The sequence below is a fragment of the Haemorhous mexicanus genome, chromosome 15 (genome assembly GCF_027477595.1).
Source record: "Haemorhous mexicanus isolate bHaeMex1 chromosome 15, bHaeMex1.pri, whole genome shotgun sequence".
In the NCBI taxonomy this organism is placed as follows: Eukaryota; Metazoa; Chordata; class Aves; order Passeriformes; family Fringillidae; genus Haemorhous; species Haemorhous mexicanus.
The window spans coordinates 904350-1042321 of record NC_082355.1 but is presented as its reverse complement, the minus strand read 5'-3'; the positions used below and the strand labels follow the sequence as shown (position 1 = coordinate 1042321).

The 137972-nt window shown below is 56.3% G+C and overlaps 2 protein-coding genes across 7 annotated transcripts in view; one reads left to right on the top strand and one right to left on the bottom strand.

Moving 5' to 3' along the window:
* The window catches only part of FGF1 (fibroblast growth factor 1), a 23062-nt gene extending 9659 nt beyond the window's left edge, over window positions 1-13403 (bottom strand). Inside the window, exon 1 of one of the 4 annotated variants that reach the window (XM_059860259.1) lies at window positions 13158-13403. The gene's annotated coding sequence lies outside the window, so the exon portion shown is untranslated. Of the gene's footprint in view, window positions 1-10402; window positions 10532-13157 lie in introns of those variants that run through there. The other 3 variants (XM_059860257.1, XM_059860258.1, XM_059860260.1) reach the window with 3 other exon arrangements.
* A 14681-nt stretch (window positions 13404-28084) lies between these two features.
* Window positions 28085-131991, top strand: ARHGAP26 (Rho GTPase activating protein 26). 3 transcript variants are annotated; one of them, XM_059859894.1, is made up of 23 exons: window positions 28086-28388; window positions 45687-45782; window positions 46665-46726; window positions 47055-47126; window positions 48768-48869; window positions 50910-51020; window positions 51268-51372; window positions 51960-52089; window positions 52363-52463; window positions 55516-55610; window positions 63905-63983; window positions 78420-78456; window positions 83346-83411; window positions 84110-84184; window positions 88910-88997; window positions 90055-90113; window positions 90828-90933; window positions 103543-103702; window positions 105077-105215; window positions 109575-109728; window positions 126330-126440; window positions 128293-128384; window positions 130612-131991. In XM_059859894.1, exons 1-23 carry the CDS (start codon window positions 28235-28237, stop codon window positions 130698-130700), a joined length of 2283 nt encoding a protein of 760 aa, XP_059715877.1. In that variant the 5' UTR covers window positions 28086-28234; the 3' UTR covers window positions 130701-131991. The 3 variants fall into 3 exon arrangements, with proteins under 3 accessions (XP_059715878.1, XP_059715879.1, XP_059715877.1); XM_059859895.1 differs by lacking the exon at window positions 126330-126440 and having other exon boundaries at window positions 28085-28388; XM_059859896.1 differs by lacking the exons at window positions 126330-126440; window positions 128293-128384; window positions 130612-131991 and adding an exon at window positions 123317-125212 and having other exon boundaries at window positions 28085-28388.
* The last annotated feature ends 5981 nt before the right edge of the window (window positions 131992-137972 follow it).

Below are 137972 nucleotides of genomic sequence, written 5' to 3'. Positions count from 1 at the left end.
GAGAGAAAACCCCCACGAGGAGGAGTCCCTGGGAGCTGCAGCCAGGGCACCTGCTCCAGGACAGCCCCAGCTCCATCCGCACCGTGGGGAGCTGAGGACACCCAGCTCTGCCTCCTGGGGGAAGATGTCAGCACTCCAAAGGACCAGAAATAAGTTCTGAAGGTAAAAAAAGCCTTAAGAAGGGAGCTAAACCCGAATGTTCATTTGATCCAGGTCCTGCTGAGCCGTGGTGGCTGTGCTGTGCTGCTCCCTACAGCTCTGAGGGAGAGGAGCCCAGTGCAGGGCTGGAATAGCTGTGAAATTCTGAGAAGTTTGGGGTCGGTTCCAAACTTTATCACTGGCCAAACCAGTGGCTTTGATGTGAATTCCCAAACTCTGCGAGCATCTGACTGTGAGCATGGAGGGCTGGTTGTGCTGCCAGTATCAGGCGTGTGAGCTCTGAAATAACAGCACATGCTGGGAGCCACGGAGGGAGGGAGGGAGGGAGGGAGGGAGGGGGACCTTTGCTCTCTGCCTCAGAGCTGTGCAGACTCCACCAGCACTTGTTTGCATGACAGAGGTGGTGTTGATGGAAGTGTGGGGGATTCCTAATGGTCCAAAAGTTTTTTGCACGTCAGAATTGCCAGGAATTTTCGTGGCTTTTTTTAATTTTTTTTTTTTTAATGTCTCCTGTGGCACAGATTTAGTGGCCAGCAAAGACTCAACCCAGAGTTGCCAGCTAAGGTGAGCCTTCTTTCCTTGGGTATGAAATACCTGGCTACTACATGGAGGAAAGCAGAAGTATCTCACCTACTGGGTTAAAACCAGATTGGATTGATTCAAACACATCAAAATTTTCCTTGGCTTTGGACACAATCTTTTATGGAGGGTTGGAAGGAAATGTTCTGGAAATGTTCTGCATGGCCTCTGAGTGGCCACGGTGATGAAAAGTGCAGCTAATCACAATTGTCATTTAGGTGATCAGCTGGAGATCACACAGAGAGCTCCAGAGAGATGAGAAGCTGCCAAACCCAGGAGTCTCCTGAGGTTTTGTCCAGCTCTGGGTAATGAGATCAGTGTCTCGTGAACCTGGCTCTGGTGAGTTCAGTGGAAAGACTCCAGTTGGTTTCACTTTGGAAAGTGTTATTTTCTCCATTAAAGCAGAAATGCTGTTTGTTCCAGGACGTGTGACTCAGCTGGGATCAGACAGCATCACCTCCTGATGGGCTCCCTTCCCATTCCCACTGTGACTGCAGCCACCTGAGCAGAACAGTCACTTCCCAGGCAGCTCAGACACTCCATGGGGGAATGGAAAGCACTTAGAACAGGTAGAATATTTTTAGGGAATTCAGGCTCTGAACTGCCTTTCCCAGGGGTTCCTGTGGGGTTTGGGGCAGTCTGAGATCTACCTGGGCATGTGGAGCAAACGTCTCTCAGATAAACAGGGATTTTATTCATTGTAAGTTTTAGAGAACCATTTCATGGGATGGATTTCCTCATCCGGGAGAGGATTAGACACCAGGCAGAGGTTTCCTCATGCTCTGGCTGCTGCAGGAGCAGCTTGGTGGGTCTGGGCTTATCAGCATGGGCAGCCTGCAAGGGCTGCCTCCCCTCCCGAGGGCTGGCAGTGCAAGGCACAGCTCGGATTCCTTGGACTGTACCTCCTCTAGGAAGGATTTAATAAATGATTAGGCAAAGCATATGATAAATATGTAATAGATCACTCTGTGAGTATCAGTGGAATGCACTGGCTCTTTTCTAGACTTGTTTATGACCAGGATTTTATCTCTAGTGACTTGATTAACTGCTTAATGAAGTATTTATCAGCCAGGTTTTACCCTTTGCAAGTGGAATATGCTGTGTGAGGTGCAACCAAAGGCATAAAAATCAATTTAACTAATGCCTGCTGTCATCATCTGCTGCTCTCCACCAGAAAACAGCCATCCCACCCAGTCACACTGGATTTGGGGCAGGTAGAACAGAGGGGCTCTGAAGCTGAAACTTCAGCAGTTTCCTGAGTGGGTGTCACTAATGGCTGATGACCAACACAGCAGCATCCCGGGAGGGACAGGGTTAACCCAGCCCAGCCCTGTGCCCTCAGGGATGCCCAAGGGGAAGCCCCATCCCTGCCCCAAGCCAGGTGTGGCTTTTTCAGGGCTCTGAGCCCGGGACACCCCGGCTGCTGGGACAGGCGGTGCAGCCTCCCACCAGGCTGGTGCTGTCGGTGGGGAGGCAGGAATGTCGGTGGGGAGGCAGGAAAACCAAGGCATCCTCCCCTTTCTAATTACCTCCCACCCACGGCCCTCGGCCATCCGGTGATTAACTTAATTGCTGCTCCAGGCCCAGGAGCAAATGCAGCCCCAGAGCAGGAGCTCTGCCAGGAGGGCCTTGCCCCTGTGTCCTGCCTGGGCTGGGAGCAGGGACAGGAGCAGGAGCAGCCCTGGCTGCACACACAGACCCCACGGATCCCACCGTACCTGTCCCGGACCAGAGCCCTCCCTCCCGGGTGTGTGGGACCTGCAGGATGGGAAGAGCACCTGGACAGAGAATCACCGAGGCTCAGTCCCTGCAGCAAGGGTGGGCTGGAGGATGTGCTGCTCCCAGGGGACACATCTGGGCTTTGCAGTGAGCACCCCGGTCTTCCCCTTCCCTCCTGGATGCAGCAGGTCCTGTCTGCCCTCTCCAGGTGCCCTTTCCCTCTCCCAGGCTTGTGCCAAGGCCAGTGCCAGGCATGGTCCCTGCTCCTGTGCTTTGCTGCCTCCCAGCACGTGGGGCTGGCTGGGAGCTGCCACTGATAGGTGCCACGAGTGACACCAGTCTCATCCCTGTCACCCGAGGAGGAGGGTGGCTCTGTGCTGCTGAGGACTCGGGGACGATGCACCAGGCACAGGACCCTTGTTTTGGGTTTGCCACCTTGGGTATGGGGCTGTGGGCACCTCTCCTGCCTGGGTCTGCCTGTGCTTGGCTTCCTGGGAAAGGCATCGGGAGGGAGTGGATGCAGCTGATGAGGTGTTGGCTGGAGTGTTCTGTGACATTGTGGGAGTCCCCCGGGGACAGGGGGCACCCCGTGTGCCCTTGGCTCCTGCTCAGCAGCCCCAGAGGGCCCTGCAGTGGGGTCCCACCCGGCTGTGACACTGCTGTGACCTCTCCACTGTCCCCGTGCCCTGCCTGCCACCCCCGCTGTCCGTGCAGGACACGGGCACAGAGCCAGACCCCAGAGCCTGGCTGTGGCTGTCTGGGCTGGCGCTGCAGGTGTGGCTGCCCCGCACACCCACGGACAGACGGACGGACGGACGGCGCCAAAGGACAAACCCCAGCCCCAGGAGTTCCCTCTGTGCTGTGAATCCCAGTGCTGGCCTGGCTCTCCTGTTGCACCCTGCCCCCTGTGAGCCCTGCAGTGCCACCCCTCTGCTGAGCCCTGTTCAGGTACGTGCCTGTCCCCCTGTCCTGGCCTCCCTCTGCCACCCTCGGTGCTCAGAGGGGCCCAGCTCCTCCCAGGCTGCTGCTGATGCTCAGGGCTGGAGCTGGGAGTGAAGAGAGGAATGCTCACACGGTGTCAGGCTGCACTTCCTGCAGCTGGCCCTCTGAAGGGTGGCCAAGCCCAGCCGAGGGTTGGCTCCAGCTTCAAAACTGGGATTTGAGTTTGGGTTCAGCCTTTGTACCCTGTCCTTCCCCAGAGAAGCAGAGGGTGCTGGAATGGAGGGTTTCATCTCCAGGCCAAGTGAGAGCCCACATCCATCCTGGTGGTTAACCATCAGTAGACATATCATGGCTCAGAAATCCAGCTTCCTCCAGCACAGCCTCGCTCTGGGCTGTTCCAAGGAAATCACTGGGGTTTCTGGGCTCACCGTGGGCTCAGCAGTGATTTACTGTGGAAATGTGCAGGCAGTTCATGCTGTTCATCCTGCAATGTTTGTGTAAGGGCTATACAGCTGCTCTTTTTAGCATCTAAGTAAGACTGGCTGGAAGAATCCTGTTCTTAATTCTGTTGCCCAATGTTTCATTTTAAATTCAGTCTCCAGTACCCCTGAGTTTTCCTCCAAGCTGCCTGAGTAAGGAGCTTAAGCTGTTGCTCAATAACAGTGCGATAAAAGCTCGAGTTAATAATGGCTATTACCAGGAAAATCCTTCAATAAATAATAATTTTCTTATCTGCATGACATTGGGACTGGAGAAAATGCCTTCCAGTGAAAAGCTGCAGCATGTAGGAGTGGGCAAGGAGTGTTTCAGATGAAAGATCAGAGCAAGGCAAGCTTAGGGCTGAATCTTGTTAAATAGAGATGAGTGGGTCAGCAAAAAAACTGGAATTAGTGTGGCTGAGTAGTCACTGGAGTAAACTAAGGAGAGCAGCTGTGCACCTCCACCTCTTGTGGTCTGTAGAGGCAGACAGGTCACTGCTGGTCTGTGTTCTTCAGGCACAACTGGGGAAACTCTCACTTGTGGCAGTGGGTGGCTCTGGAGGCCATGGACACTGAGCTCTCTGTGTGTCACCCTCAGCTCTGCCTAGGAAGGAGCCTGAGTCACTCCCTGGGACCTGCCAGAGCCCGTGGAAGGTACAGCCCTAATTCTGCTCCTGCTGTCCCAGACAGGGGCACACCTGAGTCCCTGCAGAGCTGGGCACCTGTTTGGCCCTTGCAGTGACAAGTGTGACCACAGGCTGTGACAGCAGCAGGAGCAGGCAGTGCAGCCACGGTGCTCCAAGGAAAACAGAGCCCTGCCTTGCCTTTCCATTACGGAGCCCTCCGAGGGGAGGGGATGTGCTTTGGGTGCTCTTCTGCCCCTTCTCATCTCTGTAAACAACAAAGCACCACAAAGGGCGCAGTGCAGGACAGAAGGCTGCAATTTTAACAACCTGCAGCAGCTCAGCCCCTGAGGTTTCACCCACGCTGGCTATTTGCAGCTCCTGAGTGGGAGTTCAGAGACACCGCAGCCTTTGCTGGGCCCGTGTTTCCACAGCTGCTCTGGGGCCAGGCTGGCCCACGGGGATGCAGCCAAGGATCATGGAATCACAGGATGGTCTGGGCTAGAAGGGACCTTAAAACTCACCCAGTCTCACCCCTGCCGTGGCAGGGACACCTTCCACTGTCCCAGGCTGCTCCCAGCCCTAGTGTCCAACCCAGCCTTGGGCACTGCCAGGGATGGGGCAGCCCCAGCTGCTCTGCTGTGATGCTCGTGATAATCCAGACAGAAAGATGCCCTGGGTTATCTAAGTGGAAAAAAGCCCCCACACTAAACCAAAAATGTTGGGACTGCCAGGCAGAGTGTGTGGATCAGCAGTTGCTGTGCCCCCTGCCCGGCTGGCAGTGCCACAACCAGGACCCCAGGGGGGTTTTACCTTTTCCTTACTCGTGAGCTGCACGTTCAGCCCTGCACTGGGATCCCCAGGAGTCAGTGAGCATCCCCCGTGGTTTGGGGAGGATCACACCCCCACCAGGGTAGGTGAGGGCTCTGCAATCCCCATTTGGAGTCTGGCAGCCAGTAACTGCCCATCAAGAGGAAGCTTTTGTGAGCACCCTGCAGCAATGGCAATACTGAGGAAGGGGAAGGGAAGGTGTTTTACTTGGTGTTAAATACTTGTACTTTCTGTCCCAGGTTTGACCTTCAACAGAGAATCAAGTATAAAGGGAGATGGAAATGCCAGTGGAAGAAGTTACACGTTGGGGTGGTTTTGTGTACAGCACCCACACGTCCTGTGGGGTGCAGCTGTTGGAGAAGTAAGGATGGATCTCTCTGGGAAAACTTAACTGGGATGGGGGAAAGCAGAGCAGCCTTCAGGTCTGCCAGTCATGGATACAGGAAGGGCCCTGGGCCGGGTCTGGGGGTTGGCAATGCATGGAGGGGACGGGGTGGGGATGACCTGTTTGGCTGGTGCAGGGATGCAGGATCTCCCTGTGCCCACGGGGACTGCCCCAGGCAGAGTGTGCCAGGGAGAGGGGCAGGCAGCAGAAGGGTTGCCTGGCACTGAGCTCCCTGATCAGCATCATTTCCAGGGGGTTTGTGGTGTGCTGAGAGTGTCTGGGATGACCTGGAGTTCACCTGGGGATGCACGGAGCAGGGTTTGTCACAGTGAAGATCTCCCCCACCTGTCTGCCCCGGAGCAAGGATGGGAGAGCAGGAGGGAAACCACTCCTCAGGCTCCTGCTCCTGAGCACAGGGCAGGCAATCCCAGTGTGCAGCTGGGGGAGCTGCCTGCCTGAGCCCCTGGGCTGGGAATGCCCCCTGGGACCATCAGGGTGGGCAACTGTGCCCCCCACAGGGGTCACTGCCAGGCTGGCTCCACCTCGGAGGGCTGTACCAGACGTGTGCATGTGGCCCTTGGGGACATGGGTTACTGGTGGCCTTGGCAGTGCTGGGGGAATGGCTGGACTCGATGATTTGAGAGGGGTTTTCCAAACTAAACAGCTCTTGGGTTCTGTGATTCTGCAGAAACAGGGTCCCTGCAGAGGTGAGAGCCGGCAAGGCTGGTCTGCAGGTGGGACAGGCACATTCACCAGCCCTGGAGCTGTGGGAAGGAAAGATCCGAGCTCAAGGCTGACCCCCAGGTCTAAATTAAGAGCAAGGAGCAAGGACAGACTTTGTGAGCAGCAGTGGGCCGTGAGTCATGGGTGAACTGTGTGTCCAGACTGCTGTGGGCAGTGGGCAAATCCTTGGGAGGACGGCTCAGGGCAGACAACACCACTCCCAACAGGAGTCTGAAGGGGACAGGAGGGTTTTAGATGCCATGCTGTGAGTCAGTGGTACCCGGGCACAGCAGCCAGCCTGGCTCCCACAGCCTGTGAAACCTTTTCTGTCCTCAGGGACAGCTGCCAGCTTTGATGCTGTGGGCTTGGGAATCTGCCTGTGGGATCCCAGCTTGGTCCTTTCCCCAGCAGCCCTCTCAGTCTGCTGCTTTCCCTGGCAAGGGACAGAGTCTGGGGGCAGGGAAAGCACAAACACAAGGGGAAAGGGTTCTTTCTGAGCTCAGCCTAAGGGGGTTCTTTCTGAGCTCAGCCTAAGGGGATCTTCTGAGCTCAGCCTAAGGGGGTTCTTTCTGGGCTCAGCCTAAGGGGGTTCTTTCTGGGCTCAGCCTAAGGGGGTTCTTTCTGGGCTCACCCTAAGGGGGTTCTTTCTGGGCTCAGCCTAAGGGGGTTCTTTCTGGGCTCACCCTAAGGGGGTTCTTTCTGGGCTCAGCCTAAGGGGGTTCTTTCTGGGCTCAGCCTAAGGGGGTTCTTTCTGAGCTCAGCCTAAGGAGGTTCTTTCTGGGCTCAGCCTAAGGGGGTTCTTTCTGAGCTCAGCCTAAGGGGGTTCTTTCTGGGCTCACCCTAAGGGGGTTCTTTCTGAGCTCAGCCTAAGGGGGTTCTTTCTGGGCTCAGCCTAAGGGGGTTCTTTCTGGGCTCAGCCTAAGGGGGTTCTTTCTGGGCTCAGCCTAAGGGGGTTCTTTCTGGGCTCAGCCTAAGGAGGTTCTTTCTGGGCTCAGCCTAAGGGGGTTCTTTCTGAGCTCAGCCTAAGGGGGTTCTTTCTGGGCTCAGCCTAAGGGGGTTCTTTCTGAGCTCACTCCTGAGTTCAGACCCAGCAGAATGGGGTTTGTTACCTAATTAAAAGAGAGGTCAGGCTTTAAGCTGGACCATGGGTGCATGTTAATGATGCTGTGCTGGGGTTAGTAGAGCTTTATTTAGCACTGGCTGTGTATTAGCTGTTCTTGAAGGGAATTCCTAAATATTGACCTTGGCACCGTGAGAGTCTGTCTCAGCCCTTCTCTGCCACCTCCACCAGGTGGAAATGAAACACTTTTGTTATTCAAGGTTTTAGAGGGAAAAGCAGGAGCTGTGGCAGACAGTTTTGTCACTGCAGATGCCAGGTGCAGACTGTCTCTGCCTCCTCAGGGCTGGAGGCCAGAGCTGCCTGGAATCCAGGCACGAGGCACAAGTGCCCATCCCTTGGTGGGCAGTGCCACCTGCCCTGTAAAACACTGACAGATTCTGGGAATATAAACCCTGCAAGTCACTGATTGCAGCTGCTCTGCATGGCCCTGGCCTCTGCTTTGGTTCTCCAACAGCTTTAAACCAACAGATTCTGGTGTAGGAAACAAGGGAAGAAACAGGAGCTGAACACTGGGTCAGGCACCTTTCAAACACGGGGGAGAGGGAGCATTCCTGCATCCAGCAGAGACCAGACAGAGCCATTGTCTCTCCCTGAACTGGCATTCAACAAATCCTTCTGCAAAGAGATTTCTAACGTGAGGTTTCTCTTTGAAAGACAGACCCAGCCAGACCCAACCCCCACGATAATCCCCAAGAGATCTGCACTGACAATGGGCACAGGATTCCTAAAAATGCCCCAGCCATGAGTCAGTGCCTGCTGTGCCCAGGAGGGAGAAGTGCTGGTACCCAGGGGCAGCCTGGGAGGGCAGGGCAGCCTTCACCTGCCTGGAATATCCATTTATTTTCAGGGAGTATTTACTAAAAGGGTTTGTAAGATCCAGTGCAAGTGCTAATGTGTTTTGAGGGCAATAAAGAAGGGGTAAAAAAAAAAAAAATGGAGATGGAATAAGCAAGGAAGGCTGAAAGAGAAATGGAGGCTAAAGGTGAGAAGGAGGAGCCGCAAAGAATTGAAGTCACAAGGTTGGGGAGGAAAAAAAGTAAAGGCTGGGGAGTGCAAGAGAAAAAAAAGGTTGATCAGAAATAAAAACAAGGACAGAAAAAACAGAGGCTGCATAAGGGTACAGGGCCAAGAAAGTGTGGGAGGGGGAAAGAAATGCAGAGGCTGAAAAGGGCAGGAGGCCAAAATAAAGTGGGAGGCCAAAAGAAAAGACAAGACAAAAAAAGTGGAGGGTGAAAAGGGGTGGGAGGCTGCAGAGGCACATGAGACATACGGGAAGGCCTGCCCAAAGAGGGGTCTAAAGTTTAATGGGTTCCTCAGGCAGGACAGGGCTCCGTGGTGATAAGGCAGCACAATGTCCAATTGTTCTCCCTGCACACCGGGTCAGCCCAGCTCCCCCCGGCCTGGGCTCTGCAGGAACACACACTGGGGCTTTGGGCTGGACAGAGCTGGGCTCTGCCACGGGCTCCAGCCAGACCCAGAGCTCTGCAAGCCCTCTGGATAAACTTTCCTCCAGCTCCACCCCAGCTCAGGGGGTCAGCTCTTCCTCCCAAGCTCCCTAAATGACTTTGGCCTTCCTCCCACTGCTGAGACCTTGATCTTCCTCCCAGCTGAGGCAGCTCCTGATGCAGCTGGCTCTGGCTCCTTGCCCTTATTCCCAACCAGAGGGGCCACAGCCCCACAGGACCCCAGCACTGTGGGGACAGGGACAGGGAGCTGTTGCTGCCCTGTCAGGGGTTTCACCTTTGCTAAATGGCCCAAAGGAGCCAGGAGGCTGCAGGTGCTGGCAAGGGGGCAGTGGGGACATGTGGCCCTGGGGCCGTGCAGAGTCTCAGCCTGACACCTGCACCCCCAGCTGGGGAGATTCCAGCCTGCAGAAATTTGTATTTGGCATCTTTGGTTTGGCTGAGAGCAGCTCACAGCTCAGAGCATGCTGCTGATGAGGAGTTTTGGCTGTCAGGCCCATCAGGATAATCCCTGTGGTGTTATTTCAGCCATAAATCATAGAATCATCCCAGAATGGTTTGGGTTTGGGACCTTAAAGCCCATCCAGTTCCATCCCCTGCCATGGCAGGGACGCCTTCCACCATCCCAGGCTGCTTCATCCCCTGTCCAACCTGGCCTTGGGCACTTCCAGGGACAGGGCATCCCTAATCATACTTAACTGCCCAGAGGAGCTGTGGCTTCCCCAAACCGTTCTATGGTTCTGTGATTTATTTATTTTGTGTCCAAAATGAACCATTTATAGTGCTGTGTCACTGCAACAATTTTCCTTTCTGTTTGCTGTTCTGTCTGATTGGGGTTTTTTAGTTTGTTTGGTTTGGTTTTTTTTTTTTTTTTAAACGGTCCAAATATTGTGTTTTGCCATTTTAAATATTTGGGTTTTAGTATATTTCTATTCAAATCCTGATGTGGGCTTCTGCTTCTACCCAGAGCTTCAGGTGAATTTGCAGTAATTTGGAGATTGTCATTTGGAGTGATGCTCCCATCACTGAGCCACTCCTCCCTCCCAGGATTTGGGGGCACCTGCAGGGCTTTGGGGGGTTTGTCCCAGCTGGGGGGAGCATCACGCTGCCCCCCTAAAGCTGTCCCTGGGGAAGAGAGCTGCTGCCCCACCACATCCCAGCCCGACCCTGCACGTCGGAGCCTCCCTCTGCCCTGAGCACGCCGGGGGGATCTGTGGGGCTGGCAGAGCATCCCCAGGGCATCCCGGGGGAATCCCAGAGCCTCCGGTGGCAATCCGTGCCCTGGGGGGTGTTTGAGCATCCCGCGGGGCTCCGTGGGACCGTCAGGGGGGCCCAGCCCCCGGCCCGGTGCGGTCCCGCCGCCCCCCGCCCGCACCTACCGGCGGCTGCGCGGCGCTCCCGGCGGCGGCTCCCGAGTGCGCGGGGAGAACCGGGATGGAGCAGAGCGAGCGGGGATGGTGAGGATGAGGAGGAGCTGCCTCGGGGCGGGGGAGCGGCGGGAGGATGCGGGGGGGGAAGGGGGAGGCTGATCGCATCCACCCCCCGGCGGGGCCGGGCACCTGCCGCACTGCCCGGGCAGCGCAGTGGGCGGCGGCTGCGGCTGAGCCCCGGCAGCAGGAGCGGACAAACCCCCTCCCCCCGAGCCGGGCCGGCATCGGCCTTCCTGTCCCTACCGCCCTTGCCTGCCGCCCAGGACATTCCTGCGGCGCTGGGTGTCTCCGTGCCCTCCGGGAAGGCGGTGACCTCCCTCACCCCAGCCGGCCCCGAGCGCCCCGGGCAGCGGGGACGGGGTCCCTGCCCTCCCCATGGGGGTCCCTGCTATGCTTAGGGTGGTCCCTGCCCTCCCCAGGGGGGTCCCTGCCCTCCCCATGGGGGTCCCTGCTATCCTTAGGGTGGTCCCTGCCCTCCCCATGGGGGTCCCTGCCCTCCCCATGGGGGTCCCTGCTATCCTTAGGGTGGTCCCTGCCCTCCCCAGGGGCAGCTGCCGAGAAGGGCCCGGGGCACCCACGGGGCTATGCCGGGCACGGCTGCGTTCCGCTGGCACCGGCAGAGCTTGGCCTTAAAAGCCGAAGTGTTCGGGAGTGCTGTCAGCCGGATAAAATGCAGCTCCGAGTCCCCGGGGACGGCGCTGGAGCCTGGTGGCCGTGCTGGCTCTGCCGGGGGGGCTGTGCCGGGGCTCTGCCCTTCCTGGGGGCCACGGGTGGGCTCGGGAGGTGCCAGGGGTGGGCTCGGGGCTCGGGGAGGTGCCAGGGGTGGGCTCGGGGCTCACGGGGTGGGTGCAGGCTGGGGTGCGGCTGTGCGGGGTGCGAGGCCGCTGCGCAGCACTAATGAAGCTCTAATGAAGCACTAATGAAGCACTGGCGGAGCCCGAGCGATGATTTCAGCGCTTGGCCGGGCTCCACGAGCCCTTTGATGTGGTGATGTTTAGGTTGCGTTATCTAAAGCTCGCTCAGAATAGGCTTTTAGTGGCGGCTCACGTGGAGCCAGCGTGTTTGGACAGGCATTCCGGGCTGGAAATGCCCGCAGCCCAGACGTTTGGATAAAACATTCCCGAGCTGACCGTGGTTACCAGCGCCGGCTGGGGACAGCTCCCAGCGCTCCCCACAGCGCAGGTGGATTCCGAGCTTTCCGGACATAGCAGTATACTTTTTTTCTCCCCCTTTGTTTTTAATAATCCCGCCCAAGATTTCATCTTGCTTTTTCAGAAAATAAAAAATAGGTATAACCAAACATTCCTGAATCTAACAGAGGAGCAGGCCTGGCTTTGCCTCAGGCTCTCCTGGACTAAAGGCATGGGGATCGTGAGGACGTGGGGAACATTAGGAAGTGCTGGTCCATTTTCTCACTCAAGGGAGCACCCCCTCGTTTTGGGGATGCCAAGGGCTGCCCCCTCCCTGCAGCCCAGCCCTCCCCAATTGCCCAGCTGCCCCTGCCCCCTGGTCGTGGCTGGCACTCAGCAGCCCTGGTGCGGTGCTTTGCAGATGGTGTCCTGCCAAATTTGCGTCCTTTCTGCTTGTCCCGAAGGCTGATGGCCCCGGGATGGAGCCAAGAGCCGGAGCGACGCAGACGCAGAGCAAACATGGACTTGGGCAGCGGGATCTGCGCCGGGCACGAGGGAGAGGAGGCTCGGCCAAAACCCAGGCACCGACCGTGCTGCAGTGGCCCCGAGCCCTGCCCCCAGAGCCAGAGGGATGGGGACACTGCGGGGGTGGGGACACTGCGGGGGTGGGGACACTGCAGGGGTGGGGACAGAATGGAAATGGGGAACACTGCAGGGCTGAGGGCACTGCAGGAATGGGAGACAGAGTGGAAGTGGGGAACACTGCAGGAATGGGGCCTGTTCAGGGATGGGGGCACTGTCGTGGGGGTGGCACTGCCCCAGCAGCTCTGCTGCCCCCCTGCCTTCCCCAGTCCAGCCCTGCCTGGGCAGTACCAGCAGCACCTGCAGCAGGTGTCTGTGCTATTTCTCAGGCTCTCGGGATGGATTTGATGGGTGCTGCTGCTGCAGCTCCTCTCCTGTCCCTGCCTGTGGTAAGGAACCTGCTCACCTCACGCCCACCAGCCCCCTGGGCTCCGAGTCCCATCAGTGCCAGCTCCTGGGGCTGTTGGGAAGCACAGTGAATAATTAACCACGGGGCCCCGAGGAAGCTGCAGGTGCTCCCCTGCCTGGTCCCACGCACAGGCAGTGCCTGTGAGAGCAGCTGAGCCCCAGCCCTGCTGTCCTGGCGGCTCCTCATGCCCCAAACCACGGTCCCACAGCAGAGATGACTTAAACAACACTTCCTGCACGTTTAGAGTGAAACCCTCCAGATCCTCCAGTCCTGCTTTGGTTCCATCCCTCCTGGAGTGATGATCCTGGGAGCACTCAGCAGGCACGGCTCAGCCCAGAAGGAGCTGGAACAGCACCGAGGTGCAGAGCCCTGTCCTGCTCCTGCCAGCTCCCAGAGCCGGGGCAGCGGAGAGGAAACCCAGCTGCTCCTTAGCACCACACACGTGGACGAGCTGCTGAGCTTGGCCAGGAGCTCAGGAGCCAGGAACGCGCTGCAGATCCTGTGGGAAAGCACCGCAAAGCCCCCGGGAATGTGTGCCGCTGTGCCAGGGTGGGAAGTGCAGGATGCTGGAGAAGGCACTCACCTGAGGAGGCTCCAGGTGCGCAGGGCTGGGCCCTGGGAGACAGCGCCGCTGACCTGCCGGGGTGGGCAGGGATGTGCTGGGGTCACCCTGCCCCTCGCTCCACCTCCCGGAGCCTGGCAGCGCCTGCCGGGGGCACAGCCCGGCCCCCGCAGCACTCGCGGCTGCCCCCGAGCCGGGCAGGGCCCGCAGGCGGGCACAGGCACCGGGAAGGCACCGGGTCCCGGCCGGAGCGGCCCCGGGGCTGGCGCTGCCGCCGCGGCTCCGCACCCGCGCAGGACGAGGAAGTATGGATGGATAATCCTTCGCCTTGCTATTTTTTTCCTCTCATGTGATCTTGTTTTTGGACGGCTATTTTGGGGCTGGACTCCAGCCCAGGTGAAAGACAAGGATTGAATCCAGCCTCCCCCTTCCCGGAGGCCCTCCCAGGACCTCTGCCCGCCCGCCCGCGGCACGGGCACCAACCCTGCCACCAGCTCTGCCACCATCCCTGCCCGCTGCCGAGCCCTTTCTGTCCCCTCCCGCCCTGGGCAGCACACGGAGGGCTGATGGAGCCCGGCTGTGCCGAGCACACCGGCCCGGTCACCCCTCCGGCCCCGCCACATCCCCGGGGCTGGCCCCGGCCCCGGCCCGGCTGCGGACCCGCCGTGTCCCCGCAGCGTTTGCCTCTTGGTGCCCGTTTCCCCCAGCCCAGGCTGGCAGGAAGCTGGCGGGAGATAAATACATTAAAAATATGCTCGGAGCGTGCCGCAGCCTGGCAGTGAACCGCGGCGAGCCCCGGCCCCTGCACTGCCACCAAGCCCCGGTGCCACCAGTGCCGGGAGGAGAGGGACAGGAGGGGACAGCGCAGGACAGCCACGGGAAGGGACCAGGGGGGCTCTGCGGGCACCTCCACTCCACGTGTCCAGATCCTGTGGGCATCCTGTCCTGCCTGCCCCGGGGTCTCCTCTGAGGACATCCTTGGGGACATCTTGGTGCCACACGCCCAGAGCTGTCAGGATGACCATTTTTATCCTATTTGTGCCTTTCGACCCTGTGAATGAAAGCTGCAGGGGCCCAGTGGGGCACTGGGGAAGGGCAGCCTGGGATGTCAGGGATGTGACACTGGATCTGGCTGTCCCCACGTGCACGTGTCACTGCGGGCACACCGTGCCCTTCCACGGCGGGTGGTGGGAGGAGTGGGTGCCTAAACTGAGTCTTTGCATGACTAAAACTCGTTAAAGGTCCCTGTGATGAGTCTCAGGGAAATTCAGCTCTGGGAGAAGCTGGCTCGGCACTGACTGCACAACACCAGGGGCAGGTGGCACATGGCAGCAGGGGACAGGTGAAGGACAGGAGCCACCACGTGAGGCTTCAACCAGAGGTGGGTGTGATTTGGGTTACAGAGGAGTGGGTCATTCCAGAGCTGTGCTACAGATGTGAAAAATTCAGGTCCAAAAATTAGACATCACTTATTTTTTCAGCCTATTTCTTAGTCTTTATTTTTTTAAAAAATATTCTGTGTAATAACCATATGGCAAATATATTAAATGTAGATTAAATATGTAAAACTATTAAATTCTATTATTTGTATTTAAGACTTATTTATTGTTTTCTTATTTCTGCTTCCCATTAAACAGTTTTATGTGAAATAAGGAAGTGATCTCTGACTCTTACTGAGTGCTCTCTTTTTGGGTGACTCTCACCAGGGCCAAAGCTTTCCTCCTGCAGTCTCTCCAAATTTGGGTGTTCATCCTAACAAAGTGGATTTTGGTGACCAGAAACGCCTACGAAGCCACTTTTCCCTTCAACACTCTTTGAAGAGGGAAGAGGGGGAAAGCCACTTTATAAAGGTAACAGAGGTTTTAATGAAGGAGGAGGTGAACAAAATGAGCTGGGAAAACCCCGCGGCAGAGGGAGGCGCAGGGAGGCTCCGGGGCCGCCAGAGGGCACCGCGGAACCGCAGCAGCGCAGCTGGGCACAGCTGGACGGGCGGGCACAGCTGGATAGAGCGGGCACAGCTGGATTGAGGCGGGCACAGCTGGATGGGCAAGGAGCGGGGGAGGCTATGGCAATGGCAGACACAGGACAGTGATTCTGTTTGTCTTTGCCGTGGTCTTGAACGTGACTCTCAGTCCTGGCTCCTTGGCCAGGACCCCTTTGGAGTTTCCCAGTCCCTGTTTCCCAGGAGGGAGCAGCCCCTCCTGAGGAATGACTCCCAGCCTTTGTATTTTCAGAAATGACCTGAGACACATACCCCAGTGCTGTTTACTCGCTGGGCATTAGCTCAGAGTCAAGAGCTGCCTCCCAGAGGGCTCTCCTGGATACCCTGACCAGGAGGCCTCTCTGTAATTCCATTCCAGGGAAAACAGACATCTCCTGATTCATTTAATATGTGCCATGTTGCATTTAGATATGTAACAGAAGCCCCATTACCTTAAAAGTCCTGCTGTTATCAAGTACTGACTTAATTACGGTTTTATCTAAAAATAGATCGAGTTAGCTTGACAGAATCCATTTGTCCTCCTCCCCTGCTTCCCAGAGATGTCTCCTGCCTGCAGCTCCTGCTCCACCATGACCAGCAGCAATCCACTGCCACAGCTTTGTCCCCAGAGCTGCTGAGATCCCTCGAGCACGTTTGCTGTTCCCTCCTCACAGTCCTCCAAAAGTTACAAACACAGAATCACAGGCTCATGGAATGGTTTGGATTGGAAGAAACCTTAAAGCCCAGCTTGTTCCAGCCACTGCCATGGGCAGGGACAACTCACACTGTTTGTGTTTGTATTTGTATTTGTATTTATATTTGTATTTATATTTGTATTTGTATTTATATTTGTATTTATGTTTATCTATTTGTGTTTACTCCCACTGCCGGCGGGACTGGCTGGACCAAGGATGGACCTGGAGGATCCCAGCTCTCCCTGTGTGCCCCTGGTGGATGTTTCTTTGCCTCAGAAGGTTTTTGCTCCCTCTCTGGGTGAGGGAGGGCAGGGAGGGCAGCCCAGGACCCCGGTGTGGGGGCTCACTCAGGAATGTCAGCTCCGCTCATTGCACGCTGGATTTTCTGATCTGAACCCATGAGGAAAACAGAACTGGGGCTGCTGTGTCTGAGGGCTGCTCCAGGAGATACCTCACTGCCCAAAATCTCCAAGAATTCCTCATTTTGTCTTTGTCAGCCCAGCTACTTGTGCAAACACTGTCAAGCCAGGGCTGGGCACACAAAGCAAGGTCGGTTGTGAGCCATTCTCCTGGAACAGAGGCATTTGGAGCCGGCACAAAGGAATCTCTGTCTCTCCCCTGCACTGGCATCCTGGCAATTAACCCGGAGAATTCAGCCTGGCCTGTCCCGGGCCTGAGTGTGGGGCTGTGCGGGGCCGGCCCCGCCGGGCTGTGCCCTGGCCCCGGCTGGGAATGCATGGATGGATGCATGGATGGATGCATGGATGGATGCATGGATGGATGGAAACTCTGCTGCTTCCAGGGAGGGAAGGAAATCTTCTGGGTTTCTGCACTGGGTTTAAGAGATGGAGGTCTGAAAACCAGAAAAATTAGGAGTCACCTAATCAGAGCATCACGGAAGAGCCTGAGCTGGAAGGGAACTCCTGGCCCTGCACAGGACATTCCCACAAAGCACACCATGGAGCCAGCGTGGGCAGCCTGACAGGAACACCGAGCTGGTCCCATTGCCATGGAGCAGCATGCCACCCTGCTGGGGACATGGGAGTGCCAGGGCAAACCCAGCCCTGCCCTGCCCTGCCAGGCTCCTGCTGGACACAGCAGCCATCAGAGCTAAACACAGCGCCCTGGGAAGGGCTGCTGAGGCAGATAACCTGCAGGCACAGGCTGTGACAGCCTGCTCCAGTGTGTCACAGCACTGTCACCACCACTATCAACACGGTAATTGGGTGCCCAGGCTGGGCTGATGTATGTGCAGGGGAAGTACTCCTGAGTAGTGAAGAAATATTCTGCATTTTCACTTTTTTTGTTTAATTTTTTGCTAAGTCCCTGGCAAACCTCCCTGCAGCAGATAAAGGCACAAGGAGTGAGGGAATTAAAGGTACAAAAAGGAAGGCAATGAGGAAGAGTGTAAGTCATGTTTAAAGGATATTGTGGAAACTGCAGTTCACCCAAGTCCAACCCACTAGGAAACAAATATTTAATTGTACAGTAAATAACATATTTTTATGGTTCCAACCCAAATCTCAGAAGCCACATGAATATAAACAGGCATGAGATCAGCTCAGCCCTCAGCCCTCCTGCATCTGCCACGGGATGGGGACAGCAAAGGGCCAAGAGCAGGAGGGGAATGAACAGGGCCAGACCTGTTAACTGGAAATTGTGACTGGTGTTTGGGGACAGCTCTGTGGGCAAAGGAGCCACTGCTGTCTGAGAGGCAGGACTGGAGAGGGGACTGCTGTGAGGGAGTGGGCATTTCCACGCTGGCCCTGGCAAGCTGGCGCTCAGCTGGGCACAGGCAGAGGGGGCAGTGGTGCCCGTGGGATCCCCTGGGGCTGCTCTGCTGCCGGGAACACCTGGGGAACCCCTGGAAATGCCTGGCCTGGGTCAGTGCCCGGCCCGGGGGCAGTGCCCAGCATGGGGGCAGTGCTGGTCCGGGGGCAGTGCCCACCCTGGGGGCAGTGCCCAACAGGGGGCAGTGCCTGGCATGGGGGCAGTCCTGGCCCGGGGGCAGTGCCCGGGCTAGGGGCAGTGCCCAGCCTGGGGCAATGCCCACCCTGGGGGCAGTGCTGGCCCGGGGGCAGTGCTCACCCTGGGGGCAGTGCTGGCCCGGGGCAGTGCCCAGCCCGGGGCAGTGCTCACCCTGGGGGCAGTGCTCACCCTGGGGGCAGTGCTCACCCTGGGGGCAGTGCTCACCCTGGGGGCAGTGCTGGCCCGGGGGCAGTGCTCACCCTGGGGGCAGTGCTGGCCCGGGGCAGTGCCCAGCCCGGGGCAGTGCTCACCCTGGGGGCAGTGCTGGCCCGGGGGCAGTGCCCGGCTCGGGGCAGTGCCCAGCCTGGGGCAGTGCCCTCGCAGCAGGTCTGGCATGAGGAGCTCTGCAGGCACCGGGTGTTTTTAACATCAAACGGAATTGCTCCCCATCATCAGTATCTTATCTCACCTTCCAAGGGCACGTCCTCTGGCAGCAGCGCTGTGAAAGCCAAGGCGGAGCAGTGCCCGGGCTGGCTCTGCCCGGCGAGGTGGGTGCCACTCTGGCTCTGTGCCCGCCCCGGGGCTGCCCCAGCCCGCCAGGACACCTCTCACCGCCCCCTGGAGCAGATGAAATCTGTCCCTGGAAAATAATGGAGACCATGAGGGTAATTTTGTCCCGCTGCTCCCACAGCTGCCGCCTCAGGTGCAGCTTCTGTCCCCTCATCCCCGGCCCGGCGAGGTCACCGTGGGGGACAGGCAGGACGTGGCCCGGTGCTGGCACTGTGCAGGGGCTGGGGGAAGGCACCAGGGCCGTGCCCGCACTGCAGCAGGGCTGGAGTGGCCCTGCCCATCCTCACCGCCCCCCTCGGGAGCTCTGGGCCACCCAGGGGTGTCACACACCTGAGCGCTGCCATCTTCCCACCCTGCCCAGCCAGTCTGGCAGCACTTGGTGTCACTGGGGCCGTGTCCCACCCCACGCTGCTCCTCGGGGGCTGCAGGACCCCATAAGCCGCTCCTGGGCGGGAGGTGGCATCCCCGTGCCCGGCGCGGTCCTGCTGCCCCCGGGGCTCTGCCGAGCTCCAGCCTCGGATGCTCCGGGCTGGAAGGAGCCGCATCCCCGGACGGGGCAAAACCGCCTTGAATTCACCGCCAGAGCCGCGGTGCCCGTCCTGGGGCTGCCGGACAGGCTGGCACGGCTCCCGGCTCTTGTTTTTCTTCCTACAATCATTAACTTTAAAATGTAAATCTCTCTTCTCGGTTTTCTTCCCTTTTCTTGTAAGTCAGCCGGGCGGCAGCGGCTCCGTTCCTGCCCCTCCAGGCCGCTGGCTCAGCCCTCCGGGGATTTCCCCAGCGAGCCCGGGCACCCTGGGGACCCTCCGGTCACCCTCTGGCTCTGCCACCGCTCCGTGTCCTCTGACAGCTCAGAGCAGGGGACAAGGCATGAGCAGAGCCCAGGACAGGCTGAGGCACACGGGCACGGAGGATGGTGACAGCACGGGGGTGCAGGGACACCCGGGGGGCTGCAGGGACACCGGGGGGTGCAGTGACACCGGGGGGTACAGTGACACTGGGGGATGTGCAGTGACACCACGGGGGTGCAGTGACACTGGGGGGTGCAGTGACACTGGGGGGGGGGGATGCAGGGACACCCGGGGGGCTGCAGTGACACCGGGGGGGTGCAGTGACACTGGGGGGGATGTGCAGTGACACTGGGGGTGCAGTGACACTGGGGGGTGCAATGAAACCGGGGGGTGCAGTGACACTGGGGGGGGGGATGCAGGGACGCCGGGGGGTGCAGTGACACCCGGGGGGTGCAGTGGCATTGGAGGGGGTTCAGGGACACCGGGGGGGCTGCAGTGACACTGGGGGTGCAGTGACACTGGGGGGTGCAGTGACACCACGGGGGTGCAGTGACACTGGGGGGTGCAGTGACACTGGGGGATGTGCAGTGACACTGGGGGGTGCAGTGACACCACGGGGGTGCAGTGACACTGGGGGTGCAGTGACACTGGGGGATGTGCAGTGACACTGGGGGTGCAGTGACACTGGGGGTGCAGTGACACTGGGGGATGTGCAGTGACACTGGGGGTGCAGTGACACTGGGGGATGTGCAGTGACACCCGGTGGGCTGCAGGGACACCGGGGGGCTGCAGGGTCAGGCAGGGGGACCCGGGACTGGCTCCTCGAGCCCCAGCCCCAGGAACAAACCCTTTGTCTGGGCTTCCGGGCACGGCTGGGATAGTTAGTGGGGATTTCCACAGGAATTTCGAGAAGCTGTTTGAAGATATTTTTATGCAGGAAAGGCAGTGGCCTTGCCTCATTATGAGAATTAAAACGGTTTGCGCTGAAGCTAACAGTAGGGAGTTGCTGTAAAGTGGCTCGTGTGTAGGGCTGGTCTCTGAGTGCTGGGGAGGGCAAAATCTCCATCCAGATTCCAGGAGCAGAGGCAGAAAAAGAAGGAGCATTGAGGGCTGGGAAGGCCGAGCAGCACCAGGAGGAAATTGCTATTTACACAGGGAGAGGCAGAGCTTCCATCCCTGAACGGGCTGCACCAGGGCTAATGCACAGCAGACATCTCTGGAGCCCCTCCAGAAAGGAAACTAGAGTTTGGTTTGGGAACTTCTGGTTCTAATTCCTGGAAACACAGCTTCAGCTCAATTTCACAGTGGTTTGTGACATTTTTCCAGTGGTTATACAAATTTTGGGAAAACATTCCTCTCCTTGGAATTGTCTTGTGATAATATAACCCCAGTTAAGTGGCTGGAGGTTTTATATGGCTTCACACCCCTCCAGAGGGGCCCGTGAGGAGCAGCCCCCATCTGCCTGGCATGGATCCTGCCTCCCCAGCCACAGGAATCCTTAGGCATGGCTTGTCCTTGAGACTTTTTTGGTGCAGGTGCTGAGGCCCTGGCACAGGTGCCCAGAGCAGCTGGGGCTGCCCCTGGATCCCTGGCAGTGCCCAAGGCCAGGCTGGGCACTGGGGCTGGGAGCCCCTGGGACAGGGGGAGGTGTCCCTGCCCTGGCAGAAGTTGGAAGGAGCTGTTCCTGAATGCCTTTTGTGTCTCTGGGCTCCCAGGTGCTCTCTGGAAGGGCTCCCTCTGCCCAGGTGCTGCTGGGAGGGGCAGCAGCTGCAGGTGTCAGTGCTGCTGGGATCCAGCCTGCCCTGGGCTATAAATGCTGCTGCTCTGGCCTCCTCCAGCCTTGCCGAGCTCCTGCCTGGGGCAGCTGCACTGGTCACCCAGCCTGGGAGCACTGGGGCCTCTGGAATCCTCCCTGGGGTTTGTCTCCAGCTCCTGGGAGGCCAAGGGCACTGGCATGGGATGTGTGGGTGTCTAATGCAGGAGTGGGCAAAGCTTTCCTGCCTTGGGTCTGGCTTGGTGCCCCTCTGGGTGCTGCCTGCTGTGTGCCCACCTCCAAGGGACACAGGTGAGTTTTTTGGGACAGGATGAGGCCCTCACAGCCCCAGCTCCTTGGGGTCCCTGTCCTCCCCACAGCCCTGTGCCACACCTGAGTGTTTACCCACGGAGCACTACCAGCCCAAAGCTGCCCTGCAGAACATGGAGAGAGGCTGATCTCTCATGTTTGGGGAGGAAATGAGTGGCAGCTGCTTGGCTGGGCCTTTGGGGGGATCTTTTATTTCTCCCAAAAAGGAGAGTAAGAATAGGCAGACTGTTCAGCCTTTCCTGACAATGAAACGTTGTCATCTTTATAATTAACCTTGTTATTTAAATACTTCTTCCATGGATATCACTGACAATTTCCTAGCCTTTGGTTCCCTTACTTTTCCATTTCAGCTTCCTGCACTGCAGTGACTCCCAGGGGCGTGACTAATTTCACTTTTCCATTTAATTGAGAGCTTGTTTCTGACTTTGTGTGTTTAACTGTAGCTTGGCCAGCTGCTCGGTGCCTTGTCACTGCCCAAAATGCACCTGTCAGGCCTTTTCTTTTCCTCCCAGGGAATTTAGAGAACACCTATGACCAGCTCTTCCTTCAAAAACATTTCCATCACAGTGAGGTGCTCTGGGTTTTCTGTATTTCTGTGTGCTGTGTGTCCGCCTACCCCCCCCAAGGAATTCACCCAAAAAATCCTGAGCTTGATTCTCTTTGTACTTATGTATCACTTCTATTTTTCTGTCAGTAAGGACTTCCCTGGGGGCCTGTGCTGATGTTTCCTTTGCCACTTCTCTGGCAGCTACAGGGGCTGGATTCCCTTTCCCTCCCTTGCTAAATATCCCCCCCTGCTCTGCAGAATCCTTGTGCCAGTGATGCTGGGATGGAAAAGGAGCTAGTGAAGCTTGTGAACGGTGGAAGGTCAGGGGTGAAGGGAATGATGATGCTGGAAGCCCACCCTCCTCTCAGGATGAGCTGTAACCTGGACCATAAGCAAGGGGACAGTGATATTCAGCAGCACTGAGCCTGTCTTTGCCTGGAAGGTGAGTAAATATCCAAATACACCCGTGAAAACTGTGGAGTTGTGGCTGTCCCATCCCTGGAAGGGCTCAAGGCCAGGTTGGACAGGGCTTGGAGCAGCCTGGTCCTGTGGAAGTTGTCCCTGCCATGGTTGGGACTGGATGATTTGGAAGGTCCCTTCCAACCCACGCTGTTCCATGATGTTCCTTTGTGCATTCTTCCTGCATCATGTTAAATGTGCTAAATGCCTCCTGACATGCCAGCTCCCTGACCCAGTGATGTCCCACCCTCATCTTCATCACATCTCCAGGAGCTGTGACCTTGCAGCCACTGCCTTCCTGGTGTGTGACCCAGGCTGTGATAATCCACGGTGGTGATAATGCAGAGCTTTGTTCTGTCCCACACGTGTGCACAGCCCTGGTGGCATTGACAGTGGCAACGCTGCTCCCAGGGGACACAGAGAAGGGTCATTGTGGCTCCAGTGAAATGGGGACTTGTGCTGCTGGGAAACTGCCCCTGCAACCCCCCACTGAGGCACTGCTCTTTAAAATAAGGATTCTGATTTGTCAGTTATTCTATGTCCATTCCTGGCCAGAGCAGGGTGAGCACACACCCAGCAGGGCAATTCTAAGAGCTGCTTCAACATAAGGCTCTCAGGGTGCCTTTGATCATTGGTCATCAACACCAGCGCTGAATTAGGGGGACACAAAGCAGACATTGAGAGTGGCAGCCAGGCTCCAGCACCCTGAGCATCATCCTGGAAACAAAAGTCAAACTTGACATCAGGCTGGGAAATACAGAGGGGTTTGTGAGCACCCCTGTGCTCTGAGGAGGATCTGGGGTTCTGCCAGCAGGCAGGACTGGGATCACACATTCGGACAGGAGGAGGGAGGTTTGCAGCTGTTGGAGCAGAGTTTAAATCTTAATGAAGTAGTAAAAATGTAAGTAAGATCCCCTGAAATTGGGGAAGGGGAAGACAAGCAGCACTTTAGGGAATTGTGCCACCCTTGCAGTGTGACAGGAGCAGGGCAGCTCCAGGGTCAGGGGTACCCAGGGCTGCCCAGGGTCTCAGCTGAAGAGTTTTCTTCTATTTTTAACAAGGAATCACAGGGAACAACCTTCCCCACCGGCTGAAAGCACAGGCACCAGAAGCCCCTCTCCAGCCTGAGCAGTGTCCCTGCCTCCTGCAGGGCAGCTGGGTCTGCTCGATCTGCTCTGACACCTGCCAGGGCAGTGACAGGGAGTGTGCCTCCTCTGGAGACAGCTCCCCTCGGTGCACGGCCTGGGGCTTTGTCCTGGAGATTCCTGCTCTCCCTGGTGCTCCGGCTCTCTGAGAGGCACGTGCCAGCCCGGGAGAGGTGGCACAGTGAGGACCTGGGCATGTCCAGGTGGGTGTGAGTGTGGCAGAGCACGAGCAGGAGGTGAAGCCAATTAGCTGAAACAGGTGAGAGGCTCAGCTGAGGTTACAGCAAGGAGCCCCGGGCAGGGGAGGGGAACTCGTGGCCCAGGGCTCAGGGACCTGGAAGGAGCTGGATGTGGAGATAGTTGTGGCACCACAGGCTGACTAACAGGAGATGGCATTGATATTTCCATTCAACGGGAAACCAGTTCCAAAACCAGTTCCAAACCTGTGGTGTCTGGGCAGACTTGGCAGCACTAGTGGCAATGATGAGTACTGCAAAAAATCATGGGAGGTTAACGAGCTGGGAGTGGAGAGGGGTTGGGAGCAGAGACCCCAGCCTGGTTTGCTTTTCATTTTGGGGGGAGCTGTGTCCCTGCAGAGGCTCAGCTGTGTCACTGCTGTTCCCGTCTCCTGTCTGTCTCACCCACCCCTGCAAATCTGCCTGAGGGCCAGGAGGAGTGACTGCAAGGAGAGAAGTGAGCTGCAGCAGGGAAAAAAAGGAATCGAGTGGGTGGAAATTCATGTGTGACTGTGAGAGGTGCAACGCAGCAAGGAGAAGTACTGTTCCACTCTGAAATAGATGCATCTGAAATCATGTTCCACGGGAAGCTCGTGAGCGCTCGGCGGAGGGGGCACTGTCACACTGGAGGTGTCACCGAGGCTGTTTGCTGCAGTCACATGGAGAAGTTTCTAACAAGAATATCCCCACAGCACATCTCAGGATAGCACAGGAGAAGGGGAAACCCTTGGTGTCTGCCCTAGAGCTGGATTCACAGCCAAGGAAAGGTCCGAGGTCAAGGATCAGACCTCTTGGAGGGCTGTCAGTACAGCAGGTCAACACACACCCTCTGCTTTACAATGGGGAATTCAAGGGCATTCCTTATGGTGGTCTAATGCATTTATCTGGGGCAGGGCTGTTTCATTTTTGCCATCTACAATGCCTCATCTGTGTCTAGCCCAATAAAAAGAGTCCTGGGAGCAAGGAAGATGTGAGTGTGATATGCAGCCACATCATAAGTAGACCTTGAACATTGCTGCCTGAGGGCAATTCCAAGAAACCTCTGCTGTAGCTCCTGCATTCTGGCAGTCAGGATGCCTGCTGTTGTCTCCTGGGGTTTCATGAAATGCATTAGTGCCCGTGTGGGTGGTTTTCCACCCTCCCTGCCCCTCTTACACGGGTTCTGGTTTTCGCAGGGTGGGAGCGCTGCTGGGACGGGGCAGCTGTTGGAGGGAGGCTCCAGGATCCCCCGAGGACGGTCAGGGCTGAGGGTTCATCTCCCCCCGTGTGCGGGGGCTGAGCTCGGGGCAGCCCCTCCGCGGGGCTCGGAGCTGCCGCGCAGGGACGGGGCTGGCTCCTCACCTCCCGCTCCTGCTGTCACTCCAGCTTTCCCTGACTGCTGAACTTGACTGGCAGAAAGCTTTCCCGGAGGAGAAGGGGCTCCTTCTGCCGTGTTAGCCGTGGATGTGTCACGGCAGCCGGTGACAATGCAGCCGCCGTGAGGACGGGCCGGGATGCGGAGGTGGGAGGATGCTGTGCTCAGATCAGGGAGCCGATCCAGCTGAACGCTCACTCCGGAAAGAATTGCTGTTTTTCAAGCAAACCGGTTGGATCCAGCTGGTTGTGGGACCCACCCAGAGATAACGCTGGGGCTGAGCTGAGCTGATGCCACTGCAGGGAGAGAGCCCCAAACTGGTTTGGGCTGGAAAGGGCCTCATAGACCACCCAGTGCCACCCCTGCCATGGCAGGGACACCTTCCCCTGTCCCTGGGACACCTCCCACTGTCCCAGGTGCTCCCAGCCCCAGTGTCCAGCCTGGCCTTGGGCACTGCCAGGGATCCAGGGGCAGCCCCAGCTGCTCTGGGCACCCTGTGCTAGGGCCTGCCCACCCTGCCAGGGAAGGATTTCTTCCCAATATCCCATCTAATCCTGCCCTCTGGCAGTCTCCCCTTCCTTCCCCAGCCCCCATGTGTTTGTTTTTTGTTTTTTTTTTTTTTAATTTTAATGCTGGAGTAGTTTTCTGCAGATGTTCCCTGAGCGAGTGAGCTGTGGGGTGTGGGTTGGTGAGCAAGGGAGAATGTGCTAATGTGTGGTCAAGGACAGCTCAGGGGTGGGAGTGTGGGATTAGGGCAGCCACAGCTTTCCTCTGTGGGAAGGATGTGTGAGCACAGCCCTGCAGAGGCTGGCAGGAGGACTGGCTGTGGCCAGTGGGACGAGCTCTTGGTGGCCAGGCTTCTGTCCTGTGCTGCTGGATCCCTGCACGGTGTCCAGCTGACCTGGCTCTCCTGGGGTGAGACAACCCAGCTGCTTGAAACAATAAATCAAAGCAGGCAAATATGGCAGGGATTACAGAGGGATGCAAGCTGTTGTCATCCACAGGCAGGAGGATGTGGAAGTCTGGGGTGTTTGTTTGCTTATTTTTCCCTTCAGTGATAAATGTTCTCAGGAATGTGGTGGGATTCTTGGGGTGTCTGTGCAGGGCCATGAGCTGGGCTAAGTGATTGCTGTTTGTCAGGATATTCTGTGATATTCTTTTGCAGTTTGGATGCACAATCCCAAGGAAATGGGGCTGGAAGATGTCCATGGGTGTTCCTCCCCAGTCCTGCTGCCCTGCTCTGCTCCCACATTTGGAGCTCAAACACAATGAGTGTCTCCTGATGAATGCAGCCAGAAAAAGGGGAGAAGATTCCTCGCTGCCTGCCTGAGGCCTCGGTTCCAGAGGTAAGTGTGGTGCTTTGTGAGTGGCAGAGCTTTGTATGGCCTCGATTCTGTCCTCATCAGAAAATGACAGTCTAGGCATCATCATTTTCTGTGGTTCTGGAAAAGTGCTGAAAAAAAATCAATTTCGAGCCCCAGATATTTGCATCCTCTAAGGCAGTGTCCTATAAATCTAGTTACAGGTTCTTCTCTATTAACAGTAAGTGCTGGAACACTTTTAAATATGAACAATGGTGATGGAGAAGGATAAAACCAAAATAGTGCTCCTGTGGCTTTGTGCAGGGTAGAATTAGGGAGCATAATCCAAATAATAACATCTCATGCTTTTATGGGGCTGTGTGCATATGGCGTAAATGACAGCTCATTAAACTTTATATCCTGCCTACAAGATAAGCATGTAATTAGTATTACATCCTTTTTTATAATTAGGAGGCCTCATCCAAAAAAATGTGGCTCACAAGCCATATTTGAAGGCGGTGACTCAGCCTGAATTAGGCTGTGTTGTGAGGATGGAGAGAATTGTGCTTTAGAGGACTAAAAAAACAGAGACAAAAGGTTGAGCTGGTGTCAGGCTCCTGTGCCCGCCCTCACCCGCTGGAAAACACAGGTGGATGAGCTTTATAACGCCAGGTGTGGCCGGAGTCCGTGCTGCCAGCCCGAGCTTTGTGCCCGACCATGCCCCGGGAGCTCCGGGAGCGCTGGCCCGGGCCCCGGTGCCGTTCACGGCTGAGCGGACAGGAATGCTCGGTGCCAGCGGGGCTCGCCTTCCCCGGGGCGGCTGAGCGGGGCAGACGGGGACTCGCAGCCCCTCGGCGACTGTCCGCAGGTGAGGCTGTTTGTCACAGCCCGGGGGGACAGGTCACCGCCGGCACCCCTGCGGCTCCGGGCCGGGGCTTGGGGCGCTGCTCTCCCGCCTGGGTGCCGGGTTTGTTTTGGGGTTTGCCCGGCCCGCGGGGCTGGCGGTGGCGCTGGCGGTGTGTCCCGCTGTCCTGGGCTCAGCTGCCCGCGGCGAGGAGCAGCTGCTGTGTGCCCGCTCCGGGGAGCTCCCGGCCGGGGAAGGAGGCGGCGAGCCGGCTGCTGGCCCGGGCCGCATTCCTGGCGTGCTCCTGGAGGAAGCGGGCGGTGGGAGAAGCCACCGGGGCTGTGTGCGGCGACAGCCATCGTCTGGGGGGAGAAGTGACGACATCCATCCTCTATGGAGGGAAGTGGTGACAGCATCGTCCGTGGGGCGATGCTTTTGGGGACACGGTGCAGGAACAGGGCCCCAGAGCTCCTCCCGCGGCCGCTCCACATCCAGCCCTTCCAGGAGATTACGGGTTCATTCTCTCAGATCACTAAGCCCGGGCGATAATCTCCCGCACAGATGTGCGATGATGGGAGCAGAAACGTGCGAGCCGCCACCCGGCCGGGCGCGGAGCGGGCCGGAGGGGCTCTCCCGCAGGCCGGGCGCGAGTTTCCCCGCGGCGGTGCCGGACAGGGTCGCGGGGAGCGGCGCAGAGCCGGAGCGGGGCAGGGCCGGGCCCGCCCCGGGCAGAGGCGGCTCCGCAGCGGCGGCGCCGGCCCAGGTGCGGGAGCGGCGGGGAGGGCACGGCCCCGCCACGCCCCGACAGCTGATTGGTCGAGCTGACGGAGGGGGCGGGGAGAAGCTGTGGCGGTGCGTTTCCATTGGCCAGCAGCGCGCGGGGCGTGGCGCGGGCGGGCCCGGCCCGGGCGGGGCCTCAGCGCGGCCGCAGCGGCTCCGCCCCCGGCACGGCGCCGCTCCCGCCGCTCACCCGGCCCCGCTCCCGGCTCGGCTCGGCTCGGCCTGGCCCGGCACCGCGCTCCCGCCGCCCGCCCGCACCGGCGGCTGCGCGCCTCGCCCGGAAAGCCCTTCGGTTCTGCGTTTTCCCCGGATTTTTGCGTGCTTGCCCCGCCGTGCCGGGCAGCATGGGGCTGCCGGCGCTGGAGTTCAGCGAGTGCTGCCTGGACAGTCCGCAGTTCCGGGAGCGGCTGCGCTTCCACGAGGCCGAGCTGGAGAGGACCAACAAGTTCATCAAGGAGCTCATCAAGGACGGGAAGTCGCTCGTCGCCGCCCTCAAGAGTAAGTGCGGGGCTGGGGGCGGCCCTGCGGGACCCCGCGACCCCCGCCCGGCCCCGGCCCTGCCCGCCCGCCGAGCCCCGCCCGCCCCGCGCTGCCCCCGCCACGGGGGCTGCTCCATCCGGGACCACCCGCGCCCGCCCGAGCCCCCCCTGCGGGCCGGGCCGCGGGGCCCTGCCTGCTCCGGCTCCTGCTCCTGCTCCTGCTCCTGGTCCAGCAGGACGCGCGCGGTGCTCCGGGATGTGCCCGGCCGTGGTCCACGGGCACACGCGTGCTCCTGGTTCTGGACCATCAGCACAAGCACGGGCCTTGCCCCAGCCCATCCGGCTGTGTGCTCCATCAGGGTGGATCCATCGGGACGAGCAGGGCTCCGGTCCTGCTCCGTCGGGATGTGCGTGGCCGTGGTCCATTGGCACGTGTGTGGTTCTGCTCCTGGCCCAGCAGCTCCGCGGCCCTCGGGGGTCGCATCCTTTGGGGGCGGTTTTTGAGGCGATGCGTTGGTGCCTGGTTCCCCTGCCCCCCCGGCTGGCCTCTGTCCCGTGTCTGCCCAGGGTGGGGGTGCCCGGAGTCCCCCGGGCTCTGCCCGCGCTGACCCCTCCGGGCCCGTTCCTGACTGGGACCAAGGACCCCTCCAGGGCTGTCCCCTGTCTCCACGGGGAGCGGCGGTGGCTGCAAAGCTGCAAACCGGGGAGGAGCGGTCTGGTGGGAGGGGGATGCAGCCATGCAGCTGTGGCTCTGGGCTGGGGACACCCTCACCTGTGGCTGGCAGCGTCCCGGTCCTCCCTGATGCCCGGGCTGGGCTGCTCCTGTCCCCACGGCCGGGGCTGGGGACACCTCTGCATGGCTGCCAGCGTTGGCTGGGCTGTGCCCTCGGGTGCTGTGCTGGGTGGGCTGCTCCCCAAGCTGTGTTTCTGCTGTTCCCTCATGGGGTCATTGGGGTTTTCTCTGTTTTTGAGTTTCTTTGGCCCAAATCACAGGGTGTTTCTCTATCCAGGGGGGTGCCTGTACCCGGCACGCTGGCAGCACACGTGGGCACCAATCTGTGCCAGGGGGTGACAGGGGCACGTCACAAACACAGGTGCCATGGAGCCCCTGCAGCATCACCTGCCGTGAGCCAGCCTGGCCAGGGTCGTTGTGGGGCTGTGGGCCAGCGAGGTCACCCCAGGGTGCACGGGCAGGTGAAGCATTCCCAGCACCCTGGCCATTCCCAGAAGGGCTGATTCCTGCTCCCTCCCCTTCTGATCTCACACCGAGCCCCATGGGTGTAGTTCCTCTGTGCTGAAGTAGCAGCTGGTAACATCTGGCTTACAGGGACTCCCATTGTACCAATTCTTGGCATTTGGGGTTAAAAGAATCTCAAACCCGACAGCTGTGGGTGCATTTATGGTTCTGCAGGTCTGAGCTGTGTTCTGCTATGGAGCTTTTGCTGAAGGCAGCAGTGCCTGGCCCTGCCTGTAGCATTCATTTTACCCCAGAACAAATCCTACAGCGCTGCTCTTCACAGAAAATACATTTTGGGAGTGAGCTGGTGAGTCCTGAGGTGTCTCTAGGCTTAGTCAGCTTGCAGCAGGTGCTGGCTGAGGTGCTGGCTGAGCTCTGGCCCTGGGCATGCTGTGTGCAGGATTTTGGGGTGTGCAGGGAGCCCCTGTGGGCTCGTGGCTGCCAGTGGGCTCCTGTCCCCCGGCCGTGGCCGTGCTGCACACCCCAGCTCGGGCAGGAAGAACGCTCGCTGGCCTCTGGAGATAAGGATGTTTTTATGGCTGAATTGTTTTGTAGCTCCTATTGAATGTGTTCCTGGATTAGCCCTTAATTCCTGCACAGGGCTGGGGGGAGTTCCAGTGGTGCCCAGGCTGCAGGGACAGGAATAATGCTGATTCTGCTGCAGGGTAAATCAGTGCCCAGGCGCCTGCCCTGCCTGCCCTGGGGTCACCTCCCCTGCACGTGTGGCACCGTGGTGGCCCCAGGGCGCTCTGGGGGAGGGTTTGGGCCATGTGGGGCAGGAAGGCTGGGACGGGGTGTCCCTTCCCTGGCTGGGATGCTCAGCCCTCTGTGCATCCTTCTCCTGCTGTAGGGGTGACTTCGGGGGCTGGGGGGCTGTGATGGCTCCGACTGATCCCTGGTGCTGGGTGGGACTGGGCTGGCTCTATCCCACGTGTGTCACCCTCAGTGTGACAGGCCCAAGGTCTGATGTGTTGTGTGAGCCCTTACAGACCATTCCAGTGTCCAGCAGCAGGGATGGAGATGCTCCAGGGGTGAGGAGCTGCTGTGCTGCCTGTTGCTGGTTGTTGTGTCTGTGTCACTGCTGCAGGGGCTGGGGTGTCACCCCGTGAGCCAGTGCAGATCTGGGGCCATTCCTGACTGTGACCAGCGATTTGCTTTTCTAAGCCAGCTTTTATTTTTCAGTGGTGTTTCCAAGTGGTTTTGTCTCCCTGTGGCTGGGCATGGTGGCCTTATCTCACTGTCATTGTCTCCGTGCTGCTCCTCAGCTGCTGCTGTGACTTGTGGCTGTGGAGCTGGGCCGGCCTGGGGGCAGCAGAGCCCTGGCTCAGGACGTGCTGCCTGTGAGTGAGGGGCTCTGGGGGTGTCCAGGCCCTTGGGCAGTGACTGCCTGCAGCCAGAGTTACGTGAGGTCTTGGCAATATCCTCTCTCCTTTTCCTTCCTCTTGCCTCTTCTGCTGAACGTTTCACATCCTCTTTGTCTGAAGGCAGGCGTGGGGACAGCGTGCAACTGTGGTGCTGCTGAGGGGCTGCTGGGGCTGGGCAGTGAGGGGAGGAAGATGAGGGAGGAAGAGCCCTCTGCAGAGCTGGGCAGGAGCAGCAGCATGGGCACGCAGGGATGGTGAGACTGGAGTAAGGACACAGAACAAAGTCTCTGCCAGGGTTTGGTGAAAGGGCTGCTCTGCCCTGCTTTTGCCCTCTGTGTAGGTACAGAGGGAAATAGGAATGATTCACAGCTCTTTCTGCTTCCCTGAGAAGAAAGAATAAATTCAGAAGGTTGAAAATGATCCTCATTTGCTGAAGGGCTGGTCTTGCTAAATATCCTCAGATGCCAAGGGCATCTCTGGAGTGTGTGTGTCTGTGTGTACATAAATGCTGTTGGATCTTTTTCCCCCAGCGAGTTTCAGTGCCTGTTTCCATTGTCTCCCTTTGCTGCTTGGCTGGTATTCATTGACCTGGTTTTCAGCAAAACGTGTCCCTCTTCCTCCCTGATCCACCATCCATAAATTATTCAGAAAGTTTTGCAGATGCAGAGACTTCAAGTGTGACATAAATAATGAACTCGAAGCCTGGATGCCGTGAAACTCCTTCTCCAGCACAGGAGCTGTGGTGACCATCAGGAGCAGGGATGCTGAGGGATTTTGTCCCTTTGCATGTCCCTGTGCCTGTGTGAGGGCCAGGCAGGCAGCCAGTGGCTCGTCCCTGTGCTGGCACAGAGGGGGACTGAGCCCAGGCACCCAGAGGGTGATGAGGAGATGCCCTCAGCTTGTTTTGGGAAGCAGGCAGCCCACCTAGGGGTAGAGGAGGTGGGGGTGCAGGGGCTGCCAGCCATCGCCTCCCCCGTGCTGTAGCACAGGGCTGAGCCTGGCACCCTCCTCCTCCTCCTCTCCTCCTCCCTGTGCCCTTCTCCCTGTGCTGCCAGGCTCTGTGTCCCGGTGGCCATGGGGCTGTTGTCCCCTTCAGGCCCTGGGTGCAGCCTGGTGCCCTGCCACGTTTCTGCTGGTTTGTTTTCCTTCTTCCAGCTCCCAGGCACTAATTTGAAGCCACCAAAGCCGTCCACGCCCTGGCTGCTGCCATGCTCCCACGGCACAGACTGCAATTTGTGTGGTGGGGCTGGGCTGGGGTGGCTCTGTGAGCCCCCTCCCCACGAGGGCACACGGGCTGGGTCCCGGTGGGGCTGTGCCATGCCCCGGCCTCCCACGGGAAAGGCACAGCTGGGCTGGTTTGGTGTTCTGGGTCACTTTTCCTTTTGCTGGTTTTTTGGCCAGGGCACTGCAGAGCTCAGTGGGGAGGGATGGGACCAAGGGGTGATGCTGGGCTGTCCCCTGGGCTGACCCCTGTGCTGCCACCATGGGAATGCCAGCAGGGCTTTTGCTGCAGCTCTGGGGTATTTCCTGGGACACATCCTGCTCTGAGGCTGCTGTGCAGCTCTAAACCTGCAGTGGGCTGCTGGGGTGGCTCCTGGTGGTGTTCCAGACTCAGGGATGTGCTTGCTCGTGGGTTCTGTTCTACCTCTCTGCAGCATCTTGGTGAAACTGAGCCTTTATGAGGTGTCTGTGCCCGTGGCTGTGGGGTGGCAGTGCCTGTCCTGGATGGAGCTGGCGTTGGATCTGCAGCAGAAGCGAAAGTGAAACTTTTGCCCAGTGTTTACTCAATTCCCTTTGACACAAACAAGGCTGAGGTGGTGATAAGGAAACTGAGGGGATTGCCCACTTTGCCACTTTGCCATTGTTTTTGCATCCTGCTCCCCATGGCCCCTGGTTCAGCTCACTCCATCCCCCTGGGAGTGGTCTGGGGGAGCCCTGGCTGGGTGGGCAGAGGGCAGGTAGAGCACAGGCAGCTGGCCACTGAAGGGCCCTCGTGTGCCTCTGCAGGGACAGAGCCCTTGGGTGTGCTGAGCACGATCCCAGTCTGGGGCTGCTTGGCAACCTGCTGCCATCTGGGGTGACAGGCCCTCGTGCCCCAGGTGTTTGGTGCTGGGAAGAAGGAATCCAAAGCCCATCTTACGTTGTTTTCATCCTTCTTGCTGTTCTGGTTCCTGAAGAAGACTGTCACAGCCCAAACCTTCTCACCTCTAAGTGCAGAGGTTTAGGTCTGGCCTTTCCAGGAGCAGCCCCTGGTTGTGCAGGTGCAAACCTGAGTGCTCAGAGCTGTGCTCCTGCCCAGGAGAGCTCTGCAGGCCCCAGTTTGGAGGAGAAGGAGCCTTGTGCTTCCTGGAGGGTGCAGAACCAGCAGTCAGCACCTGGCTGGGTTGCCGTGACCGCTGGCACTCGTCGTGCTCGGGCTGTGAGAGATGGTGCTGGGCTGTGGTGGTGGGGGCAGCCCAGGTGAGTCACCTGTGCCTGCCAGGGCTGAGCCTGGCAGCCTCCTGTGCCTGCCAGGGCTGAGCCTGGCAGCCTCCTGTGCCTGCCCAGGGCTGAGCCTGGCAGCCTCCTATGCCTGCCCAGGGCTGAGCCTGGCAGCCTCCTATGCCTGCCCAGGGCTGAGCCTGGCAGCCTCCTGTGCCTGCCCAGTCTCCCTGTGTCTGCCCAGTGCCAGGAGCTGCTGCCTTGCCACAGGGAGGGTTTCCTGGAGCATCCATGCCTTTCCCAAGGAGCTTGTTCCATGCTTGGAGGGGCAGGGGAGGGTCCCTGCCTGCTCTCCCTCTGCCTTGCAAACCACAGGGAAAGCACGTGGCTTTGGGTTTGGCTGGTAAAATGATTGACTTTGATTTTTTCCTGCTTAGTTCAGCCAGCCCAGGTGTAATGTGTAACAAGGCTCCCCTGTGGCAGGGTGCATTTTCCCCTCTTCATTCCTGTAGGAAATGGTTGGTGTAGGGAATACTTGGAGCTGTGGAGGAGGGATGTGGTTATGGCCCAGCCAGTCCTGCACCAGCAGAGCCAGAGGCACCAAGGACTTCTCCTCCTTTGCATGACCTGTGTGGCTTGTGCAGCCACATCTTTAATAACCTGTCTGGGATTTTATTCAGATGAGGGCTAGGACAGGTGATAATAGTGTGCTTCAGTTTTAGTACAAGCTGATCCTCCTCTTCTTTCCCAGTGGAAGTTGGCAGCAGGAACATATTCCTGCTTGGGAGGTGCTCTTTGTGATGGTGGGTCTGCACTGTGAGCCCTGGAGGGACCGCAGGGCTGGCTGAGGGGGCTGCACACCTGTCCCACCTGCAGGGCTGGCTCAGGGGGCTGCACACCTGTCCCACCTGCAGGGCTGGCTCAGGGGGCTGCACACTTGTCCCACCTGCAGGGCTGGCTGAGGGGGCTGCACACCTGTCCCACCTGCAGGGCTGGCTCAGGGGGCTGCACACCTGTCCCACCTGCAGGGCTGGCTGAGGGGGCTGCACACTTGTCCCACCTGCAGGGCTGGCTCAGGGGGCTGCACACCTGTCCCACCTGCAGGGCTGGCTGAGGGGGCTGCACACTTGTCCCACCTGGCTCTGCCGAGTGCCAGAGGGAGCTCTCCCTGCTGGATGCTGCAGTGGTTCCCCTGTGCACTGCTGTGGCTGTGATCCACACACGCAGGAGTGCTCCCTGTATCCCCAGGGAACATTCCCCCATCTGCCAGGGGATCCCACCCCAGCCAGGACCCCACAGTGCCGGCAGGTTTGGGGGCTGATGGTGGGAGCCAGGGAGGGCGGGGTGGGCTCGTGGGTCCTGCAGGAGGCACTGGGTGGGTGCTGTGGGGCGTGGGGCTGGACTGGAGCTGGCTCTGGCTGTCAGCAGCACTGACAGGGAGCCCCGTGGGCACCAGGGCTGGGTGTGCAGGAGAGCCTGTTCATGATTCCATCTTCTACACTGTTCTGACAGAAGGCTTGTTAACAGGGCTAGGAGATCTCTGTGATTGGGAGCATGCCACAGAGCACCTCTGGGCACACGTCCTGATAGCTGGGATGGGGACAGAGCCTGGAGGAGCTGCAGGGCCTGTGCTGAGCTCGTGTGCCATGCCAGGCTAAACCCAGCCTTTTGGGATGGCCTGGGATAGAGGGCAGCTCTGAGAGGCAGGGGCTGGCCCTGCCAGAGCTGGAGGAGACTGGGAGTGCACACCTGTGTGCAGGGAGGGACTCTGGGCGGGGGGGGCCTGGGCAGGGCTGTGGAGGGCCAGGTTGGATGTCCCTGTGTGCCCCCAGCACTGGCAGTCACCCACATGCTGTGTCCTGCTCATGCTTCCAGCATGGAGCAGATTTGCTTGATTTGGGTCAGGAGGCTGTTTGCTGTTTTCCACAGGCTGCAGATGTGCTGGCACAGCTTGAATCATCTGTCTCCATTTGTTTCTGCAGTGCTGCCAGACTGAGGCGTGTGTGGCATCACCTGAGGTGTGTGTGGCATCACCTGCAGCGTGTGTGGCATCACCTGTGTGCCCTGGATGTGGGCTGGGAGCAGTGGGCTCTTCAGGTTTCCCTTTTTCCCTTTGCTTTGCGGTAGCAGCTCTCGGTGACGTTGGGAATCCGAGTGAGGAGATGCCGTTCCCATGGTTGCTGCGGAGGCTGGGAGGCGGCGGTGCCTGCTGTCCCTGTGCTGTCCCTGTGCTGTCCCTGTGCTGTCCCTGTGCTGTCCCTGTGCTGTCCCTGTGCTCTCTGCAGGCTGGCACACAGTGCCTGCTGTCCCTGTGCTGTCCCTGTGCTGTCCCTGTGCTCTCTGCAGGGTGGCACACGGTGCCCACTGTCCCTGTGCTGTCCCTGTGCTGTCCCTGTGCTGTCCCTGTACTCTCTGTAGGGTGGCACACAGTGCCCACTATCCCTGTGCTGTCCCTGTGCTGTCCCTGTGCTCCCTGCAGGCTGGCACACGTGGTGCTTCTCTGGCTGATTCAGTACCAGGGATGGCATGGGGCAAGGAGGTTCTGCCCTTGCTGTCTGCCAGACCCCTCCCTGCCTGGCAGAGGGGGACCACCAACCCCTTTGCTGGCACCCTAAAATCGGGGTGTGCTTCTCCCTGAAGCCCAGGAGCCACAAACCAGGGCAGGGCTGCTCAGGGGTTGGCATTCCCGCACATGGCAGAGGGGCTTCAGTCCCCTCACTGTGTCTGGGGGGCAGCAGTGTGGCCAAGCCAACCCTGTGGTTCTGGTTTGGGCCATTCTGGGCCCCTTTGCAGCATCCAGCAGCGGGACAGGCTGGGGGACAGCAGGGGACAGGGGGGACGGGCTGTGCCAGGCATCCATGGCTGGCTCGGGTTACTTCATCCTCGCTGTGATGAGTAGCTGTAGCGTGACCGTGGTGGGTGGGTGGGAGGGAGGGGAGGGGGAGCTCGTACAGAACCTGCACAGCTTGTTCACTCTGCTGTGAATCATCCCCTCCTCCTCCCCCGGGCACGCCAGCGGCTGTCACCGCCCGGGGACACGCGTGTTTTCCCTGCCTTCCTGGGACAGGGATGCTTTCCTGGGACAGGGATGCTTTCCTGGGACAGGGATGTTTTCCCATGTTTTCCTGGGACAGGGATGCTTTCCTGGGACAGGAATGTTTTCCCATGTTTTCCTGGGACAGGGGTGTTTTCCCATGTTTCCTGGGACACGGATGCTTTCCTGGGACAGGGATGTTTTCCCATGTTTTCCTGGGACAGGGGTGTTTTCCCATGCTTTCCTGGGACAGGGATGCTTTCCTGGGACAGGGATGTTTTCCCATGTTTTCCTGGGACAGGAATGTTTTCCCTCTTTTCCTGGCACACTCCCCATGCCAGAGGTGCTTCCACCTGCTCTGTGTTAGCGCTGGTGGCCCTGGGCCCGTGGGCTCCTGCCCAATGTGAGTCTTTAGGGCATCACCCTGGCTGTTAATGGCAAGGATGGTCTCCAGCGTGGCTTGGAGGAGTTGGGAGTTGGCTCCTCTGCCTCGGCTCCCAGCGGGAGCTGGGGGGTCCCGGCACACCGGGGTGCAAGGGGTGTGCTGGGATGCTCTGTGCCCTGGGGACCGAGGGGGAAGGGGGTGTCTGTGCCGTGGTGCCAGGCGGGTTTCCAGCACAGCAGCCTCCGGACCATCTGGCCCTGGCACGGGGAGCGGCGGGCGCAGCGCGGGGACCGGGGACAGCCGGGGCTGGGGCTGCCTGCTCAGCCCTCCCTGCCTGCTCAGCCCTCCCTGCCTGCTCAGCCCTCCCTGCACCCTCAGGCAGGGCTGGGAGCAGCCTGGGACAGTGGGAGGGGTCCCTGCCCATGGCAGGGGTGGAATGAGATGAACTTTAAGATCCCTCCCAACCCAAATCTGTCTGGGATTCCATGATCCACAGTGAGGGAGGTGTGGAGGGCTCTCTGGGCAGAGTGACCTGTGAAAAGAGCTGGCGTGTGCCTTTCCCCAGCACTGCTGCTACGCTGTCCCTTGCTGGATTTTCATTCTTTTTCTCGCTGAAGCAGCGTCTGTCCAGAGCGATGCCCTCGCTGAGTGCTGGTTGCTAAGCAATGTTTTACAAAAAACCCAACCATTGCAGAGCAGAGCGTTGGGTGTCTCTCCCAGGAATGCTAGGGGAAAGCCCAGGTTCAAGGCAGTGATTTCTTCCTGGAAAGGATGGTCACATACTGGCACAGGCTACCCAGGGCAATGGTGGAGTCACTGTCCTGGAGGGGTTTTACAGATGACGACAGTGGTGATTGTTGGCTTTGGCACTGCAGGGAGATCAGCAGGATGTGAGAATCTTGGAGGGCTTTTCCCACCTGAACTATTCCATGGTTCTGTGCTACACCCCAGGCTGTGCGTCCCTGTCCTCACCCTGCGTGCCTCCCTAAGCTCCACTAGAGATTTTAATTTATTTTCTCTTTTCCTGCCGAAGCAGGAAAAATTGACTCACTTGTCACTGATGTTCCTGCAAGCACAGTGGGATTTTTCCTGTTCTTACAGCTGAGGTGGAGGAGCACCGGCGACAAAAGGATTTCCGCAGCCTCCTTGGGAGGAGGAGGAGGAGGAGGAGGAGGAAGCAGGTTGTGCAGAACAGCTCCTGAGGGGCTGGGAGCTGACCCTGCCCTGGCTGTGGGTGAGAGCTGCTGCCTCTGGGATGGGGATAGGGGAGGCACTGCCCCGTGCCATGGCCTGGCTGGGGGGTGCCAGGGGGACCTGCTGTCCCTCCTGCCCACAGGGACAGGGCATTGGTGCCCTCCCCACCTGGGGCATGGGGGTCTCTGGGCCCATCGCCCCCTGGGCACCCCAATGCTTTGGTGCCTGCCCCTTGGGAAATCAAGGGGGCTCCCTGTGTCCCACCTACTAGCTAATTAGATTTAATAACTAACTAATCCAGAAGCAGGGCCAGTGCCTGAGGCAATCTGCTCTGCCTGGTGAGGTCTGGCAGGGGCTCTGCCACAGCCCCCCCTGCCAGACCCCCTTCTGCTCCACTAATGGGCATTGCCTGGGTCAGGAGCAAATTTCTTGTGGATTAGTGTCCTCTAAATTGATTAGCTGTCTCGGGCAGGGCGTTCTGTCCTAATGAAATGTGATTCCAGGCTCCAGTCGATGAAATATTGTGGTAACAAGGGTAAAGTCATCTGCAGCCTTCCTGTGGGTCGTGCCAGGGTTTGGAGAGGAATCACAGAAATGCACAGTGATTGAGGATGGAAATGACCTCCAAGATTATCAAGTCCAACCTGTGACCCATCACCATCTTGTCAACCAGCCCAGAGCACTGGGTGCCACCTCCAGCCCTTCCTTGGACACCTCCAGGCATGGGGGCTCCACCACCTCCCTGGGCAGCCCCTTCCCATGACTGACCATTCTTTCCAGGAAGAAATTTCTCCTGATGCCCCACCTGAACCTCTCCTGGCACTAGGAGGAGAAGCTGCAATTACTGGAGCAGTGATGCTTTAGGGACTGACCTGCACTACCCAGTGAGGGAAAGGGGCCATGGGGAGCTGTGAGTAAAACAGTAAAACCTTTCCTCACAGCTGTGAGGCTGGAGGTGTTTACATGACCTGCCTGGGGCAGTGGCAGTGGGGCAGTGTGCAGGTGGAGGGGAGATGTGCTATTCAAAACCCTGGTTTTGGCAATGGCAGTCAGGGATTGGGGTTTGAAGGTCAGGCACTCGGTGCAGTGGGACAGCTGTGCTCAGCAGGTCTGACATCTCTCTCTCTGAGCCAGCCCTGTGCCCAAATCCCTGGCCTGACTGGGACACAGGGATTTTCACTGCTGCTTCCTCACACTGAGTGCTGTGCCAGCCGGGGTGGGAATTTTCCATTTCATTACCACGTCCCTGATGTTTTCCAGGCACTTAAGCTGTTGCCTGTGTTTGCTGTTTGGATGCATCCCTCCTCTGTGTTGGAGTGGTGGATATTTTGATTTTATTCAGAAGCTGTGCCTGCTCCCACCTGAGCTCCTGTTGCTCCGACGCCCGGCTCCCTGCCTGCCAAACTCTGGGCTGCAGGTTGGGACAGGCCGGGGGGTTCTGCCATGAAACAACACCAGGATGTGAACAAAAATAAGCACAGGGAAAAGTGCCAGACGTGGGAGCTGGGTGGGGAAGTGGAGAAATCCCGTTTCATTTTGTTTGGCTGCGAAGTGCACGAAACGCTCCATGTTCAGCTCAGAGCCTGGGGATGGCATCTGGGGGATGCTGCCCTGTGCTGGGGGCAGGTGGGCTGTGCCCCTCCAGGAGCTGCAGGCAGGGATGCTGCTCTGGGGGCTGTGGGAGGACTGGGATGTTGCCATGTTCGTGCAGAGCACCAGGAAGCCCCCTGGGCAGGGCTCTGCTCAGTGCTGGGGGTTCTGCTGATCCCCTGTGCTGGTTCTCTGCATGGTGATGGCCAGTCTGGAAGCTGCCTGCCAGGGTGGTGGTACCTTGCTTCAGGCCCCTGATCTTCCAGGGCCATCCTGGGGGCGTGGAGTGGTTGCCAGGGCTGCCAGGAGGGCTCTGGCAGGCCCGTGTTTCTCTGAGCCCTGCTGCCCCTTGCTGGGAGTGAGGACTCGTTGGGCTGTGCAGCTGCAGACATCTGTCTCCTCAGGCTCTCCAGGAATGGGAAGCCTTTCCCAGGGTCGTTTACATCATTCCTGGGTTTTGTTTCCTGCGTGTCCTGGCTGCAGGCAGGGCAGGCTCTGCTGCCTGGCACCTGTGGCTGGAAGTCTTCCTTTCCTGGTGGGATGGAGAGGTCATTGCTCCATGGTTCACATGCCCAGTGCTGAAATCCCTCCAGGTGGGACCCTTGCTGAGGGGCACTTCATCAACTGCATCATTAACCCATCCCTGCTGCCTGTACCAGCTTCTGTCCTGCCGGTGTCCCAGCCCTGGTGACACTCTGAGTGGGAAGGGCAGAGCAGTTTGCATGAGCTGGGTTTCTGCAGTGTCTGTGAGACAAGGATCTGACTCACGAGAGTGGCTTTGTTGCAATATGACTTGATGGGTGAGTGCTAAGAAAAGCTGAACAGGAAGGATGGAGAGAGGCTGTGAGACCTTTGCCTGTGGCAAAGCAGGCTCAGCACTGGGCTCAGAGCTCCAGGGCCTGAGGAGGTCCAGGGCTGATTCATGGTTGAGGAGTGGGGCAGAGGGGCAAGGGTTCCAGTTGACCACCAACTCCCTCAAACCAGGGCAAAACACGAGGGAGGCTGCAGCAGTGGGAGTAGAAGGAAGTGGTTCCTTGCCTTGGTGCTGCTGCAGCCCTGGCCCTGCTGCAGAATGTCACACTGGACTGGCAGCTTGGGACCTGCTGGTCCTTCTGGCTTCATTTCCCTTGGATCTCCAGTGCTGTCCATCAGGAATCTTGGGAAGCTTTGCAGACGCGTCCAGGGCTGGCAAAGCTCCCAGGAGAAGTCTGAGCATTATTGATTTGGGGGTGGCACGATGACGTGCCCGGGGTGCTGGGCTGGTGGGCAGCAGGGATAATTTTAGCTGTGCAGCCAGGCAGCCCTTCCAAGGGATAACTTTGTTTTTCACGACGTGCAGAACCTTTATCTGGTAAAATCCCGTGGAAATGCTCCGTGTCTTGAGCGTGTTGCTGAGGTCTGATGTGCTGTTTGAGCCTGTCAATGGTGCCATTCAGCACACAGAGGGCTCTGTGTCCCCGTGCCCAGCGCTGCCATACGGGGCCAGCTGAGCCTGGGGTCCAGGCAGACGGGGATGCCTGGGCTGGCAGCAGTGCCCAGCACTCCCCTGGCTGCAGGGCAGGGCTGAGCCACAGCTGGGGCACCTCCTGGACCTGCCCTCCTGGGCATCTTGGACAGAGCTTCAGGTTAGTGTGTGTTTTAGCACATCTGAGCAGTTCTGGGTGTTCTGCTTGCACTGTGCTGTGTAGGGAGTGTGTGCTTGTAAACTCGGTGAAAATGAGCTGCTGGGGTTTGGCTCCCCGGGTGTGCTGCTGAGACAGGGCTCAGCTGGAGGCTCTGTGTGTGGAAAAGGCACCAAAACGGGGTCTGGGGGGCTGTGGGGCCACTCAGTGATTCTCTCCCTGCCTTGGGGGTCCTGCCTGGGGTGCTGCAGGGACTGTGCCCGTGGTCCTGGTCCTTGGGGTCACCTTGCTGTCCTTGGCACCCTCTAACCTCCATCTGTGGCGTGTGCCAAGCTGTGACAGCCTCTCCACAGGCTGTTGTGCAGAACATGATGGCAGAAGCTGTGCTGGAGGTGGGGTGGGCTCTGCCCATCTGCTTTTGTATGTTTGCTCATGATGATTCAGAGGGGGAACCTGCCAGCAGCTGCCGTCCCATCCTAAATCACTGATTAACTCCAACCACCTGGTGGAGGAGTTGTTTAATGAACAGATCAGTGCTAATTCTGCATGGAGGTGGCTCTGGGACTGGGCCAGGCCAGTGTCTCACGGGAGCAGGGCTTTGCTGACCTTGCTGGGAAGCGCAGAGAGGGGATTTAAACCTTCTGCAGCAAATGAAGCGTTTCCTGATGCTGGCCTGACTCTGGTGCTGACCTGTGCTGCTGGGGCTGGGGCTGGCTGGGTGAAACTGCAAACTGGCAGCTGCAGACGCTGCTCTCAGGCACGAGGTTCTTGTTGCTGGATTCCTGCACGAGCTGCAGGGCCAGGCTGGCCGAGTGTCCCATGCAGAGTGCTCCAGGCATCCATGGCCAGGCCCAGCTGGCCATTCCCAGCTCTGACCTTGCCCAAAGCGCCTCCCTGGGCATCCCTGAGCTGCAGGAGTGTTGTGTGAGCCCAGAAGGGGTGCTGAGCTGACCCCTGGCTGGCTGTGGGCACAGACACCATATTGCTGCTTTCTGAGCACCCTCAGAAAGGCAGGCTGTAATCCTGCTGCTGATTAGAGTGGCTGTTCCCTGGATTACCCATCCTGGCTGGCCCCTGCGTGCCTGGGGAGCTGCTGTGTCCTGTTCCCTGCAGCCAGATGAGGGCTGGGAGAGCTGGCCCTCCAGGTCTGCCCTGCCTGGGGCAGAGGGGCTGCTGCTGGCACTGGCATTGTCCTCCTGCCCCTCTCCGGGGGCTTGCAGGGGACAGACAGCCCAAGCTGCTGTTCCTGCTGCTCTGTGCTGTGGGGGAAGGAAGGGGCAGGAGTCTCAGTTCCTGTTGTCCACTTGAACAGTAAATATAGGCTATTAAGCAGTTTTCTTTGCAGGAAGTGTAGAAATCCTGCTCCGTGTGAGCACAGCCTCTGGCAGAGCCCAGAGCCCCGAGCAGCAGCATCCTCTGCTCCCCCTCTGCAGCACATTAACCCTTCATGGCCTCACTCAGCAGCAGGCTTGTCTTTAACCTGAGCCACCCATCCTGCTGCTTCTGCCCCTGTCCTGGGGCCAGCTGAGCCAGAGCTTTTTGCTGTTTCCAGCTTATGCAGCAGACTGGCTGCAGAGTCAGCCCTGGGGAGAGCCCCCGCTCTGAGCCAGCAGGTTCACTTTGTCCTGGCTGATCTGATCTTCCCAGCACGGGACCAGGCAGCAGCAGCAGGCAGGGGGGGACATTTGTCTTCCTGAGATCTCAGTTTGATGGGCTGTGGTTCCCCTCAGTGTCCTGCCTGTTGTTTCTGGGGTGCTGGCTGCAGACCTGGCTGAGTGGGGTCACCCCAGAGTGCCCGGGGTGCTGCACTCATGGAGGAGGGGTGGGAAATCATGACACAACCCTTCTACAAATGGCCTTTCTCAGTAGTTCCAAATTCCTTTGGAAGAGGCTATTTATGTAAGAAGCAGCCACTTGAGTCTCCTTGTAGTAACAGCAAGCACTTCCCAGAAAGACTGAGCTCTCAGCAGCCGAGGAGGAGGAGGGGGGACACGGGGAGCACGAGGTGCCCTTGCTGCTGATCCTGGCAGGATTCCTGGGGCTGGAGAAGGTCCCTCAGGCAGGTTTGGGGGAGGCCCTGGAGCTGGAGGTGTCTGGCTGGGATGGAATTCAGCCAGCAATTGTCCTGACTGCAGAGGGAGGAGGGGACAGTGGGGTGACCCCTGGGCTGGCTGTGAGGGAGCAGGGACAGCCAGAGGGGTTATCTGAGGCTGCTTCCAGGAAAGGCTGCTGCCCTCTGACCTGCTGGGAGCTGTCCCTGTCCCTGCTGTTCCTGAGGTGGGTGTCCAGGATGCAGTGGAAGGGGAGGATGCATCACTTTTAAAAGGGCATTGTATTTCAGATCCTTGGTTGCTGGAGCTGTGCAGGTGAGCCTGTGTGTGCCAGTTTTCTGTCAAGGGAACTTTCCTGAAGGGATTGTCCCATCCTCACCAGCCCAGGTGGGAAAGGGGAGCCATGGGAGGTGATGATGAGACCTGCAGCCTGAGCTGGTTGTGTTGCTCAGGCAGAAGAATTTTTCAGGCTTTTTGTGGTGGCCTTTCCTGCTGCTGTGATTGACTGAACAAGCCAGCAGAGGACTTGGAAGGAAAACTTGCCAGCCCCTGGTGCAGCCCTGGTGTGACTCATGTGCAGGGTCTGGGTGGTTTGCTCGTGCCTGAGAGGAAGCAGCAGATTCTGTTGAGCCTTTGCAGGATTTTGGGGTTGTTTGTTCACAGCCCTGGGGAAGAAGAACCCACAGGAGCTGAGGCTTGTCAAGGGGCTGCCCTGTTCTCCCTGTGCCTTCCTGCTTCCCCTGCAGGGCTGCTGTCCCAAAATGCATTTGAGGGGGCATGGGTGGTCTGACAGTGGCCTGGGGAGGATGATGGGCCCCCCAGGGTGGGCATGGGTGCCCCTCTCTCCTTTTCTGGCTGATCCTGCTGCTAATTTTATCCTTTATCACTGTCACTCCAGGAGTTATCTCCCTCTCCCCTGCCTATTTATAAGCACTGTGGGCCATTGCTGTCAGTGCTGCTGGCTCCAGAGGCTTCTTAGCTTTGCTGTGACTCGTGCCAGGTCCCAGAGCCCTGACCTGCTCCTCACTCTCAGGTGGAGGAGAGGGTGGCCCTGGAGAGGGTGGCCCTGGAGAAGGTGACCCTGCCCTGGGCTGGGAAGCCCAGTTCCCCCAGGTGCTCATCCCTGTGCTGCAGCAGCCTCCAGCTCCGGGGTCCCTCCCAGGAGGGTCTGGGTGAGAGTCCCTGGGCCCTGGGGCTGCTCCAACAAGCTCTGGTGAGGGGAGGAGGCTGCTCTGCTGCTGACACCAGCATGGCCACGTGGAAGGGAGCAGGGGGAGCTGCTCGGGGCTGTGCTGAGCTGGAACAAACCCTCCCACCCTCCCGAGTCCCTCTTCTCAATCCTGCCCAGGAGCACTGGGGAAGTTTCCCCAAAAACCACGTGTCCTGTTTCTGTGGGTGCCATGGAGGCTCCTGGCAGCTCCAGGCACAGGAAGGGTGTAAAAGCCGTGCTCGTTCCACCCTCCAGGGAGCAAAGTGCAAATTCTGTTATGTGTGAACCTTCTCCTCAAGAAGCCCCCTCTGTACTTTTCCACTGGGGAAGCTCCCAGGGATTTCCCTCTCCCTGCCTGCCTTGGCTGGGTGATTTCCTGCTGCCTTAGGAAGCAGTTGTGTGGAGGCAGCCGGGACTGAACTGGGCAGGATTAACCCCAGGGCTGTCAGCAGCAATACTGGGAAAACAGTTTTGATGCTTGGAGAAAGTTGCCAGCTCCCTTATCCCATGGGGAAAGCAAAACACTTGGACTCTGCTGTGGTTATCTCTTGGCTGCTGGTGTCTGAGAGGAGGAAACGGCCTTGTGTGCACATGCATTTTCCACCGGTGCTGGGAAAGGGAAAAACCCTGGAATTTTGGGCTTGGAGTGAAGAAATGCACGGGGGAGTGAGCACTGTGGGCTCCTCACACCGGCTGGGCTGCAGCCACACGGTGCCTTTGGTGGCCTCACAGTGCCCAGGACTGTCTGTGTGTGCCAGGTTAGCAGGGCTGGCCTGGAAAGCCAATCCTGGATCCACTCAGGTCACTGTGAGTAAGAACTTAATAGGATGCAGATCTCAGAGAGAATCTGCAGCTCGGGAAGCAGCAAAGCTCTGTGCTACTGCCTTCCTTCAGCGGGCTGGGAGCATGGCAGAGGGGCCATTTCCTGGGGGGCAGTGTCACTGTGTGTCACCATTTGCTGCTGCCCCATGCCTCTAGGTCAGAGCTCTGGGGTGGCTCTTTGGCTATTTTGAATTTCCATCTCCTGTAGGGGGTTCTGGGGGTGCTGACAGAGACCCCACAGAGCCGACCCTGGGGTGGCTGCAGAAGGGCAGCGCTCTGGGTGGCACGGTCGCTCTGTGGGTGTTTCCTGGCTGGGATCACGTGTCTGTGTCCTGCTGTTGGGGCACTTTCCCACTGGTGATGTCCCTGTGCTCCCTGCTCCCACAGACCTGTCGGCTGCCAAGCGCAAGTTCGCGGATTCCCTCAACGAGTTCAAATTCCGCTGCATCGGCGACGCCGAGACCGACGACGAGATCTGCATAGGTGAGTGCTGCTGCTCCTGGAGGCACACCCCGAGCAGGCCACCAAGGGACACCGAGGGAATTTGTCTGGGTGCTCTCTGGAAAATGCTTATTCCTCTGGTTCAGGAGCGCAGCCTCGCCCAGGGAATCGCCTGTTGCTTCTTGGCCCAAATCTGTCCCTGCCAGATGGGGAAGGGAGAAGATTGCTCGTGTCTGAAACCACCTCTGTTAGCTGGATGTTTTGCACTGGAGAGGAGCACCTGGAGGTGGTTGTGGCAGGATACACTGCAAGGGGCTGTGCTCTGAAGCAGAGGAGCAGCAGTCACACAGGATCCTGTGCCTGGGGGAATCAGCAGTGCCGAGCCTGGCAAGGCTCTCTGAACTAAGCCTGGCTCTGCCACAGAGCTTCTCCTGGCACCGGGCAGTGGCTTCAGCTTCTTCCCTCTCTCCTCCTGCCCCAGCTGAACTTTTAGCTTATTGTGCACATCATCTGGAGCCAGGAGAGCAAAGAAGCTTTAGCCCTGATTTGACTTTGCTTGTTTATTTGCGCCCAGTCTCTCAGCAGAAATAGCTCCTCATCCAGGTCTCCCTGGTGCTGTGCCCGTGCTGGGGAGCTGCCCCTCGTGGGCTGGGCATGGCTGGAGGCCAGTGCTGTGCTCTGGGGCTGGTTGGTGACTGTGTTGGGCAGGGCAGGTTTGAGCTGAGGATGTTGCTGTCTGGAGGAGGAAGCCTGGTCCTGGGGATGCTCTGCTGCCAGCTGTGGGCAGCAGGAACCTTTCTAGGGAGAGAGCAAGGATAATAAAAACCCCAACCTCCCTACCCAAAACACAGACAGACAGAAACCCCTCTGTGCTGTTTCTCTCTTTAAGCACTGAATGTTAAATGCTGACTGTGTCCCTTCCAGCCAAGTCCCTGCAGGAGTTTGCCACGGTGCTGCGGAACCTGGAAGACGAGCGGATGCGCATGGTATGGCCCCAGCTGTCCTGGGAGCAGGGGGTGGTGGCACTTGGGACACCGTGGTGACAGTGACTGCTTGCCCCAGTGCTCCTTCCCTCGCTGGCGTGGAGCTGCAGGGGAGGGCAGAGGAAGGAGAGGGTGGCTTGGCAGGGAAACACTTGGAAAGCATCAGGAATGGGGTCTTGCTGTTGGAGAGTGGCCTGTGCTGGTGCTGGGGGGGTCACAGGTGTGCAGGGACGGAGGGGTGAAGCCTGGGGGTGTCTGGGGGCTGTGGGAGGGTTCCCATGGGAGAGGCTGTGGAGCAGCACAGGTGAGCTGTGCCTGTCTTTGCCCCCAGATCGAGAACGCCAGCGAGGTGCTGATCACGCCGCTGGAGAAGTTCCGCAAGGAGCAGATTGGGGCTGCCAAGGTAACCCAGCCACTGCCCCCCAGAGCTGGCCAGGACCTGGCACGCTGCAGGGTGGGCTCGGGCATGGGAGGAGGCAGTGTGCTGCTCTGGGGTGGACACGGGGCCATCCAGCTCCTGGGAAGTTCCTCAGTGTTCCGAGTTCACCCACAGCCACATAACGTGCCAAGGGCAAAAAACTGCATGCCAGCTGAAGCGAACCCTTTTTTCCTTACTCCGAGGAAGAATTAGGATTTTCTTGGAGGGGCTCACATTTTCCTGAGTCCCCCAGCCTGCACTCCCCACCCCAAGGCATCGCTGGGGGCTGCAGGGGAACTCGGATGCTTCTGGCAGGACGGGGAAGCGCCGGTGTGGCTGAGGGCGGCCGTGAGACAGCCTGGCCCCCCTTTCTTTCCTGCCTTTGTTCTGAAATGGAAACCACTGTCTGTGGCTCCCCTGTTGTTATAACAACCTGTTGCTGCCTGCAAGCAGCTCCTGCCAGCACCCGGGGCTGCGTTTGCATGGCAGCGGTGCCCAGTGCAGCTGGAAACAAACCCAGAGAGGGGTCCTGCAGAGCACACCTGCTTACAAACCCAGAGAGGGGTCCTGCAGAGCACACCTGCTTACCTGCAAACCCAGAGAGGGGTCCTGCAGAGCACACCTGCTTACCTGCAAACCCAGAGAGGGGTCCTGCAGAGCACACCTGCTTACAAACCCAGAGAGGGGTCCTGCAGAGCACACCTGCTTACAAACCCAGAGAGGGGTCCTGCAGAGCACACCTGCTTACCTGCAAACCCAGAGAGGGGTCCTGCAGAGCTCACCTGCTTACCTGCAAACCCAGAGAGGGGTCCTGCAGAGCTCACCTGCTTACCTGCAAACCCAGAGAGGGGTCCTGCAGAGCACACCTGCTTACCTGCAAACCCAGAGAGGGGTCCTGCAGAGCTCACCTGCTTACCTGCAAACCCAGAGAGGGGTCCTGCAGAGCACACCTGCTCACCTGCAGAGCACACCTGCTTACCTGCAAACCCAGAGAAGGGTCCTGCAGAGCACACCTGCTTACAAACCCAGAGAGGGGTCCTGCAGAACACACCTGCTTACCTGCAGAGCACATCTGCTTACCTGCAAACACAGAGAGGAGTCTTGCAGAACACACCTGCTTACCTGCAGCTGCTGCCATGGGCTGGGGCCAGGTGTTGCGCTGCCCCGGCTGGGAAAGGGCTGCCCAGGCAAGGGAAGTTGGTGTCCTTAATGCTGCTGCCACAAACAGCCAAGGTGCTGTGTCATTGTCCCCCGTGGCACAGAGGAGAAGCTCTTGTGAGGGGTGGCAGGGTGGGATGTGGAATTGTGACCATGTTCTGCTTAGAGAGCACTTTCCTCACTCTGTTGCTTTTGGACCTGGATCTGGGTGTTTTACCAAGCACTGGGCCCCAGGAACAGAGGAGGGGTTCCCTCAAGCCTTGGGTTTTGGCAGCATCAGCTGCTTTCCTGTAGCTGCTGATGCTGGCAGGTAAAAGCAGCCTCACCTGCTTCCAGCTGCTGCCCCCAGGTCCTGTCTCATGGTTGCTCCCACCTGGCACTGCCATCCTGCCCAGTGCCATAGGGATGCTGTCACAGCTGCTCTGGGACTGTTGTGTTCAGTGTCACACTTTTTGTCCTCTTTTGTAGGATGCCAAAAAGAAATACGACAAGGAGACTGAGAAATACTGTGGTGTCCTAGAAAAGCACTTGAATTTGTCTTCCAAGAAGAAAGAATCCCAGCTCCAGGAGGTGAGAGCAGCCTCTGAGTTTCCATGTCTGGCTGTCACTGTGGAGAGCTTTCTGAATGCCTCACACAGCTTATAACAATGGTTCTCCTGGCTGTAAACTCATCTTTTCCCTTCATTCTGGCTGTGGGTGCTGGGTTTTCCCCTTTTCCTGTAATGAAAGGATATGGAGCCTTCTTGGTGAGTAAATCAGAGAGATCCCAAAATGGATAGCTGTCAAAAAGGAGAGAGGGTTTATAATTAAAGAGTGTAACAGAAAGGAACTGGTTCTGCTGCAGGCTTCCCATGTGCCAGCACAAATCATGGATGTCTGCTCTCCTTCTCCTGCTCTGTGCTCCAGGGGAGGAGGGATCAGGCTTAGTGCCTTAAACTCTTTAGAGCCATCAGTGATTCAGGACATGGTTAGCTCTGGTGACAAGTGCTCCTGCTGGATGAGTATGCTGAGTTTTCAATCCCTTCTTTCAAGTCTGGAATTCCTTGTGCTGACCCAGAGCTGGGTTGGTCCTGCAGGATGTGTGTCCTTGCCCTTGGGCATGGTGCTGGTGTGCTGCTGATCCCTTACTGGGGGCACTGGTGGGCTCCTGTACCCGGGTGGTGGGACTGTGCCCAGCAGAGCAGGAATACCTGGGGCACAGGTGATCATCTTCCAGCAAATCAGGGCTGGGGAGGGCTCAGAATCTGGGCAGAAGTGCCTGCAAGCCAGCCTTGTCCTTGGGGTTTGTAAATAACACCCGTGTGTCCCAGGGAATGGTGGCTTTTAATGACCCTCTGAGCCCTGGTTTAGTTTGTGTTTGAGATGCTGAGGTGGGGCAGGGAGTGGAAGGAATTCTGGCTGGGGAGGGAAGGATCCACTTGTTCCTGTCAGAGGTGTGATCCTGTGCCCTGGACAGAGCGTGGCCCTGGGGGCTGCCTGGAGGTGCCATATGGGGTGCAGGTGGGGTTCTGTTTGGGATTCTGTTTGGGATTCTGTTTGGGATGTGTTCGGGATGCAGTGTGGGATATTTTTGGGATGCTGTATGGGATTCAGTTTGGGATTCAGTTCAGGATGCAGTGAGAGATTCAGTTTGGGATTCTCTTGGGCATGTGTGCAGGATCAGTGCGGGATTCAGTTTGGGATGTGTTTGGGATTCAGCACAGGATTCTGTTCAGGATTCAGCTGGGGATGTGTGCGGGTGGGATTCAGCATGGGATGTGTGCGGGGTCAGTGCGGGATTCAGCACGGGATGTGGGCGGGATCAGTGCGGGGTCAGTGCGGGATTCAGCTGGGGATGTGTGCGGGATGTGTGCGGGATTCAGCTGGGGATGTGTGCGGGATTCAGCTGGGGATGTGTGCGGGATTCAGCTGGGGATGTGTGCGGGGTCAGTGCGGGATTCAGCTGGGGATGTGTGCGGGATTCATCTGGGGATGTGTCCGGGTCAGTGCGGGATTCAGCTGGGGATGTGTGCGGGATTCATCTGGGGATGTGTCCGGGTCAGTGCGGGATGCCGGACGCCGTGCGGGTGCGCTGGAGCGGCGCTGCCTGCTGGTGCCATCTGGTGGCATCTGGTGGCGTCTCCCACCGGCCTGGCTCGGGCCGCTGCCGGGAAGGCGGGGGGAGCCCGCTGGAAGCAGCTCCCAGTTCCGGGCTGGCTCCGGTTCCCCCGTGCCGCTGGGGAGTGTCCGTGCTTTGCGCGGCTCAGACCCCCGAGGGAGGGGTTACCTTAGAAAGAGGATTCAGAGTGGAGCTGTGAAATGTGGATGTGGCATCCCTGGCGAGGGGGAGTGCTTTCCAGAAAAGGGAGAGTTGGCTTCTCTTGTCAAGTTCACAGATTTCCATTTTTCTCACCTCTGCTGCCTGTTTCCTACCCAGCTGTTGGGGAGGTGAGAACGTGAGTCACCACACCCATTTTCCTCAGCTGAAGGAAGAGCTTGGTCGTGTGGGTCAGGTTTATGTTTATTGCTGCACCAGCTGGGGCTGGGTTTGCTGTGCTTGGGGGTGTTCCCATCAGAGCCAGGTGTGCTCTGGTCCTTCCTGAGCTCTGTTTCCTCTCCACCCCCCTGCAGGCAGACAGCCAGGTGGACCTGGTTCGGCAGCACTTCTACGAGGTCTCCCTGGAATATGTCTTCAAGGTGCAGGAGGTCCAGGAGAGGAAGATGTTTGAGTTTGTGGAACCTGTAAGTGAGCTCTCGTTCTGGCTCAGCCTGCACAAACTGGGGTGCTGGGGTGAAACGGGGCCATGGGGAGCCCTGGCAGGGCAGGGCCAGGGGGTCCAGGCTCACCCCACAGCCCCTCTCACAGAGGGCCCATCAGGGAGCCCCTCCACCCCGGGGGGCTGCAGGGCCCCCTCCCCTCAGCACTGGTGGCTCTGGGTGCAGCTCTGGCTCTCCACTGACCATCTCCATTTGCTTTTTCCCAATGCAGCTGCTGGCCTTTCTGCAGGGGCTCTTCACATTCTACCACCATGGCTACGAGCTTGCAAAGGACTTCAGTGACTTCAAGACAGAGCTGACAATCAGCATCCAGAATGTGAGTGTGCCCGGGGTGTCCCCATGCCCAGGGTGTCCCTGTGCCCATTGCTGGCAGTGTCTCCAGAGCCACCTCAGCTTCTGGTGTATTTTAATCACAGAATCCCAGTCTGGTTTGGGTTGGGAGGGACCTTAAAACCCATCTCATTCCACCCCTGCCATGGCAGGGACACCTTCCACTGTCCCAGTTTGCTCCAAGCCCTGTCCAGCCTGGCCTTGGGCTCTGCCAGGGATCCAGGGGCAGCCACAGCTGCTCTGGGCACCCTGTGCCAGGGTCTGCCCACCCTCCCAGGGAAGAATTTTTTCCTAATATCCAATCCAAATCTCTCCTCTTTGAGTTTAAATCCATTTCCCTTGTCCTATCACTGTCGATCCATGTCAAAAATCACTCTCCCTATTTTTGCAAACCCCCTTAAAGTTCTGGCAGGCCTTACCAATCGTTGCAGTATTTTTGCTTTAGCTTAAATCCAGGCTCAGGAAGCAAACCTGCCCTGTGGCTGCCCCTGGGCTCCCCAGCCCCACCCCGTGTGCTGCAGAGCCAGGCACAGGTCCCTGCACTGGAGAAGACATTCCTGTTTTAATTTGCAGACAAGAAACCGCTTTGAAGGAACAAGGTCAGAGGTTGAAGCTTTGATGAAGAAGATGAAGGAGAATCCCCACGAGCACAAAAACATCAGCCCCTACACGATGGAGGGCTACCTCTACGTGCAGGAGAAGCGTAGGTGTCGGGCTGGGAGCCTGGGGGTGGCAGCCTGGGGAGGGGGCTGGCCAGGACAGGGGCACAAAGGCTGATCCAGCAGGGCAGAGTCCCTGGGAGCAGGGGTTGGCCCAGGGAGTGGGAGTGTGGCAGCCAGGCAGAATCCCTGCCAGTGCCTCCCCGAAGTCTGTTAGGCACAGGAGCCTGGCATGTGAAAAGAGGGTTAAACATAGCAGGGTCTAATGGGAGGGCACTGGAAGTGTTCTGGGCATGAGCCCTGTGTTCACTCTGCAGGTCACTTTGGCACTTCCTGGGTGAAGCATTACTGCACCTACCAGAGGGAATCCAAGCGCATCACCATGGTGCCCTTTGACCAGAAGTCAGGAGGAAAAGGGGTGAGTGAGTGCTGGGAGCAGGAGGGAAAGGGCTGAGTGCTGGGAGCAGGAGGGAAGGGGCTGAGGGGGTGCTGGGAGCAGGAGGGAAGGGGCTGAGGGGGTGCTGGGAGCAGGAGGGAAAGGGCTGAGTGAGTGCTGGGAGCAGGAGGGAAAGGAGTGAGTGCTGGGAGCAGGAGGGAAGGGGCTGAGTGAGTGCTGGGAGCAGGAGGGAAAGGGCTGAGTGCTGGGAGCAGGAGGGAAGGGGCTGAGTGCTGGGAGCAGGAGGGAAGGGGCTGAGTGAGTGCTGGGAGCAGGAGGGAAGGGGCTGAGTGAGTGCTGGGAGCAGGAGGGAAGGGGCTGAGTGCTGGGAGCAGGAGGGAATGGGCTGAGTGCTGGGAGCAGGAGGGAATGGGCTGAGTGCTGGGAGCACGAGGGAAAGGGCTGAGTGAGTGCTGGGAGCAGGAGGGAAGGGGCTGAGTGCTGGGAGCAGGAGGGAAGGGGCTGAGTGCTGCCTGGGACAGGACTGTGTCCTGCCAGGGAGCACGTGGCACTGCTGGCTGCAGGCTCTCCCAGGGCTCAAACTCTGTCACCTTTTTGGCAAGGTGACACAAAGGCAGTGAGGTGGGTCACGTTCAGTCCAGGCTCAGTGGCTGCCACACAGGGAATGAACTTGGCACCTGGTTTGAGAAAGAAAAGACAGGAACCCCCCAGAGCCCACAGACCTTTGCCAGCCCCGTGCACCCACCACGCTCCAGCTCCATGGGTGCTCCTGCTCCCCAGTCCCTCATTCCTGCTCCAAGGCATGGACAAGAGAACCTGTTCATTATTTTGCTCCTTCTCCAATGCCTGTGACTTGTCCAAGGGCAGGTTGGATGGGGCTTGGAGCAGCCTGGTGGAGTGGAAGTGTCCTTGCCCATGGCAGAGAGAGGAACAGGATGGGCTCCAAGTGCCCTTTCTACCCAGAGCATTCCGTGAGTCTCTGATGGTCCTGGGACTTGGCCAGTGAAGTTGTTTTGCTTTGGACAGAGCCCCAGCAGAGCCTGGAGCTCCCCCTGGCCCCGAGGGGGTGTGAAGAGCTGGGGGAGCAGTGGATGTGGGGTGTGGGGAGCCAGCTCATGCTGTGTGCCAGTGCTCCCAGGGCTGTACCCAGGGCTGCCTTTGCTCTGCACAGCAGGAACAATAGGCCCCTCCACAGAGCTCCCAGCTGGGACAGTTTGCAAACACAGTCCCCTTGCTGGGGAGTGCCTGGGGCAGCTGGACAGGCTCCCACACGGCTTCCTGCTGGCACAGGGAGCCAGCTGTGGGCAGGGAAGCTTCTAAAATTAATTTCCTCTTGCCTCGGAGCATCTTCATTATAGCTCAGCATTAACATATCCCAGCCCTGTAATCCTCAGTGGCTGCACTGTGTTTTGTCTGGTCCCTTCTCATTTCAGGGCTCCCCCAGCAGCCAGGGCTGTGGGAGCTGCTGGCTGAGCCTGAGCCCCTCTCCAGGGCCAGGCTGGAGCCCCTCTCCAGGGCTGTGCTTCACTCGTGGCTTGCACCACCCTGCCATGAAATGCTGCCCGTGCTGGGGCAGGCCTGGCTGGGCTCCAGGCTCTGTCAGTGGTCACCACCATGGACATCTGGGCAGGGAGCAGCCCAGGGGCTTGGGGTGCACTGCTGGGAATTCTGGGGTCTGGCTGGAGCAGGGCCTGAGGTGCTGCATGAGGAGCCCCCTCCCTCCTGGGTCACACCCTGGTGGCACCAGCCCCTGGTGACCTTGGGCTGTGGCCAGAGCTGGGTGTTGGTGGGTCTGGAGCAGGGGCATTCCCTGAATTCTGGGCAGAGTGGGAGCAGCCTTGTGCTGGCCGTGGGCCAGGCTGGGGGGCACCAGGGCCAGGCCACTGCCACACCCCAGGGACGAGCCCTGCAGGAGCTCTTCTGTCTTCCTGGCTCTGTGCTGGGTCCCTGTCTGGGCCAGGAGAGTCCTTGGTGGGTCAGAAACCATGGAAGCACATGAGAAGAGCCAGGACAGGGCTGGTTTTGGGCAGGTTCAGGGTCCCAGCAACATGGGCAACCAGCAGGAGGGGCTGGGAGCCCCAGTGCAGCAGGAAAACTGCAGCCATGGTGGTGGGATGGGCAGGCCTGAGTGCCAGGGAGTGTTTTGGGTGTCAGGAGCTGGATGGTGGTGGCACTGGGGAGGAGTTTATGGATAAGAACCAGGGAGTCACCCTCCCTGGGGGGATTTAATGGATGTGTGGCACGTGAGGACATGGATTCGTGGTGGGCTTGGCTGTTCTGGGCAACTTTCAGACTCTGTGATCTTTGAGGTCTTTTCCAATCTAAGTGATTCTAAATGTGTTTCCTGGAAAAGTGGTGATGTCAGGGAACAGGGTGGTCAGCCAAGGTGTCATCAGGAACAGCACAGAGAGCCCAGAAAAGTGTCTGTCTCCAGGAACTCCTTCAGAATTCATTTTCTCTGAAGTCATCAGTGGAATTTCACAGTTGCAGGAGGTGTCTGTGCTGGCAGGGGCTGAGGCAGGATTCCCTCCAGCAGAGGACAGCAGTGCTCACAGATCCTGCTGGGACTCTGCTCAGCCCTCTGGAAATCCAGTTCAGCTTGGATGCAGAGAGGCACTCTCGGGGTGGGAGAATGGTTTTGTCATTGCTTTGTTATATAATCAACATTTTAAGACGTGTTTGCTCCTGTTGAGAGTCCTCGTGTGCACAGTGCTGCCAAAAGTGCAGCGTGGAGTGCAAACTGCCAGCAGGAGTGTTGTTCAGCAGTGGAAAATAAAGCTGATTTTGCCCAAAAGTTGTGGTCCAGCAGTGCCTGCCCACATGGAGAAGGGGTTGTGTGGTGCTTTATGCACAGATTGAATCGTGGGCTTCCTGAAGGGAAGGCTCCTCATGAAAGGTTTTGGACTAAATAGGGGTAAAAAGACAAGTCCTCCTGTCAGAGATATAAACAGATATTTTTAGCAGAGTGATGTTGCCAGATCCCCCCAGGTTTGAACCTGCTCACTGACAGCTGGGGACAGGCCTGTGGCTGTTGGTTGTTCTCAGCCTCAGCTGTGATTTTGTCTCTTCTCAGGGGGAAGATGAAGCTGTGACCCTGAAATCCTGCACACGGCGGAAAACAGACACCATTGAGAAGAGGTTCTGCTTTGATGTGGAGGCTGTGGATCGGTGAGTGCTGCCAGGAGGCTCCTGGGGCTGTGCTGACCACGTGGAGGGAAGGGCTGTGCTCCTGCTCCCGTGCTCCTGCTCTTGGCTCTGGGGCAGCTCCTGTGCAGTTCCCGTGTTCTCTCTGTTAGTCACACCCTCAGTCAGTGTCCATGGAGTCACACCTTTCCCAGCCAGGTGCTCTCTGTGTACTGAGTCAGTGCTTTGGTTCACAAGTCTCTCTGACTCAAGTCTCTCTGACTTTAAGGGTGTTGTAGCTCTTCTGCAGCCTCTGGCCACGCAGGGTGAGTGGTTCCAGCCTGGAGAAGGTGCTCTGTGGCTGTTCTGGGAGGGATGTGCTGCCTCTTCCAGCACTGGGTGTCTGCTGGAACAGTGTCAGCTTTCCTGCTGGGCTGCCTGTTGCTGCTTCATCATGGATGGTGATAATGGACTCTGGCTCGTGCCTCCAGGCACTTTTATTCCTTTTTCCTGAAGAAGGAAAACACGTCAGCTGTGACTTATCACACAGCAGCTGGACCAGAGGTATGTGTGGATTCAATCTCTGGCACCCAGGAGTGAGAGCTGTTACCATATCAGCTGGCATCATGCATGGCCTGCACACATCAACAGGAGAGCCAGGCTGGTGTTGCTATTCCAGGAGGAATTAGTCACTGCCTCGGGTCTCCCTCGCTGCAGGAGTTCACAAAAGCCTGCTCCAAAGGCACTCGGTGTGTTCTCCCAGGTGTGTGCCTGTCCAGCTGTCCTCCCACCTGCAGGAACCCCCTGGAGGTCTCAGAAAAGCCCAAGTTCATTAAAATCTGGGTGTTGAATAATGCTGGAATAACCCCTGGAATGACCCAGCCTGTGCTTGGGCAGTGTCTCAGTGCCAGCCCGTGGCAGGCTTGGGGTGATGGAGCTCTGCCTGTGCTGGCTGAGGCAGGAGATAACCTGGGGCTGCCTCCCACTCTCTGGAGCAGTGCTTCTCTCCAGAAAGCTGCAGTGTTTCTGCTGACACAGGAATTTTTTTTTTTTTTTGCTGTGCCCTGAGGATAGTTTTTTATAATGTGAAAATCAAACTAAAAAGTGGGAGAAGGAGAATGGAGCCACAATAATTTTCTTCAGCGTGTTCAGAGGCAGCTGAAGCTTCCCTTGATGTTTGGAGCCTGCCAGGCATGGGATCAGGAGCTGCTCCAGAAATATGCATGCTCCATGTAAATCATGGCAGTGGAGTTGCACAGGAAGGGGAAACCTGAGGAATTTCTCCTTTCATGTACACATTCCTGCTGCAGGGATTTGCCTGAGAGAGCAGGAGAGCAGGACACACCTGAAGGAAAAGGCTGGTTTTTCCCAATATACAGGCAGTTCTGCACTGGTGTCAGAATTTGTCATTAGATGTCTAAAATACTGGATGAACTTAAGAGGAAGAGGAAACAACAAGTTTTGCCCCGGCTGCAAGGGGCTGTGCTGTGCCCAGCCTGTCTCCCTGGGGTGGATCTGGGCTCCACCAGGTCCTGCTGTCCGTGCAGGGTGTGCTGGGGATCTCCTCCACCCTGCCAGCTCCAGGGCTTGGGCTGTCCCATTGCTCTCAGGCAGCCTGGAGGTGGCAGCCTCGGCCGTGCTTCAGACCCTGCACAGAAACTTTAGTCAGCCTCACGTTTTGGGAGCTCAGACAGCACGGGCTGCGGGCTGGAGCCCTGCAGGGACACCCTAAATAGCACCAGCCAAGAGCTGTTCCTTCCTAGATGGGAAAAAAAGTGTGTTTTTATCCTGGAAAGATGATTCAGCACAACCAAGCTGAAAATCTGGAGCCTAGTCTGTTATTACAGCATTGCTTCCTTGTCTCAGCATCCCAGAATATTTCTGTTGGACCTTAAAACTCATCTCATTCCACCCCCTGCCATGGGCAGGGACACCTTCCACTAGGCCAGGTTGCTCCAACCCCCATCCAACCTGGCCTTGGCATTTACAAATTGCTCTCATGTTCAGTGTGGCAAGTTAGAAGTATTTTTCTGTGTTCTTACAGCAAAATTAACCCCAGGTGGTGTTCCAGGGTCTGCCTGAAATACACCCCCAGCGTGGTGGACACTGTGTGTTACTGCTAGTGCTCTTTTCTCATTAACTAGACTTGTTTGTAGTCTCTGCACATTAAATCAGGTTTGTAAACAAGGTGAACAGGGATGTCAGCCAGTGTCTTACAACAGGAGCCTGGGGAGGAGGAGTGTCTCATTTGACTGATGACAAAGGCTTTGTCCTTTAGGATAATGTAGGTCATTGCTCTGGGCCAGAAGCAAACTGCTTCACAGTGCCAGCTGGCCTTTAGGGGAGCAGGAGCTTTTCAGATGCAGGGTTTGGTGTGTCAGGAGAGCAGTGAGCTCTGCAGGTACCACCATTGCCCTACAGGTGCCCCCCGGGTGACTGGCACCACACCTGGTGGTGAGAAAAGAGCCCCAACACCCCTGAGTCCCAGCTGTGCCTGATCCCCACCCTGTCCCCAGAGCCCTGAGTGCCACCTCCAGCCCTTCCCTGGGCACTCCAGGGATGGGCACTCCAACCCTCCCTGGGCAGTCCCAGTGCCTGAGCACCCTTTCCATGGGGAAATTGTGCCAATGCACAGGGGTGGGTGGTTGGCATGGGGCCGGGAGGGCTGCCAGGCACCTGCCAAGTGCTGCCCTGAGCAGATGGTGATCCCCAGGAGGGCTGCTGGCCTTGCTCTGGGACTGCACCTGAGGATGCAGGGCTCTGACAGTGGCAGGAGCTGTCCCCTGCTCCTGTGCCAGGTGAGCCCAGCCCTGCTGTGCTGTCCCCGTGCCCGCAGTGCCTCGGTGAGTGCAGCCTGTCCCTGTTCCTCTGAGGTGTCACCTGGCCAGCCACCTTCCAAACAAAGCCTGGGGGCTGTCCCGGGGGGGAGGGATGGGTTGGCACAGTGAGGGATGAGGCTCCTTCCCCTGGTGGCCCCAACCCCTGCAGGACATGCTGGTGGCTGTACTGGTGGTGCTGGTGGCCCTGGTGGCTGTACTGGGGGTGCTCCGAGCTCTGTGTGGGCACCCCGACTTTCTGAGGTCAGGGTCAATCTCCCCCTTAATTCCATCTTTGCTCCCCAGCATTTTGGGGCCACATTTTGGCTCCCCAGCATTTTTGGGGTCAGTCTCCCCCTTAACTCCAGCTTTGCTCCCCAGCATTTGGGGTCACACCTGGCTGCTGGTGCCAGGCCCGTGGCTGTGGGGTCCTGTCAGGGCTGCTCTGCTCTGCTCTGGGAACATCTCTGTGCACTCAGCCAGCTCAGCCCCTGTTGTTATTAATGCACTCTTGTGTGTTTTCATCAGCAGTTTAGATTGTCTCGCTGTGATAAGCTGCTACAGCAGTTGGAAGTTCTTATCTGTTTCTATTGCTTTCCTTATTTGTTTGTTTTCCTGGAAGAAGGAAAAGCTATTGCAGTTTCTCATTTTCTCAGTGTGCTTAGTCACAGCACCTTAAGGCCAGGCCATTTGTCACAAAAGCTGAGATATTGAGAAAATTCAAATTTCCTGTGTGGTCTCGTAGGGAAAAATCTTCCATTTTTAGATTGTAGCATATTGAAAATAGTCTTTCTTATTAAGTGTTTGCCATGTTCTGCTCCAGTCTCACCCTCCTACACTCACCCCATTTAGAAGTGGATTTCTTCTGATCCCAAAATGTCCCTTCCCTTCCTTGTGTCCCAGAAGAAGGCAAAGGGGTTTGGTGGGAAATGTGGGATGCAGGTGGAGATGTGGGATGCAGCACCTGGGAGTGAATCAGCAGGTCCTTGCTCTGTCTGCCACAAGAGCTCAGGTTCCAGGAGGGTGTCCTGCTGCCCTGGTGGCACAGCTGGGGTGGGCTGGCTCCACCTGGGGCCAGGTACATCCTGTGTTGGGAGGAGGTGGGAGCTGCCCCGCAGCAAAATCTGTATTTACTGTGTGTTAACTGAATAAATAATTATCTCATAAGTGACCCCCAGTATTCGGGGTCACTTGTTGGGTGAGGGGACAAGGACAGATCTGTTTTGCTGCTCTTGGGAAGGGAGGGCAGAGCAGGGGTTTTGCCATGGCTGTGGGAGGGGTTGGCCTGAGGAGGCTCAGGATGGAGCTGTGTGTTTCCAGCAGTGTTTGCTGCTGAGGATGGAGCTGTGTCAGGCAGTGTTTGCAGGTGAGGATGGAGCTGTGTGTTTCCAGCAGTGTTTGCTGGTGAGGATGGAGCTGTTTCCAGCAGTGTTTGCAGGTGCTGGTGAGGATGGAGCTGTTTCCAGCAGTGTTTGCTGCTGAGGATGGAGCTGTTTCCAGCAGTGTTTCCTGGTGCTGCTGAGGATGGAGCTCCTTTCCAGCAGTGTTTCCTGTTGCTGCTGAGGATGGAGCTGTTTCCAGCAGTGTTTCCTGGTGCTGGTGAGGATGGAGCTCCTTTCCAGCAGTGTTTCCTGGTGCTGGTGAGGATGGAGCTGTTTCCAGCAGTGTTTCCTGGTGCTGCTGAGGATGGAGCTGTGTCAGGCAGTGTTTCCTGGTGCTGGTGAGGATGGAGCTGTTTCCAGCAGTGTTTCCTGTTGCTGGTGAGGATGGAGCTGTTTCCAGCAGTGTTTCCTGGTGCTGGTGAGGATGGAGCTGTTTCCAGCAGTGTTTGCTGGTGCTGGTGAGGATGGAGCTGTGTCAGGCAGTGTTTGCTGGTGCTGCTGAGGATGGTGCTGTTTCCAGCAGTGTTTGCTGGTGCTGCTGAGGATGGAGCTGTTTCCAGCAGTGTTTCCTGGTGCTGGTGAGGATGGAGCTGTTTCCAGCAGTGTTTGCTGGTGCTGCTGAGGATGGAGCTGTTTCCAGCAGTGTTTGCTGGTGCTGCTGAGGATGGAGCTGTTTCCAGCAGTGTTTGCTGGTGCTGCTGAGGATGGAGCTGTTTCCAGCAGTGTTTCCTATTGCTGGTGAGGATGGAGCTGTTTCCAGCAGTGTTTCTGGGTGCTACTGAGGATGGAGCTGTTTCCAGCAGTGTTTGCTGGTACTGCTGAGGATGGAGCTCCTTTCCAGCAGTGTTTGCTGGTGCTGGTGAGGATGGAGCTGTTTCCAGCAGTGTTTCGGGGTGCTGCTGAGGATGGAGCTGTGTCAGGCAGTGTTTCCTGGTGCTGGTGAGGATGGAGCTGTGTCAGGCTGTGTTTCCTATTGCTGCTGAGGATGGAGCTGTGTCAGGCAGTGTTTCCTGGTGCTGGTGAGGATGGAGCTGTTTCCAGCAGTGTTTCCTGTTGCTGGTGAGGATGGAGCTGTTTCCAGCAGTGTTTCTGGGTGCTGCTGAGGATGGAGCTGTGTCAGGCAGTGTTTCCTGGTGCTGGTGAGGATGGAGCTGTGTCAGGCAGTGTTTCCTGGTCCTGGTGAGGATGGAGCTCCTTTCCAGCAGTGTTTCCTGGTGCTGCTGAGAACGGAGCTGTTTCCAGCAGTGTTTCCTGGTGCTGCTGAGAACGGAGCTGTTTCCAGCAGTGTTTCCTGTTGCTGGTGAGGATGGAGCTGTTTCCAGCAGTGTTTCCTGGTGCTGGTGAGGATGGAGCTGTGTCAGGCAGTGTTTCCTGGTGCTGGTGAGGATGGAGCTGTTTCCAGCAGTGTTTCCAGCTGCTGGCAGTGCTGGCAGGAGGCTGATCCAGTGCCAGCCACCCCACCTGGCTGGGAGCACATGGAACCCCATGGGCATCGGCCACATCCATAATGAATGAGGCATAATGTGTGGGTGCATTTTAAATTTATCACAGCCAGGAAGATGGTTCTGCTCAGGAAAGTGATGCAATGGGTGCCCTGGCAAATAAACACTGGGGGAGGAAATGCAGGGCTATTTGCAATGGAAATGGGTTTGATTCAGTTTCACAGCCCCTCCCCTCATGCTGTTAAAGAAGTTTGACTTTGAAGTGAAGCCCGAGGAGTTGTTATCTGCTGAGAGGCAGAACAAACATTTTGCTGTTATCACCTCTTTGCCCTGTGCTGAGGGAAGCTGGCACTCCAGATACCAGCACTGCCACTCTGGGACCGTGCTCTGCTGGGAGTCCAGTGCCCAGCATGCCATGAATGGAGGGTTTCAATTTCTCTGTTCTATTTCTCTGGCTAAAGAGACAGAAATGCCAGTATTTCCTTTCCTGTGTGTCCCTAGCTGAGCTAGAGCCCTTCCAGGGCTTTCTGACTGAGGTGTCTGTGCCTTCAGCAGCAGCTTGGCTTCAAGTCAGACCTAAGCCCTGGCTAAAGTGGCCACTGCAGCTCCCCAGGTACCAGAGGCTGCTCTCGAGTCACTTTGTACCTGCACAACAAGGAGCTTTGTGCAGTGTTTTGAACATATTTGCTGTTGGATGTGGAGCATTTTCCCTCTCAGATGAGGCGATGGTTAAGTGGTTTCCTCTTCCCTCCTAAGTGAGTAAACTTCCAAACCACTAAGCTGGTGAGTATTGACTGACTCACCAATGGGATTAGCAGAGATCAAGCACATTATGTCTGGTTTTTGGACCTGGGCACAGCTTCCACTGGTGGGACAGTGCTGAGCTGCCGTGTGCCTGCTGAAAGCTGGCCTGCTTGGATGGGGAGTGGAGTTAGGAGAAGGGTTAATCCTCGGTTCCTGGCCTGTGCGTGCCACAGAGCAGCAGCAGAGGGGCCAAGCCCACCTCTTGAGAGCCCCTGTTAAAGTTTAATTTTCTTACAGGCTCTTATCACGGACCAAAGGGCATCTGCAGAGTGTTGGTGCAGCTCACGTTTTCTGGCTGAATCACCCGTGGGGAGTTCAAGTCAGAAATCACCCCTCTCCCCAGGCTTTATCAGGCTGTGGGGGTCGAGTACGGGACAGAGCCTACGTGCTCAGTGAGCACTGTGCAGGTGGCTGGCAGCTCCCGAGGTTTAATCCCCCTTCCCTTCCCTTCCCTGCCTCCCTGTGCCCCGCAGCACTGGAGCAGCCCTCCTGGCTCCTGTGCCCCTCCAGAGCCCCTGCTCTGCTGGGCTGGGGGGAGCAGCACCAGGGGCTCTGTGCTGTCACAGTTCAGTGTTAGAAGCCCCGCGGGCAGAGAGCACGGCAGCCCCCCTGCGTGTGTCCCCGTTGCCAGGGAATCTGCTCCCCGTGCTGCGCCGGGGATGCTCGGCTGCTGTGCCTGGGAACAGCCGGGGAGGGAGCGGCAGCGCCAGACAGACACACGGACAGCTCTGTCTGTCTGTCTGTCTGTCTGCCTGAGCCCGGGAGCAGCGCTGGGGGATGCAGACCAGCCCAAAGGCACAGGGCTGGGGAGGAGCAGGCTTAGCCAGCTGTGCGTGTTGGGATCCAGGCTGCAGGATGGGCTGGGATGTGGAGATGGAAATCCTGGGAGCTCACAGCCAAGCAGGGCACAGAGGGATGGCAGCCCCTGGCGTGGGGTCACAGCTCCCACCTCCTGTCCCCACCCCCCACACCTGAGGCTGTGCAAACACTCTCTCTTGTCAAATCCATCCTCACCCTGCTGGTCACAGAGCAGGTAATGGAGATTTGACTCCTTGCATGGAAAGGGTGATCCAGGAGTGGGCACAGCGTCCACTGAGGAGCCTGGAGGTGGCGTTTGCCCTCGGGCAAGGGCAGTGCCACTGCTGTCCCCTGCTCCTGTGCAGGGTGTGCAGCACCCAGGCCTGTCCTTTCCCTTCTCATTACAGTAAATGAGCAGTCCAGGGCTGTTTGTGGGAGGCTGGATTGACGGGGCAGCCCAGGGCTGTGGTGTGTGTGACAGTGCTGGGGGCAGGAGCAGCACCCTGGGCACCCTGGCACTCCTGCACTGCTCCCCTGTGAGGCTGCTGGAGGGGGACACGGGCCAGCATCGTGTCACTGCCACTGCTGTGTCTTGCAGCAGGGTACAGACAGGGCCAGGGGACTGGCACGGCCATGAGGGCAGGGACACTTTGGGGATGAAACACTTTGCACAGCAGAAGGTCTCCTCCATGAGCCTGGTGCTTGGGGTGCTGGTGAGACACAGGGGCTGGCATGTGTGAGGCTCCTGCTTGCTTGGTTACCTTCCTTGCTCCCCTTCCTCGCCTTCTCCTGCCGTTGCATGGACGTGCTCTACCCAGTGCAGGTGAGCTGGCTGGCCGAGGGCCAGAGGAGGAATTTGGCACCCAGCTCTTGCACAAAACCACTGGAAAGGTGTATTGATTGTTGGAAATGTCCTCTGCTCCTTGCTGATCCTGCTCAGGACCTGCAGGGGTGTCCATGGCTTTTGTCCTCCTTGTGCTGGGGCTTGCCTGGGAAGGAGCTTGTCCTCCTTCCCTCTTCCTCTCATGAAAAATTCATCTTTGCCGCTTGGCTCCCCGTCCCGCGGCTCGCTGACGGCGTCCCCTTTCTCTCGGCAGGCCCGGGGTCATCACCATGCAGGCGCTCTCGGAGGAGGACCGGCGGCTCTGGATGGAGGCGATGGACGGCCGGGAGCCGGTGAGCAGCGATTTTGGGCACAAAGCAGAGGAAATCGGTGGCCAGCCCCCGGGAGGCCGGGGCAGAGCGCTCCCGCAGAGCCGCTGTCACGCAGCGCCTGCCAGCCAGCCAGGGAGCTGTAACCGTGGGGCAGCTTCTGCCTCCTGCCAAGAGAATCCTTTAATCCCTTGGTTAAATATTTGAGGTAATACTGTATCTCCCGTGCTTGGATTGCTTGGAGGTGCGGTGGAGAGGAGGAGGGTAGGCTTGGCCAGCACAAACATGCTGCTCTGCCGTGCTGAAAGGAAAACATGGCAAAAAGAGCAGTGGAAGAAAATACGTTGTAGATTTCCAGGGCTTTTGGAGTCCCACGGCTCCTTGGCAGCCGTCTCTGGGTCTGCTGGAGGATTGTACGTTTCGTGTGAGCGGAGGAGTGTGGCCCCTGTTCCCCCTGTTTGCTCCTGCTGTGCCAAAGGCTTCCTCACCTCTGGAAGGGATTCTGGAGGTTTGCAGAAAACTCATTGTTGTTAGTTTTTATTTTGGAATGCATTTGCAAACCTCACTGCCAGCTTGAAGAGCGTTGGCTGGCTCTGAGCAGGTCCCTCAGGGGGTGCTGGGCTCACGATGTGGCCCATGCCAGCTTCATGGGGTGACTCTCTCGTGGCACTTAGAGCACTGCCGAGCAGCCAGGACAGTCTGTGGCCTCTGTGCCTGCTCATGGCCAACAGCGTTTTGGGATATGAAAAGAAGCCATGTGGAGAGCCAGAGCAGCCTGGGCTGTTCTGTGACAGCCTGTGTGGCTTTGGAGTGGGTGGCTGCGTGCTGGGCTCGAGCCAGGCTCTGTCAGTCAGAGCAGAGCCCATGCAGGGAGCAGGGCGTCCCATCCCAGCACAGCCTGCTCCCACAGACTGGTCCTGGTTTGAGCAGAGCCCCCCAGATCCATGGAAAGGTTCTTGTTTGCCAGGAGAAATGTTCATTGGAGCCAGGTGAGGCGTGGACACACGAGGCTGTTCTGAGTGCTGGACTTGCTCAAATGCTCGCCTTTGGAACGTGCAGCAGCTGGGAGATGGGGAGGCTGCGTGTGGGAGGTGCTGCCCTGCATTTCAGGGAAAGGATTGTGTGGTGGATTGCAGCCAGGTCCCAGCCTGGAGCTGTAGATCCATCAGGTAATTCAGGTAGGACGGGAGCTCAGGAGGTTTCTGCTCCAACCTCCTGCTCAGAGCAGCTTGCTCGGGGTGTTACCGGTCGGCAGCTGAGAGCATCCGAGGGAGGAGAGGGCACAGCCTGCCTGGGCTCCAGCCCAGCTGCTTCCCTGGCCTCCTGACCCCAAGGCTGAACCTCTCTTGTTTCAATTGACACCCACCCAGAGAAGCTGTGGTTGCCCCATCCCTGGTCCAGGTCCATCTTGGACAGGGCAGAGGGCAGGACTGGATGAGGTTTAAGGGCCCTTCCAATTGAAACCATTCCACGATTCCCTGGTTCTGTGACAGCCTCTGCTCCCTTTTTCTGTCACCTGTTGAAAAGGGGCCCTTGTTTGGGAGAGCCAGCCTGCTCCTCCACCCTTGGCTCTTGACCCCTGGGGCAGCTAGGGTGCCTCTCCAGCTGCAGGTGCCAGCTGTCTTGATCCCTCCTAAAGAAACTCCTGCCTTGATTCTGGTGGCACCATTTCTTCAGAAACAAAATGGGCACTGTTGCTCCTCATCTGAATGGAGTCTTGTGCTCCTCCAGCCCGCTCACCTGCCTCCCACTGCCCACCTGAGCTGGGAGCTGCTGTGGCAGGGATGGCAAAGCCAGTCAGCTGCCATGGGAGCTGCAGGAAAGCGGTCACCCAGCAGTGTGTGAGCTGCTGATGGTACCAGGGTGCAGCCCAGGAGCAGAGCCAGCCTGCAGAGGTGCAGACACACATCTTGGGTGCTTGCAAAGAGCTGTGCATGCCAAAGGTTCTGTGGAGCAACCAGGACAGGACTGCCTGGATTATCCTGTTCCAGAATCTGGTCATGAGAGCTCCTTCCAAGCCACGCAGGTGGTGGTGCCACCTGCGTGCTGCTGCTCTCCCCTATCGTGCCCATCAGCTGAGCTGAGGGCAGCTGGCTCATCCAGCATGTCAGGGGCTGTGGCTGTGCATTAATGCCATACCTCGTGGCACTTAATTGCTAATGGCTTACACTGCCCTTCCAGGTGTGCAGTGGGAGTGATGGGAATGCCTCCTGCATGGAAAGGGATCCAGGAGGCGCTTTGCTGCTGAAGGTGGAGTGTGTTGACACATGAGGCAGCTCCTTGTCCTCAGTTATCCTCCTCCATCCATCAAAAATGCAGCTGTGGGCTGTTCTGTTTGGGTTCTTATCTTATAACACCAGGGTGCAGTGTGTTATCTCCGTGTTACCTATTCCACAGGGATTTCCTTGAGCAAGAGATGAGGATTTAACCTTTGGACTCCTAGAAATACCCATCCTGTGCTTCGACTGTATTTCTGTAACCAAAGAACCCTGCTGGAAAGAATGTCTGGTTTCCTTTGATTTGACTGTCGAGTGTGGGGAAGGATTGGCACGGTGGGGATGGTAATTCCATGAGCAAATGCAGGCTGTGGAGAGATTAGCGCGGACTGGAGTTCGTTTCTTAATTATAATGAAAAAAGTAAACCCAAATGTCAAATTACATCTTAGTGAGATTTAAACCTCGAATGTGGCTGCATTAGCCAAGACGTTTGTCACAACTTGAGGAGATTTACGCTGTGTCTCACAGTCAGAGCAGCTCCAGACAGCCCTCACCACGCCGTTAACTCTTACCACTTGTTATTCATTTGGATAAAGCCCCCGTGTTGACTTTGGGTTTTCTTCCATGTTGCAGAGGCTGGAAACAGGAGAAACTGCTAACTCCATGACGGAGCAGCGGTGGTTGCTTTTGTTAAGATACTCAGGATCAGTTTCTTACGGATTTTCTCCTCTGCTGATGCAGTTTGCAAATGTATGTGGTGGAGGCCAGAGCGATTCTGAAACTTCCTTGGAACCTGAGTCAGGAATAAAAGCTGTGTTGGCTGTGCTGGGCTGTGGGTTTAGGAGAGGCACAAATTAGGCTGTGTCTTGTGGCAAAGAACAAGGTAAGCTTTTAGGTAAGGTTGTGGTGAGTAAGTGTGGAGGAGGAGGAGGAGGCTCAGGGGGCCCTTGTGGCTCTGCCAGGAGGGGACAGCTGGGGGGGTCGGGCTGTGCTCCAGGGAACAGGGACAGGAGGAGAGGGAACGGCCTCAGGCGGGGCCAGGGCAGGCTCAGGGTGGGCACAGCAGGAATTTCCCCATGGAAAGGGGGCTCAGGCACTGGAACTGCCCAGGGAGGGTTGGAGTGCCCATCCCTGGAGGTGCCCAAGGAAGGGCTGGAGGTGGCACTCGGGGCTCTGGGCTGGGGACAAGGTGGGGATGGGGCACAGCTGGGACTCCATGGGCTGGGAGGGCTTTTCCCCCAGCGGTGCCGGAGCCGGGGCCAGCCCGGAGCCGTGGCTGCTCCCCACTAGATGGCAGCTGAGACCGGCCACTCACTCACCTGTGCCCCGGGTGCCACCGCACCCCCGGGCCCTCCTGCCCCGGGCAGAGGAGTGACCCCGGCCTGCACCAGGGGCTGTGGGGCTGCTTGGAGTGGGGACAGTGCTCACCTCCCAGCTGTGTCCCCAAACTCACAGCCCCAAACCTCCCCTGTCCCTCCTGTGTCCCTCCTGTGTCCCTCCTGTGTCCCTCCCCTGTCCCTCCTCTGTCCCTCCTCTGTTCTCTGCCTCCCCCTCCTGCGGTGTGTCCCCTCAGTGTCTGCTGGCTCCTCCATGGGCTGGGTGCCACTCTGGATGTGCCTCTGGAGCTGCCCGTGCCCTGCTCCTGTCCCAGTGCTCCTGGTGGCACATCTGCCAGTGATCCTGGCACATCTGCCAGTGGTCCTGGAGCTCCTCCAGCCCTGCTGCTGGAGGTGCCACCCGTGTTCCTGTGGCAGTGACAGCAGAGCCCAGCCCCACATTCCTGCCCAGCACACCTCTCACCTCCTCCTTGGATATTGCTTCTGGGAATTCTTTCTGAAATAGTTTTTAATTTTCCTTGTCTAATTATACAAAATGGTGAGAGATTTATTTCCCAGTGGAAACGCTGTCCTTTGAACTCACTCCAGTGCTTTCAACCTCGGCATTCCTGTTATTTTGGCTCATTCAAAAAATAAATTCACTTGAAGGACTTCAGTCCCGGTGTGGCTGCAGGGGGAAGGACAGACACCCACTGCTCCCCTTCCCAGCCCTTGTACTGCCCTGGCACTCACTGGAGCTGTGAATTCATTCCATCTCAGTTATCAGAGATGGTGGAAGAAGCCTCACCCAGAGCACCCCTGAGCCCAGACGGTGTCTGTGGCCTGAGCTCTGTGCACGGGCAGCCCGCGCCGTGTTCTGTGCTCTGCTCTCCCCAGGGGCTGCTCCCTGCCTGCCTCTGCTCTGCCTTTCCTCACAGCCCTTCTCATGCTGAGCTTTGATTATGCTCTCAATCCCACAGACGTGTTTTTGTCAGCTTTCTGGAAAATACGGTTTTTTGTGTACTCTGTCTTGCAGGTTTTCATGGCCTTCATCCTGCCTGGGTTTGTTTGCTTACAGCAGATTTCTTTTGTTGTTCTCTATGACCTGAGTCATTCCTGTTGCTGCTTCTCCATCTCCCTGTCTCTCCCATTAGTGAACAGAACATTTTTTCCCCACTCTGCCCACTCCTATGTCTAAGTTTCTATTGTTTGCTGCTTCTCTTTGCCTCCACTCTGTTCCCCAGCCCAGACAACCCAGTGAACTTTCCCTGAACTGGAGCTCAGTCTCTCCATGCTCTGGGGGCATCGCTGCCACCCCCCAGTGCAGGGAGCTGTGGTGATGGTGAGTCCCACTGGGACCCAAACTGGCCCTGCTTGGCTTTTTTGCATCCCACAGCTCAAGATTATTGCCCAAAAAATTCTTTGTCCTTTTTGGGGACAAGGTGCTAGCAGAAGATCCTCAGAGAAGCACGGTCCATGTCATGTTCCATGTTAGTTCTCAGATTGCTTGCTCTTGTCACTGCTCCCTCCTTCTCCCTCTCCTGTTTGGTAACCCTTTAAGCCTCTAATAGCAGTAACTTTACATGGAGTTTGTTAGCTTTTATTTTGCTTGTAAAGCACTTAAGCCAGTGAGGTCTTAAGCCTTGACTCCAGGCTTTTATTCCTGGTTCCAGCAACTGCTGCTTCAGTGGCTGATGGCTCGCCCAGCTGGAGTCCCTGTGGCTGCTGGGGTTTGTCCTCTGCTTAAGAAGCTGTTTCAGAGAAAAATACTTAGAGAAGCATTATGGATAATTTTTAAAAGAGAAAAGAGCCCTCTGGATTGCTTTTACACACCTAAAAGTGCTGTCCCACCCAGTTCTGGCAAGTTTGTGACCTCTTGTTCCAGCTGTGTTGTCGGGGTGTCCAGGAGCAGAGCAGAGCTCCTGTCTCTGGTGTGAATACCTCACTGTGTCTGTAATGCATTCCTTGCTCTTCCTTGGGGCCTGTGCTGCAGAAATTGGCTGTGGAAGCTTGGCTTTGCCTGGATGCTGGGCTGGCTGGTCCCAGGACACCAGCTGGGTTTTGCTCTCCCTTTGGGAGATGTTCCCTCTGGTGGGGACCCAGCGACAGCCACCTATCTCCTTCTGTCCCTGCTGATAACCCCAAGAGGAGCTCAGGGGGGTCAGGGCTGGGGATGTGAGTGGGGTCCTGGTCCACAGGACATGGCACAGCACGTGTCTCCTGCGTGGGACAGCCCCCCAGCTCTGCTGCAGGTGTGTTCTTGGGTTTGGGTCCGGGCTGGGGGTGAGCGTGGTGCTGAGGGCTGGGTTGGGTCTGTGGGGTGCCTGGGCAATGGGGATAATCGAACCTGGATTGCAGCACAGGTGTGGAACAGGATGGAGCAGCTGCTTGCAACAACTTGTTTGTGAGCCTGGGCCCAGAGAGGTGAAGCAGCCTCAGGGCAGGGAGCAGGGTGCTTGCATCCAGTGATTTCGTGTCGTGCTTTGGTGGGAACGTGCTGTCCACCCTTCAGCCATGCTGGCAGCCTCAGCAGGGAGGCACAGAGCCTCAGCTGGAGTGACAGCCCAAAGAGGGCATACTCACTTTCCTCTCTTTATCACCTCTGCTTCGAGTTATTTGATCAGGCAATTCAACAAACATGTAGAAATTCAGGGAATAGCTCCATGTTGGGAGAACAAATTTCCCTGCCAATTTAAATAGACTATTAGAGTATTGTTTCCTACTTTAAATTAAAAATTAAAGTAAATGGTTCATGCTGCAATGACTCTCAAAGCCAGCCTGTTCCATTATTTCCTCCTTTATTGGGTCTTACATTTGGTTTTGAGCAGTGATTTACTGTCCTGCTGCAGCCCCTCACCATCCCTCACCCTGGGGTTTCTCTTCTCCCAGCTGCAGCCCCAGAAGAAGGTCTTTGGACTCTGTTGTTCTGATAATTTTATTTCTGTGTTCACCCTCGGTTTGTCATTCCTGGCAGATCCCTGTGTGGAGCTGGGATCTGCTGGGACCAGGAGCGGGGCCAGGGTCAGGAGCAGGGCTGGGGTCAGGTAGGCTGCAGGCTCAGGCCACAGCAGGGTGGATGTGTCCCATGCTGTCTCTCACCAGTGTTTGTTGGATGGTGGAAATGGTTTTGGGGAGTGCTGGCAGCCCCTGGGGTGGGTACAGGCAGGGCTGAGGGTTTCCCAGAGAGGTTGTGAGTGTTGTGGAATTTCAGGTCCTGTCTGGAGAGGGATAAATGTGCTGCTGCAGTTTTGGAGAGGGACACCAGGAGCGTTTAAAGCCCCATTGGGCTGGCTCCCAAGGCCAGGAAAGAACCTTGTGCCACATCCCAGGATTGCCAAGAAACCTCTGCAGCCTCCCTGGGCTTACAGAAATGTCTCTGGGAGAGGAGGGATGGGACTGTGTCCCCTTTCTGCTGCTTTCCCCAGAGCTCAGGGTCTGTGCTGCCCCACAGTGTCCCCAGGTGCAAATGGGGGATTGAAAGGGGTCTCACCTCAGGGATGTCCCAGTCCTTAAAGCTCCAGGCAGTGGTGACTGAGCCAGTCCTGGCACGAAGCCACCCCCCCTTGTTTGGAGCACCCGGGCGGTGTCAAGCCTCTTTCACAGAGGAGGAGCGCCAGGCACGGCTGTGTTACAGTTATTTTAAAAATAAAGATGACACTGTCATTTAAAATTAGGCTGGTTTTGATGTGTTGAGAGCCCGTGTTCGTCAGCAGACGTTGGGAGGAGGAAGGGCGTGTGTGCTGCCCGGGGTGGCCGGGCTCCAGGCAGAGCTGCCGGAGGAGGATGTGCGAGCTGTTGCTCAAGCATCCCAGAAAACTTGGGGGAAGCTTAGAGCAGTCGAAGTTTTCACTTTTAATCAGTTATTTGAGTGATCCCAACATGTCTGCTTCGCTGGACCCGCTTAGAACTGCCGCTCTGGGAAACTTTGGGTGCTTTAGTTCTTCCAGAAATGTATTTTGTTGGAGTGGCTGACCTTTAGCTGTGTTATTGCGAGGCTGCCGCGCCTCTGACACGCTCTGCTCCCCTCGCTCCCACACAGCCCCCAGAGTGGCTGCTGCTGCCTTCCCTGGCCTGGCTGAGCCCTGGGAAGCTGGCAGTTTGGCCCAGGTGGTTTTTCGCCCGGTTCTGACCCAGGTGATTGTTTCCTTGGGTGACAAACAGGGTTATATAACTGCGCTGAGCTAAGCAGCCCAGCTGGCTGGCGGGGAGCCCGGCTGGCCTCGGCTCCAGAGGCCCTTGGGAATGCCTGCACTTGTAATAAAATGTGGGCTTGCTTTTAATTAGAACCATCCTTTAGCTCAGCTCCGAGAGACAGGAGAGCAAGGCCTGTGTAGGGGATTCAGCCCCCCCAGATGCTCCGTTTGTGGCAGATTTTTCATTTCTGTCTCTTGGTCGGGCCCAGGGTATAAGCTTGAAGCTGGAATTTATGTTGGAAGGAAGGAGCAGGAGAGAGAAAGGGGGACACGAGGTGGGAGATGACTTTGACTGTGATGAACAGTAGGTTGGGAGGGAAGGAAGGAAGGAAGGAAGGAGCTGCCAGGGTCCCTGGCCACCCTCTTCCAAATGAACAGCTTCGTCTGCATGACATCAACCAGCATTTCACAGTGGGTTTCTGCTGCCCTGCCAAGTTCTCCACTTGGGAAAGTAAGGCATAATTTTCCCTCCCCTCCTGCTGCAGAGAGGTTTGCAGGGATGTGGGCTGGGAGAGATCATACTCCTATCTATATCCTTCTGGCTCTCAGAGCAGGGCAGGTTATTTCTAACCACAACACAGTGTAGTCTAGCTCTGAAAATCCTGCTTGTAGTACAAAAACCTGGCTCTCAGACAGAAATAGAACAGGGTTGATAAGGCAGAGCCAGAAACAAGGGCTGATTTCATCAAGGTTGCCAGGTGTCCTGCTTTTACCAAGGAAGTAGGCTTTTTGTACATGAGCTTTGCTGGGATGCTGCTCCAGGGCTGTGTCCCAGTGAAGCAGCTCTGCAGGCTGAGCTCAGGGGCAGATCTGGAGGGTGCACCTCCCTCTTCTCTTCTTCCTTCTCTCCATTCTTCCTCTGACCCCTTCCCTGCTGCTGCAGGGACAGGGGACAGGGTGCCCCCCTGCCCCTGGCCCGTGCCAGCTCTGGGGCATCTCTGGGTGCCAGAGCTCCAGCCCTGCTCTGGCCATCCCTGTGCCCGTGGAGGGCCCTGCAGGACAGGCTGGGGACTGTGGGGACACCATCAGGAACATCCCTGGTGTCCTGGTGAGGAAGGCATCAAGACGAAAGGCTTGTTCCCTCTGGTGTGGAGAGGGATGTGTTGGCTCCCCAGCCTTCCCCTGCTCAGGCAGGGCTCTCTGTGAGCTCCGGGGTGCTCGGGGTGCTGCAGACACCCAGCAGCAGCTGAGTCAGTCAGGGTGGCCAGACTCCAGCTGGAACTCTGCTCTTCAGCCCATTTGCCCTTATAAAAGGGTTGCAAAACACTCATGTGGAATGTCTGTGCTCCTCCTGCCCGTGGCTCCCCAGACTGTCCCAGCGTGGCTGGGAAGCCACTTGGGCTACCAGTTCTGAGGGAATGTCATATCTATTTATACCCCTTGGGCTTGTGCATCTCTTGAGCTGAAAGCTGAAGGACTCATTCCTGGCTGTTTTGAGGATTTCTGAATATGAATCACAAGGAAGTTGCATAACACTGCAGCATTTCCTCCCATTGCTCTGGACCTTGCAAACACCCCTGTCCCCCAGGGAGACCAGGGAACTCTGGCAGGACTGGCCCATTCTGAGAGTCCAAGTGGAAACTCTGGCTGGAAGGGGAGGTCCCAGCACCAGAAGGGAGTGTCAGGGGGAATCTTCCACGCCAGGACGTGGGGCTGGAACCCTCCTTCGATGGAGATCCCCCTCTGCAAAGCAGGGCTGCTGGCCTCCTGCTCTCCAGTGCTTTCCTGAAAGCCCTCTTTCCTCCAAGCAGCTGGGCAATCCTTTCCTCTAGATTTCAGCCACCGGGCAGAATCTCACGCCAGGGTTGGAATTTGAAGGATTTTGGGAACTGTGCTGAACGCTGTGCAGCTTCCAAGGGATGCAGCTTAGGTTGGGCCATTTTGGATTTTAAAGGAAAGTGAATGAAACTTAAAATGAAGCAAGTGCCTTAGGAAACCATAGCCCATGTCTTGTGGAGGTTAATGAGCACCACGGGCAACAGCGTGACCTCTGAAATGAGGAAATAAAAATGGAATTACTCAACATCATCTTTCTGTAGTTCCCCTTCCAACCCCCAGCTACTTCCTTTTCCCTTTCTTTTCCCACAGCCCAGGGTCATCCCAAACCACTCACATACCCATTTGCTCTTTGCACATCGTGTGTGCAAAGTTTCTTTAGGATCAGGCTGGAAAAGTGATGGGTTGAATTCTCCTTGATTTATCTGTGCACAAGCAGGAAGTGCATCAGATGATGAAGAGTGCCTGTAGGACTGTTTCAGGCTCTGGATGTGTCTGAGGGGTGTTTCAGGCTCTGGATGGTGTCTGGGGGGTGTTTCAGGCTCTGGCTGGTGGCTTTTGGTGGCTGTAGAGGTGTTTCAGGCTCTGGCTGGTGTCTGGGGGGTGTTTCAGGCTCTGGATGTGTCTGAGGAGTGTTTCAGGCTCTGGATGTGTCTGAGGGATGTTTCAGGCTCTGGCTGGTGTCTGATGGGTGTTTCAGGCTCTGGCTGGTGGCTCTTGGTGGCTGTAGGACTATTTTAGGCTCTCAGTGATGGCCACCGGTGGTTGTGGAGGTGGTTTAGGCTCCAGATGGTGGCTGTCAGTGGCTGTAGGAGTGTTTGAGGCTCCAGATGGTGTCTTTCAAAGGATCTCTGATGAGGAAAATCCACAGCTGACGTTTGCATGATGCACAGCTCCAGTGTTGGGGTGTGTGGTGGTGGCAGGACTGAGTTTGGAGGGGGCAGGAGCAGGGGCAGCACCTGCATTGCTGCTCCTGCCCAGGCTTTGGTCCTGGAGCAACTGGGACCTGGATCCAGGAGCCAACAGTGGCTGTGAGTGAGTGACCCCCAGCTCATCCCTGGGCTCATCCCTGGGCTCCAGGGGAGCAGGGAGCTGCCTCCTGGGCCCTGTGTTCCTCTGCCACACCCTCGAACATCTCAGAGCTCTTAATCATCCCTATAAAACCATTTCCTCTGCAAAACAAAGCATGCATTTGGTGAAATGTCTCAGCAAAGGAAATAACTGGTTCTTTGATGAATTATCTTAAATATCAAGTTCATAATTGAACATAGTGCAAGTGTCAAAGTAGTCATGAGTTGTAACTGCTCTCATAAAATTTATCTTTTTGGATTACTTACAGATGCATCTTGGAATTTTTCAATAATAGCTTGCAAAGACCTTCTTTAAGCTTCCAGGCAGCAATTATCCTGCAGGAATGAAGCAGCAGTAGTTTCTGCTAAAAAAAGTTTTACAATCTGGTTTTGTTCAGGATATTTTACCATCTACAGTAGGAGTTTAGAAAACTAAACACAAGACATCAAGGTCTGTAAGTTTTGTACTATCTTAATATATATTTTTTCTATGCACATCACTTCTGAAACTGCCTGGGAGGATGTTTTGGCTCTGGAAATACAATCAAAAGGGAATAATTAGTGAGAGCGAGATGTTGAAGCATGGCAGTGCTGCAGGGCAGGGATTTGTCTCCACCTTAGTCACTGGTCCCAATTCTGGGAGTTTTATAACCCAGCCTGTTCCCACACGTGTCCCTGGGCCACAGGCCCTTCACCTCCCAGCAATGTTTCTTCCCTCTGATTTCCCACCCTTTGTCAGTGACTAATACTGGAAAGTGAAAGAAGTTTTTATTTCTCCAGAAACTCTCTGGGTTTGGGGCTGTTTCCTCCAGAGTGTGTTAACAACAGGACAAACAGCGTGTGGGCATAAGCATACCCTCATTTCATGGTGGTTTATTGTCTGGCTGTGCTGGGCTGTGTGTGTCTGCAGAGCTCCTGCCCTGTCCTGGCCCAGCTCCCATGAGCTGTGTGCTGTCACCCTGGCAGTGGCACTGGGCTGTCCCTTGGTGCTGCCCTGGCCCCGGGCTGGGTGTGAGGCAGCCACAGCCTGGGCATGGCAATGGTGCCAGTCTGAGAGAGGGGGAGTCAAACCCAGCACTTGGCAGCTGTGTGGAAGAGGGTTCAGGAGAGCTTTTCCAAGGTGCTCCCTGCCCATCTCTCCTGGACAGAGGTGCTGCAGGGCTCTGTGCTGTGTGTGTGGCGTGGGAACAGCAAGAACCTCTGTAAAATTCTGCACCCTTTCCCAGGGGGAGCTTGGTCCATGGACTGACTCACGTGTATGAGGTTTAATCTTCAGATGCATCTTCTGCTTTAAGCCCTGCCTGTTGACAGAGCTGTTTTGGAAGGAGTGGAATATCAACATCCCTAGGGCCAGCCTGGGCAGGAGAACCTTTGCCAAGGCACGAGCCCAAGGGTCCAGCAGAGCAGGGGTGACCCTTGGGCCACTGGAGGAGCCTCACTCTTGGACCTCTTAAGCAGCAGCCCTTTCCTCAGACTTGGAAACTTTCTCTTACCCAGAAAAATCTCCCTCTAAAAGATTTGAGGCAGTATAGAAGTATTTATTGGAAAAGGAAGGGATATCATAGTCTTGGGGCTTGGCTAAAACCCTGCTGGTGTAGAGTTGTGTTGGTGGGTTAACAGAGACAGGGGATAAAAGGTTTGTCCTTGATAAGATGGGTGTAGGGTGGCAGTGTCTCTGTGTTTGATGGTTGCTGCTGACCTTTGTGTGAAACTTCCCTCTTGCTGCGTGCACACTTTGCAATTAATGGCAAAAGCACACTGTGTTTCCTTGTCTGCCCTTTTCCCTTGTTTTAAGAGCAGTCTCTGGTGATAACAGCCTCTGCTGTTCCATGGATCCAGACTGGAAGAGCAGAGGATGTCCCTGGAGCTGCTGTGCTGTGCACTAGGAGTTGGAATGGTTTGGGTTGGAAGGACCCTGAAGCTCCTCTCATCCCACACCTCCCCCTATCCCAGGGTGCTCCGAGCCTGATCCTTGGCTGTGTTTAGTGTTACCTGTGTGAGGGGGTGGGCCAGGGCACCAGATCTGTGTGATCCCAGGTTTGTCCCCAAGCCTTTGAGTGACAGGCTGAGCCCCCAGTGCCTCAGCAGAGGCTCTGGAGTTGGAGGGAGAACTTCCCTAGGGAGGGCTGGCTGTGGGGGGCACTGCTGCCAGGGGAGCCTGCGGGTGTTTTCCTTCCCTCTTTCCACTTATTGAATTTTCTTAATATAAACACTGTTCCTGGAGGAGAGCTCCCTTGCTGACTGCAGCTGCTTTTGCTGCTGAATCATCCCCTGCCTGCCAGATGTGGCTGATGGATTTTCTCTGCAAACAATCGTCTCTGCTTGGTCTGGTGTTGCACAGCCAGGTGTCCTGGGAGGGGCAGAGGGAAGGTGCTCCTTGGAGGGGTCAGTCCCTGCCCAAAGCCCAGGTTTGAGCTGCTCCATTGGATCTGTGCTGCCCTGAGCAGGTCCAAGGTGTCCTGCCGTGCTCGGGCGGGTGCCCAGCTCAGGACTGGCCTGTGTTTGGGTCACCTCCAGGGAAGGGATCTGTGTGCCCTGCTGCTGGCATGCCCTGTGACACACAGCCTCGCTGGGTGGTTTTGGTGCTGCTGGCTGCTGGGGCACCCCGGGTGAGCAGCAGGGTGAGCTCTGCTGTGCCCGCAGTGCCCGAGCCTGGCTCTGATCCTCTGAGAGCATCCCTGCCTCGTCCTGCAGCTGGAGCTCCTGGGGGAGATCCCCCAGCAGGGCAAGCACAGAGCACCCTGGGCTCCCTGCTGGTGCCAGGGGCTGGGATGGCTGGAGCAGAGCCCTGCCCTCAGCCTCCCCCCGTTGCTGCTGGGTGTTGCTATCAACACGGCCCTTGGAGGCTCGCCCTGCCCGCTGGCTATTTTGGGAGGCAGCATGTGATGCAGGCAGCTCCCCTTGCAAGGGGCTGCCAGCCCTGCTCCCCACAGCCTCACCAGCCTGGTGTCCTGCTCCTGTGCCCACTCAGCCACATCCAGGATGCTGCTGGAGCTCCGGGCCGTGTGGGAGTGCTCCTGGTGGCACTCTGAGCACTGAAGGATTATTCTAAACCATTTCGCTCTGTTGAGCTGGAGAAATACAACCTGTCTGAGGGCTGATCTTCTTACAGCTGCTGTTGGTATTATCCTGGGCTTTTAAAGTGCCCTCACATCGTGATTAAAACCTTCTGGCAGTGTTTTCCCTTTTTATTGTATCCCCTGAGGTGTCCCTTTACTCTCCAGCAGCCAGGCTGTGGTGGTGTGGGGATGGGGGTGGGAGGAGGAGTGTGGATGCTGGAGAGGCTTGGGATGGAGTCCTGCTGGTGGCTGTGCTGGGAGCAGGGCTGGGTGCATCCAGTGCCTCATCCTGCTGCACTTCTCGTGCTCTCTAAATGAATGACATTTCTTCTCCTCTCATGCTCTTTGCCTGACTCGTTTGCCCAGGCTGTGCCTGAGGAGGGTGGTGCCTGCTCCCTGCCCCAGTTGCACCCACCAGGGGTTCCTGTAATGCCCATGAGGGAATTGCCTGCTTTGCTCTAGGTTCACATCCTCTGTATGTGTCTTTCAGGAGAGGAGTCACAGAGTCATGGAGCAGTTTGGGTTGGAAGGGACCTTTAAAGGTCATCTAGTCCAACCCCACCTCCATTTTGTTTAGAAACCTCTAATTTCTGTTTTTGCCTGGTCCATCCATTTGCATTCTTTCATTTTAAGAGCTGTCCTAGTCATATTTTAACTAACTCCAGAGCTGGGCCAGCCCAGCATCTGTGTGCAGGAGGTCATGGTGGTGTTTGGGGAGCTGGCTGCTGGGGGAGGTGCTGGCAGCAGACACACCGTGGTGGCACCAGCTCTGCCAGCAGTCCCAGCTGGAGCCAGGGTCTTCATAAGGCTTTCTGCTTGTGTTTTCCAGGTGTACAACTCCAACAAGGACAACCAGAGCGAAGGCAGTGAGTATTTCTCCTCGAGCCTGACCCCTGAGAGGTGGCTGAGCTGGGGGGGCCAGCAGGAGATGCTGGTGACACTGGGCTGGGCTGGTGACACAGCACAGCCCGGGGCTGGGGGGTGACATGGCTCAGTGTGGGGACCCCAGGGTGGCCTCAGGGAGAGCTGAGTGTGGCACCCAGCAGGGACCAGGGGCAGGAACCTGCTGGTGGGACCTGGGGCCGTGGAGAGCAGTGCCAGGCAGTCCCTGCATCCCTCAGGGTGTGTCCCCTCCTGCCCCACACCGTGTCCCTGCCCCAGTGGCACTGCTGGGGTCTGGTGACCTCGGGAAGTTCAGCAGAGGGATCAGGTGACACCTGGGACCAAGCAGCTCTTCTCTCTGAGCCAGGATGTGCAGGGTGAGTGTGTCTTTCCAAGGGGGAATTGGAGCAGAAATACAGGAGTGAGGAGGTCCTGCCTTGTCAAGATTGTCAACATGAGCCCTTAAAAATAAAAATCTTTTTATTGTAGTTCAGGCAATCAAAGCCCTAGGTCAGGAAAGCACTTGTTTTTCTTCCTAGAGGAGCAGTTGCACCTGGTCCTGCCTCTTATGTCCTGTGTTTTAAAACCCTTAATTGAGCCATTTCCCAGTCAGTTGGATTTGCCATAATTGCAATTCTCCAGCCCCAGTCCCTTCCCTCCTTCCCCCAGCAGCCAGGCAGGGCCAGGCCCAGGTTGCTGTTCAGTGCTTGGCTCATTTTGGTGCTGCCTCAGACACGACATTTTCCTCTGCAGCCCGAGCATTTCTCTCTCAGTAATTGGTATAATTTGCAGCTAATGTTCCTCACACCCATTTCAGCCCTTGCACAAAGCAATCTCTTCCCCCTCTGTGGTTTCTCCTTGCCTTTGATCCTCTCTGGCATCAGCTGCACATCCATCTTTTCCTGCCTGGGTCACCTGCTCTGTGCTCCCAGGTGATCCAGCAGAGCTCAGTGCTGGGCTGGGCAGGGCAGCGTGGTCAGTGCCCCTGGGGTGGGAGCCCTGCCAGAGCAGCTCCTCTGCTCCCTTTTTCCCAGAGGACAGAAGGAGTCTGTGGGGTGCAGAGCCCAGGGTGGCTCAGCTCCGTGCTGCCCAGCCATGAGCTGTCAGTGCCCCGTGTCCCTGCACACAGCTCTGCCACCTCTGGACCTGCTGCTTTGGCTCAGGAGACCATTTGGATGGTGTCTCTTAAAAATGAGAATGGTCCTCCTTGTCTGTCCTTGTGTGTCCTCCCTGGTTCTGGGAGCAGGCTGGGACCCCTGCCCCCAAACCCTCTGCCTGGGCTGGGGCTGGGGCTGCTGTGGGCAGAGGGCTGACTGCTGCAGCCTGGCTCAGCCCCTGCTCCAGAGCTCTGCCTGCCTCCCCGGGCACTCTGGGATCCCCTCAGCAGCTGCCTGGCTCCAGCAGCCCCTGATCCAGGCTCCTGCTGTAGGACCTGCAGGGAGTGGGGAGGGACTGGGGCTGGATGCAGCTCCTGACCCTGCCCCCTCCTCACCTCTGCTTCCTGCCTGCTCTTCTGGGGGCCTGGGGGTGCCTCCCAGAGCTCTGGTGGCACTTTCAGGACTCTGTGGTTTTGCAGAGCTTCTGGGTTTTCTGTCCTGCTGTGTGGCCAGATGGCCGTGGGCCTGTGGGTGATTTATCTGGGTGTGCTGAGCAGAGGGGCAGGGTGCTGTCACTGAACCGTGAGAGCCAGGGGAATTTAGATGCTCTAGTTTGCTCACCAGAAGGACTTGCCCTGCTCCATGGAAACAAATCCTCCAGGCCATTTGTGCTTATTGCATGGAACAGCACAAAATTCCTCCTTTCCCCTCCTTCCCACCATTTCACTCTCCCTCTTCCACATCCACTCCTGAGTCCCTTTGGCTGCCCTGTCTGCTGTGCCCTTGTCTGGGTGCTCTGGCCCTTCCCAGCCATCACAGTCATGGAATCACAGAATATTTTGGGTTGGAAGGGCTTTACAGCTCCTCTCTTCCCCTCCCTACCATGGCAGGGACACCTTCTACTGTCCCAGGCTGCTCCCAGCCCTGTCCTGCCTGCTCTTGGACAATTCCAGGGATCCAGGGGCAGCCCCAGCTGCTCTGGGCACCCTGTGCCAGGGCCTGCCCACCCTCATTGTAAAAAGCTTCTTCCATTCTCTAACCTACTCTGACCCTCAATCTTCCTTTGCCAATCTTGGCAGCTCACTGGTAGTTAGAGCCCTGAAAACTCATTTCTGGTGAGACTTGAAAGCTCAGTCCTCTGGTCTGTGCTTCATGATTTCCCCCCTCCTCTGTGGTTCTTATTTCCAGAATGTCTTTGAAAGAGTTCAAGGCAGAGGTGGTTGCATGGCCCAGTGTGGTGGGGAGGCAGAGGAGCTGCTGTGACCTTGCCCTGCCCTGCCACACAGCTGGAGCCAGGCTGGCAGAGCTGATTCAGCCCCCTGCCCCCTTCCCTTTGCACTGATGTGGCACATCAGTGTAAAGGGAGGGAATTAATGGATTAAATAGAAATAATCTGCCAGGCAAAAATAGAGCGGGATGAGAGCAGTTGAGTGGCCCTTGGAATGTGATGCTGCTGAAGGTCAGATGAGCGTGGGGCTGTGTGGGCAGCAGCTGCTGTCCAGGTGTCTGTGTCACCTGTGCTGATGTGAAATGTTCCTGGATGGGTCCCAGCCTGGGCAGGGCAGCTCCTGCTGCTGGAGGAAGAGCCTGCACACGTGTGGGGGCCTGGAGCTGAGCCTCAAACCTGCCCTGAGCAGGGAGAGCTCAAGGGAGGCTCTTCCACTTGGCCTCAGCCAGGCAGGGACCTTTCAGACTGGCAGGCAGGCAGAATTTCTTCTCTGGAGGGGCTGTCCAGCCTTGGCACATCTGCCCAGGGCAGGGGCTCCCCATTCCTGGAGGGGTTTCACAGCCATGTGGATCTTGGGGACAGAGGTTAGAGGTGGCCTTGGCAGTGCTGGGGGAAAGGCTGGACTTGATGACCTTGGGGGGCTTTTCAAACCCAGATGATTCCGTGGATCTGTGATCTGCACAGCAGCAGGTCCAGATCTGCCTTTGGTCTGGACCACTGCTGGACTGAATCCCTGGGGGAATGGCTGAGACAAAGAGCAGGTGCTCTGAGAGAGGGGAGATCAAGCTTTTACAATGCTCATTCGAAGTTTAGTTGAAGGATGAATAAAGGCACTTTGGACATGTAATCAGATATTATTTCTGGATATAACTACTGCAAATAAATCCCCGGCCTTTCCTGATCCAGAGCTTGACAGTGAGGGGAAGAGCTTGTTCATCTGCTCAGGGGGATTATGCCAGGTCACTTCATCCAGAGGCACTGCTGGGCTTCCTCCTCCTCCTGCTCCTGCTGCAGGGAGGTGGGATCCCAGCCCTGCCTGGCCCTGGGGTGCTGGGCCCTGCAGGGTTCTGGAGTCATGGAATGGGCTGGGCTGGAGAGGACCTTAAAGCTGATCCAGCTCCTGCTGGGGGCAGGGACCCCTTCCACCATCCCAGGCTGCTCCAAGCCCTGTCCAGCCTGGCCTTGGGGGCCCAGACAAGGGGCTAAGGGAAAACTGCTGCTCTGGGGGATGGGCTGGCACCTCCAGTGGGTGGCAGAGAGCCTGAGGCAGTGCTCCAAACTGTCAGCACCCACAGGGATGCCCACAGCTCAGGGTCACACCGTGCCAAGGCTGATCAGACCTGCTGGACTGGGTTTGCTGCAGCAGGAGAGTTTCCACACCATGGTTTTGAGACTCTCAGGTACCCCTGTGTTTGTCAGTGGCCTGGGGGTGCAGCTGTGCCCTGCTGATGATGGCACGTTGGGTTTGTGCTGCATCCATGCTGGGAGCCCTGGGGGTGCCCAGCAAAGGGCCCTGCAGCTTCTGCATTGTCCCCACGTCCTGTGGCACAGGCATCCTGCAGCTCGTGTGCTTGTGTTGGCTCAGCACTGCAGCCTGCTTGCCCAGAAAAACAGAATGGAGCTGTTTTCCTTTGCACTGCTGTGGGTCCCCGTGCCACTCAGCAGACAAAGCCCACCCCCCCAGAGGACTCCCAGCAAGGGCTTGGGCAGGGGCTGGCAGCTGGCAGCTGCCCACGGGGCAGGAGGGCAGGGCAGTGCAAGGGAGGGCAGCTGCACGTGCCATGCAGAGGGCACTGCCAGCCTGGGCTCCGCTCCCTGCCTGCCCTGCCCTGCCCTGAACCAGCTGTGTCTCTCCCATCACAGCATTCCCTGGGGCCTGGAGCCTTTGCCCACCCTTCCCCGAGGGGCTCCTGCCCTGTGGAAGGTTTTCCAAACCTTTCCCTAGGGAGGAACTAATTTTCCATGGCGAACAGCTGGCTGTGGGCAGTGTTTTCCAGGCAGTGGTGGAAAGCTCTCTGTGGGGTGAATTCTTCCAGCAGGTATTGGGGTCCTTGTATTAGCAATTCCTTGAACTGAGAAGTGAAAATCTGCATTGGCACAGGTGAATTGAGTTGTACATCCCATTCACTCTTGTGCTTTAGCTCTCACTCTAGGGCAGAGGCAAGACACCTCATGTGCCATTTTCAGGGATTTGTTGTGTCCAAATGTCCAATTTCATTTCTTTCCAAGCAACCCGTTGTCAACTTTCCAGACAAATTTGGGTTATCTCACCTTGATCCTAAATTAATTATGTCCATCTGCAGTGGTAGATGCCTGGCAGGGCCCAGGGCTTGGTTCAGAGGGATGTGGAGGCTGGAATGCTGATCAGTGTCTGTGTTTGCCCGGGTTACAGCTGGTACAAACTGCTGGACTTGTGTTTTTCTGCCCTCATTTATCTCCTGCTGCTCTGGGCAGTGCTGGGGTGGCAGGGATTCAGCAGGAGCCTGGTGCTCCCTGTGAGGGCCTGCCCTGCCAGCTGTTCACCCTGCTCTCTGCCCTTCCCCTGCAGCTGCCCAGCTGGACAGCATCGGCTTCAGCATCATCAAGAAGTGCATCCACGCTGTGGAAACAAGAGGTAGGGCAGCCTCGGGCTGGGCTTGCTCTGGGGCAGCTGTTGGCAGTGGAGCAGTTGCTTTCCTGCCCTTTTCATGGACAGAATGATTCATGAGCCCTGGGACCCACATCAGATGAGCCCGTGACGTGCCAGGGCCGATGAGGGAAGCGTTTGCCCCACGGCTGGGCCAGCAGGGACTCACAGACATGGGGCAGAGTTAGCAAATAACACCCTGGGACAGGACTGAAGGGGGTGTCCACTTCAGCATCCTTCCTGCAGGAATGCTGCCAGGCACATCTTCTCACGTGGGAGTCTGTCCCCAAAAGCTCCTGTGAGGCTCCTTGTGCACAGGTGGGGTTGTCCCAGCCCCGCAGGGGAGGTCAGGTGCAGAAGGCTCAGACCTCAGCCTGAAGAACTTGGCACAGTAAAGTTTTCCCAGATTGTCCTGGTTAAGTGCAGATCCTGCACGGGGCTGCCATGGCTGTGGGAAGGAGGAGAAGTGTCCTTAGGTCCTTGTTGCTGAGCTAACTGGGGGTACCACTTCTAATGAAAGCAGACATGAAAACCTTGCTATCAACCCCACATTTTACCATCTTCTGTGGCTTTGTGTTTGACAGCTGAGAAGGTTTCATTGGCTTTGCTACTTGAGAAGCCAAAGGAGTGAAAGAAATCTCAGCAGCTCTTGTGACCTTCTGCTAACAAGTCCCTTGTTTTCCCAGGGATCAATGAGCAGGGGCTCTACCGGATCGTGGGGGTGAACTCCAGGGTGCAGAAGCTGCTGAGCATATTGATGGGTGAGTGGCTGGAATTTGGGTGAAGGCAGGTGGGCTGTGCTGCTTTGAAGCCTTGCCAAGCAGGAGCAGAGGCTCCTGCCGGGGTCCCTGATGGTGGTGGCTGTGCCCTTAGGACCATGTGCTGCTGAGGCCGGGGGGTCCTGGGCACCATGGGCAGGTCTGAAGGTAGGGCTGGCTTCACCAGGCCCTGCTGCAGTCACTGGGCTCCTGCTCACACATGCTCTGAGTTCTGGCAGCCTTCCCAAATGCAAACCAAAATCTTCAAAGAAATAGCTGAAAGCTTTGACTTTTCATCTCTTACCTGCCCCCTTGTTCCCAGCACCCTTTGAAATGATTTTCTCTGGATGTTGCATGCTGCCTGTGGCTGTTCTTGCTTTCCCCACGGACTCTGTTGTGCCTGTTTATCTCAGTCCTGCCCAGAGTTTTCTAGCATGTGTTTCCCTCTTGACTGAGGCATTGGATGCTGCAGTTCTGGATGCTCCAAGCTGCTGGCTCTTGGCACAGCAGAGGTTTGCTCTGGCCTTGGGGACAGAACCATTTCAGCCCTGACCTCACGGGCAACATTTCCATCCCACAGCTGCAGCCCTGGACCAGTCTGTCCATCTGTCCAGACATGCCTGAGACATAACAGTGGAAGAGAGCACAGAGCTGGGCTGGAGCAGGGCAGCTGCCCTTGGCCAGTCCTGTGTGATGCTGCTCAGACTTGGCAAAGCCAGGGATGAAATAGCTGCAGGAATAGGGAAACAAATGCTTACTAATGTGTTAGTGCCCCATTGAATGTGTTGGTTACTCCTTGGGGAAAATGTGTGGCATTTCTGGTCATCTGCTTTCCCTTCACTTACTGTCTTTGCTACATGATTTCCTTTTCCTTGTCCTCACAAAACTCCAGTGCTCCTTTCTCTGCATATTTCTTCTTGCAGAAGGCTTTCATCTGTTGTGTTTCAACATCTTTTCCTTCTCCTTTTCCAATTCCTCCTTCTTTTGCCACCATCGAGGTGTTCAGTGAGCAGAGCCCATGGTGGCTGTTGCAGCTGTCAGTGTTAACCTGTGGAAAATAGATAATCCAGGTGACTGGGGAGGAAGGGCACGGCTCCAAATCCGGGTGCAGGGGACCTCTTTGCTCTTGTGGCATTTGGAAAGTTCACTGCAGTCACGGGACTGGTGACTGGTGCTGTTATTAGAGGAGTTTGGCTCAGGCTGGGGATGTGAAGGTGCCCTGCAGGCCCAGGGCTGTGGGGAGCCAGCACTGTCCTGTGGCACACAGGGTGGCCCTGGGGACAGCACTGGTCCAGGAGCACTGCTGATAGAAGCAGGCTGGCTTGGTGCCCCGGGGCAGGTCCTGGCAGGTCCACAGCCAGGCCCTGGGTGATGCTCATCACCACATCCCACAGGTGGCAGGGCCACAGACCCCCTTCTCCTGTCACAGAGGTGTCAGTGCTGCTGTCAGTCCCCAGGCTGTGACAGATGGCAGAACTGGCCTGGGTGAGGAGCTCTGCAGAGCTGGGAGGGATCCACTTTTGGACAGCATCCAGCATCCATTATCTCCTCAGCCACTGAAGCCACTCAGCTGTCGCCCCTGTGTCTCATAAGGAGGTGATAAATGGCTGGTGCCTTTCCTTTGTCCTGGTCTGTCCTCCCTGGCTGGTGGTGCTGGAAGCCCTGCTGGGGGTGAGTCAGGGCTGCAGTGGGACCCCTGTTGGGAATCCCCCGTGGTGTCCATCCTTGGGGTGCTTTGCAAACCCACGACTCCCTAATTCCTCCAAATTGTGGGGGATTAAATCTCCATCACCCCTGGGGTTTGGGCTGTGTGTGGAGTCAGTGTCACAGGAAACGTGTCCCTTGTCAAGCCCCATCTGTTCTCCCTGCCCTGGGGCTCCTGGTGGATGGAGGAGCCAAACTGTGCTCCCACTGTCAGGTTTCCCTTATATTTAGAAATGAATGTGGGCAGCCTTACTGCTTCACATACAGCTGAAATGGCAAAAAGATCGAGTTTCCCTGAGCTGCTGTCAGGGGCACTGCTGGGAAGGGCTGGGCAGGGTGTCCTGCAGGAGGGCACTGCTGGGGCAGGGGCAGCCCCAGCCCCTGGGATGGTTTCAGGGCAGATCTTCTCGGGGTCTGCCCTGGGGTGATGCAGAGGGGGGTGCTCCCAGGGCTGGTGGGGGGCAGATCATCTCCTCAGCATTCACTGGTGCCATGTGCCATCGAAACGAGGACAAAACCCAACAAACAACCAAACTTTCATCAGTGGGAGCTCCCATGAGAGGGCTGATTGTGGCACTGTGGGGCCCCAGCAGGTCTGAACTCTGCAGAAGGTGAGTTACAGCATCTGCTCTTGCTCCTGGGCCACGTGGGCCACCAGGGCTGGGAGTGGGGCTCCTTCCAGCCCCTGACTGCTGGGAGGTGTCATCCCTGAGGCTGTTTGGAAGTCTCTCTCTGATAATCACACTGGGGTGATGAGGTGCTTCCCTGGCCTGTTCCCCTCACCCTGGAGATATTTGTGAGAGGCATCAGAGCAGGGGTTGGCAGCACAAAGCAGCTGCAGGGTTAATGCTGGCTGTGGCTGTGGGTGCTTTTCCAGCCCCTGATTCCACGTGGCCCCAGTTCCTGTGGAAGTGTGTCCTTGTGGGAGGCAGGGCTGGCATGTCACCCCTGCCTGGGGGACAGATGCTGCAGCTGCTGCAGCTTCTTGCAGACTCATAAATGTGAAGGTCAAGGGGAGCTGATTAACTGCTCTGAGCCCTTTCATGGGACCGACTGTGGAATTTCACCTCGTGTTCCATGATCCTGCCTAGAAACTGCTGGCTGAGCCTTTGCAAAGACACACACTCTGGAGCTGTTTGTTCTGCTTTGGGTAAAAAGTTTCTCATAAAAAAAGATGGAGCTTCTGGGGAGTTTTGTTCTTTTTTTTTTTTTTTGACTATGCCAAACTTATCTTGACTCCTTATCTTAAAATTCTCTCCTTGTGAAGGCAGTGCTGTAGGAAGTTTCCTGGGCATTGAGTCAGGAGGATGGAGGTCGTTTGTGTGATTGCTGAGACACACATGATCTTTGTGTGAATATGCATTTCTTATGTATTTACTTTTCCAAGCGCCTCTTGATGTTTTTTTAAATTAAAATGAACCCTTTGCCCCGAGGGAAAGCTGAACTCTATTCACAGCATTCTTTCCAGTAGGTTAAAAATTGCCCAGTGCTTACACGGGGCTTTAAAACTCAATAGTGAATTATTTGTGTCTGTGAAGAGGCAAAAAGCCCCTGAGCTGAGCCCGTGGGAGCAGATGGTGTTGGCAGCTGTGGCTGTGTCACCCTGGGCCCTGGGGACAGTGGGACTCCTGGCACTGGGGGACCCACACCAGAGACCCCCACAGGGGGGTTCAGCTGGGACCAGGATCCTGGCTGAGTTTCCAGGATGGAGTTAGCAAAGACCATTGGTGGAGCAGCATCCAGGCAGGAGAGACCAGCACACGGGGCACTTCCATGCTGGGCTTTCCATGGCCTTGGCTGGGTGCTCCTGGCCTCAGTTGGGTGCTCCTGGCCTCAGTTGGGTGCTCCTGGCCTCGGCTGGGTGCTCCTGGCCTTTGTTGGGTGCTCCTGGCCTTTGTTGGGTGCTCCTGGCCTTTGTTGGGTGCTCCTGGCCTTTGTTGGGTGCTCCTGGCCTTTGTTGGGTGCTCCTGGCCTTTGTTGGGTGCTGCTGGCCTTTGTTGGGTGCTGCTGGCCTTTGTTGGGTGCTCCTGGCCTTTGTTGGGTGCTCCTGCCTTTGTTGGGTGCTGCTGGCCTTTGTTGGGTGCTCCTGGCCTTTGTTGGGTGCTCCTGGCCTCAGTTGGGTGCTCCTGGCCTCAGTTGGGTGCTCCTGGCCTCAGTTGGGTGCTCCTGGCCTTGGCTGGGTGCTCCTGGCCTCAGTTGGGTGCTCCTGGCCTCAGTTGGGTGCTCCTGGCCTTTGTTGGGTGCTCCTGGCCTTTGTTGGGTACTCCTGGCCTTTGTTGGGTGCTGCTGGCCTTTGTTGGGTGCTCCTAGCCTTTGTTGGGTGCTCCTGGCCTCAATTTGGTGTTCCTGGCCTCAGTTGGGTGCTCCTGGCCTTTGCTGGGTGCTCCTGGCCTTTGCTGGGTGCTCCTGGCCTCGGTTGGGTGCTCCTGGCCTCAGTTGGGTGCTCCTGGCCTCAGTTGGGTGCTCCTGGCCTCAGTTGGGTGCTCCTGGCCTCAGTTGGGTGCTCCTGGCCCCAGCTCAGAGCTGTCACCATCTGGGTCTCAGTGGTGTGCCTGAGCCCACTGCCACTGGCCTGGTGGTGGCCCTGCAGGTGGCCCTGCAGGTGGCCCTGCAGGTGGCCCTGCAGGTGACTGTGGCTGTAATTGCCAGCCAAGGGCTGGGTGGGGAGCTGGCTGCAGGATGACAATGCTGCCCATTGTGGGGAGGAGGGTCCCTGGTCCCTGTGTCTGTGCCTGGCTGTCCCTGCTGTCCCTGAGCACCTCAGGCTGCTGGGCCCGGTGTCCTGGCACGCTCCAAGCCACACTGCCCTGTCCTTGCTCAGGATGGAGGATTCCCTTTTCCTTCTCTTGTCCCGTGCCACTGGGTCTGGCCTGTCCTGGGTGATGAGCCCCACACACCTGCAGATGTGTCCTGAGCTGGGAATAGCAAATAAAATGGGGGGTGATGGTCTCCCCACACAGCTGAACTGGCACGAGCTGGAATTGTCTTCAGTTTCCTTCAGTGTTTTTTTGTCTTTTTCCATAGATCCCAAGACAGCCACAGAGACAGACACAGAGATCTGTGCAGAGTGGGAGATCAAGACCATTACTAGTGCACTGAAAACATACCTGAGGTAAGGAGAAAAGCTCACCTGGCTTCAGGAGGGGTTTGATGCTGGCCTGGGATTTTACTGGCTGTTGCTGCAGACCCTTAACAACAGCACTTTTATAGAAACAGAGCAGAAACTGCTCTTAGGGAATTTATTCTGGCTTTTCCCTGGCTTTCCAGTATGTTTGAGTAGGATCTGGGGAACACACTCAGCTCTGACAGATGCACATATTATACAGACATGATTTTAAAAGCTCATTCTTGCATCCCCTGCCTTGATTTAAGCTTTTCCCTGTGGACTTCCACCTCCTGAGCACGTGGCAGAAGGGGAGGGCAGCGCTGTGTAAGGGCAGGGGCTGAAGAGCTTTTCCAGACCTGGTGCTGAGCTTTATTGTAGTACTGATTTCTGTGTGTCAGGCGAGCCAGTATCATCCTGGGGATCTTCCCAACAGGATTGGGTGTTGGCAGCCAGCAGCATCTCATTACCCACAACGTGCCCCTACCTGTTGTGACCGCAGCTCCTCGCTCTCAGCGACTGCTGTGTGCTGGGTTGTGTTTGAGGGAGCACAAGAGAGAGCCTAAATCCAATTAGGGTGATAAGTGTAATTAGCCTGGTGGATCTCTGCCTAGAGAATCACAGCATTTTGCATGATTGGCAACCTTTGCTCCAGAGTCTGAGCTGTTGGCTAAGCAAAGAGGAATGTGGGCAGCACCAGTGTGTCCCTCTGAAGGGATGCAGCAGTGGGAGGGGACAATGGGAATGGGGATTGGGAAAGTTTTACAGCTAGGCTTGTTTATCTTTTCAATTTATTTTCAAACTTACTTGGAAATCATGGGCTCAGCAATGCACTGAAGCTGTGTTACTGAAGGAATGCTAAAATTAAAGATTAATTTAGTGGTGAATAAATCAAAGGTCCTTGCATAGATCTTACTCCTTGTGATGAGGGGAATTAATTAGAGTTGGTGTTGCTTAATTCTGCCCTTTTCAAAATGGAGCTGAGTTTATTGTAAGGGCAAAGCTTTCTCAGTGTGGATTGTGTTCCTCAGATGTGTTTTGTGCCTGTTTCCTTTTTATCTTCCAGAATGCTCCCGGGGCCCCTGATGATGTACCAGTTTCAAAGGAGCTTCATCAAAGCAGCGAGTGAGTCTGGTGGTGTTTATGGCTCCCACAGAGGAGCCTCTCTGCCAGTAGCTGCCATCCCCCTGCCCTGCTGCCTCCCCAGCTCCTCCTGGGCTGTCCTGCCAGCAGAGCAGGGCTGGGTTGGGGCAGGCAGGTGTTGGGGGGTGACAGAGGAGCAGGGGGCGCGGGCAGCTCCCGTGGCTGGGACCATCGCTGCAGTTGAGCTGCACCACGGGGTTTGGGGGGCTTTGAGGGGCTCCCTGCTGCTTCACACATCTGGGCCGTGTCTCCTTCACTGCCCAGGGGAAGGGGCTTTGCTGGGAACAGGGGATTTTCTGTTGGCAGTCGTGCAGCCTGTGGATATGGGAGTGGGATGTCAGGAGGGCCCCGTGGCCCATGGCCATGGCAGTGCTGGCCTCCTCCAGCAGCTCACACTCAGCACCATGGACCCAGGCAGCCTGTGGAGCAGCAGATGCTCCAGTCTGGCCTGCACTGGGCACACTGAACACGGGAATGTGCCCATATTGCCATCCCTGGAATCACTCTGGTTGCAGGCAGCCCTGCCCTGCTCACCATGCTGTTCACGTGGTGTCTGCTCTCAGCTCACTGCAGTATCTGCAGTGCGTGGCTGTGGGATGGAGCAGCTCCCTGGGATGTCTGTCAGGGACAGTGTTAGGTCTCTTCCCATAACAACCCCCTAATGTGGAGATAAATCATCTTCTGTTCCCCGTGCAGAACTAGAGAATCAGGAGTCCAGGGTGTCGGAGATCCACAGCCTCGTTCATCGGCTCCCGGAGAAAAACAGGCAGATGCTGCACTTGCTCATGAACCATTTGGCAAAGTACGTTTATGACTGATGTGTTTTTCTCTCCTTTTTCCATTTCCTCTGAAAGTTAATAGTGGTGGAAAAGTTTCCTTGTGTGTGTGTGTGGTGTTGAGTCATTTCTGGTTGGCAACGGGAAACCCGCGTGTGAGCGAGCCGAGGGCTGAGAGACGGAGTGGGGTGGGAGGGAGGGAGGGATGAGGGAGGGAGGGATGAGGGAGGGAGGGATGAGGGACAGGAGCTGCCCAGCCCGCCCCAGCCCCATGGCAGCACCAGGAGCCCATTCACTCCTGGGAACCTTGTGTTGCTTTTGATGGCCTGGGCTGGGTTTGGCTGCCCAGGCTGTCCAGGAGGCAGAGTGGAGGTGAAGCTCCTCACGTGGTTTCAGATCAAACCTGCCATGGAAGGACTAAAAGTGATTTCTTTTCGCAACAAATGACTGCTCTGGGGCGTATTTTCTGCCTTTCTGCACCCTGATGAATCAATATTTTTGTGTTACCTTGAAACTTTGCGAGGGCGAAGGAATGGGATAATTTTTTTTCTTTCGGTGGTAGAGCTGACCTGTAATTTCCCATCTTCTTCCTGCTCCCGCAGGTTCCCATGGAAACCTTTGATTAGTGTTTTAGAAGTGAAAGCATCATCAGGTGTTTGTGGCAGCCTCAAGGCTGCAGGGTTGGACCTGCCCTTGCTGTTTGCACCAGTGCTGCAGGAGCAGCAGGGCTGAGGCAGGGCTGGGAGAGCTGGGGAATGACTTAATCAGGAAAACTGCTCAGGAGGAGAGCTGCAAGAATCCAAGTTATCTGTTCAAAAGAAAAAACAACAGATGATACTTGAAAAAGGCTTAAACACAACTCCAGATGCTTTCTTGTCTCCTGGGCTTGTGTCTGCTCCATGGTGTCCCTGGCAAGGCTGTTAGAAACCAAATGGCTGGTTTGGGTGTTGGTTTCAAACCTTCTGCATTTACAGCCTGAAGCCAAGGCCCTGTGGTTCCAGGTGCACCCATCAGCCAGATGGGATTGCCCAGAGAAGCTGTGGCTGCCCATGGATCCCTGGAAGTGTCCCAGGCCAGGCTGGATGGGGCTTGGAGCACGCTGGGATAGTGGGAGGTGTCCCTGTCCATGGCAAGGAGTGGAACTGGGTGAGCTTTAAGGTCCCTTCCCACCCAAGCTGTTCTGGGATTCTGTGATTTTGTGTGTGCAGGGAATCTGTAATTGCTTCAGTGTTTTCCATCTAAAGGAAAAACCTGGTGATGGAGTAGAGATGTGGAGTCAGGTTTACAGTGGGGCTTGTGCTGCTTTAGTGGGGAAGGAATTCAAACAAAACAAACAGTGTGTGTGGTGGTGTGTGCTATTTTAGGAAGAGAAACAGCTCATAGTGTTATTTAATAGGAAAAAAATTATCTCGGAGAAGAGCAGGAAGCTGAGGAGTGAGAGCCTGCTGAGCTCTCCAGCCCTGGTGCCATTCCTGGGGCATCCTGGGCTCTGGAGGCAGAGGCACAGCCAGCCTCAGGTGTGGGCTCAGCATCCCTCTGGGGCTGGTCCTGCAGCCCCTGCTCTGACCAGGAGCAGTGCCCTGACCCAGGGGCAGTGCCCTGACCCAGGAGCAGTGCCCTCACCCAGGGGGAGTTCTCTGATCCAGGAGCAGTGCCCTGACCCTATGGGAGTGCCCATTGCCCTGATCAGGAGCAGTGCCCTGACCCAGGAGCAGTGCCCTGACCCAGGGGGAGTTCTCTGATCCAGGAGCAGTGCCCTGACCCTATGGGAGTGCCCATTGCCCTGATCAGGAGCAGTGCCCATTGCCCTGACCCAGGGGGAGTGCCCTGACCCAGGGGGAGTGCCCTGATCCAGGAGCAGTGCCCTGATCCTATGGGAGTGCCCATTGCCCTGACCCAGGAGCAGTGCCCTGACCCAGGAGCAGTGCCCTGACCCAGGAGTGCCCATGGGGCAGCCAGGGCCAGGGTTTGTGTCCAATACTCTCTAAAAGAGCTGCTTGAGGCTGCAGTGCCACTGAGCCAGATTAAAGACAAGAATGGGGAGAAAGCTTCACATCTGCAGCAGATGTTTGGAGGGAGGGGCTGTGCTGCCAAAGGGACAGGCCTGGCTGCCCCAGGGGATGCTGCAGAAGGGTGGGACCAGCTGGGTCTGGTGCTGCTGAGAGCAGGGCACCCACAGCCAGCAGGGGCAAAGCCAAGGGCCTCTGGCTGCCCTGCCAAGCTGGGCTGCACTGCTTGGAGGGGTTTGTCTCATCTGTTTCTGTCTGGGTTTTTTATTTTAAGTAACATATGAATAATCAAGATTTGCATGTTTATCAGATGAGCTAAAAAAATATTTCTCACAGTCTTGCTGTGGAGATTTCTGACACTAAAACCAGAACTAGGGCTGAGTCGGTCAAGTAAAGAAAGAGCCTGTCTTGGGTGGTTTCTGACTTTTGTGTTTTTGGGGTGTACGTGCTCTGCTGCTCTGATGAGGGATGTGGGGCTCCTCATGAGATGAAGCTGCAGTTTTTATTAGCAGTAATAAAACTGGTAAGAAAGCTGAAATGTTCAAAAATAGCAATTATTAAGCCCAGTATCAGACAGGACAAGTGCCTTGGAGGTGGTTCAGCAGTGCCCTCCCCATGTGGTGGGTCCCGTGGCAGCTGGGGGACACAGAATTGGGGTGCAGTGAGAGGGGCCACAGAGGAGGGAGGGGACAAATCTCAGGAACAGGCACAGACAGGGTAGAGGGCGAGGAGCCTTTTGACAGACAATTATTTCCATTTCTGCCTCTTACTGCATCTCCAAGCCCATTTGTGCTGCCTTCTGCCTCATGCCCACATGTCCAGGCACTTGTTCACTGTGGCCCAGAGAGCAGGAGCTGTCCCCTGCTCCTTTTAGCCTTCCAGCCTGAGCCAGTCTGGGATTCTGTGATTAAACCAATTTGTTTTAATGCCAAATAAGTCAAAGTGAAACAAGGTGCCTGTGGTGCTGCTGGGCTGGTGGTTGCTGTGGCAGGGGTGCTGCTGGAGTGGAGCTGGTTGCAGAAAATTGCCATTTTTGTTAGTGGAGCTGCAATATCCTCCCTGTCTCCTCCTTCTTTTGTAATGTACTTTCTCACCCAGGAGTCAATGCTGTGGAGGTGCAGAGCAGGGGGATTTCACTCTGATTATATTTCAAGCATTTAGGGAATTATTTTTCATGCATGGCCATAATTTGACACCTGAGCTTTGCTTTGTTCTTCTGGCAGCAAGTCTGGCTTCTCCAGCACAGATGGTGCCAGGCTCATACCCCTTCTGTGGGGCTCCCAGACCCTTCTGTGGGTTGGCATCGCTGCCAGTGCCCCCCACACCCCCTGATCCACGCACCCACTGCTCTTGTGCCAAGGTCAGGCCCACGGAGCAGGCTGCAGCCGAGCTGAGTGTGCGTGTGTTTAGCAGAATTAATTATCTCTGATCACTCCCAGCTGTGGCCTGGCCAACACCGGCTGGTTCCCTTTGGTTTTGCTGCGGCGGTGTTTTCTAGTTTACGTGTTTTAACCGAGATGACAGCGATTGTTATCTCCTGCACAAATTGTTTGCTGTTTATCGGGGCCGTGGTTTCCACGGGCTCTGCAGGGCAGCTGCTCAGGGGGTCCAGCAGAACCCTCGCCAGGGCAGGGGCTGGACACGGAGCCTGGCGTGTTCTGGAGGGCTCGACGCTCAACCAGGGACTGCTGGCAAAGGAGGAGAAGAACAGATTCCTCCAGGTCTGCCTAGAGCACAGCAGGGCTCACGGTGCTCGGCCTGGGCAGCTCCGCTCCGCGCCGGGGCCGCGCTGCCCCGCCGAGCCCTGCAGGAGCTGCTCCAGTGCCCTCCACGCTGCCTCCGTGCCAGGCAGCTCCAGGACCCTGCAGGGCACCCGTGCAGGGCACCCGTGCAGGGCCAGGGGTGGCAGCTCCCCCAGGAATGTGCTTTTCCCTGCCTCGTTTTGCCGCTTTCCCCCGAAGGTGCAGCCGGCAAGGAGGCTGACGCCTCTTGGCACAGCAGGTCTGATTTCATCCCCGTGGCAGCTGTTTATGCTGCTGTCTGGTAACTATTCATTTGCTTGATTTATGTATTGCTTCCAGTAAGTCATTCTTGTCCAGGACGTTCTGGAAATTTCCACTAGCCACTGAGGGCTCTGAGATGCCCCTCTCTCGTGTGCTGCTCGCCTGATTTGGCTGCCAGAAGCAAACGGGGAGCTGGCTGGGCCAGGCAATGGTCCTCCTTGCTGCCTTTGGGAATGCCATTTTTATGCCCAGTGCCTGTTTCTGCTCCTTTTGGGTCATGGCAGTGCTGGATCCAGGCAAAGCCCTGGAGTTCAAGTGACCCAAAGGATCTGGGTGCTCCTGTGGCTGGTAAAAGGGAGGTGAGGTGGAAGGAGACTCCCTGAGGGAGACTCACTTGCTGCCTTGCAGGGCAGGGAGAATCCTGCCTGGAGCTTGCCTGTCCTGGGTCAGGTTCACGCTGTGCTCCTTTACCCCTTTTCCTTTTTCCCTGGTTGGAATGAGTTGGGCTATAAGGTCCCTTCCTACCCAACCCATTCTGTTGTTCCATGATTCTATGACTTGAGCTCTGGAGCTTGAGGTACCAGAGCCTGGTGGGGAACAGCAGCACCTTTGGTTTCCCCTTTGCTCTCCTCTCCTCTCCCTCAGGTGTTTTGGTGGAGGAGCCAGTGATGCTTCCGCAGAGGCGAGACAGCCCTGCAGGACTCTGTGCCTGCCCTTGCCAGCTCTGCCTCCCTCTCACTCCTCTGCTTTTGTTTTTAATATCAGATTCTGCAGAATTACAAACCACCACAAAAAGCCCTGTAGGTGTACGCTGGGTTTTTTGGGCTTGGCTTCCTGTAATGTGTAAATTAGCTAAAGGTTTTGTTCTGCTTCTGCAAATGAACTTTTAACCCCCTCTGTCTGGATGGTCCCTGGAGCAGCTGTGTGGGTGCTGGTAGCTTTTCCTTCCGTGCTTCTCTAAAAGCTCCTTGTATTTCATGCAGGCTCTCCAGTTTTTAGCTGGAGGGGAATGTGCCCCAGAGCCTGCAGTCCCTTGTTAGGTTCTTTTGCACCCACATCCTGCACAAGACTCGAGTCTGGAGATAGGATAATGGGGTCTTGGACTAAAGCTGGCCTCACTAGCCTGGCATGATGATTCAGCAGCTCGTAACAAAGCACCTGCTGGGTTTGCTGGGGAGTTTCTGTGGTTGAACATCTTTGCTGAGCTCCTCCTGGATCTCCAGGAGCAGCACCAGGCATTTTGCATTTCTCAAGTGTGAATTCTTGTGGGCTTGTGTCTGAACTTGGCGTTGTTGGGTAGAGGTTGTTGATAGCCCATCATTTTCTAATTGTTTATCACAGTGAAACTGAAACTGGATATGGAAAGAGGTTGAATTGAGAGTGAGCAAAAGATTTCCAATAACTGATTGGAGTCTCCCTGGTGGTGTCTGCACCATCCCCGCAGACAGAGTGGGATGGAGATGCTTCATGAGCACATCCTTTGATTGCTCTGCATGAGCAGACCCAGCGCTGAACCAAACTCAGATAGAGAGATTTTAGTCAGTCTTTCAGCAGAAGAAAGGAGGCTGGAAATCACCATTGCCAAGATATCTTTGAGCTGCAGTTTTTGCCAGGATGCTTGAGGGATCCCTGGCCTGCAGAATCACAGAAAGGTTGGGGTTGGGAGGCACATTTAAAGGCCATCTCCTTCCAGCCCAAGTGTGTGTGGCAAGGGGGGCTCAGAACAGGGGCAGTGAGGGGTGTTTCCAGTCACTGGGCAACACCTTGTCCCGCTGGTGAAGATGAGAGAAGCATTTCTCCTGCTCTTCACATCCTTAATTCTGAAAGCTCCTTGTTCCTATATTCCCTTTCTTCCAACACTGTTTTCTAGGAATTCAGTATTTTGGAGGGATGAGCTCCAACCTTGCATTTGTGACGTGAATGAGCTCCAGAATACCTGTAAGGGAAAAAGAAGGCCAGCCCCCCTCTGCTGCTCTTCCTTTGGCCGCTGCACTCCTGCCAAGGTGCAGGTGTGCACCAGCACCTCCTGCACGTGGCCCTGTCACCTGGCTCTGGCTTGGAATGGTTCCTGTGGGGCTGTGGGAGCTGCACTTGCTCACCCCAGTGCTGCTGCTGCCGGGAGGCTCTCTGGGAGCCCGTTTGCTTTGGCTCTTTTCCATGCAGCAGGTTGTAACTCCGGCGTGGCACTCGCTGTGCCGGCAGACCTTTCAAAGGGTTCCTTGTTAACCCAGACCTGGTGTCGGGCTCTCCTTGCCCTGCTGGCCAGGGGGGTTTGTTATTGCAGTGTGACAGCCCCACTGAGCTCTGGTTTTGGAGGAAAAGCTGCCCGTGCAGCAGGGCTTTGCCGAGGTGCTGGGGCTGCCACTGGGGTACAGTGGCACGCTTTGCAGCCGTGGCAGGCCCTGTTCCAGCCCCATCCCCGGGGGTGTTTGAGCCTGAGGCCCCTTTGCTGGCTGTGTTTGTGCAGGTGGAAACCATGGTGACATTTCACATCAGCTCTGGCCATGCCTGTGGTTTTCACCAGGGTGTCAGTGGAAACCTGCAATGCTGCCGTGCCGGGCACAGGGAATTGCCAGCCCAGTGCCACTCAGCTGAGGGTTGGTGAGCAGGGCTGGGGTCCCTCTGAGATTCCCCCCTCAAGCTCAGCTTGCCCAAAGCCACAGAGGATGGCTTTGGAAGCCGCTCTGGCTCAGTCTGGGATGCCTGAGCCGCAGCAGCGTTGAGCTCCCTGCGTGTTTCCCTGCAAGTCGCAGCACGTTTGGTATTCACGCTGATCTGGCTCACTGATACTGAACCTCACATTTGGCCTCTGTGTCTTCTCAGTGCAACATGAGCCCTTTTTTTTTTTGCCTGGGAGTGAACCCAAGCATCCAGCTGTGGCCAGATCCACCCAGGAGAAAAAGCGAGTCTTGTTGGAGCAAGTCAGAGCGCCCGGAGTCGGCGCAGGCACAGCTTTGGTCCCAGCTGAGCAGGGAACCCGAGAGCAGCAAGGGTTTTGCATTCAGCAAGTTTCCCCGTGTCTTCACTGGGAGGTTTTGTCATTCCCTGGTGATCTGTCCTCCTTCTGGATCCGCTGGCCTCCATGTGCATTGCTCAGGCTTGGCTCTGCTCTCTGGAGCAGTGGGGCTGGGGAGGCTGCAGAGCTGTGAGCCCACGGCTCAAACCGGGCTGCAGACAGCAGGGTCTGTCCACGTTCCCCATGGTCCCACTGTGTGCCTGGGTGAGCCCAGTGTGCTCCTGCTGCTCTGGGCTCCTCTGGCCCTTGCAGAGCTCCCTGCATCCAGAGCAGCCTGAGGAAGGCAGGCATGTCCTGGGTAAGCAGGCAGCATGAAGGGATGGTGCTGCAGGGTGGGAGTGTGGCATTTCTGTGCCTGTGTGCTCTGGCTTGGGAATCATGCAATCTTTAAATTTGGAAAAACCCACTAAGGTTGTAATCTCCAGCCATTCCCTCAGCACTGCCAAGGCCACCACTACCCATGTCCCCAGGTGCCACATCCACATGGCTTTTGAACACAAGATGAAGCAGAGCTGGAGGCAAGTGAGTGGGAGTCAGCCTCTTTTCCTGGGTTACAAGTGACAGGACAAGAGGAAATGCTCTCAAGTTGCAGAAGGGGAGGTTCAGGTTGGATATTGGGGAAAATTCCTTCCTTGAAAGGGTTGTCCAGCCCTGTCACAGGCTGCCCAGGGAAGTGGTGCAGCCACCATTGCTGGAGGGATTTCAAACAGTGCAGATGTGGCACCTGAGGATTTTGCTTAGTGGTGGCCTTGGCAGTGCTGGGGGTGCAGTTGGGCTCCATGATCTTGGAGGGTTTTTCCCACCTAAATGATTCCATGAGTCTTTGAGATACTCTTATGGGAACCAGGCTGGTGGCTCTGATGCCACATGTTCCTCTCCACCCCCTGTGCTGCCTCTACTCCCTCAGCTTTTTACCTTCCCTGTATGTCCAGAGTCAAAGGCGTTTAATTTCTGTCAAACTACCCTGAGCAGCCTCAGTAATTCTGGGGGTTGCTGGCCTCTGTGTGACTGGCTTTTCACGTTAAACTGGAGCTCTAGTGGTGGTGGCAGGCAGGGGATGGATTTTCACCTGTAGCAAGAGGAATGAGCTGCATTATTTTCCATCCTACGAGGAATTGCTAGGCCAGCCACAACAAGCACTTTGATGGCAAAGGTTTGTCCCAGGCATGGAAATAGAAACACTCCAGACTTTCCTTTTGTTCCCTTCAGATGGTTGTTTGCTCAGGGGTTTTGTTCTGAATCAGGGAAGATATTTGACCTAATAATGGCACTTGTGGCTGAGATTCAGATACATGCATTCTAAATATAAAATATGTGTTTATATATAAAATAAACACACGGTAGTGTATACATACATATAAATACATCTATAAAATACATGTAGGAAGTGATTCCAGACATGGGAGGCAGGAGTTCTGTGGGAGCAGAGCCAGGAGCCCCTGTGGCACCCACAGGAGCTCTGACCACGCTGGAATATTTACTGTTCCCTGCTTCCCCTGCACTGAACCTTGGCTACCAGTTACCCCGTATTAAATTGTGTTTGGTCATGGCAGTGATTATACAGTATCCAGGCAACCCGGGCATAATCTAATTTAACACCCAAGATGGATTTACTCCGCTGCTGTTCTCCTTTGTTGTGCTGGAAGGGAGTGAGAAGTGAGTGGTGTCCAGGGACACCCTGGGAATGGCCTGGGGGCTGGTGCTCCCTGGGCTGGGCTGTCCCCAGGGCATGGCAGGGCTGGCTCCCAGTGACACCAGCTGGGTCTGGGTCAGCACCAAGTGGGTCAGGTCTTGGTGGAGCTGCTGGCTGGGGAGGCCATGCTGAGCACAGACCCTCCCACACCCCCAGGCTGATCTCCCCTGATCCCCAGGGAACCATCCTGTGGTGCTGCCAGGGGAAGGACCAGCCCAGAGTCCCAAAGGCACTGTGAGCAGGAGTGAAGTGGAGAGGTTCTGCACATTCCTCCACCAGTTGTTGCTTTCTCCTGTGCTGGAAGTGGCTCCTGTAAAGGGGGGAGCAGAAAAAGCACCCACAGAAATGAATGGTAGTGCAGTTCTCTCAGAGTGCATCAAGGGCCGGAAGCAGACAGCAGGTTAAAAGGAAAATACAGTGACTGCTTGGAAAACTTCTGAAGAGCAGCTCAGGAATGGCACTGACAGTCCCTGCTGAACGGCCCCAGCATTAAGCCCACTTTGGGCTGAGAACAGCCATCTTTAGAAACGGCAGCGTTATTTCCTAGTACAAAGGATGATGAAGAGGTATAATTTAGAGTGAATTATCCTGTGGGTAATGGATGGGGAATTTGAAGGATGTGAAAGGTGAATCATGTTTTGGAGCACGGCTGTGGTGACCTGGTACAGGGATGGCTGTTGCTGGAAAAGTACCCGGGGTGCAGAGCAGGAGTTCATGTGGCCCTGAGGTAGATTCCAGAAAGGAGCCAGATTGCACAGCTGCAGGACAGCTCCCAGGCTCCAGAGGCAAAGCAGAGCACACTGAGCAGGGCGAGGTGGGGGAGGCCAGGGCCAGCACCCCGTGGGTGAGCGGGCAGGGCCGTGGCTGGTGCTGTGGGACCATGTCCTGCCTGGGAAGCCATTAATAGCCCACTCTGAAATAATTGCCAGGACCACGCTCAGCTGCCTGCCTGTAATGAGCTGATGACAGTGCAATTTATTAGAGTGATGTAGGACATGGTAACGGTAATGAGAAATGGAGGCACCTAATTTTGTGCGACTTAGATCAATTCAGTTGTTTTTTTATAAATGAACATTGTTTCACTAACCACAGAAGATCATTAAAATTATTATTTTATTAATGCTTCTGAAAGCCATTTGGACTGCAGCTGCGTTTTTCCATATCCAATTAGGAGCATGTGAACGTGTGTCTGAAAGGCAATTTTGCAATGCAAAAATGTCATTGGGGTTTGTGAGTGATGTGGGTGGGAGTGGGGGGTGGGTTTGTATTATTTAGTATTATTTATTATCTGTATTTGTATTATTTAGTATTTAAGCATTATTTAGTGTATCTTGTTTCGTATTGAACCTGTTCTGCCTTTCTTGCTGCTCCATGAGGTTGTGACTCCCTCAGGAGAGTTTGTTTCCCCTCCCAGCTCGGTGGTGCTGGCATGGCCATGAGTGAGCTCTTGGCTGGGGTGAGGATGAGGATGGGGATGGGGATAGGGATGGGGAGAGGCTCTGTGACTGCCCAGGGGTGGGATGGCCAGCCTGGCTGAGTGTGAGCAGCACGTCACCTCTGGTGAGGCTGTCCCCTCTGGTGACACTGTCCCCTCTGGTGACACTGTCCCCTCCGTGAGGCTGTTCCCTCTGGTAAGGCTGTCTCCCCTGGTGAGGCTGTCTCCCCTGGTGAGGCTGTCCTCTCTGGTGAGGCTGTCCCCTCTGGTGAGGCTGTCCCCTCTGGTGAGGCTGTCCCCTCTGGTGTGGCTGTCCCCTCTGTTGTGGCTGTCCCCTCTGGTGAGGCTGTCCCCTCTGTGAGGCTGTCCCCTGGTGACACTGTCCCCTCTGTGAGGCTGTCCCCTCTGTGAGGCTGTCCCCTCTGTGAGGCTGTCCCCTCTGTGAGGCTGTCCCCTGGTGACACTGTCCCCTCTGTGAGGCTGTCCCCTGGTGAGGCTGTCCCCTGGTGAGGCTGTCCCCTCTGTGGCAGAGCCCTCTCTGGGCCAGCCCCCCTCTCCCAGCCATTTGTGACCCCGGGGATGCCACAGGCTGTGATGAAGCACTCCGAGTCTCCTGGCAGTGGGGCAGTTATGGGTGAAGGGAGGTCCTGGCAGCTCCCGAGGGCTTTGGCCAGGACCTCCCACTCTGAGCTTGGATGCCAGGTGCACACTCAGTGGGGGCACACTCTGCCTGTTCCCCAGGGTCAGATGTGCACCAGTGTGAGGCTTCTTGCCCAGGCAGTGAGTAGGGCTGGTGCTGCTGCTGGGGGGAGCTAAGCCAGCAGCCCCAAGTCCCTGAGCCCCCCTTGTGATGTGCCCCTGTCTCTGCCTGAGGAGCTGTGTGTAGGGATGAGTTCTTGCTGGTTCAGGTGAGATTTGGATGGAAAAGGATGGAAGGCATCTTTTGTTTTTAGCCAGCCCGGGCTTGCAGTGTGCTGATATGTGCTGAGCTTGCACACAAATGTCTTGACCCCAAGATCAATGGTAGAAACTCACAGCAATAAATTTTAGGATCAGTTCAACAAGTGAGTGTGAGCCTCGCTGTGTGCTGGCCTGCTGCACTTGCCCAGGGAAACAGGAGAGAAAGAGAAGGAAAAGACATTAAAACTCCCTCAGGCTACAGCCATGTGAGCACACAGCCCAAAGCCACCACATTTCCTGGTTGAAGAGGTCAAGGGCAAACCACAAGAAAGACTCCTGGGGCTGCAGGGCTGCACTGCAGGTCATGGGCACACAGGTGTCCCCATGTGACTCAGCAGTGCCCAGGGGGCACACAGGTGTCCCAGCAGTGCCCAGGGGGCACACAGGTGTGACTCAGCAGTGCCCAGGGGGCACACAGGTGTGACTCAGCAGTGCCCAGGGGGCACACAGGTGTCCCAGCAGTGCCCAGGGGGCACACAGGTGTGACTCAGCAGTGCCCAGGGAGCACACAGGTGTGACTCAGCAGTGCCCAGGGAGCACACAGGTGTCCCAGCAGTGCCCAGGGGGCACACAGGTGTGACTCAGCAGTGCCCAGGGAGCACACAGGTGTGACTCAGCAGTGCCCAGGGGGCACACAGGTGTCCCAGCAGTGCCCAGGGGGCACACAGGTGTCCCAGCAGTGCCCAGGGTGCCCAGTGAGCTCTGTCCTTCCTGGAGAGCTGAGCACCTGCAGCCCAGCGTGGCTGTGGGGTCCTGCCTGTGTCCCTGCTGCTGTGTCCCCTCGGGGCGAGGCAGAGAAGAGGATGTGTCCCGTTAGGGCTGCTGGGGCTTTGCCCCCCTAAGACCAGGTGCCAGCTGGAGCTGCTCCAGGGGAACCCCTCAAACAGCATAAGCAGGGTGCCCCATCCTCAGCGTGAGCTGCTTCACTTTGCTGAGCTGCTCTGTGCCCTCCTGTGAGCTGAAAGAGACGGAGGTGGTGAGGAGGAAGGCTTGAGTGTCCCTGGGTCCCCATCTTGTGCCATGGAGAAGGGAACACATGGGGATCTGGGGGCAAAGCCCCATCTTGGCCTCCCCACCAGCCTGGCTGGGCCAGAGGGGACTGACCTCTGGTGCTGGAATGGCTGGGAAGGAATTGGCCTTTGGAACATATGAGGTCACTCATTGAGTTGGAGAGCAGCATGTGTCAGAGGTCCAACAATTTGTTTTCAGAAGGGTTTTAAGCATTAATGATTCAAGATGTTTTCCTGGGAGTGGTTTGCAGCATGAGGCTCAGTGGCTGGCTCGGGGTTGAGGTTTTATGGGATTAGTCAGTTCGTGGGGGCTGAAAGGTCCCCAGGAACACAACAGTTAAATTTGTACTTTTCCACATGGCTGAGCCTTCAAGGAGCTCACCAGGAGCGTGAAAAATGTAAACAGCGTTGTGAGCCTTGTGCCAGCCACGAGGCAGGGAAGGCAGGGAGGGGGTTCCCTGTGGATTAGTTCCATCACCTACTTCACTTTCTTTCTCTTTTTTTCCCAGAGTTGCAGATAATCACAAGCAGAACCTGATGACTGTTGCTAATCTGGGTGTGGTGTTTGGGCCGACGCTGCTCCGACCTCAAGAGGAAACCGTGGCTGCCATTATGGACATCAAATTCCAGAACATTGTGATTGAAATTTTAATAGAGAACCACGAGAAGGTAATGGCTTCCCTTGCTTCTTTCATGTCAGGGGTTTATGGAAAGGAATTGGTCTCTCTTTGCCCATGGCAGCCCCCTGTCCATGGCCAGTGGCACCACGGTGGGGCTGTGCTGGGGAGGGGGCAGCTGGCACCTGGTTCTTGGGCTGTGGCTGTGTAACCAGTGCTGCTGGTAGCCAACCTTGTTTATGGTCATCTCAGTGTGTCAACATGGCTGTGATTCCATCACAGAAATTCCCTTCCTCCCCCTTCCCACTGTGTGATGGGAAATTGTCCTTGGTGTCAAGAGAGATGAGTGCTAAAGCAAGCCAGTGAGATGCACACCTTGGCTGGCTCCTACTTTGCTGACTAAAAACTCCAGGCTTATCCAAGTACTGGCTTTATCCACACTGGTGATCTGAATCCTGATGCATTTGTGTTCGTTGGCCATGGATGTTGGGGTCTGCCAGTGGAGCAGTGGTGGCTCTGTGGGGCCAAGGTCCTGGCCATCCCTCCCTGGCTACATGAGCCTTTTAAAAAATACCATTTTCTTCTAAATGCAGCCAGTTCCCTGATGATGATCTTTTGTTAGTCTGGTTTTGATTGGAAAGGAGTAATGGATTTGTGCATTTGGGCAGTGAAGGCAGCAGTAGAAAGCAGCTTACCCTGGCTGGGGTGGCATCGTGGCTCCAAGTCCACATCCAGCTCTGTCCTGAGCAGAGAGCTATGCCAACGTGTGCTTTTCCTGTTGGGAAAGCCTGGCTCTCTGTCTGGCAGGGGCAGGAGAGCAGGGAGGACACTGAGGAGTGGGTTTAATGGACTCTCAGCAATGGAGAGGGGCTTTGAGAGAGCTGGTCTGGAGGGGTCACTGCCCTTCTCTGAGCCTGCGGGGTCTAGAAAAGGAGCAGTACGTAACCAAGTATCAGCAACCAGCAAGGCTGCTGCCCTTTGGGTTCATGCAGTTTTAAAATTTCATCCCCTTGAGAAAAATGCGATTACTCAGTTTTCTGACAGCTGTAGCTGGAAGTTGCAAAGACTTTCCCAAGCTGGTCTGCAGCCGTGGGAGCGTGGGCGCCGGGTCACGCAGTGGGGGGCACACGGGGGACACTGCTGGTCTGTCTGGGCTGCTCATCATCACCTGCACCCCCAAAAAGTCAGCAGAGTGCCAGAGTGTCAGGGTTCTTCACAGCTTGCAGTGTCCCTCTTGGTTGAAAGAAGGAGGAGTGCAGACAGAATGAAAAAGTGGAATTCAGGAATCTGTCCCCAAAACGTTGCCCTGCTGAGTGCGTGTCTTCCTCAGAGGCTGCGCTGGGGAGCGGTGCAGCCCAGGCAGGTGGGCAGCTGTCCTGTTCCACGGGGTGATGCCAAAGAACAACTTGTTTATTATTTTTAACAGATATTTAACACGGTGCCAGAGGCTCCGGCGCCGAACTCGCAGCTGCTGTTATCGCGCAAGAAGAGCACGGAGTCGAAGCCTCCCTCGTGCAGCGAGCGCCCGCTGACGCTCTTCCACACGGCCCAGCCCAACGAGAAGCGTGAGTGCCCTCCCTGCCCTCCAGCTGTGCCCTAGCCATGCCTCACAGACTGCCATTGCCCTGCCATTGCCCTGCCTTGCCCTGCCATTGCCCTGCCATTGCCCTGCCATTGCCCTGCCATTGCCCTGCCATTGCCCTGCCATTGCCCTGCCATTCCCCTGCCATTCCCCTGCCATTGCCCTGCCATTGCCCTGCCAATGCCCTGCCAATTCCCTGCCATTGCCCTGCCATTGCCCTGCCATTGCCCTGCCATTGCCCTGCCATTCCCCTGCCAATTCCCTGCCAATTCCCTGCCATTGCCCTGCCATTGCCCTGCCAATTCCCTGCCAATGCCCTGCCATTCCCCTGCCATTGCCCTGCCATTGCCCTGCCATTGCCCTGCCATTGCCCTGCCATTGCCCTGCCAATTCCCTGCCAATTCCCTGCCATTGCCCTGCCATTGCTCTGCCATTGCTCTGCCATTGCCCTGCCATTGCCCTGCCATTGCCCTGCCAATTCCCTGCCATTGCCCTGCCATTGCCCTGCCATTGCCCTGCCATTGCCCTGCCATTGCCCTGCCAATGCCCTGCCATTGCCCTGCCATTGCCCTGCCATTGCCCTGCCATTGCCCTGCCAATGCCCTGCCATTGCCCTGCCATTGCCCTGCCATTGCCCTGCCATTGCCCTGCCAATGCCCTGCCATTGCCCTGCCAATGCCCTGCCAATGCCCTGCCATTGCCCTGCCATTCCCCTGCCATTGCCCTGCCATTGCCCTGCCAATGCCCTGCCATTGCCCTGCCATTCCCCTGCCATTGCCCTGCCATTCCCCTGCCATTCCCCTGCCATTGCTCTGCCATTCCCCTGCCCTTCCCGTGCAGTTTTCCTGCTGTCAGTGGAAGGGCTGATTCCATAACAGGGTCAGGCTTTGCTTTCCTCTGCTGTCGTGTTGGTGGGGAGTGGAATCTCTCTGGCATCCTAGCCCTTAACCGGGGCTCGACATGAGGCTGCCCTAGCACGGGATAAAGTGTTGCTGTCCCCTCCCCACCTGACGGGCCCCTGCGTGTCCCCTTCTCATGTTCCTGGGCCCGTCATCGCTGCCATCAGCTGCCAGGACGTGGTGCCACACCTGTGGCAAGGGCAGCCACCACAGGGCAGCCCTTTCGGGATGCCCTCGGGCGCTTTGCCTTTTACAGACAGGAAAACTCGGCCAGGAGGTTCGGCATTTTCCTGAGGATTATGTGCCATGGCAGTTCAAAAATGTTGGAGCTCATCTTTCCATTTCTGTCACTAATTGATGCTCCAGATATTTGGGTGAAAGAGCCAAGGCCCCAGCCCTGCCCATGGGGTGGCAGAAATGTGTCTGCTCAGGCTGTTGTTTCATGTTACAGAGTAAACCCAATTCCCAGCTCTCTGGTTCTTCCTGCCCATGTGCTCCTGGAGCCAGCCAGCTGCACCCAGGGAGCTCTCCCAGTTTGGTAAAAAAAGCAGGAGAGTCTCCTGGTGAGCAAGACAAGCACAAGTGGAGCGAGGAGCAGGGGAGGGCTGGGGATAGCCAGCTCCCCAGGGTGCACAGAGGGGTTGCTGTGGACTTTGCTGACTCTCCAAACACGTGGGTTTGTCTGATTAAGTTACTGTTAACTACCAGGCACTCTCCTTTCGGAGGTGTCGGAAAGATCCGCGTGGGTTTGAGGAAGCAGTGGTGGCCCCGAGCGTGCTCTGGAAATGGTGTGGGACGACTCTCGGTGAAGCCTCAGATATCAAACGCTGCTTTTGAAAACTTTCAGCCCCAGTAATTTATCTGCTGCTAACTAAGCAGTGGCTTGTCAGCCTCCAGGCTCTTCAGGCTCCGTGTGCTATCCTCCCTGTGCCTGGGAGAGGATCTGAGCTCATTTCTTTATTTCTGCATTCATTTATTCCCATGTGAAGCAACATTTTCTTGGTGTTCCTTCTGACAGTCTATAACCTCCTGTGTCTTTGGGAAGCCACTACTGTTTTATTTTCCTTCCCTGCTGCACATCATGAGAAATATGTGAGGTTTCCTTTCTTCTTCTTTTCTTCTTTCTTTCCTTTCTTACTGGTCTGGAGACAGACCAAGGCTCTGAAGTCAGGGTGTAGCACAAGAGCTTAGGCAGCAGCTCAAGCCCAGTTGAGCTGAAATTGAAAATTGAAGCTGAAGCTAAAAATGTTCTAAATGGGAGCAGGGTGCACATTTTTTAAGACTGGGAGCAGTTTGACATAAAAAGAAGTGGAGTGGGACAGTGGATTTTCCATCACTTGAAACCTGTTCATTGAAGTCCAATATCTTTCTGTTTTCACTAGCACTCGTCATACCAAGCTGTGTCTAAGTCAAAAACTATCATGTTCAACACGCAGGGAGCAGATTAGATAATCATGATTAATCTATGATTGTAGTGATGATTTTGTTGTTAAACGTTTACATTGTTATCCACATCTGACCCAGGGAGCAGCTCTTGTGACACAAGTGTCACCAACACAGCAAACACCATTTTGTTCCTTATCAGTTCTTCTGTCATCCCCTCTCTGCTCCCTGGGGTCAGTGTCACCAAGGTGCCCTGGATCAGTTATCAGGGTTCCTGGAGACAAAGCCTCTGGTGAGGCTCCGCTGGCTCTGCCTGCCTGACTTCCCACTAGAGACAGGAAGTTTGGGTAAGGAGTGAAATGCTCTTTTCTATGCAGATTGGAAATGCTCTTGAGCTGATGGGCAGCTCTGCTCCTGCAGCTGTAAGACCAAATCAAATCTTCCAGCAAAGAATCCTTCATGTGAGCTTTCAAAGACACGAAGCAAAGTACAGTTTCAGCCTTTTAAAAAGGAGGAAACAAAATGAAGCAGGAGTTTCAGATTCTGCCATTCATCTCCTTTCCCCCTGAGCCGAGGCACTTCCAGCTCTGTGGCTGACAGGGACTCTGCTCTTGGCTTGTGGCTGCTGTGGAGATTAGAGGGACAATCCACACTGAGCTGCCAAGCTTATGGAGCTTATTCCCAGCCTCCAGCCTGGGGCAGAAGATGTTTGCAAATAATGAGCTGGTGTCAGTGCACGCTCCAGGGGCTCAGGTCAGCTCCTCAGGGCCTTGGGCTGGCTGGGCTCAGCACAGGCAGTCCCTGGACTTGGCCAGCTGTGTACAGGTGGCCTCTCATGGGCTGCCTAAAACTTGCTCTGCCAGATGCAGAAACAGAGGGATTTGGGGTTTTTCGGTCCTTAGACAGCTTAATTTCTTTATTTCTTCATCTGCTGGCTGTCACATCTGCCTGTCAGTATTGGTGGAGGTCAGTACTCTGCTTTTCTTCACTTTTCCCTCTTTGTCTTCTGCATGGATCATCTTTTTCATCCCAGGGTGCTGGTGCCCTGAGGGTTGAACTTTTGCAGAGCTGGGCACAGAGCAATGTCTGTGCTGCTTGTTCCCATGGTGGCTCGTTGCAGATGAAGATTAATGAAATCCAGTTGCAGGAACACATTGACATGTGTCAGCATCACACATCCTTGGCTCACCTCTGGAAGTAAGCTCAACCTGAGCTAAACCAAGCCCTGTCCTACTGCCCTGCAGGTGCTGCTTCTGTCCAGGTACCTGGGAAATGCAGCAGCTCCAGAGCTGATGTGGCATTTCCCTTTGGAGTGGTGGCAGAGCTGCACCAACACCCCAAGACAAGCGTCCTGCCAGACTGTTTTACAGCTTCTCCTTTCTGCTGTGTGCTCAGGATTAACCTTTCACACAACCCAGGAGTTCCTCTTGCACTCTTTTACCCCCCTTTATATGTGCACAGGATACAAATTAGTATTGCACATTCTCTTCACTCAAAAAGAGGTGGAATTTAGAGAGATCGAGAGCAAGGATTCCCTCTCACTACATGCTTTTGGGTGGTAGTTTCACCATGGTATTGTGCACCAGAAAAATAATTTTGGAAAGAGGACTCTGTGTTTTCCAGCTGGTGCCTGTCTTTCAGGAAAGCAGCATCCCAGAAGCAGCCACTCTCTGCCCAGGGCTGCTCTCGTGCCATCAGCCTTGCTAATTGCTTCTCACAACTGCAATTACTGCTCCAATGGCAAAGGCAGCTCCTGGAAATGAGTTAATGGGATTTTGGGTGGCCTGGCAGAGCTGGGGAGGGGGCCTGGGCGGTGGTGGCTCTTTGAGATGCACAGTGTTGTCAGTGCTCACTGCACCTGAAACCCAAAGGAGCCAAAGAGTACCTGGTATTTCCTGTGGTTTAGTGTAAATGTGTCTGTAACTAACTGAGCTCTGGGGACATGTCCCTGTTTGCACTGGCTCAGGGGTTCCTGGGAATGCTCCATGCTGTCAAAGCCATTTGCTCTTCGCTTTGTCTGCAGTGGCAGCTGATGATTCTTGGGTTTTGGTGTTTTTTAGAGGAGAATAGGAACAGCATCATCAACTCCAGCCTGGAATCTGTCGTCTCTTCAAATGCAAACAGCTTCCTCAACTCCAACAGCGCTCCCCAGCCCAGCCTGAACTCGAGTGATCTTGAACTAGAAGTAATTAAGCCCAACAGGCCAAATTCCCTGTAAGTACAATGGTAATTAGTGTTTTACAGACTCTCCATTTTTAATCCTTAATCAGAATTGTTTCTTATTCTCAACCTCAGCAGTCTGCTGAAGAATACAAGTTAACATTTTAATTTTTAATGGGCACCAAACATTTGCCTCCGTTTTTAACTCGGTCTAAGCAGTGGAATTAGTTACTGTGGGTTACATCTGCCTTGGGTTCCAGCTTTGATGGCTTTGCCCATGTGGAATATTTTTGAGCAGAACTCCCCAGTGCTGCCCGGCCCATCTGGTGATAACTCCAACACACACAAAGGACTTTTCTTCTGAGTTCAATCCTGTGACTGTTGTCAGTACAGTTGATCTCCGGCCAAATCTATGCTGTTGCTTCTGCTATTGCTTCCTTCATCTGGAAAGTTCAAGGGAAAAAATAGTGACCTTAGCAGTGCCTCCCTGGGGAGGGCCGGGTTATTTCTGAATCCCTGAAGTTGCCGCGGCGGAGCCCTCGCGATGGCGGCTCCGCTGGGGGAATTTCCTTCCTGCCAGCCCCGGCCAGCCCCGCAGCATTTTCCCACAGCAGCTCCCCTCCCCACCACGTGAGGATCTGCTCAGATCTCCAGGAGATGCAGCCCGTTCCCCTGGATCTCCGGGCACGCCCTGTGCATCCCTGGGATGGGCAGCGGGAGCACTGCTCCCGTCCCAGAGCGGGGACACTGTCCCTGTCACCCCTGCCAGTGCAGGGACACCGTCCTTGTCACCCCTCCTGGAGCAGGGACACCGTCCTTGTCACCCCTCCTGGAGCAGGGACACCGTCCTTGTCACCCCTCCCAGTGCAGGGACACCTTCCTTGCCATCTCTCCCAGTGCAGGGACACCGTCCTTGTCACCCCTCCCAGAGCAGGGACACCTTCCTTGCCATCTCTCCCAGTGCAGGGACACCATCCTTGTCACCCCTCCCAGTGCAGGGACACCGTCCTTGTCACCCCTGCCAGTGCAGGGACACCATCCTTGCCATCTCTCCCAGTGCAGGGACACCATCCTTGCCATCTCTCCCAGTGCAGGGACACCGTCCTTGTCACCCCTGCCAGTGCAGGGACACCATCCTTGCCATCTCTCCCAGTGCAGGGACACCGTCCTTGTCACCCCTCCCAGTGCAGGGACACCATCCTTGTCACCCCTCCCATGGCCCCTGACACTGCCAGTCCCCACTGGGCCATGCCCAGGGTAGCTGGGTGCCAGTGGCTGCTGGGACAGGGGCTGTGGGCATGGTGAGCTGTTGCCTTGGCTGGGTTGGGTTTGGGGTTTGGGATCTGAGGTGCAGCTCTCACTCTGGCATTTGGGATGGCTCCAGGCCCTGCCGGGCTCTCCAGGCAGGAAGGTAAGTGTGGAATGGACACAAGCTTCATCCAGCTTCACCATCTGCTCTGCTTCCATCATCCTCCTCCTGCCACTAAACCCTGAGCTGCAGCAGCCCCACAGCAGCCTCTCCTCGATGGACAGGGCTGGGATGCCCAACCCTGTGCTGTGCCTGCTCCATGGGGATCATCCCACAGCAGGAGAGCCCTGGGGGCAGGACAGACCACCCAAAGGTAGGATGCCTCCAAATGAAGGCTGTGCTGTACATATGGTACATACAGAGTAAAGATGCTTCTCTCTCTCGTGCCTGGTTGAAGCTCTGGAGTCAGTCACACCCCATTCCCCAACAGGATGGCTTTAGTTTATCCTTCAAGGGGGAAAAAAATGGTGTGTCTTATGACAGAATGAGGTCTGTGAGCCCGGGTCTTGCTGAGACCTTACAAGGACTGGTTGCCAAATTCAGTCTTTCAGATTCCAAGAGTTGCCTCTTCCTAATGGTTTCTTTCTTAATGGAAGTTGCAGAGGAATTCAGCAGCATAACTCAGTTAAAGCTGTGTGAGGCTCTGGGGAGCGGAGGCACCGTGCTGTTCCCCGGGGATTAGGTGAGAGGGCTGGCACTGAACCAGGTGCTTGTGCCAGTTACAGAGCCTTTAGTTCTGTCAGCTGAAACAGGGCTGAGCAGGACAGCACTGGCAGCTCATGGCTCTGACAGTGCTGGTGGCACTTGGTGCTTTTCCACAAGCCCAGTGATGATGAGATAATTTCAGCACATGCAGGAGCATACGGGGTTTTGGTCTGTGTTGAGCTGAAGTTTGAAATATGGATCCTAAGGGGGCTACCACAGGGCAAATATTCTCTGTGACCCCAAATATTTAAATCAAATGTCTTTAATCCAGTCTTTCAATGAAGCAGCTAACTCGATTTTATTCTAAGTGTGTGTGGCTGTCACTCCCCCTGCTTGCCCAGGAGCAGGGGCCGTGCCCGTGTTTTTGAGAGCTCCGTGGGGTTCTGCCCTCGGTGGGGCTGGGTTTGCAGTGGTGAGGATGAGGAGGGTGAGGAGGCTGCCAGCAGTGGGTCTGTGCCCAGCCCTGCCCCGTGTTTGCAGGCTGGGCCAGGGCAGGGTGTCTGAATGGTGCCAGTGTCCGGCAGCTCCGGCCCTGCTCCGCGGGGCTGCCCAAATCCTGTCTCCATAAAGACACTTCTGTTTGGCCAGGCAGCTGAGAAATGTGGGCTTTGCAGGCAGCCTCGGGCAGCCACGCACTCTGCCCCGGGCTGGGGCAGCTGCTGCTGCTGTGCCGGGGTGCTGGGGCTGCCCTGGAATTACCTGCCCTCATGTAGGGTCTGTGGCCATGGGAGGGTTTGGAGGTACCTCAGGGTTTGTGCTGCTTCTGCCAGTGCTGTGACACCTACCCCTGAGTGCTGCTTCAGGACTTTGGGGTTTTTCTTGTGTTCTTCACAATTTTCTGTAATTTTTAGCTGTGGACCAGGGCTGCTGTGCTGGGGAGCTGCTCAGGAGGGGCTCTCTCCTGGCAGCCCCCACGAGCCCATCGGGAGCCTGTGCTCGCCCAAACTGGGAAGCTGCAATGAAAGGAGCTGGGTTGTTCTGATGATATTTTGCTTCAGAATATCCTGCTGACATTTCTGTGGAAATAACTCCTGTGGATTTCAGAGGGAGGCTCCTTGGAGTGCAGATGTTGAGGCCTGCAGGCCTGGGGCGTTTCGTGTGTCCCATTTGCGGCCGTGAGCCCCGATGTGTCCGAGGTGGCCTTTAAATGTGCCAGCTGTAAATTGTGAGCACCATCTGTGAAATGAGAGATGTTTGTTTGAGCTTCTGTTTACAAAAGCCCTTGGCTCCCTGCTAAATGCTCTTGTGTCCCCCAGGTCTGCTCTGCCAGGAGCTGGGCCAGTTCCTAAATCCCCCTGGTGAGCGAGTGTCACTCCTTGCCAGCTGCTGCAGCAGTGGCTGTGCTGGGGCTGGGGTCCCTCCGCCTTGGCGCTGGTCCCCCTGTCCCCCTGTCCCCCTCCCCGGGCAAATGGGCTCCTTCTGGTGTGCTTTCCCTGGAGCACAACCCACAGTCTCCAATCCAGAGGGAAATTGTTTTGCTGCCGGGCTCAGGCTCTTCCTTCCCAGCCACCAATCGGGCTTTTACGATGAGAATGCGTTTATTTATTAGGGCTGGGTTTATTTTTATGGAAAAACTGCTCTGGGCAGGAGCTGTACTGGGTGAGTCAGTGGGACTGCTGCCCCGTGCCAGGAGCTGTCACTGTGGCTGTGGCTCCTGGGCACCAGGGCCACCAAGCCCTGGGCAGGAATGGTGCCCAAAGCAGTGCTGGGTCTCTGTGTCCCAGCAGGTTTCTGTGTCCTGTTGGTTTGTGTGTCCTGTTGGGTGTCTTTATCCTGCCCTGCAGAAAGCATCTTCCTTAGGAAACAGCCAAGCATGAAGCAGAAAGCCTCTGGCAGAGATGTGTCCTTCAGCTGAGCTAAGGGAAGGACAAGGGAATGGCTTCATACTGATAGGAGAGGGTTAGATGGGCTACTGGGGAGGAGCTGTTCCCTGGGAGGGTGCCCTGAGCAGCTGGGGCTGCCTCATCCCTGAGAGTGTCAGGGATAGAAAGGGCTGGGAGTGACCTGGGACAGTGGAAGGTGTCCCTGCCTGTGTCAGGGGGGGCACTGGCTGGTTCCAGCCAAGGAGATAGAACCAGTTTAACACCCTTTCCGTGTTCATTAGTGCCTCCAGGCCTGCCAGTGCTCCCAGTGCTGGTGCCCACCCTCAGGGCCAGGGCACTAGTGGAGATGGGGCCATGGGCCAGGCTGAGCCCCCACACTGCCAGCCTTGGCCCAGGCTGATGCTGCCCCTCCTTCACCCCAGGGACTTGGCATTTAGAGAAATAACTTGGGAAACTCAGATTTAGTCAGTACATGTCTATTTGCATTTAATTTCATTTTCTCACTGACCAAGTATGGCTATTTCTTGCCCTCTGTGGGTATGGAAAGAAATGAGGAGCAGATCTAAGGTCTAGTGGTCATGAAAAAATAACCCAGTTACTCCAAGGAAGAGTGATTATTCCCACAAAAATAAATCTTCATTAGGCATCCCAGTTAAAATTGAACATTTCTCTTTCCATGCCTGAAAATGAGAGAAATTTCAACTATTACTGTCTCCATCAGGGACTTCTCCAAGTGGCTGGGAGGGAGCTGTGGGGCAGGGGGCAGGGGACAGTGCACCAGAGCCATGGGACTGGGGTGATGCTGCACCTTCCTCCCATTGCTCCGTTCCTGTGCTCTGAAGGCCCTCACCATCCCAAATCCAAGTGCAGCATCCCAGAATCATGGAACCACACACTGCTTTGGCTTGGAATGACCTTCAAGCTCCTCCGTCTCATGGGCAGGGACACCTTCCACTGTCCCACGTTGCTCCAAGCCCTGTCCAGCCTGGCCTTGGACACTGCCAGGGGTGGGGCAATGGATCAAACAGGAGAGGGTAGGGTTTCTTTGGAAAAATGGTCTCTTAAAAATCTATGCTGTCTCACCTGATAACTTTGGCAGTTATCAGGTGGGACACATGAAAGCAAAAGCATGTGAGGAGAAGCAAACAGACCTTTAGCTGCTGCTGGTCCCTCTCCTGGGGAGCTGGGCAGAGCTGCAGGAGAGACCAGGCTGTGCTGTGCTGTGCCTGCCCATCTGTCCTCACCAGAGGGGCTGTGCTGAGCCAGGAATGAGTCCTTCACCTGCCTGACCTGCAGTTCCTGTCCCTGTGCTCCCAGGCCCTCGTTCTGCTGAGCTTTCATGGCTCTCTGCTGGGTGGCTCCTGTTGTTTATATTCCTGAAGAATAATGGCAATTAGAGGTGCAGAGGCACAGGTCCCACCCTCATCCTGCCTTCCCGGCAGCCACTTTGGGAATGTCCCTCTGAAATGGCATCTCTGGGACTTCTGTTTAAGAAATTTACTCATAAATCAGCTGCTCCTGTCCCTGAGGAGCCTGGATTCTCACCCGCTCTCCTCCCACCCTGATATTCAGCCCCACTTTAATTTGGACAAAGGCCAGGAAAATGCACTGGTGTTTTGTTTTGTTTTGTTGTGTGTCAGTATAAAAACAGTGACTTGTGCTCAGAGGGGTCCAAATCAGCAGGAATTTCCCCTTGGAAAGGGTGCTCAGGCACTGGAACTACCCAGGGAGGGTTGGAGTGCCCATCCCTGGGGGTGCCCAAGGAAGGGCTGGAGGTGGCACTCGGGGCTCTGGGCTGGGGACAAGGTGGGCATGGGGCACAGTTGGACTTGATGCTCTTGGAGGTCGTTTCCAGCCTAAATGACTCTAGGATTCTGTGTGTTCCTCCTGGGTGTAGAGCTGGTGCCCAGGGGAGTCCCAGGGATGGTGCTGGCAGGGATGGGGCTGCCAGCCTGCTCCAGAGGCTCCGGTCTTGCACTGGACCCTCAGGGCCCTGGGTGGTTCTCCCTGTAGCAAAGACATTTCCATTTCACGTTGATTTCATTTTCTGGTTCTCTGTTCACGTGAAATTGCAAAGCAAAGCCTGTGCTCAGCACAGGGGCTCTGCCACGGCTGGGAGCTGCCTGGGGTGGGGAGCGTGGAACTGCGAGGAAATAGGAACTTGATTAATTGCGAGGCTTTGGGCAAAACAAAGCTGTTTCTTCTTCCTTCCACTGCATTGTGGCCGCCTGGCCGGGAGCCACCATGGCCCTGGAGCAAGCCAAGAGCTGGGAGAGGCGTGTTGGGGCCAGCAGAGCAGGGCTGGGGCTCCCTGGGGACCCTCCTCTGCTGCCGTGTCCCCTGCTGCCCTTCCTTGGGGGACTGAGCACCCTGTGTGCTGAGCACCCGTGGGTGACTGCAGGGAGCCCCAGCTGGACCCTGGGGCTGGGGGGAAGTGTCTGCCTCCATCTGCTCCCTGCAGCCACTCAGAGCTCAGCCCAGACCCCAAAACTCTGCTCTTCTGCCTGATCTGGGTTTGGATCGCCGAGGCCAGCCCCGCGGGGCGGATCTTCGGGCTGCCAAACAATAAATGGCATTTTTGGGGGATTAGGTAAAATCTTGTAATCAGAGCAGCTCCAGAACAGCCTTATCTAAGTGGCTCTTTGAGAGCAGCAGACCAGTTCCCAGCTGTGGTCCCAGGCTGGGACAGGGGGCTTTACACCCAGTGTCTGTGGTTCCAGCAGGGTGGGATGGCTGGAGCTGCTGCAAGAGGTGCCCTGGTGGCCCCAACCCTGCGTCCCCAGCCCAGGCTTTTGCTGCTTGAAGTGTTTCCTTCCAGGCAGGGTCAGGGTACTTGATTCTTTCACCTCCCCTCCCCTCAATGCCTCCTTGTGTGGCTGCTCAGGGTTTGCATCTTTGTGCCTCAGATGGGGATTGGTTTGTGCTCAGGAGGAGCAGAGATTGCTGCCAGGCTAGAACAGAACCCGCCTATCTCCCAGTCCTCTTACTTGAGAAAAGCTCCTAAAATTCCCAGTCTGCTGCTTGGCTGATTCCAGATGACATAACATTCAAACTATCTTGTGACTTATTTATTTTTTTTGGTGCAGACTGTTGTGAGGGTGTCTGTGTGTTTGTTTCTTTTAGAGCAGTTTTAGCTTGGGAGTCCTAGATCATGCCTGTGGTGAGAAAGCTCCATAAACCAGAGTGATTCAGGGCTCTGGCAAATGTCCTTAAACCTGGCTCATGGAAAACACCAGCAGCAAACTCAGTAGACCCCACAGATAAATATACTTGAGGCTTAGTTGCTGATGGCCATATAATCTGTCAATTTATATCCATATCTCTATATATACATGTATATGTACAGATGCTGTATAGAAGGTTGAACTTTACCATCTTGGAGGTCTTTTCCAACCTTAATGATTCCATGAATTCCTTCTTTTGTTGTGCTAAATAATCCAGGATTTACTTTCTGAGCATCTGTATCCTCCCAGGAGGATGTGTGGAAAGGAGCAATGCCTGTGGGCTGCAGGAGCAGGGGTTTGGGGAGGGCAGGGGGAGGTGGTGGATTTCCCTTTGAGGTGGGATGTTTCAGGCTGTTTGGGTAAGAGAAGCCCCCAGCAGTGGGATCCTGCCTGCCCCAGCATCTCTGTGTGCTGCTTTGGGCTGGCAGGGGGAATGGTGGGATGTGTTTTCCTGCTGTGTGGGCTCTCCACGGGCCCTGGAGTTTGGCACAGCAACTGTGCAGAGCTTGAGCTTCTCCACTTTTGGGTCAGCTCTCGGTCTAGAAACTTTCCACAAATTGAACTTGAAAGTGAAGGCAAATATTCTCCTAAAACGAGTCTCCAGCCCTGTGGCCAGCCCCATGTGACCCAGTGGTCATGGATCAAAACATTTCCTCCATCTCATCCCTCAAACAAAGGGAATTTGTCGGGCTGAGAGCCCTCTGCTAACGGGAGCAGGAATGACTTGGGGTGGCTCTGAATCCTCTGCCTTGCCCTGGCCATGGGCTCCTCTGGGCTCTGGTGGCACAGGGGTGTGTGAGTGGCTGCAGATGGACAGACAGATGGACAGACAGATGGACAGATGAACTTCAGAGGCTCTGCACTCCAGGCCACCCCGCAGCTCCTGCAGCCTGACTCCCACCATCCACAGCTTTTCCCAGTGCTGCCCCTCAGGAGACTCCTCAGATGTTTCTGCCTTTGAAGAGCACTGTTCTCTCTGGCTGATGCTCAGGGAACATCTAAGGGTGCTTCTCGCAAGCTGAATTAATTTAGATTTCCTTGCAAGAGTTCTAAAAATGCACCTTAAACTTCAGCAGCACATGATGCTTAAGAGGAAGCTTTCTGGAAAGCCTTGGACAAAAAAGAGATCTTGCACTTGCTTTCCTGATTCCTGTAATTAGTGTGGGGATCGCTGCATAGCAGCATCTTCTTCAAAGAAACTGCCTCAGACAAATATTGGCTAATGGAAATTTTACTTTCAAATGGAGCAGGGTTTGAAATCCATCCCAGTCACTGTGGGGGGATGAATGCAGGAATCAAAGATGCTCCACCAAAGCCTTCCCGGGGGCAGTCACAGGCACTCTGTGTGCTGAGCTGCTGTGTGGAGCTCAGGATCATCATCCTGCTGGCCAGGCCTCTCTATTTTCTCTTTCTCCTCCCTTGTCTGCCTTCTCCCCTTTGATTTTGGGCTCCTAGGGTGTTCTGCCTGCCCCAGCCTGCTCAGCCCCCCATCCAGCTCTGCTCCCAGCCCCTCTGCTCAGTCAGTGGCTGAGTTTCCTTTGGGCAGAATCTCAAGTGTGAGCCCAGCCAAACCTTTCATTGAGCTTGCTGAAAGCAGAATGATGGTACATTAGGGCTTCCTGCCACCCATAAATGTCACCTCAGGTGAAATATAGTAGAGAAACGGCCAAGTGCATTCTTTGGTTCCTCTTTTTGCAGGGAGGTCAAATTCAAAACCAGGGATGTGGCCCAGACTCCCCCTTGTAAGTCTTTTGACAGCTCTGGGAGTGTTTTTGAGGCAGTGCTGGGCTCCAGCCCCACCACACAGCACTGGGACTGCTGAAAGCAGCCCAGAGCTCCCCCGTGGCCCGGCTGGAAGGAGCTGGGCTGGCACAGGGGACGTGAGCAGGGTTCAGATTGGGACCACCCTGGGGCCACCCCTGCCATGCCATCCCATTTCCCCTTTCCCAGCAGAAGGCTGACAATTGCCCCGAAGGGACTGAGCAGAGCAGGGCTGCTGCTCACAGAGACATCGTGTCTCCTCTGAAAGGGGATCCTTGTGCCTAATTAATCTCCTAAATTAGCTGGAGCTGTAAGGCCTCTGCTTTCCCCTCACCTGGGGGTAACCCAATCCCGTGGCTGCTGTGCAGACACTGGTGACAGGGCAGTGCTAAGCTGGGACATTGTCAGCAGCCCCAGAGCTGTCACAGTCCCCTGCCTGTCCCCAGGCTGGCACCGTGCCCCGGGCTGGGAGTGAGGGATCCTCAGGGAAGGTGTCCTGGCTGGGCACTGGGAAGGGAACTGCTGGGGAGCTTGGGCAGACAGCACAGCAGTGGGTGCAGCACAGGGAGATTTGGGAAAGTACACAGAAAAAGGAGTGGAAAAATAGCTAACCAGAAAAAAGTCAATTGAGTGTATTAATCTTTGCTGTATTTGATTACTGGGAAGGGTTCTCCAAGGCTACATGTCCAGCTTGATGGCAGAGAGAGAAATTGAGGCTGGGCCAGTAAACTGGGAGGGTTGTGGTGCTCACACCTCCCAGCTGTGCGACTGGAGGAGGGGAGTTTTGCTGGTTAGAGCTGCTGAGGCAAAAATGTTATTACAAAGTTTGGTGGTTTTAAGTGAAAAAAAAGATGGAAAAAGAAAGAACAGAACTAACATGGTGTTTCTTTTGATAAATATGATCGAGTTGGATTGTTTCAGCGTTGTGGTCTGTGGGGTTTGCAGTGAAATGCTCTGATCAGCTTTTGTAACTGGTGTGTGCAGAATGCTGCAGAGCAAAGCAGCTCGAGGCCAAATGGACAAAACAAAATCAGGAAAACCAAGAAAATGCAGAAAATTATTATGCATTGTCTTTACTCATCCATTATTTCCAATCACCTTCTCAGGCCCAAGTAATCCCATTGTTTTTCCCACTGCGTGTGCTCTCCGTGGGCAGTGTTGGCTCCTCGTGCAGGGAGGAGATTTACACACTAAAAAATGAGAGTTTGAGCCCGTGGTGCTAATGAGGCTCAAAGGAACTGTCTTTGTTTTCTATTAGGATCTGAGCCTGGAAGTGGCCTCCTATCAAGTTATGCTGGGAATATTCCTTAGCCAGGAATGAATTTTTTACAGTGGGGAATAACTGTTCTGGTCGTTTCCAGAAACTGCTTAAAAAGTGAAAGGAACCTCTCCTCCTTTGGAGAGCTGACAGTGCCAGCTCCTGGGGGAGTTGCTGCTGCCATCCCAAAGTCTGTACCCTCCTTGGGGGGTGGCAGAGCACTGTTTTTCCCCCTGGGAGCACATGGGGCAGAGCAGGGGATCCCCCATTGCCTGCCTTGGCCATCCGGGGTCCCTCCTGGCTCCTGCAGCAGAACAGCTCTGCCAGCCAGAGGAGGGCTCAGCGTGGGGAAACGAGGACCAGATGCCCTCACTTTGCACCCAAAGCCAGGCTCCCAGGGCTCTGGGGCAGCACGGGGTGGGTGCTGCAGGGCTGGACCCTCCGGAGCCTTGGGCAGGGGTCAGGGCTGCCCTCCCCCGGGGCAGGTGGTGGAGGCTGGCAGCAAGGACAGCGTCCTTCTGTATCCCTCACTTCCCTGCAGCTCTGAGCTCCCAAAAGGAGGTCACCCTCAGCCACAGAGCTCAGGTTGAGCTGCTGGTGGCTGGCAGAGCCAGCTCGGCAGCGCCTGGGGCTGCCCGGGGCACAGGATGTGTTTAGCTCAAATATTTGATCCTCCCAAACCCCCCACAGCTGAGCTGGGAGCTGTGATCCCACAGGGACTTTAATTTCCTTCATTTTCCAAGGATCCCATATGGTTGTTGGGGTGGCAGATGGGAGAGTTTTCTTTTCAGGGGGATGTAAGATTGCAGTGCATTGAATGCCAGAGAGGAGTGAGATTTCTGGAGGGCTGTTGAGTTCTGCTTAATTGCAAACAGAATTTGTTGGTGACTAATGCACCCAGCCTTGCAGCATTATCTCATGTTAGAAGCTGTGGCACGATGGAGAAGCCATGACTAAGGCACTGGCTCCTGATTTACCAACACTTCCCTCCTAAACTGCCGCTCTGGCTCCCTGCTGCCACATTACAACTTTTCTATTAATAATTAAGAGCTTTAACACAGTTTGAAAGCCCTCGGTTCAACATAAAACCTTCCAGCCTGATTTTGAGTCAGCTGAGAGCCTTTTGGGCAGAGAGGAAGAGGGAGGGGGGTATTGATGGAGCAGAAAATGCAGCTGCTGAGCAATAGGTGGAGTGAGATATAGGGAAGCAATCCTTCCCTGGCAGAGTGGGCAGGCCTTGGCACAGGTGCCCAGAGCAGCTGTGGCTGCCTCTGAGTCCCTGGCAGTGCCCAAGGCCAGGCTGGACAGGGCATGGAGCAGCCTGGGACAGTGGAAGATTGGAGTGGCACTGGATGGGCTTTAAGGTCCCTTCCAGCCCCAGGCCATTCTGTGGGTCCAGGTCCTGTCCAGGCAGGTTTGTGTGGAGCCGTGGCTGCCTCCACTCCCTGCCCTGCCCCATCTCCCCCTGCCTGTCCCAGTGCTGGGACTGTGAGAGCAGCCACTGCTGGGTCTGTAGCTTGCTGGTGGTACTGGTAATTCTCTGGCTCAAACCAGTTGTGCAGCTGTTACTGAAATGCCCTTCCCTGTTAAGATGCCACCATGTCCCATCACCTGGAGCTCACCTGGCACGAGGACACCTGTGCTAGCACCAGGCTGGTGCTGCAGCTTCCTTCCTGCAGTGCCTGCAGCGCTTGCTCATGCTGAGAACTCTTGCACTGCTGACTCTCTGCTTGCTCCCTCACTGTCTGCAGCACTAGCAGCAGGCTCTGAGCTCCGTGCCAGAATTCTGTACCTGTCACCTCCTCCCTCTGCACCATCGAGCACCATCCGTCTGCGCCTGGAGATGGGAATGTGGGACAGCAGCTCCAGCTCTCCTCCCCAGAGCCAGAACTCATCCTGGGCTCGCTCTTATTCAAGTGGAAAAGCTTTTGGATGGTTTCTGAAATGACTAAAGCAGGGAAATATTCCCACACATGGGAAATCAGCCAAGCAGCAAAGTGACAAGACAAACCCATGTGCTGGGTGTCATCAGGATTACAGAGGGACACGTCCGTGTTGTTGGAAAGAAGATCCTGAAATCTGTGCTGATGGAGATGGGAAACTGGTAAATGGAGACGTGGGGAAGGTCTGTTCTGAAGAATTTGAGAATTTTTGGACCAGTTTGGTCAAGTGATGCTGATCACAGGCCATTCCAGCCGCTTATTTCTTTAAGTTTCTTTAAATTTTTCCCACCCAAACAAGCATGCAGCAACATTGCTCTCGAGAGAGCAACACTGCAGGGAGTTTAACATGGTTTTTCTTGCTTTGAAGTACCAAGCATCGGAAGAGCCCTGCCAGACTGGAGGCCTGTGAGCTGGTGGTCAGGTCTGGGGTGGTTCTGCCAGGAGTGCCCAGGAGCTGCTTCCTAGAGCCCATCCATCACTCCAAGCTTTGCTGGGACCTGCTGCACTGCTTGAGCTCCATGAGCTTCCCAAACCCAGGCTGCCTCCCATTTCATTTAGGCAACAGAGCCATGGCTGCTGGTGAGCTGCAGTCTTGTCCTTGTTTCAGCAGAGCTGAAGTGCTCTGGCATTACATAAAGCTGTAATTTTCTTTTTTCTTGTTACCTTTGAGAAGAACCTTATGTTCTGCAGCTTTGTTCTATAGGAATAGATCAGGGAGCGAAGGGCTGGGTGGTCCTTGATGTATTTTTCTGCAGTCAGGTACTGATCATGTCAGAAGGGGAATATTGTTGTTTATTCTAGAGGTGATTTCATGAAAGGGCTGGAATGCATCAGTGGGCTCTGCCCGTCCATAGCTCTGAGATGTTCTGTGGCAGAAATAGCCCCGAGTTCCACAAAAATAAACAGGTTGTAAACATGTTTGAAGTGGAACCGATGTCCTCTCGGCCAGGAGATCAAAGCAGCAGAAGTTGTCTGGAGACCTGCTGAGAGAATCTCTGAGAGCTGCACATGCCTGGGGGCCTGAGCCGGCTGAGGAGCGCCAGAGGCAGCCTGGGCAGAGGAAGAGGAATGAAAGAGGCAGGTTAGGAGAAAAGAGCACAAAAAAAGTTTTTTTAGCCCCAGCAACTCCAGCAGAGTCTTGAAACAAGAGTTACTGCTTTTTTCAATGTTTGGGCAGCAAACTAAACATCTGCATGGGAAAGGCAGCGTGTACGGCCGGCATGGGAAGCAGGGAGGAGGATTTAGCTCCTAAATTCATGTCCCAGTACTGTGTTTGCTGGAAGAGTGGGATTGCCAGAGGGACACATGGAGTGGAAGGTGCAGGTGCCCTGCAGGTGCTGTGGCACAGTGCCCTCCTTGCCCTGCCCGTGCCCAGCAGTGCTCCATCCCTGTGGGATCACAGCCACTGCTTCCAAGGCGCAGTCGGACCATCAGGAAGGGCAAGAGCCTCAGGATGCCTTGGGCTACAGACTTGTGGAGTTCCCCCAGCTGCTTCTGCTAGGGAAAGGTCCATTCTCACCTTGGAAGACTCTAATTTGAGCCATTTCTTTCTTTCCTGCTTCTGATGGTTTTGGTTCTTAGCAATTTTCTCTGTTTTGTTTCTACTGTGCACCCAACAGGAAGAGCCCCTCGCAAAGCCCTCCCAAGTAAGAAGAAGGAAAACAACTGTCCAGCTGACATTTGCTGCCTGCAGGCAGCTGCCAGAACTTCCCCCCAGCCTCTCACCATCTCTGCTCTTTTTGTGAGAAACAAAGGAAATTGGATCCTACAAGAAAACTGTTTTCCAAAACGCCAGAGATCTCGGGATAGCCCATTCCCTCCTGTACACTGACACCTCCAGCGAGGCAGGACTTGGGTCTGGCAGTCACATAAGCTCAGGAGGGTGAAACTCAAGCAGTAGCTTGGAAATAAATACCTGTATTTCATGGGAGGGAGGTGAACCCTTCATACCCATCATACCACAGGGTCTGTTGGTCCTGGGCTGCTGCTCCGGTGAGTCCTGAGCTGTCCATGGGTTCTTCTTGAGGAAATGTTCTGGAAGGACTTGCAGAGCAGCTCAGTCACTGTAGGACCATGTTCATCTCCTCTGTGAGCACCTGATGGGCACAGGGTGCTCTGCACACCCCAATGCACATGCTGGAATTAGTGACCTGCTCTTTCTGTGGGTTTGCTGGGCACAGAGTGTTTTCTGTGACACCAAGGATCCAAAGGCACCAAAATCCTGCTCCAAACTACTGATAACTTCTCAGGCAGAGGCCAGCCCAAGTGTTGGTTCTTTCAGGCTTTTTTCCCTGGTACCTCTGAGATCCTGCTGGTTGCATTCCCCACTGTCATGAGCGGAGCGGGCGCGCAGTTGTGGAGCAATGACAGTGCCTTGAGGAGAAATGAGAGCTGCATTCTTCTGCCATGATTTCATCTCAAAAAGTGCAGTAGCAACTTCCAGTCCTGGAGCCCTCTGTCCCTGGATTTTCCTTCCTTTGTGCGGTGGAGAGACCCATGGCTGGTGGCAGAAATGGTGTCCATCCTGTGCTGGCACACCAGTGCCATGTCACAGTGGCCATCCCATGCTGGCACACCAGTGCCATGTCACAGTGGCCATCCCATCATGGCACACCAGTGTCATGTCACAGTGGCCATCCCATGCTGGCACACCAGTGCCATGTCACAGTGGCCATCCCATCATGGCACACCAGTGTCATGTCACAGTGGCCATCCCATGCTGGCACACCAGTGCCATGTCACAGTGGCCATCCCATCATGGCACACCAGTGTCATGTCACAGTGGCCATCCCATGCTGGCACACCAGTGCTATGTCACAGTGGCCATCCCACCACTGGCACACCAGTGCCATGTCACAGTGGCCATCCCATGCTGGCACACCCAGTGCCGTGTCACAATGTCCATCCCATCACTGGCACACCAGTGCCATGTCACAGTGACCATCCCATCACTGGCACACCAGTGCCATGGCCTCTTGCACCTGGAGCCTGCTGCCCACAGCCACAGTGCTGGGAGGGCTGGTGGGTGTTGGTGGCCGCTCTCAGCAGGACAAGCTCAGCCACATTTTGGTCACCTGCTCATCACCCCTCCAAGTCCCACTTTGGCCAGACTCCTTGGAGAAGGGAATTGCTAGGCCATCTCTTTGAAAGAAGTGGTGCTTAAAGGGTTAATTTTGGCAGTTTGTGATGACTTGTGACCTTGGTAGCACCTCCCCTTTGGGAGTAGGGATAGATGGAGTATCTTGTAAGTACCAACGGCTGTCAGGTTTGGTAAAGACCAAGGAAAACTCATTTTTCAAAAGATGCAGTTTTGATGATAGAAACGCGAAAGGGTTGTTTTTAAATAGTGATGGTTATTAGCAGAACATTTGGAGGATCTCGTTGATAGCCTGCCTGACAGCATTCCCTGTTTCCCAGCCTCTGGTGAAGTCATGCTGCACTCACTGCTGTATCCATTTCTCTATGTGTGTAATCTTCTGATGTAATAAAGGTGTTGCCTATAATTTCAGAGGGAATTAATCAGTGTCTGTTGAATCCAGTGACACAGCTTCTGCAAGGAGTCAAGCCAAGAGTTTGGCCTTAAGCAGAGATGATCCAATTTCCAAGGGGAAAGCATCCATGTCATAAATATCCCCCCATGGTGGCAGCCAGAGGACACTGGGGAAGGTTAAACGTTGGTCTGAACTCCTGAGGTTCTCCATGTGTTCTGGAGCCACCATTCCCTGAATCCCTTCCCTCTACCCCAGGAGGCCCCAGCTGAGGGCTGAGGACACAATCCTGGGGGTTGTGCTCTGTCCCCACCTCATCAGACCTGTGTGATCAGAGGTCCTGTCCCTCTTTCAAGGAGGAAACATAAGTCCATGATGCTTTTACAAAACTTCTTGTTTTTACAGAGGCACTTGCAGTATGGAGAGAGATTTCTGGTGTTTTATCAGGGATGGAGTTTCTAATCTGAACTGGATAGGGAATACCAATGAGTGCTAAGCAGAGAAGCAGTAAATTAATCAAACTGGTATTTTAGTACAATAATTGTTTTTTAGTGAACTTGAGAATGACCTGAATTGAATAGTTTGGAAGGACCCAAAAACTTCTGTGTGCAATTACCAGTTCAGTAACTCGATTCAGCTCCAGTTGACAGCTGTGGCTTCAGGAATCAGCACAAGGGGAAAAAGGGATGTAAAACGTGGGAAACAAAATCAATGGCATTTTTATACACCGAATGTATGAGCACCACAAGTGACAGACAGAGGGGGTGGAGGCTGCTCGCAGGCGTCATTAACATCCAGAAATACCAGCAGCTCTTTCTGGGAGCTCTGGGGGAAGCACAGGCAGGTAAGTGGCCTTGCTGCAGCACAGACCCTTGGCACACGGGGTGCCAGGTGCCATCGACAATGGATGCACCTGGGGCAATGGAGTGGGGTTTGACTGGAAGATCCAGCTCTTGTTGTCCAGACGAATGCAGACCCAGCCTTGAAACACTCCCCAAGGTCTTGGCACTTCATTCTGTAGCTGTGTCTCACGCTGGGAATACTCCCAAGGCACTCGCTATCGTCGGCTGCCGTCTGTGTGTCTCTGGGTTGCTGTTTGTTGCTGTGCTTGCATGTTGATAAGGTCTCTGGTTATGTCTTGCAGCCCTCAGAATCCAAGCCCAACGTCACCCCTCTCACCGTCCTGGCCCATGTTCTCTGCGCCATCAAGTCCTATGCCCACCTCCTCTACGTCCAGCGACTCATCCCCCATCAGGTCTGTTGCACAATTCGCTTGGCTTTTTGTTGCTTTTGCTGTTTCTGTTGAACTTCCCTGGTTTCCCCCACTTCACTTCCCTTTCCCTTGGCATCCTGCTCAAACCCTCCCAAGCAGCTGTCTGCACTCAGCAAGAGGGGAGCTTTCAAACCCTCCTGCCCCAGGAGAGCCCCTTGGAGCAGCCTGAGCCAGGCTGTGGCCAGCAGCCCCCAGTGAGGGGAGCAGGAGCTGTGCTCTCTGTCACTGCCGGGCCCAGCTCAGCGCTGCGCTGGCTTTGCTCTGCTCTGCAACAGGTAAGAAGTGTACTGCGAGGAGTAAAGAGCCTTTGGAAAGCTCTGCCACCCCTGGCTTTCTGGCCATGGCCTTGTCTGGGATCCCAGGAGGGTGATGGGCATGGGGTAGCACAGGCTGCTCCCAGGCTAAAGGTCCTTGGGCACCGCTGGAGCAAACCCTTCCTGGAAGCTGCAGAGGAACCAGGGCAGGATTCCCAGCAAGTCCCAGAGCAGTGGGTCAGGCTGAGCTGTGTGCCAGCCCCGTGGTGTCCCCCTGTGCCCTGAGCAGGTGCTGCCCGGGGTCCTGTGCCCTTGGCACCAGCGATGCCATCGTGCCCTGAGTGCACTGTGAGCCTGGAAATTCCTTTTGTTTTCCTCCTGATGGTCTCAAGCAGTCCATGTGAGCGGTGCCTCCTGGCAGTGGAGGACCCTCTGGAGTGGGAGGATTGTTTGCCCATCCTGGTTTTTAAGTGTTTGGGAGCTGCTCGTGTCAGGCAGCTGGAATTTGGAGAAGAGAGATCTCCATTTCAGGGCTCTCTTTGCAGCAGAGCCAAAACCATTCCCAGCTCCTGGGTTTGGACTTTGGTGTGAAGGGGAGCTGCTCTTGTGTTGCTGCTTCCCTGGGTTCATCCAAGGAACTCAGGAACTTCAAGTCCTTGGAAAGATAAAAAATTGGTAAAACCACTGATCTGAGAATGGTGACATCTTGTTCCCCAGCCCAGCAGCTCCTGGGGCACTTCATTGCTTCCCTTGGCCATGTCACAGCTGAGCAGCAGTGCTGGATGTGTCTGGCTGCTCCGATGGCCAGGGCCTGGCTGGGCTGGCACTGTCACTGTCACTGCAGCCTGGCAGTGTCCCAGCTTTCCACCAGCCCTGCTCCAGCCCAAAGCTGGGAAGGATGGGTGGGTATTCCAGGTGCAGGGACAGCTCTGTGTGCCTGTGCTGTGCCTAAGGAGCCCTGAGGTCCCTCATTTTCCTCTCTCTGCCAGCAGTTGCTCCATTCCTGTCTCTCCCTGCTCCAATTCCCTCCCCTGCAGCGTGGGCATGCTGACACTTCCAGCAAAATCTAATGGCTGTTAAATCTTTTTTAACTTTAGGTACAGGCTCTAAAGAAGTGCAGCAAATCCTTCATGGACCTGCTTGTCTTTCTGTTTTGAAATAAGCTAATCAAGTGCTAATTCTTCCTTGTGAAATTCTCCTTGTGGTTGCAGCTGCACTTGGATGGGTTTGGCAGAGCGGGGCCAGGGGCAGCGGGTCAGTGCCAGCACCTGCTGCCACCTTTGCTCTGTGCCAGCCTCTGGTCAGTGATGGCCCCTCAGATACAGAACATTCCAGCTCCAGCCTAGAGGGGATGAGGGGACCCCTGGGCTGGGCTGGTGCTGTTTGGGCACCAGTGTGGGCTCCAGTCCAGCTGGGCTCAGACTGGGATTTGCACTGGGGTGAAACGTGGCTCATCCCCGAGAGCCTTCAGCCTCTGCTGCTGTCTCCCTCCCTCCCTCTGGGGCAGGGTAGCCCAGCAGAGGGGCACAGCTCTGTGAGGGCTGTGGGCGGCCCTGTGCCCACTGGTGCCTCTCTTGCAGCTCCCCTCTGCGCAAGGCCCGCGCGCTCTACGCCTGCAAAGCCGAGCACGACTCCGAGCTCTCCTTCACGGCCGGCACCGTCTTCGACAACGGTGAGTGCTGGGCCCCTCCAGGCCAGCCCTGCTCCCAGCCTGTCCTAGGGCCAGCCCTGCTCCCAGCCTGTCCCTCAGGCCCTGCACACCCCCTGGGCCCCTCCAGGCCAGCCCTGCTCCCAGCCTGTGCCATGGCCAGCCCTGCTCCCAGCCTGTCCCTCGGGCCCTGCACACCCCCTGGGCCCCTCCAGGCCAGCCCTGCTCCCAGCCTGTCCCACGGGCCCTGCACACCCCCTGGGCCCCTCCAGGGCCAGCCCTGCTCCCAGCCTGTTCCAGGGCCAGCCCTGCTCCCAGCCTGTTCCAGGGCCAGCCCTGCTCCCAGCCTGTTCCATGGGCCCTGCACACCCCCTGGGCCCCTCCAGGCCAGCCCTGCTCCCAGCCTGTGCCATGGGCCCTGCTCCCAGCCTGTTCCAGGGCCAGCCCTGCTCCCAGCCTGTCCCATGGGCCCTGCACATGCCCTGGGCTCCTCCAGGCACAGCCAGCCCTGCTCTCAGCCTGTCCCATGGGCCCTGCACACCCCCTGGGCCCCTCCAGGCCAGCCCTGCTCCCAGCCTGTGCCATGGCCAGCCCTGCTCCCAGCCTGTGCCATGGGCCCTGCACACCCCCTGGGCTCCAAATCCTCCCGTGGCTCCCTCCCCCTCCCCTAAGCTCAAGGGAGACCCTGGTGAGCTGTGCCTGCCCCGGCGTTTGCCATTCCCAGAGCTGTTCTGTGCAGGGGAGATGAGATTCCAGATATCAGCACCAGAAATACTCGGGGCAGCTGCTGCAATGTTTTGTGCAGGAGATGGGAAAGCCACGTGTGCTTTTTCCCTCAGGATAGGAGCGCTGGAGCAGGTGGGCTTTGCTCACTCAGACCACGCTAATGAACTCAGATTTGGTGTTTCCTGCACCAAGAGTTTGTGCCCCATGGAGCTGAGCAGATCTGGCTTAGTTATAATCCCAGTGTAACGAAAAGACATTTTACTCCTTTCCAAGTCATTCTTGGCTTTTAAATGTTAAGCATTGTCATTTGGGAAGCTGCTACCACATGCACTGTTTTTGCCCAGGGACATAGAGGCGAACACGGCAGAAAGGGGAGGAGAATGAATACATGTGAATTAAAGACAATCCTTCTCCGAAGCAGCTCCATAGTCATCTTATAAATAAACATGGTCTCCCCTCTGAGGGCCCGTGGGAATCAGAGCAGCTAGGAGGGGAACAAGTTTGAATTAAATACATTATGTTTGCTGATAAAAATCAATGGATTATTCAAGGGAAAAAGTACACAGCGTGTTCCAGTCACTCAGCAGTGCAGCAGGGGCTCACGTTGGCTGGGGGACGTGAGGTAGAGCCAGCCTGGCTTGGTGGGACTCTTGCTGGGATCAAGGGCCTTCTCAAAGCCCAGCGAAGGCAAAGGGGCCTCGGCAATACTTGGAGCCAGGTTCCAGTTTGGCTTTGAGCTGCTGTGGGGCTGCACGTGGCTGAGCAGCAGCTCGATCCAGCTGGGGCTTGGGGCTGCAGCTGCCCACAGGGAGCAGCACCCACGTGGGCACGGTGGCACTTTGAGAGCTCCAGTTCACTGACCCACACACGAGTGAGAGCTCCAGTTCACACCTGCAGCCACAGCAGCCCAGGGAGCTCCAGGAGCTCAGGAGCACGGGCTGCCCACCATGACTGTGGGAGGGGGATGTTCCTCTGCCTGCAGGCGTAGCTCTGGCCTGCCTCCTGCAAAATCAGCAAATTTTTGGGGGTTGATTGAATAAAGAAAGGCTTTTGAGGACTGATCAGGTTTCTGGTTGCACACAGTCAGGTTGCAGGGTTGGCTTTCCCACTGGGATTGTTCCCTAATGCAATTTCCCTCCCAGCCTGGGCCCAGGCCAAGGCGGGATGTGCAGAGTTCCCATGTGATGGAGCTAACCACGTTCTCTCCAACTTCCACGAGATCTTAGCTCAAATCCAGGGGAAGTTTTGAGCCCCTTTTTTTATCCCAAATACTTCCCTCAGCCCAGCAGCCCCAGGGAGTATTTGGAGCCTGCAGCTCACTCGCTGAAGGAAAGGCCAAGGAGTCCCACGGGGAGCAGGCAGGGACAGAGCACTTCAGCTGCCTGAGCCCCTTGGTGTCTTCACAGAACCATGGGATGGTTTGGGTCAGAAGGGACCTTGAAGATCATCTTTGAGTCTGTTAGTTCCCTTTCTTAAAAATGAGCCCAAATGCAAGGTCTGAGCTGCCCTTCCCCTGTCTCTGCAGTTCACCCGTCCCAGGAGCCCGGCTGGCTGGAAGGGACCCTCAACGGCAAGACAGGACTGATCCCCGAGAACTACGTGGAGTTCCTATAACTGTGGGGTGCCCAGGGCCACTGCTGAGCATTCCATGGTATCCATGGCCAGTCCTGCAGGCCCCTGTGCCACCGTGTGACCCGGGGGAGGACAGCCCCGTGCCCGCTGTGGATGTTTGTGTGCATCGGACGCCGCCTCTCGTCCTGCTGGGCTGCAGGCAGCGCTCCTGGGGAGATGGAGACACTCCCCCAGCCCCGAGGAGGGGTGCTTCAATGCACATCCCAGCGATGGAAAACCAGCCCAGGGACAGCCAAGTGCTCCGAGGGGCCGAGCTGAAGACTGGGAATGGCCGGAGCTGCTCCGAGGGGGGTCCCTGCAGGGGGACATTCCCAGGGAGCCCAGGGCCCCCACCCAGGAGGAGTCCTGTGCTCCCTGTGCTTCCCTGGTGCCCCGAGCACAGCTCTTGGTGCTGCCAGGGAGTTCTGGGGCAGGGGAAGGGCTGGGGGGCTGAGCCCCCGTGGTGGCTGAGCAGCCCTGGCCGGTGTCCCCTCCTTGTGCCACCGCAGCGCTGGCTCTTGCTGGCAAGAGTGAGCCCCAGGTGGGCTCTGCAGGGCCCAGGGCTGGCAGGGCTCAGCAGGCACCTGCTCGGTGCACAGAGGATGCTTTGGACCAAACCTCTCAAACTCTTCTTTTCTATTTCCAGGATTTTGATTCTGTGGGGCAGCCCTCAGTCTGTGCGAGGTGAGCGGCCCGTGCTGCCCTCCTGCTGCGGCCCCAGACAAACCCCCCTGCTGTTGTTTGGCTCTTTGGTACCTGCCCTTCCCAAATCCCACTGTACAGACACCTCTGTGCTCCCACCAGCGCCCAGGCCCTGCTGGAGCTGCCTCTGCCTCTCTCCAGTGTTGTTCTCCAGGCCTCCCCTTGCTTGCAGCCTAGTCCGTGCCAAGTCTGTGCAGTGCTGGTTGTGCCAGGTGAATTATTTCCATCCTTGCTGTTGGTGTGGCCAAGATGGGGCTGTGCAGGGCCAGGAGGAGCCCTTTGGCTGCCCTAGCCCAGCTCCTGCCTCCATGGACACGCCACGAGGGCTGGGCAGTGTGGGAGTGCAAACCCCTCATGGTTCCAGGTCGTGCTGAGGGGGGAGGGTGGGAGAAGGAGCCCTGTTTGGCTGCAGAGCCAGGATTTTGAGAGCTGGAATCATATTTTATAAAAAGAAAGTCTCAACCCCCAGGCCGTGGGGATGGATGTCGTGGCTTTTTGTAACAGTTTTAAAGACTCTGAGTGACTGAATTGCTCTATGTGTCACTTTTTATTTTTGAAAGGATTAATGTATAAATAGAGTATCTTAAAATATTATGAGGAAAAGATCTATATTTGATATTTTTAGAAGAGCTGTAAGGGGAGAAGCAAAGGACATTTGAGGCTGGTCACCAAGAGGCTCCAAACCCCCCGACCCCCAGCCTGGAGCTGCTGCTTCCTTCTCTCCATGGTGTCCCTTAGAGAGAAGGCAGCTGAAATTTCAGCCTTCTTCACGTGTTTGTCCACAGTAATTAAACTTCCTGGGCTTTTGTCTTGGGGAAAAAAAAAAGGAAAACGGCAGTAATTATTTTCCTGCTTTCCAGGGTGGGTGGCACAGCTCATTCCCATGGGTTCACCCCCTCTCCATAGCACTCTGACCCTTGGGGAACACCCTCAGGTGGCTGGTATGGTTTGGGCAGGGGTGAGGTCCCCAGACTGCCTCGTGGTCTCTGCTCTGAGGTGGTGATGAAGAGGGCCAGGGGTTTGTAGGATAAAATCTGGTGTTTCCCTAGCACGTTGCTGGTTCATCTCCATCTGTGGATTCTATAGCCAACTTTTGTGCTATTTCCTGGCTTTCCTGAGGCCAAGGACGAGGCCAGGCTTTGTCCAGCCCTGGCATCAGAAGGGTCTGGGCTGTATCCAGCCCTGGCTTAGGCTGAGGCCAGGCTTTATCCAGCCCCAGCATCGCTCCATGGCTGTGGCTGGTGCTGGGACCCCGGGGCTGCCTGGGCTGGGTGTGAGAGCCCCTCCCTGGGGCTGGGAGAGGGATGGGGAGGGCTGATGGGAAGGGTTTTAAAAACCCTTCATCCTTCATCTGTCAGCACTATTTGTTTGTGTTTGTGAGTGTCCTGTGCTGAGCTCCCTCCCGCCTTGCTGGGATGCTGCTGGAGCAGAGCGAGTGCTGGGGATGGATGGGAATTGCAGACCTGCCAAGGGCCCTCCAAAAGGCATTATTTGGGGACAGGGTGTTTGGGGAGCTGCTTAGCAATGCTGTGTGAGCAGCAGCACCACGCTGCTCCCGCCGTGTCCCCACAGAACCTTTCCATGCAGGGTCCCCCTTCAGCTCCTGGATACTCCAGTTACTCTGAGACCGGAGTAAATTCCTTTTCAGAGGCACTTGGGAGCTCTTGGATGTGCTACCTAGAGAGTTTCTGGGAACAAAAGTCCCACACACATGTATTTACGAGATGTCTCCTGGAGGAAAGGAAATCAAACTGAGGCAGAAGTTATTGCTCCTACAGGAGAGCCAGTGGAATATTTTTTTTTAATTAAAATTTTCCAAAAAGAAAAACTTGTCTGGAACGCTTACTTAATGTTCCCATTTTGGGCCAGCTTTAATACTGTAGTAAACACTGGTTTATTCCAAAAGAAATTAAAGGTAGGAAATATTTTTTTAAACCAGACTGACACAGCATTTGATGGTTAATATTAAAGAAATCAGTCAAAATGAAACAAAAGCTGGGTGGTGACACTGCCAGTGGGCTGAGCCTCTCCTGTGGCCCCTGGTCAGTCACAAAAAAAAGAGAAGGTGCAATGATGGCTGTTGGAGCTGACATCAGAGGAGTCTTGGTGCAGCCCTGCCATGTTTCACACTGATGGCTGATGTTCCTCAAACACACCGTGAGTTTGGGCTGGGTTTGGGGGCACTTGGGTTAATTGGGGTGGGCTGGGTTTGGGTTTGGGCTGGGTTTGGGTTTGGGTTGTTGGATTAGTTGGGTTGGGTTTGGTGTTGGGTTGTGGTTGGATTGGGTTGGGTTTGGTTTGCAGTTGGACTGGGCTTGGCTGGGATGCTTGAGGCCATCTCCTCTTGTCCTGTCCCTGGTTGCCTGGAGGAGAGGCCCCAGCCCTGGTTCCTGGGCACCAGCAGAGCACAGGGATGGATCTGGGGCAGATGAAGGGGAAGTCACCTGCACAGAGCCAGAGCCTGAGGGTGGACAGACATGTTAGTGAGTGTGAGGTGGTTTAATACTGCTAACAAACCAGAAACCTTTGTACATTTGGGCTAATTCAGATTTTTAGCTTTTGGGAAATAACGATTAAAAGCAGAGGCTTTTAGAGGAATAGCTGTTTAAAGCTCTGTGCTCTGGGTGTGGAGCTGATTGTTTGCAGGTAATTTAGCACGAGGCTGACAGCTCACAAGGTAGCACCTACCTATTACTTATTGTAAATCCTCCCTTCTGCTAATGAAGCTTATTCTGCTTCTAAACCTCAGACAAAAGGGTCTAGAAAATCACACCTGGGCTCTAAACTCACTGACGCAGGCAGGAAGGGAAAAAGTCTGCAGGAGCCGGCTGCCCCGGAGACCAGCCCGGCTTGGATTAGGTGGGGATGGCAGAGCAGGGTCTGGAGCTGGGAGCAATCCCATCTCCACAGGGGGATTTCTGTGTCCCTGCTGTGTCCCTGCCATCCCTCTGGGAGCCCCCCACAGCCCCCATCAGCTGCTCCCCCAGGCTTGACCTGCCCCAGGACCCAGCTTACCCCAGCAATCCGATAATTAAATATCTGCAGATTGCTCAGAGCTTTTGCTCACAGCCAGCTGTGGGTGAAGAGCAGAGCAGGAGGGACAGGGGATGGGAGAGCTCTGGGGATGAGCCCCAGAAGGGCTGGAACGTGGCTGACAGCGAAGGTACCCCTGGGGTGAGCATCTCCCTGGCACAGGGGGCTGGAAAGGGCTTAAATCCCACCCAGTGCCACCCTGCCATTGCAGGTACCTTCCACTGCCCCAGGCTGCTCCAAGCCCTGTCCAGCTTGGCCTTGGGCACCGCCAGGGATCCAGGGGCAGCCTCAGCTGTGCCAGGGCCTGCCCACCCTGCCAGGGAACAATTCCTCACTCCCAAGATCCCATCCATCCCTGCCCTCTGGCAGTGGAAGCCATTCCCTGGGTCCTGTCCCTCCAGGCCCTTGTCCAAAGCCCCTCTCACGGTCACACAGAGGTAAGTGCTCATTTCCAGCCAATGGCACCGTGTCCCTGCTGGCCTGGCAGCCAGCAGGGAGCTGTTCCCAAGGCTGCCCCAGCTCTGGAGCAAACAGGCTCGTTCTGGCCTGGCCACCTCAGCCAGCTGCAGCCCTGCCCGTGGCACTGCAGTGACACCTCAGTGGCACCGGGTTGGGACAGTGCCACCTCTGCTGCCCCATGGATGAGGACAGGGATGGGGCAGCCCCTTCTGCCCCGTGCCCAGCTGCCCTCCCTTCCCCACTCCCAGAGATCCTGGAGATGCTTTGTTCCTTTTCAAAGCTTATTAATTTTGCTGCAGCCGTTATCATTAATATTTCTGAGTCTGGGAGATGCACGTGCTGCTTTTGCCTCTCTTTTGCTGCTGCTTATTTTTTGCCAAGTTTGGGTTTGGCTGGGCTATTTTTTCAGCCGCTGCTTTTGTTGGTCTTGCCCAGTTTTTGTTGAGTTTTGCTGCCCTGTGTGGTACCCGGAGCGCTGCAGCCCCAGCCCCAGCAGAACCAATGACATCCCCATCACATTGCTGTTTATTATTTATTTCCCCAGCAACGGGGATATATTTAGCCCGACAGCTTTGAGCTGTTTCAGCCCCATTCTGCTCAGCCAACCCAGCCATGAGCAGTGGCCGAGGGGCAGCAGGAGCCCCCCGGGACCCCAGCAGGGACCCCCGGGCTGTCCTTGCCCCGGGCAGGGGCTGCAGGAGGGAGGCTGTGAGCCACATCCCTCGGGTTCCCTCGGACTCGCCGAGGCTTGGGCTGGGCTGGGTGGATTTTTAAAAATTATTTTTAGTAATTGCTGTGTTTGAGCCTGGCAGGGCAGCGCTGTGTTTGTTTGGGGTAGGAACATGTGCAGCTTGGCTGCAGCCAGCTGGAGGAACTCTGCCTGCGAGCCAAAAAGGGTAAAAAGGAAAAGGGTAGGAGAGAAATGAGGAATTAAAAATGCTGGGTTTGAATTCTGGATTTGTTGTTGCAGGAGCCCAGATAGGCATGTGCTGGGGCCGGGGCAGGAGCCCAGGGTGACAGGATGGCAGGAACAGCCCCCTGACCCGTGTCACTGCCTGTCCCCCCTGTTTGTGCTGGGGCCGGGGCAGGACGCAGGGTGACAGGATGGCAGGAACAGCCCCCTGACCCGTGTCACTGCCTGTCCCCCCTGTTTGTGCTGGGGCCGGGGCAGGAGCCCAGGGTGACAGGATGGCATGGGACAGACCCCTGACCCGTGTCACTGCCTGTCCCCCCTGTTTGTGCTGGGGCCAGGCCAGGACCCAGGGTGACAGGATGGCATGGGACAGACCCGTGCCACTGCTTGTCCCCGTTTCCCCTCTCAGCTCCTCAGGGATGTAGCTCCCCGTGTCCAGTCCCTGGAGATTATTTCCCCTCCATGCTCTGCTCCCTGGGGACACATCCCCCCTGGGCACACCAGGTCACCTTCCTCAGCAGGAAGTGTCACCCCATCTCCTGCATCAGGAGCACAATTAGTGCCCACATCTGATGCTGCCTCAGCAGTTTTGCCCCAACCTTTTAATGTGGTTTGATCTCAAATCAACAGATACTGTAATTAGAAGTATTCCACTTATTTTTTATTATTTTTTATGATTTATTATTATTATTATTATGATTCCACTTGTTATTTTTTTTAACCTAAGGTTCCCTGTTGTGTCCTCAGAGAATATCCTTCATTATGCTCTGGAGCTGTGCCAGGCCTGGGATGGATTGGATAAGCTATTTACTGCCACCCCCCTTCTCCAGACTGGATTTTATCAGCTGACCCATGGGCTCAGGCACTGGACATCAGTGCACTCCCTTCTGATGGTTCCTCTCCATGCTGCTCCTCCAGCCAGTCTGTAACAAGTCCAATATTTATACTTTTCAAATTTGAAATGGCCATGTACTATATAGAATATACGCGTATTTTCAGGTTCACCAATAATTGAAGTTATCAGTAACCCTGGTAAGGAAATGCACCAAACTTGCTGGAGCACTGAGAGCATCTGGGAGCCCTTTTGGGATAAGCAGTACCATAGAGCCAAGGAGTCTTTTATTCTGTAAAACCCCAGAATTTGTGCCTGACACGGACCAGCTCCGTGTGCCCAGAGCTCGACATGGCTCACGCTGCAGAGGGGACACGGCCAGGGACAATCCACCCCCCTGGGACCATCCTGGGGGCAAACACGAACTCAGAAGCTCAAATCTTGAATGTCAGAGCTGTAAAAATGGCATTTAATGGCATCTTCTCCTACCCAGTCTGAAATGCCATCATTTTACTGGGATAATGTGAACACAGCAGAAATCGTGAATTGCAATCACACGCTGGGCTTCACACGAATTTCCTGGAAGCTGAGGATAGAGCCCAAGGCAGCAAACAACAGCAGAACAAGGTGGCAGGTGAGGGAGGGCAGCAGCCCTGTCCCAACCCACCCCCAGGGCCGTGGAGCACGGGAGGGTGCAGAGGGAAGGGGCAGAAATCCCACAGGGAATTCGGATCCTGCCCACAGAGGCTTCTGCTATCAATGCTTTCGTAAATGGAAGGGGACAAAGGGGATTTGGGGTGGAACGTGACCACACTGAGGGCTTGATGCACTCACCGTGAGGCTGGAGCCCGTGAGGCACTGAGCAGTTCTTTATCTGAGTGTCTGATGGCTCTCCTTAAAGCATCTTTCCATAACTGTGGCCCTGGTGGTTATCGTAAATCCCATCCTTGCCTTGCCTCTGACCCCCACCCCCAGCCATCCAGCTTGGGAATTTCCGAAGGGAAATTTATGTAAGCTTTGTTTTAATTGCAAACAATTCAAAGAAATCGTTCCCTGCTGGGAACTCGGCCTTTTCTGCTGCAGTTAAATGAGATTTTATTACAGCAGGCCTCGCTCTGTGGCTCGGGGGAAAGGCTGAGCTGTGCTGGGGGAAAACCGCGGCGGTTTGAGGGGCTGGAAACGTCGGAAACTCCAGCAGGGCAGGGAAGGAGCTCCAGGCAGCATCTTCTGCTCCAGGGCTGAGACCTTCTGAACCCAGCTGCATCTTCCCAGCCAGAGAGGCTCCTTTCAGCCCTGCTGATTTATCAAGTCCTCTTCCCTTTTTCCTGGGTTCCGT

What these genes read in the sequence shown, in the direction of transcription:
- ARHGAP26 (XM_059859894.1), top strand. Translation starts at nt 28,235, where the DNA reads ATGGGGCTGCCGGCGCTGGAGTTCAGCGAGTGCTGCCTGGACAGTCCG. An exon ending in AGAAGTCAGGAGGAAAAGGG is followed by an intron (nt 52,464 to 55,515) that starts GTGAGTGAGTGC and finishes GTCTCTTCTCAG; the next exon opens with GGGGAAGATGAAGCTGTGAC. An exon ending in CGATGGACGGCCGGGAGCCG is followed by an intron (nt 63,984 to 78,419) that starts GTGAGCAGCGAT and finishes TGTGTTTTCCAG; the next exon opens with GTGTACAACTCCAACAAGGA.